The sequence below is a fragment of the Elephas maximus genome, chromosome 5 (genome assembly GCF_024166365.1).
Source record: "Elephas maximus indicus isolate mEleMax1 chromosome 5, mEleMax1 primary haplotype, whole genome shotgun sequence".
Taxonomy (NCBI): domain Eukaryota; kingdom Metazoa; phylum Chordata; class Mammalia; order Proboscidea; family Elephantidae; genus Elephas; species Elephas maximus.
This window is the reverse complement of record NC_064823.1, coordinates 120,624,328-120,768,506: the sequence shown is the minus strand read 5'-3', so window position 1 is coordinate 120,768,506 and position 144,179 is coordinate 120,624,328. Positions and strand designations below refer to the sequence as shown.

General features: G+C 37.6%; 1 protein-coding gene across 10 annotated transcripts; it reads left to right on the top strand.

Moving 5' to 3' along the window:
• Positions 1-26,900: 26,900 nt before the first annotated feature.
• On the top strand, positions 26,901-133,173 carry N4BP2 (NEDD4 binding protein 2). Of its 10 annotated transcripts, XM_049886929.1 has the most exons (21): positions 26,901-27,140; positions 34,297-34,453; positions 39,377-39,476; positions 41,527-41,618; positions 44,768-44,875; positions 53,610-53,954; positions 58,065-59,223; positions 62,089-62,213; positions 67,523-67,611; positions 71,150-71,226; positions 75,751-75,906; positions 77,470-79,799; positions 80,490-80,575; positions 81,107-81,152; positions 84,066-84,262; positions 87,390-87,508; positions 102,545-102,683; positions 110,927-111,115; positions 112,191-112,359; positions 127,927-128,050; positions 129,852-133,173. In XM_049886929.1, exons 6-21 carry the CDS (start codon positions 53,726-53,728, stop codon positions 129,895-129,897), a joined length of 5,280 nt encoding a protein of 1,759 aa, XP_049742886.1. In that variant the 5' UTR covers positions 26,901-27,140; positions 34,297-34,453; positions 39,377-39,476; positions 41,527-41,618; positions 44,768-44,875; positions 53,610-53,725; the 3' UTR covers positions 129,898-133,173. The 10 variants fall into 10 exon arrangements, with proteins under 10 accessions (XP_049742886.1, XP_049742887.1, XP_049742885.1 ...); XM_049886930.1 differs by lacking the exon at positions 41,527-41,618; XM_049886928.1 differs by lacking the exons at positions 41,527-41,618; positions 44,768-44,875 and adding an exon at positions 29,662-29,819.
• Positions 133,174-144,179: the final 11,006 nt, after the last annotated feature.

Genomic DNA, 144,179 nt, shown 5'->3' with positions numbered 1-144,179 from the left:
ATTGTGGATGTTTTTGTTGTTGATTTGTGACTTAGGAGACCCCATGTGTTACACAGTAGAACTGCTCCATGGGGTTTTCTTGGCTGTAATCTTTATGGAAGCAGATTGCCAGATCTGTTTTTTCTGCAGTGCCACTGGGTGGCTTTGAACTGCCAACCTTTTGGTTACGAACCAAACGCACATCATTTGCACCAATCAGACCTTGCTTCACCTTCTTTTAAAGTGCTCACTTGATTATGTCCGGTCCACACAAGATAATACTCCTTTTGATTAGTTTATATTCAATTGACTAATAACCTAATCATGGAGTGATTATCTCGTTATCTCCACTCTTCCCATATTCAAGGGGAGGGGATTATGCAGGGTATATACCTCAGGGGGGAGCCCCTGGATGACACAGTTAACAAGATTACTGCTAACTAAAAGGTTAGAAGTTTGAATTCACCCAGAGTCATCTTGGAAGACAGTACTAGAGATCTACTCCTGAAAAATCAGCAACTGAAAATCCTGTGGAGCACAGTTCTACTCTGACACACATGAGTTCACCATGAATCAGAATTAACTCAACAGCCATTGGACGGTGGATACATCACAGGTGTGATGGTTAAGATTGTGTCAACTTGGCTGGGCCATGATTCTCAGTGTTTATGTGTGATCACCCCCATGATGGAATCTGCTGTGAGTAGCCAATCAGCTGAAAGGGAGCTTCCTTGGGCTTGTAGCCTGCATCTGAATATACGTGGATGTTCTGGCTTTTGCCCTCTCTGGATCCTGCAGCTGCCTCCAGTTCATCTGACCTCCAGTTCTTGGGACTTGAGATAGCAGCTTACCAGCCGATTTTGGGATTCATCGATCTTCACAGCCTGTGAGCAAGGGTCCTGCTCTCTGATCTGCTGATCTTGGGTTCATCAAATGTCATGGATAGAATTATGTACCCCTAAAAATGTGTGTTTTGGGCCATGAATCCCAGTATTGTGTGGTTGTCCTCCATTTTGTGATTGTAATTTTATGTTGAGAGGGTTAGGGTGGGATTGTAACACCACCCTTACTCAGGTCACCTCCCTGATCCAATGTAAAGGGAGTTTCCCTGGGGTGTGACCTGCACCACCTTTTATCTCTTGAGAGATAAAAGGAAAGTGAAGCAAGCAGAGAGTTGGGGACTTCATATCACCAATAAAGAAGCACCAGGAGCAGAGTACATCCTTTAGACCTGGGGCTCCTGCGCAGAAAAGCTCCTAGTCCAGGGGAAGATTGGCGAGAAAGACCTTCCTCCAGAGCCGACAGAGAGAGAAAGCCTTCCCTGGAAGTGATGCCCTGAATTTGGACTTGTGGCCTACTAGAGTGTGAGAAAATAAACTTCTCTTTGTTAAAGCCATCCACTTGTGGTATTTCTGTTATAGCAGCACTAGATGATTAAGACACCAGCACCTACAGCTACCTGAATCCGGAGAAGCCTCTATCCTGACCTGAGGACTTGGGACATTCCCAATCTCTACAATTGTGTGAACTCTGTTTCCTTGATATAAATCTCTCTGTTTATATATATTTATACACTTTACTGGCTTTGCTTCTCTGGAGAACCCAGCCTAAGGCAACAGGGCAGGAATCTTTGGGCGCATCTTAGAATTCTGCTTATTAAAACTTTTATCTCCTCTTTTTCAGAAATTCATCAGATAATGTTGTAGGGTTTGTGGCATAAGATGGCCTCTAAGTGGAAAAAAAAGCATTGTGTAAGTACATGTGTCTTTGTAATTGAACATAATGAGAACAAGGTTGTTGATTCAAGTTTTGCAGGGAGAAAAATAAAAGGAAATAGGTTGGTTTGACCCACTTCAAAATTGAGCAAATGTCATGTTACTTATTTGGTTCCATTTTAAGCATTAAATATATTTTTAAGTGTTTATTTACTATGGGTTATTTTAAAGATTTCAGATGTAAGTGAATTCTATTTGTTTAATGAAATTTCTGAAATACAATATAAATTGCTAAAAACAACACTCCTAGCATTTAAATCATATTTGTCTGAAGTCAAATAGAAATTTATAACACTTTCAGAGAAAGAAAACATTCATTTTTTTGTATTGATAAATTCCTTGCATCCAAACATCATCTTATGTTTTCTCTCAATTCAAAATAATAAAACATATTCATAAAAACTTCAGATCATATTTCTTCATTTCTAGAAGGCAGAAATTTATGTATTTTAAGTTTTATTTAAGGTACCAGCTATATGAGGGAACTCATCTCCAGTGTTTCTTACATTATAGTTCCAATGTGTCCTGGGAAATGTTAATATTTTAATACAACGGATATAACACTAAAATAAAGCATGTGGCTAGACTGGGGATTTAAAACCAAGTTTTCTTTTGGAAATTTTATATTAAAGTTGATAAAGGTAAAATTTTAATGCTACACAAGTTAATACTGTAAATCAAAATGTATAACGCTTTCATAGTACACATGTAACATCACATATTTAAAAATAAAAATAACAACAACCATGCAATATAGCCTATTATTACCTTAAAGAAAATCTTGAGATATCATTTACATATCGTAAAAGGACAGTAGGAAAGGTTGCACAACTTGAAGAATGTAATCAATGTCATTTAATTGTATATTTAGAAATTGTTGTATTAGTTTATGTTTTGTTGTGGATATTTTCAACAGCAACAAATAAATTATTTTAAGTTTAAACATTTTCATCACCCCAAAAGGAAACCCCTGCCCTATAGCAACCACTTCCCCACTCCAGCCCTAGGTGTCCACTAATCTACTTTTTGTCTCTATAGATTTACCTATTCTAGATTTTCCGTATAATTGGAATCTTACAAGATGTGTTCTTTGGTGACTAACTTTTTTCATTTAGCTTAATGTTTTTAAGATTCCTCCATGTTGTAGCATATATCAGTACTTCATCCATTTTTATGGCTGTATAATGTTTCATCACATTGATATCAGGAATTCCTTGGTGGTGTAAACTGTTAGTTCGCTTGGCTGCTAAGCAAAAGGTTGGAGGTTTGAGTCCACCCAGAGGAGCCTTGAAAGAAAATCCTGTTGGTCTACTTCTGAAAAATCAGACACTGAAAACCCTGTGGAGTGCAGTTCTGCTCCAACAAACATGGGGTTGCCATGAGTCAGAATTGACTTGACAGCAACTGGTGGTATTGATGTCGCATTATATTTATCCAGTAATCAGTTGATGAGTTGTTTCCACTTTTTAGCTATTATCAATAATGCTGCTATGAACATTTGTGCACAAGTTTTTTGAGGATAAATTGTGCTTCAATTTCCTTGAGTATATACCTAGGAGTATAATTGCAGTATCACATGTTAGCTATATTTTTAACCTTTTGAGAAACAGTCGAACTGTAAATGTTGGCATTGTTTTACGTTCCCAACAGCAAACGTATAAGAGTTTGAATTTCTCCATATCTTCAACAACATTGGTTACTGTCTTTTTTATTATAGTCTTCCCGGTGGGTACAAGGAAACCCTGGTAGCATAGTGGTTAACTGCTACAGCTACTAACTAAAATGTCGGCAGTTCGAATCCACCAGGCACTCCCTGGAAACTATATGGGGCAGTTCTACTCTGCCCTATAGGGTCACTATGAGCTGGAATCGACTCGATGGCAACGGGTTTGGTTTTTGGTTTAGTGGGTACGAAGAGTATTGGCTTTTAAGTCAATCAGAATAATATGTCCAAAATGCATATATGTGCAATTCACTTCCATCCAATGGTTCCAATTTTTTTTCTGAATAAAGTCCAAGGATGTAATATAACATATGAGACCTTTCGTGAAATTAGTCCTACCTCCCTTTCTCTCTAGTCTCATGTTCTTCCGCTCCCCTCTCTTGTACTTTATATTCTAGTAATAGTGAAAAAGACCTCTTTAAAGTGACTACCAGTTTTTTGTACTGTGGGGGCTTGTGTGTCACTGTGATGCTGGAAGCTATGCCATCAGTTTTCAGATACCAGCAGGGTACATTCATGTCACAGAGGTTTCAGCCGAGCTTCTAGACTAAGAAACTAGGAAGAAGGACTCGGCAGTCTACTTCTAAAAAGAATTAGCTAGTGAAAGCTTTATGAATAGCAGAGGAACATTGTCTGATATAGTACTGGAAGATGAGGCCCCCAGCTTGGAAGTCACCCAAGAGCTGTTTCCTCAAAGTAGAGTTGACCTTAATGACATGGATGGAGTCAAGCCTTTGGGACCTTCATTTGCTGATGTGGCATGACTCAAAATGAGAAGAAACAGCTGCAAACATCCATTAATAATCAGAACATGGAATATATGAAGTATGAATCTAGGAAAATTGGAAATCGTCAAAAATAAAATAGAATGCATAAACATTGATATCCTAAGCATTAGTGAGCTGAAATAGACTGGTATTAGCCATTTTGAGTCAGACAATCAAATGTTCTACTATGCTGGAAAGGACAACTGGAAGAGGAATGGCGTTGCATTTATCATCAAAAAGAACATTTCAAAATCCATCATAAAGTACAACGCTGTCAATGATAGAAAAATATTCATATGCCTACAAGGAAGACCAGTTAATACGACTATTATTCAAATTTACACACCAACCACTAAGGCCAACGATGAAGAAATTGAAGATTTTTACCAGCTTCTGTAGTCTGAAATTGATCAGACATGCAATCAGGATGCATTGATAATTACTAGTGATTGGAATACGAAAGTTGGAAACAAAGGAGAAGGATCTGTAGTTGGAAAATATGGTCTTGGTAAAGAAACGATGCGGGAGATCACATGATAGAATTTTGCAAGACCGATGACTTCTTCATTGTAAATACCTTTTTTCACCAAAATAAACAATGACTATACACATCGACCTTACCAGATGGAATACACAGGAATCGAATGAACTGTATCTGTGAAGAAAGACGATGGAAAAACTCAATATCATCAGTCAGAACAAGGCCGGGGCTGACTGTGGAACAGACCAACAATTGCTCATATGCAAGTTCGAGTTGAAACTGAAGAAAATTAACACAAGTCCACTAGAGCTAAAGTACAGCCTTGAGTATATCTCACCTGAATTTAGAGACCATCTCAAGAAAAGATTTGTCACACTGAGCACTAATGACTGAAGACCAGATGAGTTGTGGAATGACATCAAAGACATCATACATGAAGAAAGCATGAGGTCACTGAAAAGACAGGAAAGAAAGAAAAGACCAAAATGGATGTCAGAAGAGACTCTGAAACTTGCTGTTGAACACTGAGTAGCTAAAGCAAAACGAAGAAATGAAGAAGTAAAAGATCTGAACAGAAGATTTCAAAGGGCGACTCGAGAAGACAAAGTAAAGTATTATAATGACATGTGCAAAGAGCTGGAGATGGAAAACCAAAAGGGAAGAACACACTCGGCATTTCTCAAGCTGAAAGAACTGAAGAAAAAATTCAAGCCTCAAGTTGTAATAGTGAAGGATTCTATGGGGAAAATATCAGATGACGAAGGAGGCATCAAAAGAAGGTGGAAGGAATACACAGAGTCATTATGTCAAGAAGAATTGTGGACATCCAACCATTTCAAGAGGTAGCATATGACCAGGAACTGATGGTACTGAAGGAAGAAGTCCAAGTTGCACTGAAGGCATTGGAAAAAAACAAGACTCCAGGAATTGACAGAATATCAATTGAGATGTTGCAACAAACAGATGCAGTACAGGAGGTGCTCACTAGTCTATGCCAAGAAATTTGGAAGACAGCTACCTGGCCAACCAACTGGAAGAGATCCATGTTTATGCCTATTCCTGAGAAAGGTGATCCAACCAAATGTGGAAATTATTGAACAGTATCATTAATATCACATGCAAGCAAAATTTTGCTGAAGATCATTCAAAAGTGGCTGCAGCAGTATATCGACAGGGAGCTGCCAGAAATTCAGGCCGGATTTAGAAGAGGATGTGGGACCAGGGATACCATTGCTGATGTCAGATGGATCTTGGCTGAAAGCAGAGAATACCAGGAGGATGGTTACCTGTGTTTTATTGACTATGCAAAGGCATTTGGCTGTGTGGATCAGAACAAATTATGGATAACATTGCAAAGAATGGGAATTCCAGAACACTTAATTGTGCTCATGAGGAACCTGTACATAGATCAAGAGGAAGTGTTGTTTGGACAGAACAAAGGCATACTGCATGGTTTAAAGTCAGGAAAGGTGTGCATCAGGGTTGTACCCTTTCATCATACCTATTCAATCTGTATGCTGTGCAAATAATCAGAGAAGCTGGACTATATGAAGAACAGGGCATCAGGATTGGAGGAAGACTCATTAACAACCTGCATTATGCAGATGACACAATCTTGCTTGCTGAAAGTGAAGAGGACTTGAAGCACTTACTAATGAAGATCAAAGACCACAGCCTTCAGTATGGATTGCGCCTCAACATAAAGAAAACAAAAATCCTCCCGCTGGATCAATAAGCAACATCGTGATAAACAGGGAAAAGGTTGAAGTTGTTAAGGACTGAATTTTACTTGGATCCACAATCAACAACCATGGAAGCAGCAGTCAAGAAATCAAAACGTGCATTGCAACGGGCAAATCTGCTTCAAAGGACCTCTTTAAAGTGTTGAAAAGCAAAGAAGATGTCACCGTGAAGGCTAAGGTGAGCCTGACCCAAGGCATGGTATTTTCAATCACATCATAAGCATGTGAAAGCTGGACAATGAAAAAGGAAGACTGAAGAATTGATGTCTTCGAATTGTGGTGTTGGCAAAGAAAGTTGAATATACCGTGGACTGCCAAAAGAATGAACAAATGTGTCTTGGAAGAAGTACAAAGAGAATGCTGCTTAGAAGGAAGGATAGTGAGACTATATCTCACATACTTTGGACATGTCGTCAGGAGGGATCAGTCCCTGGAGGACGACGTCATGCGTGGCAAAGTATGGGGTCAGTGGAAAAGAGGAAGACCCTCCATGAGATGGATTGACACAGTGGCTGCAACAGCGGGCTCAAGCATAACAATGATTGTGAGGATGGCACAGGACTGGGCAGTGTTTTTTTCTGTGATATATAGGGTGAGTATGAGCTGGAACTGACCTGATGGCACCTAACAACAAAGTGTCAAAAAGCAAAGATGTCAGTTTGAGGACTAAGGTGAGTCTGAACCAAGCCATGGTATTTTCAATCGCGTTACATGCATGCGAAAGCTGAACAATGAATAAAAAAGAATGAAGAATTGGTTCCTTTGAATTATGGTGTTGGTGAAGAATTTTGAATATACCATGAATTACCAGAAGAACTAACAAATCTGTCTTGGAAGAAGTACAGCCAGCATGCTCCTTAGAAGCGAGGATGGCAAGACTTATTCTTATGTACTTTGGACATGTTATCAAGAGGAACAGTCTGTGGAAAAGGACATCAGGCTTGGTAAATTAGAAGGTCAGCGAAAAAGAGGAAGACCCTCAACAAGATGGACTGACACAGTGGCTACAACAATGGGCTCAAACATAGCAACTACTGTAAAGATGGTGCAGATCAGGGCAGCATTTCGTTGTGTTGTACGTGGTGTCTCTATAAGTGGGAACCGACTCACTGACACTTAACAATACTGAATTGCATGTACTTTTTTCTGTGCACTTTGCTACCTCTAGCATGTGAACTTTTGTTCCTTCTTTTCTCTCTACCCAAATTTTTCCTACCTTTCTTTACCTAATTTTTACTCAGGCTTTGAGACTCTTGTCAGTCCTCTATTTCTCAAGAAAGGCTTCTTTGAATTCCCAGAGTTTTTTTGTTTCTTTACTCTCTCCTTTCCCCTCCTTCTCCTCCCTTCCTTCTTCCCCTCCCTTCCTTCTTTCTTTATTTCTTTCTGCTAGGTATTGAGCTGGGCTAATCTCACAACAAGTTATGAAACAGGAGCTGTAATTATTCTAATTTTATGCATGAGGAAACTGATACCGAATGTATGTGTATGAAAGAGAGAGGTTAACTTGCCAAAAGTCACAGTAAGGAGGTGACACTGATTGAATTATATGCCATTCCTCCATACATATGAATTCTTTATTTCATTACATTTATATTATCTCTTTATATCTCCTGTCTCTCAATCATTCATTCATTTAACTATTCATTAGTCTATATTTATTTGCAGTTTACCATATGTTGGGTGCTAGAGAAAAGAGTGTTTGATAAGACAGTCATGCTCCTATATGGGACCTCACTGAACTTACAGTTTAGTGGGGTGTATAGAAAACTCACTGAAATGAATATGCACTATGGAAGCATGTAGCAGGGGGACCTAATCAGGAGTTAAGGAAGCTTGGAAAAATGATTTTGAAACTGATAAGGATAAGTGGAATTAGTGAGGCAGAGGAGACATGATGTTTGTCTTGGAGACGATTGGGTAGCACTGTATATTGTACTATTTTCCAAGCCCCAAAATGTCGTGGCTTAAGAAACAAACATTATCTCACAGTTTCTGTGAGTCAGAAATTTGGAAGTGACTTAGTTGGGTGGTTCTGGCTCAGGGTCTTTCAGGTTACAGTCAAGATATTAGCTGATGCTACAGTCACCTGGGGACTTGACAAAACTTGAGTGGAAGACCTGCTTCCAAGATGGTTCACTCACAGGGCTGGCTGTTAGCAGGAGGCCTCAGTTCCTTACCACATGTGTCCCTCGCTGGGCTGTTTTAGACATGGCAGCTTCCCTGAGAGTGAATGACCCAAAAAAGAACAATGGGAAGAGGCCATAATTCCTTTTATGACCTAGTCTTGAAAGTCATGCATTGTCACTTCTACCACATTCTATTCATTACAAGTGAGTCACTAAGTCCATCCCATACTCAAATAGAAGGAGAATCAAAGAATTTGTGGACATATTTTAAAATTACCACACATGTTCAGAAAAATGACAAAAGAGTTCAGCATGGCAAGAATTAGAGTGAAAGAAGGAGACTGATGGCTAATAAAGAGGAGACTGGTGAGTTATGATGCTGAAAAAAGTAGCAGGAGCCAAATTGCTTATTGTCCTACTAATCTTGCAATTTAGTTTTTATTTTAAGGGCAATGGGAAGCCATTGAAGAATTTTTTTTTTTTTAAAACAGCTTCATTGAAATATAATTTATATGAATACCATAAAATTCACCCATTTAAAGCATACAATATAATGGCTTTTAGTATATTCACAAAGTTGTGCAACCATCAGCACAATCAATTTTAGAACATTTTCATTACCCCCCAAAAAATCCTGTACCCTTAATTTCTTTGTTTTCTCAAGTCCCTCATCCCAAGGCAACCACTAGCCTACTTTCTGTCTCTATAGAGTTGCTTATTCTGGACATTTTCATATAAATAGAATCATAATATGTGGTCTTTTGTGACTGACTTTTCACTTAGCATAATGTTTTCAAGGTTGTAGCATGCAGTCTTTTTTCATGACTAAATACTATTCCCTTGTAGGAATATACCACATTTTACCCAGTCATCAGTTAATGGGCATTGAAGTTCTTTCTATTTTTTGGCCTTTAGGAATAATGCTGCCATAAATATTTGTATACAAGTTTTTGTATGAACTTATGCTTTTATTTCTCTTGGGTATATACCTAGGAATGGAACTGCTAGGTCATGTGATAACTCCATGCCTAACTTGTTGAAGAACTACCAGACTGTTTTCCAAAGTAGCTGCACAATTTTGCATTCCCACCTGCAGCATATAAAGGGTCTGACTTTTTCCCTCCTCACCAATACTTGTTATTTTCTGTACTTTTTCTTCTAGCCATTCTAGTGGGTATGAAGTAGTATCTCATTGTGGGTTTTGTTACACTTATCTGATGGTTAATGATGTTGAGCATCTTTTCATGAGCTGATTAGCTATTTATACATTTTCTTTGGAGGAATATTCAGGGCCTGTGCCCATTTTAAAAATTGGGTCATTTGCCTTTTTATTATTGAGCTGCAGTCATTCTTTATATACTCTAGTCAGAAGTCCCTTATCAGATATATGATCTGCAAAAATTTTTCCCATTCTGTCCATCATGTTTCACTTTCTTGATGATATCCTTTGAAGTACAAAAGGAAGAGTTTTAACAGAGAAGTAAACTGACGAGAAATACATTTTAGAAAACTGTTTGCAGTATAGATACTTGTTTGCTGGTGAGCAAGACTGGTAAAGGGAACCAAGGCAATTGCAGTGGTGGCCTGTATCAGGGCAGTAGCACAAGAACAGAGAGAAAGGAGTTTAGCAGGATCCAGAAAAAAAAAAAAAAAAAAATTTTTTTTTTTTTTTTTAGAATATCTGGGAGTTAGAAATCTCCACCGACAGAGAGTACAGAGGTACTTGTAATAAAGAGAGAGGAATCATGAATAAAACCCAGGTATCTCTGGCTTGTGCAACTTCAGGACACATTGCAAGTATAATTAAAAAAAAAAACAACACTGCAGATGAATTTTCCTCAAAGAGTTGGTATTTTAAATAAACCTTAGTATGTATATGTTTCTAACTTCCAAAACTGAAAAGATTGCGATCTAAATATAACATAAATATATTTTTTATTGAGAGAAAATATGAGCTATTTGAATACAAGGAGCTCATTGCCACAAAAAATAAATGTTCTCTTGCTCTGAAAATCTTATAATGTAACTTTCTACTTGATTGCATAGAAATGTGACTTAACTACTAAAAGGAGTGTTGTTTTCAGCAATTTGTGTTACATTTCAGAACTATCATTAAACAAAAGTGTGAAAAAGGATTAATTCATTAATATCTGAAATCTTAAGACTAACTGAAGGGAAAAAGGAGTTTTAAAAAGTATCTGAAAATAGACTTGTTGAGGAGAACCAGATCTGATGATAGATAGGTTCAAGAACTGAAAGTGTTGAGTCCCAAATTTCTAACTAGAATTTCAAGTGAAGAGTTAACTAAAAGGTATTTGGCTATACGGTTCTGATGCCCATGTGAAAATATCTAGATTGGAGTTCTAGATTTTGGAGTCATTTTTACACAGAGGGTAATTAATCCCATTAGTGCAGATGAGATTAGTGAGGGAGCTGGAAACTTAGTAAGGAAGAGGGTGCCAAAAGAACTAGAGTAAAATCAATGTTGAAGGAATAAGAAGAGGAACCTACAAGATGACTGAAAAGAATCAGCCAAAGAAGTGGCAGGAAAACTGGGAGAGTCTATATCATATAGAAGTCAAGGCAAGAGAGAGCTCAACAGTATAAACAGTTTTTTGAGAGGTCAAGCAAAAATCGCCTGCTGATTATAGGGACACAGAGATTAGGGAGTTTCTGGGAGTAATGAAGGTGGAAATAAGCTCAGGTGGCGCAGTGGTTAAAGAGCTCGGCTGCTAATCAAAAGGTCGGAGGTTTGAACCCACCAGTTATCTGTGTCAGTAAATATTACAGTTACAGCCTTGGAAACCCTACGGGGCAGTTCTACTCTGTTCTGTAAGGTCACCAGGAGTTGGAATCGACTTAAAGACAATGGGTTTTTAGTGAAGATGAAAGTCAGAGTGCAGTGAGTTCAAGACTGAATATAAGGGGGAGGAAAAGGAGATCGTGAATATAGATACATTCAAGTGCTTTCAAAACCAGGGACTGTAATTAAAGGAAATGTGGGGATAAAGGAGAGTGCTTTTCATATGCAAGAGGGCTGAAGTGTTTAAACGCTAAGAAAAATGCAAAGACATACAGTAAACATACAAATGAATAGTATATGAATTAGATAATACAAGACTAAAGACGAAAATCTATATACAAATTCTGTAGTCTAGTTGGCAAATCTGTTTCTCACCATAGTATGGGTTAGCAATTATGTAATTGCTGTCTATGTATTCTAAGATTGAACAAATGAGTGAATGTACTATAGGGAAGGAGAGCCTAGTTTCTCATTGTTGGAGAAAGAAGTTACAAATTAAGAAAAGGGAGAAGGCTAGAATGAACCTTGTGATATTGGATTGGCAACGGTGTCAGTATGAACTTACTTTTTTTTAGTATACACAGAGATATAGAAATAAACATAAATGTATGTGTATGTGTGGGTTAACATACGTACATATATATCCTTAGTTCTGTTCACTAAGAGGGCTTAGGAGCAATTATATCCAGTAGTGATGAGCACACCTAACACCCAGATCTTGTTTTCTAAATACCATTGTTCAAAAAAAGGGAACCAGAGTCTCCCTGAAGAAATGATTGACTCTAGGGATGGAGTAGGAAAAATACAGAATGAGTCTGAAGCATCTTGTGGTACCAAAAATAACTACTATCACTGCCACCAATAGCTGTTGACTTAATTCTGACTCATGGTGACCCCATGTGTGTCAGAGTAGAATTGTGCTCCATAGGGTTTTTAATGGCTGATTTTTCAGAAGTAGATCACCAAACTTTTCTTCCAAAGCACCTGTAGGTTGACTTAAACCTCCAAGCAGGGAAGTGGGCATGTCAAAAGACCTCAGAAACTAACCCGAAGCAGCTCTCAATGTCTGAAGCTGGGACAGTTTGAGAAACAAATAAATAATGATAGGAATGGGTTAACATAACCTACAGAATAAAATAAATATCCAGGATTCCATACTGATACAAATACATAATTAACCAAGTAAATAAATGTGAGAGAAGCAACAGCAATTCCTCAAAGAAAAATTCAAATTAATATATGTAGAATGAGGGAAATATACAATCTCCATTAGGCAATCACAATAGTAATAATTATTGCAGGCAAGCTCCACTGATGGATGCTAAAATTAGCGGGTGAAAGTTTGAAGAGGAACAGGATATTTGCATTACTAGTATTGTAGCAATATCGACTTCCTGGTTTTGATAATTACACTATAGTTACACAAATCGTTAACATTAGGAAAGTTAGGTGAAGGGTATACGTGAACTTTCTTAATTATTTTTGTAATTTTTCTGTATATCTAAAATTATTTCACAATGAGCAGTTAAAAAAAAAGAAAAAGGATGAAACAATGCCCGGTCCTGTGCCATGCTCACAATCATTGTTAGGTTTGAGCCCATAGTTGCAACATCTGTGTCAATCCACCCCATTGAGGGTATTCCTCTTTTCCTCTGAACCTGTACTTTACCAAGCATGATGTCCTTTTCCAGGGGCTGATCCCTCCTGACAACATGTCCAAAGTATGTAAGATGCAATCTCGCCATTCTTGCTTTCAAGGAGCATTCTGGTTGTACTTCTTCCAAGACAGATTTGTTTGTTCTTTTGGCAGTCCATGGTATATTCGATATTCTTCACCAATACCACAATTCAAAGGCATCAATTCTTCTTCGGTCTTCCTTATTCATTGTCCAGCTTTCACATGCATATGATGCGATTGAAAATACCATGGCTTTTTGGGTCAGGTGCACTTTAATCTTCAAGGTGACATCTCCTTTGCTTTTCAACACTTTGAAGAGGTCCTTTGCAGTAGATTTGCCCAATGCAATGCATCTTTTGGTTTCTTGACTGCCGTTTCCATTGGTGTTGATTGTGGATCCAAGTAAAATGAAATCCTTGACAACTTCAATCTTTTCTCTGTTTATCATGATGTTTCTTATTGGTCTAGTATGAGGATTTTTGTTTTCTTTATGTTGAGGTGTAATCCATACTGAAGGCTGTGGTCTTTGATCCTCATCTTCAAGTCATCTTTGCTTTCAGAAAGCAAGATTGTGTCATCTGCATAATGCAGGTTGTTAATGAGTATTCCTCCAACCCTGATGCCCCATTCTTCTTCACATAGTCCAGCTTCTCTGATTATTTGCTCAGCATACAGATTGAATAGGCATGGTGAAAGGATACAACCCTGACACACACCTTTCCTGACTTTAAACCACTCAGTATCCCCTTGCTCTGTCCAAACAACTGCCTTTTGATCTATGTACAGTTTCCTCATGAGCACAATTAAGTGCTTTAGAATTCCCATTCTTTACAATGTTATCCATAATTTGTTACGATCCACACAGTTGAATGCCTTTGCATAGTCAATAAAACACAGTCATAGAGTACAGAAAGAGCAGCCATGGTTGAGGGGAGCTATGCCTCTCCCATGGAGTCAAGAGAGCTGGCAGAAAGCGTGGATGCTCGTGCAGGTAGGTTTACTGGCTTTGTGGCAGGAAACTGATGGAGTTCCTCAAGGGCAGGTTAAAGCTGCACCTCCTTGCCTATCACAGGGGGCTCAATAAGTATTTGTTGAACTAAACAGTTCTGGGTTTGAGTCATGATTGTACCATGATTATATCGTGATTTCTAACTATGTGATTTTAGTCAATTTACTTATCCTTTCTGTTGAAATAGACTTGAGGGCAACAGGTTTGGTTTGGTGCTTTTGGTTCTGTGCCCCAGTTGCCTCTGAAAATAGGGACACTAATCCTTATTATAGTGTTAGAGATTGCTATGTATCCACTAAAATCTGTTTCCTTTTCTTCCTGGCATTCAGCTAGATTATGCTTCTCAGCTTCCAATTATGTTAGGCACCTAACTGACTGGTACATTATTGGCTCTCAATGTATGTTTGATAAAAGATGATCTCTACTGAAAGGTTCCCTTACAAACTTCGCTGAGTCACCTGATCTTCTTCCTTATCTTGATCCAAGATGACATTTTGTCAGGCCATGGAAGTTGTTAAGAGCGAATGAAAATTTCTGAAGGAAAATTTGTTATAAAGGGTATGGTGCATTCTACACAGAGCTAACTGCTAGTAACCAATTCTTCCTTAATTATGAGTCATGGAGAAAAGTCAAGTATTCCTAATCCTGTCATTGGATAGAGCTGGAAGAAAACGATAGCCGTGAAAAAAATTCGCCAGGGTATTTCTTCTTCTTCTTCTTTTTTTTTTTTTTTTGCTTTTTCACTTGGCTAATTTGAGGCCATGCTATTATTTGAAGCAGTGTGAGTGCAGAAAGGTATGCTGTGATTAGAGAACAGGAAAATTGTACTGCAGCTAACAAAAATTTGCTGGCCACTTAGGTAGGGTCCCTTGGGGTTACTGTACTTGGATTAAGCCACAATGGTTTTGATTTTGAACTTCAATTTTTCAGGTGCAGGAACACAGTAGTTTTTTTTTTTAGGAACACAGTCAAGTCAATTAAGTGAATGAGTTTGTTGGGTTCTCATGCCAATTGATCTCTTGTATGACTAATGCATAAGCCAGAACATCAATTAACAATGAGAAACGTAGCCTGAAAGCAGGCTGTATATCTTATCCGCTGCTTGATACATTCTTTTCCTATGTGAAAATCTACATGGGAAGCCTAGTTATAGCCAGAAGAGGGGCCAATAGCAAGAAGAGGAGTTCCTGGGTAGTGCAAATGGTTAGCCACTCAGAGGCTCCTCAGAATCTGTCAATCTGCTTCCCAAAAATCAGCCACTGAAAACTGTACGGAGCACATTTATACTCTGACACACATGGAATTGCCGTAAGTCGGAATTAGCTTGACAACAGTTGGTTAGAGCAAGAAGAGTTAAAGGAACAATGAGGCCAGAGTTATCAAATTATGATAACTGAATGTAACTATCTCAGTTGTAAGGACTGATTTGCTAAGAGAGGATTGCTTTTTCTCTGCTCCTGATACTTCCTTCCATGGGGAGTGAGCTTGAACAATGATATAACTTTTGACTTCTCTCTGTCCCTTTATTCATTCTATGCCAGGGGAGGAAGAGTGATTTTTCTGATTGGTAAATTCAGGAAGAACACGCTAGGCATGCTTGGCTCATTTCCTCTTTTGAGAGTAACCCTGCCCTCAGAGGGTGTATGCTTCCTCCAGGATTTAAGTCTTAGTCCAGTGTGTTTCCAGGGTCAACTTCTTTCTTCATTAGGCCAGTACCTAGGGCCCGTGATATTTTTAGTGTTCACCAAAATGTTTTAATTTCTTTTAAAGTCAGAAGAAAATAATGAAATTTTAGGTCAAAGAAAATGTTTTTAATATATAGCATTCATCTTTATACCAATGTAGTCATAAAATATAATTTTTAATATTTTCTTAATGGAGGAAGGAGTCCTTGAGGGCACAGTAGCTAGGGCCCCATGAAAGCCATAATGTGACTCTGTGCTACCTGTGGAATAGGGTGGGTAAGCCTAATTCTGGGGTTCAGGTGACAGGTCAGTTGGTTCTTATGAGCTATGCCCTCCAGTAAGCCCTTATCATTTCAAGGTGCTATTTGAACTGAAGAAAAAATTCAAGCCTCGAGTTGCAATAGTGAAGGATTCTATGGGGAAAATATTAAATGATGCAGGAAGCATCAAAAGAAGATGGAAGGAATACAGAGAGTCATTATACCAAAAAGAATTAGTCGATATTCAACCATTTCAAGAGATGGCATATGACCAGGAACCGATGGTACTGAAGGAAGAAGTCCAAGCTGCTCTGAAGGCATTGGCGAAAAACAAGGCTCTAGGAATTGATGGAATATCAATTAAGATGTTTCATCAAACAGATGCAGCGCTGGAGGTGCTCACTCGTCTATGCCAAGAAATATGGAAGACAGTTTCCTGGCCAACTGACTGGAAGAGATCCATATTTATGCCTATTCCCAAGAAAGGTGATCCAACCGAATGTGGAAATTATAGAACAATATCATTAATATCACACACAAGCAAAATTTTGCTGAAGATCATTCAAAAATGGCTGCAGCAGTATATTGACAGGGAACTGCCAGAAATTCAGGCCGGTTTCAGAAGAGGACATGGAACCAGGGATATCATTGCTGATGTCAGATGGATCCTGGCTGAAAGATGAGAATACCAGAAGGATGTTTACCTGTGTTTTATTGACTATGCAAAGGCATTTGACTGTGTGGATCATAACAAACTATGGATAACACTGTGAAGAATAGGAATTCCAGAACACTTAATTGTGCTCATGACCCTTTACATAGATCAAGATGCAGTTGTTTGGACAGAACAAGGGGATACTGATTGGTTTAAAGTCAGGAAAGGTGTGCATCAGGGTTGTATTCTTTCACCATACCTATTTAATCTGTATGCTGAACAAATAATACGAGAAGCTGGACTATATGAAGAAGAGCGGGGCATCAGGATTGGAGGAAGCCTCATTAACAACCTGCGTTATGCAGATGACACAACCTTGCTTGCTGAAAGTGAAGAGGACTTGAAGCACTTACTAATGAAGATCAAAGACCACAGCCTTCAGTATGGATTACACCTCAACATAAAGAAAACAAAAATCCTCACAACTGGACCAAGGTGTAACATCATGATAAACGGAAAAAAGATTGCAGTTGTCGAGGATTTCATTTTACTTGGATCCGCAATCAACAGCCATGGAAGCAGCAGTCAAGAAATCAAAAGATGCATTGCATCGGGCAAATTTCCTGCAAAGGACCTCTTCAAAGTGTTGAGGAACAAAGATGTCACCCTGAAGACTAAGGTGTGCTGACCCAAGCCATGATATTTTCAATCTTATCATATGCATGTGAAAGCTGGACAGTGAATAAGGAAGACTGAAGAAGCATTGACGCCTTCGAATTGTGGTATTGGTGAAGAATATTGAATATACCATGGACTGCCAAAAAGAATAAACAAATCTGTCTTGGAAGAAGTGTGGCCAGAATGCTCCTTAGAGGCAAGGATGGCGAGACTGCATCTTACATACTTTGGACATGTTGTCAGGAGGGATCAGTCCCTGGAGAAGGACATCAGGCTTGGCAGAGTACAGGGTCAGTGGAAAAGGGGAAGACCTTCAAGGAGGTGGATTGACACAGTGGCTGCAACAATGAGCTCAAAGCTAACAATGATTGTAAGGATGGTGCAGGACAGGACAGTGTTTCATTCTGTTGTGCATAGGGTCGCTATGAGTCAGAACTGACTCGATGGCACCTGAAGACAACAACATTTGACCTCCCATTTGCTTTAGGCATGGCATTTATTCTAAATTTGTTCCGAACTTGGGCAGAGAAGAATGGTGCTCTTTACTGGGCTCCCTCAAAGCCCAACATATATCACAAGAATATATATTTACTGAATTGAATTGAAGGAGACTGGAGAATTTATGTATTAAGCTGGGCTAGATCAATGCTGGTTAACCCCTGCAAAAATAGTGTTGTTTAATTTCCCTTTTCTATGCTCCATGTAGATCACAGTCCTATTATACTTTGAAATTAGCTAAAAAAAAAAAAAAAATGAGGAAACTCAGTGACATCCTACAAGTCATGACTGATTTCAGATCTGAAACAGGTTTTCTTGCAGCAATCCATCAAAGCAAACAAGGGGAAAATCCTATTCCAACCTGGATCATATTTTGAAAAACTCATATACATCTATACAGGACCAAAAGCAAAACCTGGCACTGCCCTACATATTAAAAAGGCACTTATGTTAAATGATATTGTTACTTTCAGAAAGCAAGTTGGAATGCCAAAAACATTTTTCCCCCCCTAGGAAAATCAGTATAGTCTTTATTTATTTATATTACCTGTTTTCCTGACTAAAACCCTGGCTATTTCTCTGAGTTTTAGTTTTAAAACAATAAGATTTTGGTTCTCAAAGTGACTGAAATTTTTAAGTAACTCTGATTTTAAAATTTGCTGATAAAACTAAAGCGTTATTATTTGTAAGTGAATAAAGACGAGTTAGAAAATATTTAATCCTTCCAATTCAGTTAGGAAATATTTATCAAGCACTTAATATGTTTCAGACATTTACTTAGGTACTTTCACCCCTAAGAAAAACCAAAGGCGTTGCCACTGAGTTGATTCTGACTCTTAGAGACAGGTATATACTATGCACATATTCTCCACCAAGGAATATATCCTAGAGTTGGTTCAGTATCAGCACCAACATTTTTTTATATTATAGGATTCCATTGTTTTGATGTAACAGACTATATTTAACCTGTTCCCTATCGGGAAACATGAAGGTGGTTTCCAATCTTCTGCTACCACACATAATGCTGGAATTAAAAAAAAGGCACATTCAATTTTTCAGTATGGTTAAGAGTAATCTGCGTTTCTTTTTCTGTAAGTAGTCTTTGTATGCTTTGTCCATTTTTTTTCTATTGGGTTGTTGGCCTTTTATTGATTTCTAGATATTTCTATACTACAGAAATTAGTTGTGATACAAATTGCATTTTTTCTTGTTTCTCATTTGTTTTTTGATTTTACTTATGGTGGTTTTTGTCTTCATCCTAAATCTAAAATTTCCTAAATCCCCAAACCAAATCTACTGCTGTTGAGTCAATTCTGACTCATAGCGGCCCTGTAGGACAGAGTAGAACTGCTCCGTAGGGTTTCCAAGACTGTAAATCTTTATGAAAGCCGACTGCTACATCTTTCTCTTTCGGAGCAGCGCCTCCTGGGTTTGAACCACCAGCCTTTCAGTTAGTGGCCAAGTGCTTTAGCACTGCACCACCAGGGTTCCAAAAATGTCCCAGAAAGTGATAACTGGATAAAGACACCCACTTTTGGCTAATTAACTGTGGCCAGCAAACTTGAGTAATTTTTTAATATGCTGGAGTCCATCCCTATGAAATGGGTGTAGGTAAAACTAAAGAGGAAATTTTGAGCTGGGAAGGTAAACAAAAAGGTGTCTACTATACTTTAATGTATAAGAACTGTTTCCTAGTCACTGGAGATACATATCCTCGACCTGGGGGGAAAAAACTCAGTTTAGTGAAGATGCACACCAGCAAAAAGTCACCATGTAACTGAGAAATAGAGTTATATACAAATCATTGTAGGCATAGAGGAAGAAGCAGTTCATCTCGTTTGGCGCATCTGGGAAAACTTTAGAGAAGAAAGAACACTTGAACTGAGTTTTGTAAAGGCACAGATAAGTGCAAATGAATGATTTATTGCTGTTAGTTGTTAGTTGCTACCTCAGTTATCTAGTGCTGCTATAACAGAAATACCACAAGTGGGAGGCTTTAACAAACAGAAATTAATTTTCTCCCAGTTTAGGAGTCAAGAAGTCTTAAATCAGGGTGCTGGCTCTAGGGAAAGGGGCTCTGGAGGAGGTCCTTGTCTCTTCTGAGCTTCTTCTCCTGGGCAATCTTCATGTGGCTTGGCATCTCTCTTCTACTGTCTGTTTTTTTGGTTTTTTTTTTTTTTTGCGCTTAAAGTGAAAGTTTACAAATCAAGTCAGCCTCTCATACAAAAATGTATATACACCTTGCTATATACTCCTCGTTGCTCTTCCCCTAATGAGACAGCACACTCCTTCTCTCCACCCTGTATTTCTATGTCCATTCAGCCAGCTTCTGTCCCCCTCTGCCTTCTCATCTCCCCTCCAGACAGGAGATGCCCACTTAGTCTCATGTGTCTATTTGAGCCAAGAAGCTCACTCCTCACCAGTATCATTTTCTATCTTATAGTCCAGTCCAATCCCTGTCTGAAGAGTTGGCTTAGGGAATGGTTCCTGTCTTGGGCTAACAGAAGGTCTGGGGACCATGACCTCTGGGGTCTTTCTAGTCTCAGTCAGACCATTAAGTCTGGTCTTTTTATGAGAATTTGAGGTCTTCTGCATCCCACTGTTCTCCTGTTCCATCAGGGATTCTCTGTTGTGTTCCCTGTCAGGGCAGTCATCAGTTGTAGCCAGGCACCATCTAGTTTTTCTGCTCTCAGGCTGATGTAGTCTCTGATTTATGTGGCCCTTTCTGTCTCTTGGGCTCATAATTACCTTCTGTCCTTGGTGTTCTTCATTCTCCTTTGCTCCAGGTGGTTTGAGACCAATTGATGCATCTTAGATGGCCACTTGCTAGCGTTTAAGATCCCAGATGCCACTCTTCAAAGTGGGATGTAGAATGTTTTCTTAGTAGATTTTATTATGCCAATGGACCTAGATGTCTCCTGAAACCATGGTTCCCAAATCCCCGCCCCTGCTACGCTGGCCTTCAAAGCATTCGGTTTATTCAGGAGACTGCTTTTGGTTTAGTCCAGTTGTGCTGACCTCTCCTATACAGTGTGCTGTCTTTCCCTTCACCTAAAATAGTTCTTGTCTACTATCTAATTAGTTAATACCCCTCTCCCACTCTCCCTCCCCACTCCCGTAACCATCAAAGAATATTTTCTTCTCTGTTTAAACTATTTCTTGAGTTCTTATAATAGTGGTCTCATACAGTATTTGTCCTTTTGCATCTGATTCTTTCTTTTATCTTTTGTAAGAGATTGACTCAAGACACACCCTATACTAAATCTTGCCTCATTAACATAACAGAATACTTATTCTCGAATGGAATTATAACTTTAGGCATAGAGGTTAGGATTTACAACACATATTTTGGGGGGATTCAATTCAATCCATAGCAGTTGCCTTCAAATTGATTCTGACTCACGGCAGGGGCATAGAGAGGGTAACGAGGACCCAGAGGCAACCTCTAAATTGTGCTCCCCCTTCCCCAGTTTCACATGTCATCAGAAATGCCTTCCCCTCTCTTGTTCAGCTGCTTTAGTCAGGCGCCTTTAACATTTGTGGTACCTTGGAATGTCATCTAGCTCCCCCTTGGACTTGCACCGGGGCAAGTAACCCCCTCTGTGCCCCCTCACTATGCTTCCGCCTCATGATGACCCCATGTGTGTATAGTAGAACTGCTCTATAGGATTTTCAAGGCTGTGACCTTTCAGAAATATTGCCAGGCCTGTTTTCCAAGGCACTTCTGGGTGGGTTCAAACCACCAATCTTTCAGCTAGTAGTTAAGTACTTAACTGTTTGTGCCACCCAGGGATTAAATGAATAACTAGGTTGGCCAATAGTTCAACATCATTAGATGTAGGATGTATTGGGACGTGTGTTATTGCCACAGATGGAAGGGTAATGTGACTGACAGAAAGATGTCAACAGGTATGGTTACAGGAAGTAAAGCTATCTTACTGACAAATGGTATGAAAACTTACAGTTACATAAAGCTGGAGCTACTACAGTATGCTTCTGGACTGAGGCATGGCTTCCTGTAAAGCTCCCCACAAATACGCGAAACTGTGGATACTATCATACTCACAGAAGGAAGATTCTCCCAAGAATGAGGACTCTCTCCTAGTCATTCTCTAGTTTGTGTTTTTAGTATTCTCTTGGCCAAGTCCATCCCCATACTTCCACGTCACGTCTAGAGACTCTCAGCCTTATGTCTGCCCCTTTGCTTATGGAGAAATTGGGGAAAACAAAGGTCAATTTTTTAACAGCATTTCTCATCAGATCTAAGCTTGAGGTCCATTTGAGGTCCATTTTTACAGGAGGAGTGGCAGGATTTGGAAGCACAGGCTGAGGGTTTTAGATTTTAACCTAACACAGACCAGTGTTTTCTCTCAAAGTGTCAGTTTCTAACGCATGTTGCCATATTAAAAGCTCTGAGAACTAATTCAAAGGTGTTAAAAACCTAAATGTGCAGAAAAACACCAGAAATTAGTGTAAAGAATGTGAGTAGATGGGATTCAAACCGGAAGATATTCTTTCCGGAAGACATAGGGAATAGTGAAAGCAGGTTATATAGGCAGGTAGTCTGCTGAAGGTCACTGTAAATTCCTTCCATGTTGCTTTCTCAGGGGCCTGGTGGCACAGTGGTTAAATGTTTGGCAGCTACCCAAAAGGTTGGCAGTTCCAATCTCCCAGCCCCTTCTTGGAAATTCTATGGGGCAGTTCTACTCTGTACTTTAGAGTCGCTATGAGTTAGAATTGACTCGACAGCAACAGGTGATTTCTCAGAGCACTTGCAGGGCTTCAGGGTCAGTTAGTTGTAAAAACAGTCTTTAAGGACATGTCATATATCCTAAAACACAGCTTCTGGTCAGACCCTGGACTTCGTGCTTCTTGAAACTGGCTACACATAGATAATTTTACAAAAGATCACATTGCCTAAGGCAAAATGGTCTATGGTAAGCTGCTTACTGCTTACTAGGCTATTGTTTGACTTCAAAGAGACCTCAGGAAAACCAGTTCCTTAAAAGCTGAAGGTTCAAAAGGACACCTAAGGGCAAAAGGCCTGGGTGGGTCACCCCAACTCCATGGACCCAGAAATCTAGAATCCAGGAAAATTAAAACGGTTTCTCATAGGAAAAGCATGGAGTGCAAAGAGAAGCCCTTCAATTAAAAAATAAAATAACTTATTTAGCCCTTGAACCCGTTTTCTCACATAATATTTAACACGATTTTGAGAAAAGCTGATTTAAATAGTGGGATCTGTGAGGTTTCTAAGTGACATATGATTTGATTTTTCGTATTTTCACTCAGACTGAATGCCTTTGCTCTCATCTCCTTTACGTAGGTGGGTCTTAATATCCTATCCCTTCCCTCAGGCAGAATTGTTTCCTTATCAGTGGCACTTTACACAAGCCTTTTATAGAAAAGAGGAGCCCATGTGGTGCAGTAGTTAAGCACTGGCAGTTCGAACTTACCAGCTGTTTTGTGGGAGAAAGATGTGGCAATCTGCTTCTGTAAAGATTACAGCCTTGGAAACCCTATGAGGCAGTTCTGCTCTGTTCTATAGGGTCATTATGAGTCGGAATCAACTCGATGGCAACAGGTTTGGTGTTTGGTGTAGAGAGAAAGCATTGCACAAAGAAAATGACTTTCTCTTCATGACCGAGTCTACTAATATCTGTGAACCATTACAACTACCATCTATTTAGCCTCTGCTTTTTTTTTTTTACATACTTACATTATTTTAATCAGGAAAGTAGATATTGCTTCTATTTAAGGGATGAGAAAGCTGAATCTTGGAGAGCATAAGTAATTTTTCCAAGGCCACAGAGCTTGCAGCTCTGGCTGAGTGTGAGAAAAGTATATAATGTTTTAAGTGATAAGTCTGTTGATACTTACACTACGCACTGCCTGGTTTCTACCAGATTTAAAATTGAAAAACACAGGAGTTCCAGCAATATGTTGGTCCGATTTCTTTTACTAAAGTTTTTGCAAGAATGCTAGTCTAAAATTAATTGAGAATGAAAACAAAGTACTTTTCAGCTGTAATAAAAAACAAAAAACAAAAAACAAAAAAAAAAACCAAACCTGTTGCCATCTGGTCGATCCTGACTGATAGCGGCCCTGTAGGGCAGAGTAGAGCTGCCCGCCATAGAATTTCCAAGGAGTGCCTGGTGGATTTGAATTGCTGACCTTTAGGTTAGCAGCTGTAGTGTAGCTCTTAACCACTACACCACCAGGGTTTCCTCAGCAGTAGTAGAGAGGAGGAAAAAGTCCTGAAAGAGACATGTTTTCTTTTGATTTGCCATAGGGCTGTGTCATAGAGTAATGTTCATTCATTCTCTCAGCAAATATCCATAGAGCGTTTATTTTGTACAGAACTTTGAGTTTGGCAGTGAGGAATATAAGCTGAATGGGAAATATAACCTGTCCTGATTATGATTATAATTATAATCAAGCAGAATGCTCCAAGTCAGAATCAAAGTATAGGAATTCAAAAGTGGCATAGATTACTTTTAGGTGGGAGGAAATCATACTTATGTTGTAAATATAAACATAAATAAGCATGTTTAGAATTTAGCAGTTAAAAAGACCAATGATGACAACTCTAAAAGGTTTATGAAGCATTGTCAATTTTATTTAAAAAAAGCCCTAAGGCATTTTCTAAAACGTAGACTTTATTTCCTTAAAGCCCAGTCTTTCATCTAAAGAAAGGCCAGACTTCATGTTATTTAAAGTGTTAAGTAGTAGGCATTCTTGCCATTCCTTAGATTCATCTGGCATTTCAGAGAACTAAATATCGTAACATAACCATTTGTAATAGAACCAACTGGAAAACTACAGAGAGCAGACTGTGAGCAGGAGTAGCATCCTTGTATTTAAGGCAAATTGAGATAGTCAATAATTCAGAGATTCTTAAAACATGATCCTGAATAAGAATGAGCCGGATAAACAATATATTTATCCAATGTAGTTAACTTAATGCTGATGTTTTAAAAAATGGGTTGTACTTTTCCTATGGGCTTAGAATTTAAACCAATAAGGAAGGAGGAAATCTTTACATATAGTCTCAAATGAAGGCTGGCATTGTGAATATTGAGTGAAGATTGCTGTGTTCTTTATTTGAGTCTGACCTTCAGACTTATGGCATTGATTTTTTATTGACATAGTAAGCAAACTTTTTAATATTCAGCCTGGGTGACCCGAAATATATTTACCAATGTGAAGTACACTTTATTTCTTATTGTATAGACTTAAGATGTGATGAATCTTTAACAGATGTTCAAAGGAAACTCAGGAATTTAAAGGCCAGTTTTTACTACCACCATGAACACATTCCATATGAACAAAATTGATATTAATTTGGACTTGTTTGAAGTTTATAATTGCTAGAGTTCTTTCATTTCTAAAGTGGCATACATTACTGTTATTAGTCTCTTTTAATGTTTGTTCAGAGGCAGAGCTAACATTAGGCTCTCGGCAAGAGCTATTTATATCTAGGCATTCTGGGTACTCATTTTTTTTTTCAAATTTAATAAAAGCATTAATAAAGGTATTTATTGAACCATCGGGACTCAAGGAATCTCTAAAAAATACTGTCATGCAGAGGAAAAAAATTTTTTTTCCTTTGCATTTTTCTGGGTGGGTGATATCAGAAAATTTACCATCCCAAGGTTTCTTCTTAAATGTACAGCTATTACTGGTTTCTAGAAAAACCACTAGAATGTTCTCTTTCAGTGTGACTAGGTATTCCAATTAGACCTAAAGGAAGATAAAAATCCACTCGTACGTTTTCCAAATTTTTATTCCTTTTAAAGTAACTGCCCTAACAACATGGACAGGTAATTTGTCTCTTCGATGCAGAGGAATAATTTTTGTGAGGCTATTTCATTTCCCTATGAAGAGCGCTTAAGGTGGAATAAGAAGTAATCGCAAAGAGAGGGTACAGAACCACCACCACCACCTCCAGAAAGCAAACGTGAAAAATGCGCGTACCCTGGAAGCACTGAACACTTCACATCACAACACAGAAGAAATGAATTAGGTAAAGCAAAGGTTAGGGGGGAAAATGGAGCAGCCTTGGGGGACGGACTAATACAGTGATCGCAAAAGTGAAGAAAACATCGTTGCTTTTTCTGGCACTTGGAATCTCAAGCTCTAAAAGGGGACAAAGGTCAGTGCCTCTGGTTATACACACACCCAAGCAGAAACACATTTTGTGCTTCCGCCAGCGTGTTCAGACCGCCCGTTGGCGGAGCCGGAACGTCTCGGCAGCGCCGGTTGGAACTAGGCAGCCTCCGTCCGCGCTGCGACCGCCTTTGTCTCCGGGCTCGGGGGCGGCCGCACCATGTCCGCCGCCCTAACGCGCCCAGGGGCAGCGAGCCGCACTCCCGGGAGCCTCCCGCGGGCAGCACCGCGAGCCAGGAGGCGGGGCTCGGGTGCCCGCCGCCGCTGTCGCGGCCCTCACCCCACAGCCCAGTGAAGCAATGCCGAAGCCCGCCTTAGCTCTCATTTCCTCCCCTAACTCGAACAGCGAGAATTTTTTTTCCTCTTTGCCCTTTTTGGGGCGGGGGGGGGAGCTTGGGCAAGAGTGACGAGAGCCAGAAACTGCTATGGTTCGCCACGCTGCTTATCTTGGTAGAATTTCGAGCCCCTTATTGCCACGCTCACCAGCCAAAACGGCTCCCGCCTTCCCCAAAACCCGACACACAGAGGAGCTTGCTCCTTCATGTGACCCTCTGGCAAGAAAAGGGAGAGCCCCTCAAGCTTTTGGCGAGCCCTTAGGGACTAGGATCCAATGCCACAGAACCGGCCAGGCCGGCTCGTTTTCCCAAGGGAGCGGGAGAGGCGGGAGTGCCCGCCAAGTCCAGGCGCCCGAGCCGGGTCGCCCAGGGCCGGCCCCGCGGGGCGGGCCGACGCCCGATGGCGGAGCGCGGGGACGAACCAGAGGTCGCGGCGGGGAGCTGGCGTGTGTGGGGGAGGTGGAGGGCGGTGATCCACCTGGGCGACGTGGCAGCCATTCCGCCCGAGACCCCTCCCCACTCGGCCGCCCACCCGCCCTCCCGCGGCAGGCTCTTGCGAGGCTGCTCTTCCGCGGCCGGTCGGAGAGCGGCAGTGTGTCCCCGCAGGCGCGCTCGCCGCGCGTCCACCCCCCCTGGCGGCAGCCGCTGTTTGCCAGCCCAGCGCGGCACCGGAGAGCGCAGTGGCGGCGGCGGGAAAGGGTGGCAGACCCGAGGCGCTGTGCCGCGCACCCGACGGGCTTCCCCGGCCTCGACGCCCTTCGCCCGCTCGAGAAGCAGGTAGAGGCGGCGGCGGGTGGGAGGCAGGGTGGCCGATCCAGTGTGACGGTGAGGTCCCCTGAAGGAAGGGGTTCCGGGTTGCGAAGCTGAGGCGGAGGGCCTGAGGCAGTGGCGGGTGGCGCTGGGACCGAACCCCAAACCCCCGAACGTGAGGGGCCGGCGCCCGCGAGCTCTGCTGCCGGGACGGAAGGGAAATGAAGCGTCGGCGAGAGGCGGGCCCTGGCACGCAGCCCGCGGCCGGACGAAGGCGGGGGCCGCGGTTGCGGCTGCGGTCGATTCCCCAGCCTCCTGGTCCGCCGCGGGGCTCAAGTCCCCAGACACATTTTTCGGCCCCCAACGCCGCTCCCCGGTCCCTTCCCTCAGTATTTGACCTTGTGCCCCACCGAGCGCCTTCGACGTATCCCGGGAGGAACCTTCTGGGAACTTTAGACCACGCTCCAGAGCACAGAGTCCTAGCAAAGCCTTTTATTTACTCGCTGGAAATCCAAACACACAGCCGCTCACTCCACACCGTCCGAGTTCGGATTCTGCGAGAGAAATTTCCCTGTGTGCGTCTTTCACCCTCGTTCACCCCCTCCGCAACTATGACCCTTACTGGGACCCTGTCCGAGAAGTCCCTTTGGAAATCTGTCTTCCACAGACTGAGACATTAACCGGGGGCAGAGTTGATCTTTTATTTATGCTTTATTGGTTAGAACAGTCGTCCCCCTTTTCTCCCCCCTCTCCCGCGCCGAAAGAGAGCTAGAGTAATACAAATAGTGTAGGTGCCAGATCACTCTTAGTGTTGGCTTTAAAGAATCTTCATTTCTGTAACAGTCTTCAGAATCTGGATCTGCGATCTGAGGTTTGGGGCACGGACAGGTTTGTACACATTCTCGCCATGCAGTGGTCGTAATGTCTCCATAGCACAGTTCTGACTTGAAGGCAGGATTGGCTGGTTTTTCTACTGGACATCTTTAAGCCAATCAAGAAGCGATGCTGGCCTGGAGACTGGTTAACTCAGCAAAGATGAGGATTGGTTGAGCTCAGGGGAAAAAAAAAAAAAAAAAACCCAAGGGATCAACCTGGCTTCTTAGAAAACAATGACTGATTTGCAGCTGCCTGTCTTTTTCTACTTAAAAAAAATCTTATCCTTTTATCGCAACATCAGCCTTTCCGCTCCGTTTTTTATTCCATTGTTTTTCACTGATGTACCCAGTTCGCTTTTGAAACTCGCCTTAACCTTATCCCTCATTCGTCAATTTTCACTGAAAGAATCCTTACACGCTTTAAGAAATATGGACATCATATGTTTTGGTAAAGGGTAGTATGATTTTCTTTTTTTACTTTGTCCATTTTTAAAGGTCAGGAATTGAATAATCAATAATTTTGACTCCTTTGCCGTTATTTAAGTTCTATGCTAGGATGGGGGCTGCAGTGGCGCAGATGGTAGGAATAATACGAAAGAAATGGTTGGTCTTCTACAAGGAGGCTACGGTTAGCTCATGAAACAAGATTAACCTATAAAACAATTAAAAAAAAAATCCGGTACAAATCGGTATACTTGGAAACGTCAATTTGTGTACCTGTTGACTTTAATAGCTCTTGAACGGGAGAGTAAAGAAGATGGTGGTGGGTCTAAATTATGATAAAGGAGTTTTTTTATCCGTTAATTAATATTAAAGTAGGCATAGTATATTGTTCATCAAAAACCAAACCAAACTCGTTGCCATCAAGTTGATTCTGACTCAGCTACCCTATAGGACAGAGCAGAACTGCCCCATAGGGTTTCCAAGGAGTGCCTGGAGGATTTCAACTGCTGACCTTCTGGTTAGCAGCCAGAGTGCTTAACCACTACGCAGCTAGGGTTTCCATATTGCTCACAGTAGAGGCTAAATTATCAGTATAGGTACATCTTTTATTTACATTAATTATCTGGCAGCTTTGGCAGTATCCTCTGACCTTTGTGATTGCATGTGATTATGCGTGTCTTTGATATGCAAAGCAGCAACCATTTATTAGTCATTGTGAATTTTAGAAAACAGCTGCCTTGCCTTCAGCTTTTTATATGCAAACATGAAGCTTTGGGAAGAATGTTTGCCAGGTCAAGCAGTAAATATCAGATATTTGTTAAATGCCTTTAGAAGTAGTTTATGTTAGGAATTAAAGAAGAGATTGAGCATTTTTTGACAGCTGCCTCATGCCAGGCATTGAGTAAGGCCAACATTGTTATCATTCGCAACATCCTCGTTCTCATAGAAATAGAAGGCTACCATTTATTTGTATATATGCCAGGCACTGTTTTAAGCACTTAAATTATTGTATTTGGAGCCCAGGTGACACAGTGGTTAAGAATTTGGCTGCTAACCAAAAGGTCAGCAGTTCGAATCCACCAAGCTGCTCCTTGGAAACCCTTTGGGGCTTCCTGTTAGTCTTTTAAGGTCGCTGTGGATTGGAATCGACTCGATGGCTACGGGTTTGGTTTGGATTTTATTACTGTATTTTATTCTCACAACTCTGTGAGATTTGCACTATTTTACAGATGAGAAGAAGGGAAATGTTAAAGTTGCCAAAAGTCACTCGACGAATATATGGCGGAACTAGGATTTGGTCAAACCTAGATTTTTTTTTTTTGGACCCAAAATCTTGCTCTGAACACATTTTTTTGATGGCTCTCTGAACCTAAGCCTTTAATATCAAGTAAGTAACAACATTTCCAAGTACATACTATTTATTCCATGGTAGAGGGTTAATGAAAAAGAGGGGAACCCTCAATGAGATGGATTGACGTAATGAAGTCACACATACTGACAGTCATGAGGATGGCACAGAACTGGGCAGCATTTCATTCTGTTGTATGTAAGATTGTCATGAGTTGGAGCTGACTTGACAGCAGCTAACAACAGCAACTTAAAGAAAAATATTTTCAAGAAGAAAGGCACAATAATCATATAATTGGAACTTGTAAAGCCTTCTTCCTTTCCTCAGCAGAGATAATCAACAACCCACCATGAAATTAAAAAAAAAAAAAAAAAACTCCAATTAAACTGTGGCACATCGTTTGTTGATTCTAGGATGTATCCCAGTGGCAGAAATGTAAAAATATGTATCTTAGAATTGATAAATGAGGTATATTGATTAGTCTGCTGAACACTTTTTTTCTCTGTATTATAATGAGTATATAGCTTTTAACATTACTCTGAATTTACTTTTAAGTACTGTGCTACCTACCTTACTTACTAAGGAAACCCTGGTGGCGTAGTCGTTAAGAGCTATGGTTGCTAACCAGAAGGTCCGCAGTTGGAATCCACCAGGCGCTCCTTGGAAACCCTGTGGGGCAGTTCTACTCTGTCCTCTAGGGTTGCTATGAGTCAGAATTGACTCAACAGCAACGGGTTTGGTTTTTTGTTTTTGTTTTTACTTGTTGTCATTAGGTGCCGTCGAGTCAATTCCAACTCACGGCGACACTGTGCACGACAGAACAAAACACGGCCCAGTCCTGAGCCATCCTTACAATTGTTGTTATGCTTGAGCTCATTGTTGCAGCCACTGTGTCAGTCCACCTCATTGAGGGTCTTCTTTTCCACTGACCCTGTACTCTGCCAAGCATGATGTCCTTCTCCAGGGACTGATCCCTCCTGACGACATGTCCAAAGTATGTAAGACGCTGTCTCCCTATCCTTGCTTCTAAGGAGCTTTCTGGTTGTACTTGTGAGACAGATTTGTTCGTTCTTTTGGCAGTCCACGATATATTCAGTGTTCTTCACCGGCACCTAAATTCAAAGGCATCAGTTCTTCTTTGGTCTTCCTTATTCATTGTTCAGCTTTCAAATGCATATGATGCAACTAAACTCTTAAAATAAGCCTGGATGGAAAATTGGTAGGCTTTTGGAAGGTAGGCCTGACAAGGCTTGGGGAGTGTGTTTTACCTTCTTGTCCCAGGGCTTGACAGCATTGCCCTCCAGAAATTATTAGTACATTTAGATAGAGGTTAATCAGTTTGTGCTGTTTAAACTCAGGAGATAACAGTTAAAAGACCATTTTATATGTAAGGGGGAGTAAACTGGCTAAACCAGCTAGGTTTTTATGCCTGTCAGTCAGTGGAATTACTGGATCAAACAACATGACCCCACATGTTGCTTTTGCCACGTTGTTGGCTTTGGGTGTAAAAATTTCATGAAATTGCATTAGGCTGGTGACGGGCACTGTATTTGTCTAAATGTGGGCTGTCTGTTCATATCCTTTAATCATCTGTTGAGTCTAGCTGTTTTTCTTGTGTCTTACAGTAAGTTCCAGACATATGATTATTAGTGCCTATTTTTCTCTAAGTTGCTGTTTTTCTTTTTGGTTTTTTTAGTTGTCAGAAGTTTAAAATGTTAATGCATGAATCTGTCATTCTTTTGTCATTGTTCGTACTTCCAAATTGTTTCATTTACAGATGTAGTAATCAGTTTTTTTCTAATTTTTCTGAAATCTGATTATATTTTAACTCTTTAATCTGTCAGAATTTTTCATTATAAGGTATGACACCACTTTGTTTTAAAAATTGCTATTGTTTTAACATTATTAATTCTAATTAATTCATAATTAATTGCTTTGGAAAGCGTATCTTATTACGTACAAGTTTTAAGAGACATTGATCCTGATCCTGACATCTCATTGTAGTTCTTTGATATGTTTTTGTAGTTCTGCTGCTTAATTTTATTATGCTTTAGTATTTAGTAGACTAAACTTCTCCCATGTGCCCTTTTTTTTAAAACATATTTTGTGATTAATCTGTATTCATTAAATTTAAGAATTACCTTGGAAGACTGACACGAATAATAATAACTTTTTTTGTTCCGAAGCATGGCATAACTTTTTGTTTCTTACAAAATATTTTCCTGCCTTTAAATTTATTGTTTCTTCTATCTGGAATGCCATCACTGCCCTCCTATCCTCCTCCTGTTCCAAGATCTAGGTTGAATTTGTTGTAAAGCCTTCTTCCTTCCCTCAGCGTAATCACTCCTTTGTATTACCTGTAAACCTTGTATGTACTTCCATTATGCACTTATCACAGTATAGAGCCACCCTCTGCACCCTGTCTTTTCCCTCTAATAACTGTGAGCTTCTTGAGGGCTGGGACTGTGGGACTGAATCTTACTGTTTTTTTTCTTTTTTGCCTAGCACTGTTCCTACCGTATTGTAGGTATGTCAGTATTAAATAAATATTGGCGACTTAAGGAGATATTTTATTTTTAAATATATATTCTGTAGTTACCATCTAATTTTTCTAATCTGTAACACAGAGTTTTTTCCTGATGACTGGCCTCCTATATCATCCATCTTCTTGACGTGTCCATTTGGATATTCCCACAGGTACTACAGCCCAAAACTGTAGTCATTATCAACTGTTCCTCTTCTATGTCCAAACCAAGAAATAACACAGACTGCCTCTTTTCTCTCTTCTCTGGAGGGGAAAATTAAATGAGATAACGTTATGTCTGGCCCTTGGTAAGAATTCAGTAAATAGTAGCAACTACTAATAAGTCTCTGGGCTGTACAAATGATTAACGTTCTCCGCTGCTAACTGAAAGGTTGAAGGTGCAAGTCCACTCAGAGGCACCTTGGAAGAAAGGCCTGGCAACGTATTTCTGAAAACTCAGCCATCGAAAACCCCATATAGAGAGAGAGAGACAGAGACAGGGAGAGAGAGAGAGCACAGTTTTACCCTGACTCATGTAGATCGCCATGAGTCAGAGTCTACTTGAAGGCAACTAAAAAAAAAAAAAACTAGTTGCTAATAATTCAGCAGAAACATGGGCTTTTCCCTGTCCTCTTTTTCCTCTCACATTCTGATTGCTAACTCAGCTATTAGATTCTTTCTCTGTGGTATCTTGACTCTGATCCCTTTTTTTCTGTCACCTCTAGTGCAACCACCCTACTCTGCAGCCAGCATTCTTTCTTACCTGGAATACTGCAATAGCCTCCTTACTGGTCATTCCTGCTTCCAGTCTTGCCTTCCAATCCATTTTTTCTACTCTAGTAAGAGTGATCTTGCACATTTAAGCCTGTAACTCCCATGCTTAAAACCTTTTCTTGTGGCTTCTCATTGCCTTCAAGATAAAGCTTGAACTCCTCAGTTTGGCATGGCAGGATCCTCATAACCTGGCTTCTGTTTACCTCTTCGTCCTCATCTCCCATCAATTTTCCCCTTGCCCTTAATGCGCTAGTTATATTCAGTTACTTGCAGTTCTTCCTTCAGATGCCAAGTTTGCTAAATCTAGGCTTGAGTACAGAAGCTCACCTCTGTCTGGAATGCTTTCCTAGTTCCTTCCGTCCTCCTTTTTGGTTTTGTTAGCTCACGCTTGTTTTTCATGTCTAATTCTAGGTGGTGATTCTAGAGGAAGAGGAAGCCTTCTCTGATATCCGAAGACTGGTTACATGCCCCTATGTTTATTTCTCTACTAAACTATATTCTCGTTTTTTTGACATTTACCACTCTGTCTTCTCTTATCATTTGTGGTTGCTTGCTTGTTTGTCACCACGTATTAGTTGAGGCTCATACTCATTCTGACTCATAGTGACCCTATAGGACAGAGTAGAACTGCCCCATAGAGTTTCCAAGGAGCACCTGGCGGATTCAAACTGCTGACCCTTGGGTTAGTAGCTGTAGCACTTAACCACTACGCCACCAGGTTTTCCAATATATAGGGTCGCTATGAGTCGGAATCGACTCGACGGCACTGAGTTTGGTTTATTAGTTGAGGTGTAAGGAAGGGAAGAGGTAAATGACTGAAAAAATAATGTGATTTGCATGGCGTGTATTTAAAAGGGAATTAAATGGTAATTTTGGGGTTTAACTAGTAGCGTTTAAGGGAGAGAGACTATATCTGATAGATGAAAGTTCTCTAAGCTAGGGAGGGTATACTAGGCCATTTTACAGCCTGAATGAAAAATATTCGTTAACATCTCGTAATCTAGTTTCTCTATTAGTTAGAACTTTTTTGGATTTCATGTGACAGAAGTGCAAGTTGAAGTAGCCTATAGAAGAGAAAGTTACTGGTTCACGTAACCATGTAACAAAAATTGTTATGGGTAGAGCTGGCTGTAAGGAGCTCGGGTGGGAGCTTACTTGTATTTGGCCCTTTCTTGCACTTATAGTCTGTATATTCTGACTTCATTTCTCCTACTGCAGATAAGCTTCTTCACACGGTTGGATGTGGTTCTTAGCAACACAATCTGATCTCCTTTGAGCCTCGTGTCAGAGGCTGAGATCGATTTGGTCTCATGCCCATCCTTCTACCAATTCCTGCCGCTGAGGGGATGAGGTACGATGATTAGTTCTACCTAAGGTATGATGTGCTTACTTTTATGGCCAGGGGTTTATTAGCAGAAAACAGACTTATGGTGGAGTGGTGGGAGAGTTGGGGAGGAGAAGAAGGTGTGCTGGGCAGATGCAAAGAGTATCTAGTATAATTTTTTTTTTATTATTTATTTTTATTGTTGAGAGTTTATACAGCAGAAAATACATCAACAATTTCTGCATGTACAGCTCAGTGATATTAATAACATTCTTCAAGTTGTGCAGCTGTTCTCGCTGTCCTTTTCCGAATTGTTCCTCTCCCACTAACATGAACTCACTGCCCCATAAGTTTCCTATCTAATCTTTCTAGTTGCTCTTGTCAATTTGGTCCCATATAGATAGATGTTAAAAGAGCACAGTGCTCAAGGCAGACATTCTTCACTGGTTAAGCTAAACTATTGTTTGTTTTAAGAAGACTTCATCTAATATAATTCCTAACCACCTTCTGATAGGAATTCATTTTCCTAGGTACTTTTATTTGTGGGAAAGAGATGCACCTGACTATTCCAGGAGCTAAAAAGGCAAGTCCAATGTTTTAAAGAACTTTAATTGGCTTTTTGATTTGTGCTTTCGTATGACATTCATTGAGCTTTTTTTTTTAATTGTGCTTTCAGTGAAAATTTATAATTCACATCAGTTTCTTACAAAAACTTATACACACATTGTTCTGTGACCCTAGTTGCTCTCCCTATAATGTGACAGCACACTCCTCCTCTCTATCCTTTATTTCCCATGGCCATTCAGTCAGCTCCTGTCTCCCTCTGCCTTCTCATCTTCCCTCCAGACAGGAGCTGCCCACATAATCTCATGTGTCTATTTGAGCTAAGAAGCACACTCCTCACCAGTATCATTTTATGTATTACAGCCCAGACTAATATTTGTCTGAAGAGTTGGCTTCAGTCATGACTTTAGTTGTAGGCTAACAGAGAGTCCAGGGGCCATGTCCTCTGGGGTCCCTCCAGTCTCAGATAATTAAGTCTGGTCTTTTTACTCGAATTTGAGATCTGCATTCTACTTTACTCCTGTTCCATCAGGGATTCTCTATTGTGTTTCCTGTCAGGGCAGTCATTAGTGGTAGCCAGGAACTATGTTGAGCTCTTGTGTACTAAATAAGACATACCTGCAAGATACTTACAGTCTAGTAGTTTAAACAATAAGTACAATTAAGTTTTAAGCTGCTAAGAATGAGATTTGCCTAAGGTGTAGTGTCTAAATCAGAGTTTGGAATTATGGAAAACTTTACGAAAGGAAACTAATTGAGACAAGAAGCATGGGTTGGGTGGAAGTTGGGTAGAGGGGCTTCTGGGGAAAGCAGGTGTGAGGTGTGGAGATGTGAAATAGCTGCCTTGTGTGGGAAACAATAATTAGATACAGGTGTAGTAGAGAGTGTCTAAGGAGGAATGGGGGAAGAGGAGGCTGGGGGTAAGTACGGATATAGATTAGAGAGCTTCTTGGGTGCTTTTCCGAGGAGCTTGCACTTGATCTTGAAAACTGTAGAGTGTCATTGAAGAATTTTAAGGCGGATGTATCAGGCTTGAAGTGCCCATGGAATATGCACGTGAAAATGTTTGTCAGGCAGTTAGCTATATTAAAGTTTTGAGAGAAAGTTCTTGGCTAGATGACAGTTATAAAGTACTGAAGCCCTGGGTTTGGCTGGGCCCAGAAAAAACTTGTAAAGTGAAGTAGAAGGTGGGCTAGAACCCCAGGGAGCTGAAAAGAAGGAATCCATGAATGCTGACAAGGAGCAGGCAGAAAAGGAGCAGATGTGGGGAATAGTAGCCAGATTATATAGGGTTAAGGAGTCAACAGGAAGTAGGAAGCAAAAAGAATGAATGTAAACAATGAACGTAGCTACTCTTTTAAGAAACTGAACTGTATAGGAAATACTAGGAGTTTGGTTAGACTGAGTTAGGAATTGCCCTGATCATTATCAGTTCGGGGGACATTGAGAAAATCAAATTTCTAGTCAGTTTTTCCAGTGCAGGAATTTGAACTTTTTAGAATTAAAAAAAAATTACTGTGGTAAGTATATATAATGTAAAATTTGCCATTTTAATCATTTTTAAGTGTACAACTCTGGCATTAATTACATTCACAATGTTGTGCAGCCTTCACCACCATCTAATTCCAAAACTTTTTCATCATTCCAAAGAGAGATGCTGTACTCATTAAGTAAAACTCCTTATTTCTGCCTTTCCCCAGCCCCGGATAACTCCCAGTCTGCTGCTTGTCTCTGAATTTGCCTATTAGACATACAAGTGGAGCCATACAATATTTTTTCTTCTGTGTCTGACTTACTTCACTTAACAAAATGTTTTCAGGGTTCATCCATGTTGTACCATATATCAGAACTTCATTTTTCTTTATGGGTAATACTCCATTGTATTTATGTACCACATTTTGTCGTCCATTCGTGTTTTGATGGACACTTGGGTTGTTTCTACCTTTTGGCTCTTGTGAATAATGCTGCTGTCAACATGCTTTCAGGTCTTTTGATGTATATCTAGGAGTGGATCGCTGGGTCATATGGTAATTCTATGTTTGGTTTTTTGAGGAACTGCCAAACTTTTCCACAGTGGCTACATCATTTTATATTCCCTCCAGCAGTGGATGAGGATTCCAGTTTCTCCACATCCCTCGCCAGCACTTGGTGTTTTTTGTTTTGGAGTCTCTGGGTGGTACAAATGGTTAACGTACTGGGCTGCTAACAGAAAGGCTAGAGATTTGAGTCTACCCAGAGACACCTTGGAATAAAGGCCTGGTGATCTCCTTCTGAAAAATCAGCCATTGAATACCTGTGGAGCACAGTTCTACTCTGGTACACCTGGGGTCGCCATGAGTCAGAGTCCATTCAAGGGCAACTGGTAATGGTAGTAGGTGTGAAGTGGTATCACATTGTGATTAAAATTAGAACTTTTAAAGACAGGAAAGAGGGGATGGAGACATTTTTGATGAGTAGTGGTTGGTGGGCAAGAAATGGTTGTATAAGAGGAAGTAGATGTGATACATGTACTATCAGTCGTGTTAGAGAGTACAGAGTACCTAGTAAAGTATTTTGTATGTACTTCCTGAAGCTATAGAAAGATCCAGTAAAGCTGTTTTGTCCAGGGACTCAGTTGATTATTGATTGTATAGTTGACAGTTGTAGTAGTTAATAGTATAATTGATTGTGTAGTTGTAATTAAGTTTAGTTCACTTCTCAGTCTATTTCTGATTATCTTTTTGTTCTGACTCCATCTATTGAGTGAACGTTCTCTTTCGCTGCTAAATCACCTTCTCTTAATTTTTATGCTCTTAAAATGCCCTTTTTTTCTTTCCCTTCTTTTACACCATAATTAAAATTTTCTTATTCTTCCCAGTACACACAGGGACAGATAATGTGTATATAACCTTTAAGATATGAAATGTGCCATTCTTTATGAAAACTTGACATATTTGAATTAGAAATTTTAAATTAAGCATTGATATTTGAATTACGAGGGGATTTTCTGCTTTATAGAGAGATTGTTATAGTGAATTGAGCATGGTTTTATTTAGTCATTTTAGAAGTAAACGAATTTGCTTGAATCATAATGTTTTTAGCTGCCATTGAGTTGATTTTCAGCTTATAGCAACCCCATAGCATGATATATTTTAAAAACTTTTATAAGGAAAATGTTTAGATAAATAGAAAAGTAGGATAATACATTTAACCCAGATTCAGAACTCATTGCTTTCTAGATTCAATAATTGTTAACGTTTTGCTGTACTTGCTTTATATATATTTGTATAGCAGTACCTGGGTGGCACATGGTTAAGCATTGAACTATTAATTGAAAGGTTGGTAGTTCAAACCCACCCAGAGGTGCCTCCAAAGTGAGGCCTGGCAACCTGTGTCTGAAAGGTCACAGCCTTGAAAACCCTATGGAGCAGTTGTACCTTGCACACCTGGGGTCACCATGAGTTGGAATCGACTTGAAGGCAATTAACAGCAATATAATATTCATACCATATTCGAATTTCCCTGATTGTTCCAAAAGCATCTTTTATTGCTTTTTTTATATACCAGGTTCCAATCAAGTCACTGCATTTGACTGTTACTGCTTCCGTTTTTTAAGCTACAAAACCGTTTCTTTTATCCATCCTTCTGCCCCCATGATACTGACTTCCTTGTTCTTTTGAGAATGTCCCATGTTTTGTATTGCTGATTGTTTCCTTGAGGTGTAGTATCTATCTGCCATGTTTCTTATAAACTGGAAGTTAGATCTAAAGGTGTGATTAAATTCAGGTTAGACATTTTTGAAAGAGTACTTCATTTAGTAATGCTGTGTACTTCATATTGGTTCATACTAAGGGACATATTGTGTCTGGTTGTCCCATTCTCGTGATGCTTCATTTGATCTCTGGGTTAAGGTGGTGATATCCTGATCATTTCACTGTAAAGTTATGTTTTTCCCTTTGTATCTAGCAAGTAATCCGTGGGATGGTACTTTGGCATCAGATAAGCTCTCCATCAGCTTTTCACCTAATGACGTTAGCATCCATGAATGATTCTTGATGATGAATCAGCTATTTAGTTAAGGGTTTACAGAATGGTAATTATTTTTTAGTTCTATTTCAGTAGCTAGCCTTCTTCTTTAAAGAAAAGGTTTTCCTCATCAACTAGGGCTGTTTTGTTGAAATAGTGTTCTACGTAAAAGGCAGAGTAAATGCTTAGTTCTTTCTCTTTATTCAGCCATTTTCAGAGAGTCACCTCCAATGGTGGCAAATGAGGTCTTTTCCTTTTTTTTGGTTAGTGGCTTTCTTTTTAGAATATCATAATGTACATATATTTTTATTATAAATCTTGTGTATTTTTTGGACTTCATTTGATTTTATTTAAGGATAATAGCTTGATAAAATTTGTCATAGATATACTTTTTTTTTCTTTTAGTAAGGAGACGTTATGTTGGATAGCAGGAAGAGCTATAGAGTTTGCAGCTATCACCTGTGATCTGTTTAGCACGTTGATAGCTGTCAGTGCCAGATAGAAGGTAAGTATTATTAAAGTCCTAGAGTATGAATACTTTAAACATAGATTTTCAAGTTTTTATTTATATATATAAGTGATTTAAAAAAAAAATCTCTCGTGGGCCGGGCAACTTAGATAAATTTTATTACTAGAGTCTGTTAAAGAGCTTGTGGGGGTATAAAGCATGTTGATGCAGAGAGCCTAAAGAACTCTGTTATAGACCTGTTTTTTCCATTTGATTCTTGCTTTGTTTCTCTACTTGTAAAATGCCATTTCCTGCTTCTTTATATTTTATATGTTGTTGGCCATCCTTAAATATTGTATCCCTATTTTTTTATTTTATGTATGGGCCTGTGCTGGGTCCCAGAGAGGGAGTATATGTCACAATCATGTTCTCAAGGAACATGACCAATTGGAGAGATAAACACATATAGATGAAAATATAAGTCAGTAAAACTAACAATGTGAGCCTCTAATGTAACTAAGGAGTACTAGTGCTGGCAGTAAGTAGTGAAGGATTATAGAGGAGTATGTATTCCTGCCATTCTTTGGCAACTGACTTTTACTTTTAACAGTATGTCTTGGAGACCTTTCTAGTTTCAACATACAAAAAAACCCCACCAAACTCATTGCTGTGGAGCAGATTCCGACTCATGGAGATGCCATGTATTACAGAGTTAGAACTGCTCCCTAAGGTTTTCTGGGGTGTAATCTTTACGGAAGTAGATTGCCAGGTCTTTCTTCCATGGTGCCACTGGGTGGGTTCAAACCGCCAAGCTTTAAGTTTGCAGTTGAGCACAGACTGTTTACACCACCTGGGGTCCTGGTTTCTGTATACAGATCCCTTATTGTTTTTAACAGCTACATAGTATTCTAGAGGGTGATTTTTTCCATAATTTATTTAACCATACTCATAATTATTATTAATATTTTCTGTGTCTCCAGTTGTCTTTATAATAGTTTTTATGATAGATGTATCTTAAGATTATCAGTTACCTTAATTTGGTTACATTTTCTATAAATACTGTGGCTTTTAGTGATACATCCTTAGCACCTTGGTGAGATTTAGGAACTACCTTCCCCTTAGCAGCAGTACACTTAAAATTGTCTTTTAGGTAACTTAATCCCTAGTAAAGATTGATTGTATTGGTTCTTGTTAGCGTCTGTTTCTGAGGGAGACGTTTTCTGATCTGCCTGGGAACATGCCATGTTTGGATGTTGGGGTCCTGTAACTTCCCTATTTTTTTTTGGAATATCTTAATTGTTTTTGGTGAAAATTTACACAGCAAATTAGATTCCCATTTAACAGTTTCTATACAAAAAAAAAAAAAATTTTTTTTTTCTATACATTGTTTATACATATTGTTCAGTGACAGTATATCAGCATTCTCATTATTTCCATTCTGGTAGTTCTCATTCCATTAATCTAGCTTCCCATCTATTGTGTTCCTGGTCAGAATGGTTGATAGCAGTAGCCTGGTACCATCTAGTTCTCCTGGTCTCAGAATAGATGAAGCCGTGGATCGTGTGGGCTATTAGTCCTGTAGACTAGTTTCTTCTTTGAGTCTTTGGTTTCCTTTTTTTTTTTCTTTTGCTTCAGGTAAGTACAGACCAATAGTTGTGTCTTAGATGGCCACTCACAAGCTTTTAAGATCCAAGACTCTACCCAGAAAACTAGGATGTATTAACAGTATCTTTATGAACTGTGTTGTGACAATTTATGAAGTTGTCCCACGAGGCTATGGTCTCAGCCTTCAAACCTAGTGAACCAATCCTGCCAGGTGTTTGGTTATATCTACAAAGTATCCATAACTGTGCCCCCTATGTGCTTTATCATATACATGAATATATATGCAGTACACATAAACATGTATATACATGTGCCTACAGATACACCTTTACATGCACACTGGTGTACTCACATGTACCTTCCCATACATACATATGCATACATATCTGCCTCTGTAACTGTGAACATATATTTTAGTTGTTACTGCTATTGTTGCAACATTGTATATGTTATAGCATTTACCAAAATTGTCCCTTATCTTGTGTTCTTGTGTACTTCTTAGTGTCATCATTTACCTTGGTTGAATTGTGCAGACTTCATGACTATTGGGTATTGCCTTTCCCATCACTAAAAATAACAAGTGTCTACTATCTAGTAAGTGATTCCTTCTTCCTCTCCCATCTCTGGTAACCACTAAAGACCATTGCTTTCTATATCTGTATCTATTCTTGTCTTTTTATAAAAGTGAGACTGTGCAATATTTGTCCTATTGTGATTGACTTATTTCACTCAACATAATGTCCTCTACATTCATCCATGTTATAAAATGTTTCAAGAACTCATCATTATTATTTATAGCTGTGTAGTATTCCATTGTATGTACCACAGTTTGTTTATCCATTCATTCACTGATGGACACTTAGATCGTTTCCATCTTTTTACTATTGTGAATAATGCTGCAGTGAACATAGACATGCATACGTCTGTGTTAGTGCTAGTAGATTTCTAGGGTACGCTCTATTTTTAAGCAAATAATGCGTGGCTTCTATATTATTTTGCCAACTGCTCTCTCCCCCCGTGAGGTATTTTTGTAAGAGGCGCTATGCCATTTTTTTTTTACATGTTGCTGTAAAAAAATTAGCATAGCACACTTAATGAAAATAACCTCGTGGAGGAGGGAGCGGCTGGCAAACAAATGTAGAAGGCACACATTATTTGTGTAAAAATACGATATAACTAGGAGTGGGATTGCTGTATCGTAGGGTATTTCTATTTCTAACTTTTTGAGGAAGTGCCATAACGTTTTCCTTAGTGGTCATACCATTTTACAATCCCACCAGCAGTGTAAAAGAGTTTGAATCTCCGTATAACCTTCCCAGCATTTGTTGTTTTCTCTTTTTGTGATCAGTGCTGTTTTTTTAGGGGTGAGATGGTATCTCATTGTGGTTTTGATTTGCACTTCTCTGATGGCTAATGATAGTAAGCGTCTTTTCATGTGTTAGTTGGCCCCCTGAATGTCTTCTTTGTCTGTTCATTTCCTTTGCCCATTTTTTGATTGGATTATTTGTCTTTTTGTTGTTCAGTTGTTGAAGTTTTCTATGTATTTTAGAGATTAGACCCTTATTAGCTATGTCATTAGCAAAGATTTTTTTCCCAGTCTGTAGGTTTTCTTTTTACTCTTTTGATGAGCATATGTATTTAATTTTTAGGAGATTCCAGTTAACTAATTTGTTTTCTGTTGTTCATGCATTTGTAGTTCTGTTTGGTAGTCTATTTCTGAAAAACATTAGGTCCCATAATTTTGTTCCCATGTTATCTTCCAGGAACTTTATAGTTTTAGCTTTAACATTTAGGTCTTTGATCCATTTTGCGTTAGTTTTTGTGTATGGTGTGAAGTATGGATCCTGCTTATTTCTCTAGAAATGAATATCCAGCTTTGCCAGTACCATTTGTTAAAGAGACTGTTTTTCCCCCATTGAATGGACTTTGAACTCTTGTTGAAAATCAGCAGTCTGTAGATGAATGGATTTATTTCTGAGTTCTCAGTTCTCTTTCACTGGTGTATGTGTTGGTCATTGAACCAGTACCAGGCTGTTTTGATTATTGTGGCTGTACAGTATATTTTGAGATTGGGAAGTGCGAGGCCTCCTACTTCGTTTTTCTTCTTCAATATTGCTTTGAGTATTTGGGATCTCTTTCCTTTCCACATAAAATTGGTGATTAGTTTTTCCATTTCATTAAAGAATGTTGTTGAGATTTGGATCGAGATTGCATTGTATCTATAGATTGCTTTGGACAGTATTGACATTTTTACAATGTTAAGACTTCCAGTCCATGAGCATGGAATGTTCTTCATTTCTGTAGGTTTCTTGCAGTAGTCCTCTATAGTTTTCACTGTACATGTCTTTTACATCCCTGATTAGGGTGGTGTAGTGGTAAAGAGCTTGGCTGCTAACTAAAAAAGGTCAGTAGTTTGAATCCACCAGCTGCTCCTTGGAAACCCTACGGGGCAATTCTACTCCGTCCTGTAGGGTTGCTACGAGTGGAATTGACTTGATGGCAGTGGGTTTTTTGTGTAGGTTTATTCTTTTGGGGGCTATTGTAAATGATACTGTTTTCTTGATTTCCATTTTGGAGTTCTCCTTGTTAGTGTAAAGGAACCCAACTGATTTTTGCATGTTGATCTTAAACTCTGCCACTTTGCTGAGTCCTTTTATTAAATCCAGTGGCTTTCTTGTGGAATCTCTGGGATTTTCTGTGTGTAGGATCACGTGGTCTGTGAATAAAGATAGTTCTATTTCTTCCTTTCCAATTTGGATATTCTTTATTTCCCTTTCTTGCCTTATTGCTCTGGCTAGGACCTCCAGTACAATATTGAACAAACGTGGTGATAATGGGCATCCTTGTCTCGTTCCCATTCTCAAAGTGAAGGCTCTCAGTCTTTATCTGTTGAGCATAATATTGGCTCTTGATTGTGCATACGTGCCCTTAATATTATGTTGAGGAATTTCCCTTGTATTCCTATTTTGCTAAGAGTTTTTATCAGGAAAGGATGTTGAATTTTCCCTATATATTCTTTATAGAGAGATTTTTTTTGTTTGATATTTCTTCCTTTTTTGATGAATTTAAAGAGCTGAAGTGTTTTTATTATTGAGATATTACTATTTGGTTGTTAGTATCAATTTTTTTAGGCCTTTTCCTTGGTAGATGATATTGAGTAGTTAAGGGACTATCTTTCTTAGTTGTTAAAGGAATTTATTATTTTCTGGATTTTTTTTTTCATTAAGGTAAGCTATTTAAAATTACTAATCCTTATGATATAGTCATAGTGACTTTGAGTCAGAATCGACTTGATGGCAACGGGTTTTATAATATACTGCGTATAACAGATCTAATTATAGAACGATATGAGGTATTTTTATAGTGTTATATGTTGATGTGGTTTTCAATTGGAAGGGTTTGAACTGCTTATTATCTGTATATCTGCTTTTAATGGCAGTGCTGACCATCACCATACCATTGCTCATTCTACTACTATTGATAGATTTTATGGTTACCCTGGATTTTTGTTTTTTTAATGCTTTAAAGAATCTATGTCCTTGTCTGTTAAAAAAAAGTGAAATTTATAAGATCTACTTTTCATTCTGATATATTTTGGTGATAATCAATCACCTAGTATTTACTGACTGTATTCTCTGTCAGGTTAAGTTGAATCATAGAGGTAGAAGGTCTTGGAAAATGTATATGTGAAATTTATATTCATAGTATTATTATTAATGAAAATTTATATTATTTATTTTTAGGTTCTTGATTTGAGCCAGTCCTTGCACATTTATCACTAATATATCAAACCCTACGTGCCTATCCTTATTTCCCATAGCCCTTCAGAATACCTTCTCTATTAAGGTCAGGTATGTATCTGAAGAAACTATTCGAATACGTTTAAACTAGCATATTAGTAAGGTTTGCATTACAGAAAAGGAGCCCTGGTGGTGCAGTGGTTAGCTCGGCTGCTAACCAAAAGGTCAGCAGTTCAAATCCACCAGCTAGTCCTTGGAAACCCTATGGGGCAGTACTGTACTGTCCTGTAGGGTCTGTATGAGTTAGAATTGACTTGATGGCAACGGGTTTTTTTTTTAACAGAAAAAGGAAAATGTATAAGATCAGGTGATAAAAGAGTTAAACATGAGCATCACTTATAGGGGAAAAAGGGAGATTGAAATAAGTTAGATATACAAAGTAAAACTTATAATGGGGAGATAGTATTAGCTATGTATTTTTTTTGCGGGGGGGGGGATCCTGGTGGGGCAGTGTTGGAGCCCTGGTGGCGCAGTGTTAAAGAGCTTGGCGGCTAACCAAAAAGGTCAGCAGTTCAATCCACCAGCTGCTCATTGGAAAGCCCATGGTGCGGTTCTACTCTGTCCTTTAGGGTTGCTTGCTGTGAGCTGGAGTCAACTCAATGGCAACAGGGCAAGGTTTTTGTTTTTTTTTTTTAATTTTATTGTGCTTTAACCGAAAGTTTACAAATCAAGTCAGTCTGTCACATATAAACTTATATGCACCTTACTACGTACTCCCGTTTACTCTCCCTCTAATGAGTCAACCCGCTCCCTCCTTCCAATCTCTCCTTTCGTGACCGTTCTGCCAGTTTCTAACCCTCTCTACCCTCCCATCTCCCCTCCAGACAGGATATGCCAACACAGTCTCAAGTGTCCACCTGATACAAGTAGCTCACTCTTCATCAGCATCTCTCTCCAACCCATTGTCCAGTCCCTTCCATGTCTGATGAGTTGTCTTCAGGAATGGTTCCTGTCCTGGGCCAAAAGAAGGTTTGGGGACTATGACTGCTGAGATTCTTCTAGTCTCAGTCAGATCATTAAGTCTGGTCTTTTTATGAAAATTTGGTGTCTGCATCCCACTGATCTCCTGCTCCCTCAGGGTTTCTCTGTTGTGCTCCCTGTCAGGGCAGTCATCGGTTGTGGCCGGGCACCATCTGGTTGTTCTGGTCTCAGGATGATGTAAATCTCTAGTTCATGTGGCCCTTTCTGTCTCTTGGGCTCACAGTTATCGTGTGACCTTGGTGTTCTTCATTGTCCTTTGATCCAGGTGGGTTGAGACCAATTGATGCATCTTAGATGGCCCCTTGTTGGCATTTAAGACCCAAGACGCCACACTTCAAGGTGCGATGCAGAATGTTTTCATAATAGAATTTATTTTGCCAACTGACTTAGAAGTCCAGGGCAAGGGTTTTATGTATGGTTTTATACATCAGAATTTCTTCACTGTGTTAAATATTACTTGTATACTCAAACTACCTATATGTTTAGATCTTTTTCTGTACAGGTGGATACAATGAAAGAAGGTGAAAGTGATATATATATAGCCTGCACGTTGGAGGAAGTAGAGAGTGAGGTCTAAGATTCAGCTTTAATTGATAATAGTATTGCTATTTTTTTCTCTGATTATGAAAAAAAGGTAGTATTTATAGGTCATTTGGAAAATACAAAGTCGTATATAAAAATTTAAGTCATTATTCTACTATATAGAAATCTCCTTTCCAGTCTGATATTGCAGTCTAATATTTTCACCTAATTTAATCAAGTCCCATTGAGGTGTTACATATAGATTATTTTTAGTTTTGTGTCTTGCTTTCTTTTCTAACATTGCCTTAAAAAATTGTAATTAAATATTATTCAAAATTCAGTCTTGAATTGCTGTTTAAATCTCCATCTTAAGGATCTAAAGAGGTATTCTACTTAGTGGAGTCTAACAAACCTGGGCTTAAATCCCAGTTTTGCTACGCAAAACTGTACGTCAGCCTTAAGCCTGATACTTACCTTTTCTAGACCTTAATTTCTTTATCTGTAAAATAGGCATACTGATACCTGTTGTTTTAAGAATTAAATGAAATCATGATTTTAGCACTTATGTTAAGTATTTAATAAATTGTACTTCCAGAAATTATTTTATCATTCCTTCTTTGATAAATGCTTTGTTGTTTTCAGTTTTTCCCTTGTTAGAAATAATTGTCTTTTGAGCATTTTTGTATAAATATTTATGTAAATCTGTGATTGTATTATGATTAAGTTCTGGAAGTAATCTAAATAGTAATATATGTAATCTAAGTTCTTTTGATACATAGTCCTGGTTGCTTTCCAGAAAGGTTATGCCCATTTATACTCATCACAGTATGTAAGAATTCCTTTTTTTGCCATAACTTTGCCAACAGTGGCTATTATTATTTTTTAAATCATATTTTTTGTTTAAGAGGCAATGTAACAATATTCTCTCTTAATTCCATTTATTGATAGTGAGGTTAAACATTTTTTATGTTTATTAAGTGTTTCTTCTTAAAATTCTGTTCCTGTGTGTGCCTGTTCTGGGTTCTTGTTTGCCCACCTTAACCCATCATTCATTCAGCTGAAATTATTGAGTATACTATAATAAGTATACTATTAGCTGTAGGTATTTTAAAAGATGCTCTTTATCAAGTTGAGAAAGTTCCCCTCTGTATTTATTTTCCTGAGTTTTTATAATAAATGGGTGTTGAATTTTGTCAGATGTTTTTTCTGCATTGATTGATATGCCCATATGATTTAACCCTTTAATATGGTAAGTTACGTTGATTTTGGAATATTGAACCAATCTTATATCACTGGAATAAGCACCGCTTGATCATGGTGTAAAATTCTTTTTGCATATTGCTGAATTCTGTTTCCCTTTATTAAGGGTTTTTGTGCTGTATTCATGAGGGATATTGGTCTGTAACTTTCTTCTTTCGTACTGTCTTTGTCTGGATAATACTAACTTCATAAAATGAATTGAGAAGTATTCCCCCTTTATATATTTTCTGAAAAGATTGTATAGAATAATGTTAATTTTTGTGAAAATATTAGGTAGAATTCTCTAGAGAAACCATCTGTGCATAGGGTTTTTTTTTTTTGAGCTTTAAAATTATGAATTCAGTTTCCTTAAAAATTATAGGGTTATTATTTGTTTCATATTGGGCGAGTTGTGATAGTTTGTGGTCTTTGACAAATTGGTCCATTTCATCTAAGTTGTCAAATTTTTTGCCTGTATAGTTGTTTGAAAAAACTTGTTGCTGCTGGGTCGATTGTGACTCATGGTGGCTCCATGTGTGTCAGAGCAGAACTGTACTCTGTAGGGTTTTTAATGACTGACTTTTCTGGAAGTAGATCTCCAGGCCTTTCTTCTAAGATGCCTTTGGGTGGACTTGAACCTCCAGCCTTTTAGTTAGCAGCTGAGCATTTTAGCCATTTTTACCACCCTGTTTCTTCAGTTGTTTTGTAGTATTACAATTTTTTGTTGCCTCTAAGAATATCCCCTGTTCCATCTTGATATTGGTTATTTGTGCCTTCTTGATTTTTTTTCTTTGCCATTCTTGCTGGAAGTTTGTCAATTTTATTAATTTTTTTTTTCAAAGAATCAGCTCTATGTTTCATTGATTTTTCTCCATTTTTAATTTAATTAATTTCTGCTCTTTATTATTTCCTTCCTTCCTAGCTTTGGGTTTATTTTGCTCCTTTTCTGGATTCTTGAGGTAGGCGCTCAAATGGTTGATTTGAGACTTTCCCTCTTTTCTGATGTATGCAATTAATTCTGTAAATTTTCCTGTCATTGCTTAGCGTGTCTTACACATTTTGATATGGGCTGTTTTCCTTTTCACGTTCAACATATTTTTTAATTTTCCTTGAGACCTCCTTTTTGACTCTTGGCTTATTTAGAAGTATGTTGTTTAGTTTCCAAATGTTTGGAGATTTTCCTGTTATCATTCTGTTATTGATTTTTATTTTGATTGCACCACCGTCTGAGAACATACTCTGTATGATTTTGACTGTTTTAAATTGGCTGAGGTTTGTTTTATGGCCCAGGATATGATCTGTCTTGGTATATGTTCTGTGGGTACTTCAAAAGAATATGTATTCTATTATTGGATGGAGTGTTCTATAAATGCCTATTCCAAAAAAGCCAAGTCCATTGCCATCGAGTCAATTCTGACTCATAGCGACCCTGTAAAAGAGTATAACTGCTGCATAGGGTTTCCAAGGCTGTAACCTTTATGGAGGCAGACTGTTGCATCTTTCTTCCGCAGAGAAGCTGGCGGATTTGAACCACTGACCTTTCAGTTAGCAGCTGAGCACTTAACCACTGTGCCAATATTAGATCCTCTTAAATGATGTTGTTGTTAGGTGCCATCGAATCGGTTCTGACTCATGGCGACCCTGTGTACCAGGACAAAACATTGGCCAGTCCCGTGCCATCCTCACAATCATTGTTATGCTTGAGCCCATTGTTGCAGCCATTGTGTCAGTCCATCTTGTTGAGGGTCTTCCTCCTTTTTGCTGGCCCTCTGTTTTACCAAGCATGATGTCCTTCTCCAGGGACTGATCCCTCCTGATGATGCGCCCAACGTGTATAAGACTAGTCTTGCCATCCTTGCTTCACAGAAGCATTCTGGTTGTTCTTCTTCAGAGACAGATTTGTTTGTTGTTTTGGTAGTCCGTAGTATATTCAGTATTCTTCACCAACAGCACAAGTCAAAGGCATCAGTTCTTTATCAGTCTTCCTTATTCATTGTCCAGCTTTCCCATGCATGTGAGGCGATTGAAAACACCCTGGCTTGGGGGCAGGCGCACCTTAGTTGTCAGGATGACATCTTTGCTTTTCAACACTTGAAAGAGGTCTTTTATAGCTGATTTGCCTGATGGAGTGGGTCTTTGGATTTCTTGACTGGTGTAAAATGAAACCCTTGACAACTTCAATCTTTTCTCTGTTTATTGTGGTGTTGCTTATTGGTCCAGTTGTGAGAATTTTTGTTTTCTTTATGTTGAGGTGTAAACCATACTGAAGGCTGTGATCTTTCAACTTCATCAGTAAGTACTTCAAGTCTTCTTCACTTTAAATAAGCAAGGTTGTGTCATATGCATAACACAGGTCGTTAATGGGTCTTCCTCCAATCCTGATGCTGTGTTCTTCTTCATATAGTCCATCTTCTTGGATTATTTGCTCACCATTCAGATTGAATAGATATGGTGAAGGGATACAACCCTGACAGACACCTTTCCTGACTTTAAACCACGTAGTATCCACTTGTTCTGTTCAAACGACTGCCTCTTGGTCTATGTATAGGTTCCTCACGGGCACCATTAAATTTCTGGAAATCCCATTCTTCGCAATATTACCATAATTTGTTATGACCCACACAGTTAAGTGCCTTTGCATAGTCAATAAAACACAGGTAAACAAACATCTTTCCAATATTCTCTGTTTTCAGCCAGGATCCATCTGACATCAGCAACGATATCCCTTGTTCCACGTCCTCTTCTAAATCTGGCTTGAACTTCAGGCAGTACCCTGTTGATATACTGCCGCAGCTGCCTTTGAATGATCTTCAGCAAAATTTTACTTGAGTATGATATTAATGATACTGTTCGATAATTTCCAGCATTTGGTTGGATCACCTTTCTTGGGAATAGGAGTAAATCCAGATTTCTTCCTGTCGGTTGACCAGGTAGCTGTCTTCCAAATTTCTTAGCATAGATGAATGAGCGCTTCCAGCGTTGCTTCCATTTGTTGAAACATCTCAGTTGGTATTCCATCAATTCCTGGAACCTTGTTTTTTGCCAATACCTTCAGTGTAGCTTGGACTCCTTACTTCAGTACCATCGGTTTCTGATCATATGCTACCTCTGGAAATGGTCGAATGTTGACAAATTCTTTTTGGTACAGTGACTCTTTGTTAAATGATGGTGGTATCGAATTCTGTATCCTTGCTGATTTATTGTCTTGTTGTCCTATCAATTGTTGGGAGAGAAGCTTTGAAATCTCCAACTGTAATTGTGGATTTTTCTGTTTCTGCTTTCAGTTTTATCAGTTTTTGCTTAGTTAGAATGGCCTACCTATTGTGTAGCTCTGTTTGATGCAACACACCTTTAGTGTTGCTGTGTCTTCATGGTGAATTGATACTTTTACCATTATGTAATGTTCTTCTCGTCTCTGGTAATTTTCTTTGCCCTGAAATGTACTTTATCTGACCATAATATATAAAGTTTTAAATTTTATGTAATTAATTTAAATATGCACATGTGGCCTGTACAACATTGGACAGTACAATTTGAGAAGGTGGAGAGAGATGTGACAAGATAAGTTTAAAGATAAATTTTACAGTATGTTAGAAGGTGATAAGGGCACTGGGTGGTTAATAGGAAAGGGGAGATTGGCTGGAGGCAGAGGGGGATATGATTATAAACTGGGTCCCAGAAACCCAGTGCCGTCAATTCAACTCCGACTTATAAACTGGGCAGTGGGAAAGAAATCATTGAGAATGTGACACTTGAACGAAGATTTGAAGGAGATGATAGAGTTAGCAATGCAAATATCTTGGAGAAGGGTACATGAAGAGGTAGTAGGGAGGTAGGCCTTTCTAAGAACTTTGTCTTTTACTTTGAATGACATGGTTAACTGCTGGATGGTTTAGAGCAGACCCTCATTTTGTCTGACTTAATGTTGAGTAAAGATCACTCTGGAGAAATGTTGGAAATAGACTGTAGGGGGCAAGGGTGGAATCAGGGGGATCATTAGGAGGCTACTGTAGGAATACAGGTGAAAGGTGAGGTAGTCAGACCAAACGATTAGAACAGATTTGGGGGAAAAGATCAGATATTGAGTTTTGGGCATGTGAAGTTTGAAATGTCTGATAGACATATCTAAGTAGGGAAAGGAAGTAGCCTGTCTGGAGTTCTAATTCAGGTATATGAGTTCTTGCTCTTGTGTAGCTTATACTTTATGGGAATATAAACAACAAATACAATAAATAAATAATTAAAACATAGTATGTTATTTTTTTTTTTTAGAAGGTGATAAATGGTATGGAGAAAAATCAAGTAGAGAAGATGGGATAAGTGGTATTAGAGGATAGAGTTCTTGTGAAAGTTACATTTGAATAATGATAAGAAGGTAGTGAGGGGATAAATCTTATAGATACATAGGCGAAAGGTATTCAGGTAGAGGGGGAACCAAGGTGTAAATGTCCCAGGTGGAAGCATGGCTGGTGTGTTTGAAAAAGAGCAAGGTGGCGCTAAGTATGGCTTGAGTGGAGTGGGTGAAGGGTAGATACTAGGGGATGATAGTACAATGGTAACAGGCTCTGACTTTTACCCTGGATGAGATGGGAAACTAATGGATAGTTCAGCAGAAGAGAGGTATCATCTGGCCTGTAGTTTGAGTCAGTCTTGCCCCTGGTCTAAATAGACTGAAGCGGGTGAGGGTGGAGGCAGGGAGATTGATGAGGAGACTATTGCAGTAATCCAGGCAGGAGGTGCTGGTGGCTTAGTCTTGGGTGGCAGCAATGAGATGCTGAGGGGTGATCATACTCTGAGTCCACTTTGGGGCTTGCCCTGACGAAGTCAACTTACTGATTGAATGTGGGATGATAGGAGCCAAGGATTATTCCAAGATGAAAAATATGTATATATACACATATATTTTTTATTGAACTTTAGATGAAGGTTTACGGAAGAAACTAGTTTTTCATCAGACAGTACAAAAGTTGTTGTATGACATTGGTTAAAAACCCCACGACATGTCAGCACTCTCCTTTTCCGTCCTGCCTTCCAGTCCCTGCCCCAGGGCTGGTGCGTCCCTTTAGTCTTGTTTTGTTCCATGGGACTGTTCAATCTTTGGCTGAAGGGTGAACCTCTGGAGAGGTCTCATTACTGAGCTGAAAGGGTGTCCAGGGACCATACTTTCAGGGTTTCTCCAATCTCTGTCAGGCCAGCAAGTGTGGATTTTCTTTTTGAGTTATGATTTTGTTCTACATTTTTCTCCAGCTGTCTGGGACCGTCTATTGTGATGTCTGTCAGAACAGTTAGTGGTGGCAGCTGGGCACCATCTAGTTGTATTGGACTTAGTCTGGTGGAGGCCATGGTAGATGTGGCCCATTAGTCATTTGGACTAATCTTTCCCTTACGTCTTTAGTTTTTTTCATTCTTCCTTGCTGCTGAAGGGGTGAGGCCAGTGGAGTATCCTAGGTGGCTGCTCACAGGCTTTTAAGATCCCAGATGCTACTCACCAAAGTAGAATGTAGAACATATTCTTTTTAAACTCTGTTATGCCAATTGAGCTAGATGTTCCCTGAGACCATGGTCCCTATAGCCCTCAGCCCAGCAGTATTCCAAGATTTTGGACCTGAGCAGTTAGAAGGATACAGTGGCAGTTAACTGAGATGGGAAAGATTGGGAAGAGCAGGTTTGAAGGGGGTGTTCAGAAGCTCAGTTTTGGAGATGTTAAGTTTATAATACCTGTTAGATATCCAAGTGTAGGTGCTCAGTTGGAGTCATTCTAATTATGTTTATGGACATAGTTTTATGTATTTTATGAAATATTAGTATTAAAACAGTATACTCAGTGTTCTGAAAATATATTAAATTTTAACATCTTAGTTTTTGACATGTTCAATCCTGGCAAAAACCTGAATATTTTAGAGAGAGAAACTGTTTGACTGCTTTTTTGGCTTTGCTGTCAGAGTTGATGGTACTTTCTGAGTTAAATAAAGATGTCATTCCAATTTTAGGAATGGAAATCTAATTATATAGTCTGAATGTTTCTACTTGCTTTCTATTTTAGGTCCTATTACTGCTGGAGTGTACAAGATACAGAACCCTGTTTTCTTTGAGGAATGCCTTAAGTATCAAGCATCTTAAATAAGAAAAGGGAAAACATTTTAGTTTTCAAATGTCAGAATGCCAAGGAGAAGGAAAAATCTTGGGGGAAATCCATTTCGGAAGACTGCGAACTCTAAGGAAGTTGTCGTACCCGGTGTTGCTAGCCGTGAGGAGCCAACCACTACTCATCCTTCCATGTGTGGGATCCAAGTTGATCAGGACGAACTCTTCACCAGTATTTCAGAGATGTTTTCTGACCTGGACCCTGATGTAGTATATTTGATGCTTTCTGAATGTGATTTCAAAGGTGAGAAAAAGTTGAGTTTGAATACTTTGCATCTTCTATGAAGACTTCATGTACTATGCCATGACCAATAGTAATAGAGGACAATGACCTGTCTTATTTCTTTTTTGTTCATCACTTATTGCACTTCTGCTCTGGGCAGGGCACTAAGTTTGGTATCATGGGAAATATGAAGAAAAATAAAGCATTTTTTTTTTTAAAGAAATGTATAATTCTAGATGTAAGATGCATGTATAGGTATCGTATTCCATACTTTATTTCTCTTTATCTTTTCTCTAGAACAGGTTGGCACTGTTGACATTTTGGGCCAGAAAAATCTTTGTTGTGATGGTCTGTGCATTGTAGGATGTTTAGCAGCATCCCTGGCCTTTACCCACTAGGTGCCAGTAGCAACATCACCTCCCCCTAATTGTGACAGCCAAAATATCTCCAGATATTGTCATATGTCCCTGGAGGGCAAGATTGTCCCCGGTTGAGAACCACTGTCCTAGAACGTTTGGCTGCATACGGACAGAGATTTTAAAAAGTCTTTTGTTTTACTATTGTATATCCAGCCCTTAAAATAGCAAATGACCTATAGTAGGAGTGCAGTAAATACTTATTAAGTGAATAGTTATAATTAAGAGACTAAGAGCCGATTAACACTTGAGGCTAGTAGAGCATTGTGATTTCAGAAGATTGATTTTGGAGCCAAAAAACCTGGATTGGATTTCTAGCTCTGCTGCTTAACCTCTCTGGGTCTCATTTTCTTAATGAGAAAATGACAGTTAATGAGAAAAATAGTAGTATGTGGCTCATAGGCCTTTTCTTTCATGCGAATTGAGGTTTTTTGATTTTTTTGGAGTAAAGTCTTCAGTATGGTAAGCTATTAATAAATTGTGGTAAATTTTTTAAAAGTATGTTTGTAGACAGAGGGGAACTCTATCAAAGTTGACTGTATGAGTAAATTAAATGTTGATGCTTAGCTGTGATTGGCCGTGATTAGTATAAAGTTTTGGATTGGGAAGTTTTGGTAAGGTGTGATAAACTTCCAGTTTCAGTCATTTTGAGGTCCACGTAATTCTCAGAAATCATAGTGTACCAAATCTAAGAAGTGTGGCTTCAATGTTTAATCTTTATTTTCTAATTTTGATCATTTAAAAATTTTTTGTTGCTTATACTGTTGTGTATACACTAACATTAAAAAAAAAAAACCCACTGCCGTTGAGTCGATTCTGACTCATAGCGATTGTGTAGGACAAAAGTAGAACTGCACCACAGAGTTGCCAAGGAGCGCTGGAAACTGCGGATTTGAACTGCCAACCTCTTGGTTAGCAGCCGTAGCACTTAACCACTATGCCCCCAGGGTTTCCATACATAGCAGCGGGAAATTATATAAGAAAAATATATTACCCTCATATCCTAATTAAAAAATAGTCCCCCCGATCTTATCTAGACCATGTTCATATATACTTGAAATTTTGTGTTTGAATAACAGCATTGATGAAATTTTTATTTTGTTTTTTTTACTTAACCTAGCAATACAGCATTTTTTCAGTGTTGCTGCAATATCTATTTTTAACAGTTTTCTAATACTGTACTGAGTTGTATGTTCTAATTTATTTGACTGTATATAAGTTTTCCACGAATGATTAATATTGCAAAGAATTTCTTGTTGGAATACCTTTTTCCTTCTCAGTCCCAGAGTTTCAGTCTCTTGGGTCAGAGCGTAAGAACGGTTTTAGCTTCTTGGAACCATACTGCTAAATTGCCTACCAAAGAGGTATGCCAATTTGTAATACCATTGGCACTGTATAAGTATAGCAGTTTCACCACAGCCTTTTCAGCGTTGCGAAGTATTATTTTTAAGATTTTAATAGGAGTAAAGTTGCACCCTTTCTTAATTTGCGTTTTTTTTTTTTTTTATAAAGAGGAGCTTTAAATATTTTTGTACATACTTGTTCATTAGTTCATATATACATTATTTATTTATTTTGGTTGTTTTTCTATTATGGTTTTAATATATTCCAAAAACCTGTTTAAGAACTTTCTGCAATATGGAGCTGTATCTTGATCCTTTTTCTTACTTTAACTTAGTGTTGTTTTTCAGTATGTACATGTTATTCGGTTGAGCTCTTTTGTGATTTTCTAAATCATGTAGATTTTCTCATAGACATGTTTCATATTAGCTTTTATTTTTTCCATTTTTAGGACTTCCACCCTTTGCAGTATTACTATTATCTCCTAACTAGCTTTTGTTTTTCTTCTTAAGGGAACATTAATCGGGTGCTTAGTAAGTGCCAGGCCTTATGCATAACACTTTTTCATGGATTATTTTAATTCTCACAACAACCTATTGAGATAGGTACTTTTGCTACCCGCTATTACAAATGAGAAAATTGAGGCTTAGGGAGGTTAGATAGCTTGTTTAAAGTGTTATAGCCAGCAAGGGGGGAAACTAGTATGTTCTGACTCCATACCCAGAGCTGCTGCCTACTGTGCTGTGCTTTTTCCAGATTTAGCTTCCTTAAAACAAAGTGAGACAATTAAACAAAAAATTCAAATTTCAAATGCTTAAAATTTCTAATGGCTCCCCATTTGTGTCATAACATAAAGAGCTCAGCATTAGAGTCAGATACACCAGTCCTAGCTCTGTGTGACTTGGGGCAAGTTAGTATACTCTTTGAACTTCATTTTCTTCATCTATTTGATAGGGTTAATATACTTCATAATATTATTTGATGATTCAGTGAGGTGATATGCATAAAGCTTCTAGCCCAGGGCTTGGTACGTAGGTGCTGTGGCTCATAGGTTCTCCTCAGATTTCTTTAGGAAATAAAATGGATATTCCTTAACATGACGTACAGGACCCTCCCCTTTTCCACCCAGTCTCCCATTCCATTTTTAGCTTCTTCTGTCATCCACCTTACCATCATGTGTCCACACTCCAACTAACTTCTCTTATTAGAACTTGCTGTTTGGTGTCATGACTGGCTTTGCTTTTTCTTCTGGGTCTGGCAAAATTCTTTTTAATCTTCAATCCCAGTTCACCTGTCACCTTATGAGAAATCCTTCATTACTCTCCTGTAAGCTGCTATGGCATTTTTACGTTATTAACAATGTCAACTTAATCTTTATCATATTATGTTATAATGTAATTGCCTTTAGTCTCCTCTACTAGACAGCAAAATCTCTTGAGGGTAATAAAGAGTATACCCTATTCATCTTTGAACACTTAAAGTACAGACTGTATCTGATATGTATTAAACCCAAAACCAAACCCATTGCCATTGAGTCGATTCTGACTCATAGGACAGAGTAGAACTGTCCTACAGGGTTTCCAAGGCTGTAAATCTTTATGGGAGCAGACTACCACATCATTCTCTTACAGAGAGGCTGGTGAGTTCGAACCTCTGACCTTTCAGTTAGCAGGCAAGTGCTTAACCACTGTGCCACCAGGGCTCCCCTCAGAGTCGAACTGCCCCATAGGGTTCTTTATAGAAGCATATTGCCACATCTTTCTCCCGCGGAGCAGCTGATGGGCTCAAACTGCCAACATTTCTGTCGGCAGCCAAGCACTTAACTACTGCATCACCAGGGCTTGTTGACCTGTAGTAGGTGCTCATAAATATTTTTTGTTTTACATGAAATCCGTAGCATGGACAATACTTACTAGGTGAATACTTAAAATGCTTAAATATAAATTAGGCTTCTTTGGAGAATACTTAAAATGCTTAATACTTAGAAGGAAATTAAATATTTGTTGAATAAATGGCCTGGTTTTAGGACCTTAATAAATAACCCTGTATATACAATTTTTTTTTTTTTTTTACAATAGCAGATATTTATATATTTGCTCAACAAATTTATCAAAGAATATCTATTTGATGACAGAGTTTTAGTCTAGTTTATTACTGTTGGTCTGAAAGTAACAACGTTGTGTGTTTCCATAATTCAGATCTTTTGCTAATTTACATTGGCCTTTTTTGGTATATTGGTAGAATAGTTACTTTTTAAAAAATGAGTTGAATATTTATAAATTTTTCTATATTCCACTATAATTTTACCTGGATTTTAATCAAATTTTATTTTACTGTTTTCAATACATACATATTTGTTATTGTTTTTGGACAGTTGAAAATGCCATGGATTGTCTATTAGAATTATCTGCTACTGATGCCAGGAAACAAGAATCATCTTCAAGCAGCTTACTTGCTTCTGAGAACCAAGAAACTATAGCAGGAAGTGATGTAATGGAAAAGTGTCCTGAAAAAGAGAACGAGGATTCAAAAATGTATTCTGTTTTGGACACACAGCTAACTGAAGACTTTGATTGCATCATAGAGAATGCTTTTGAGACACTGGAGCCTCCTCCTGATGGCCAAGTGTCCTCATCTTTGCCTTTGCAAGATGTTCGTAGTTTGAGTGACCGCAGTGAATGTATAAATTCGGATTCAAGTACTGTGACTTCCATTCTTTCCGTACAAAATAAGGATTTGAACAATGAAATTTTAGAGAATTCTGCCTCTACATTAAGTTCAGACTCCTTAACTTCACATTCAGTTTTGAATGAGTCCAAAAGTTTCTTAAAGGATGATACACTGACCTTGGAAGATAACTGTCCAGAAGATTGTCTTCTAAGTAGTTCTTTAAATGTAGCAAATGACTCCATCCTGGGCTTTAGCAATCTCAATCAAAGACAGGAAGAACTTTTAGAATCTGAGTGTGTTCAGACTCAGTTCTCTCAAGCCCCTGTAGACTTGGATGCCAACGAACCTCAGCCTCCTTTAAATCTTTCTGTGCAAAATCCAGAGCTTGATTTACTAGTTACAGGTGGGGATCAGAAATCTACTCCTGTCCCTAATGTGTTAGTACCTTCTGAAGGGTTCACTTTCAAGCCGTACAGACCTACTGAACTGCCACCAAAGGGTAAGGAAGTGAATTGCTGTCCAGTACTTACCCCTTTCCCTTTACTGCTGCCACCTTGTTCACCTTCACAGTTTTGGAGTCCAGTAGTTCCTGCTTTTGACCCCATTCAAGGGAGCCATGGTTTTGTAACTCCCGTTGTAACCACAGCTGCACACTGGAGACCTATCAGCTACACATTTCCATCCCCGGTTATTTCTCATACTTCACAAACCAAGGTATGGAGAAATAAAGAAGGAACAAGTGCTTATCAGATACAAGAAAGTCCCGTTTCTCAGGCTGTAAGAAAGAAGAAAACATCTTATGTTGGACTAGTTCTTGTTCTCCTCAGAGGGCTTCCAGGATCAGGAAAATCTTTTTTGGCAAGGTATGAGGTTTAATTGAGTTTGAAATGAGTAAAATGTATGAACACAGACATTTATAATAGATAGTGTGAATATAGGAGATACATTGCTTACTGGAGATGTTGGTAACCCCTAAAATACTTCCATTTACTAATTTGTTTTAACTTTGTAGCTAATAGCACTGTTTGCTTCAGACTTCGTTTTCGTCTTGGTATATTTTTGAGAGAATGAAGGAAAAAATCAAAGATGCGTCCAAGATTGTGAGCATGTGAAGTTAATAGAAATAACTTGATGTGGAAGCTATTTACTGGGAGAAGGATGACATTATAGAGGTAGAAAATCTTAACTGATTTTGAATTCGTGGAAAGGAGATTTTAAATAGAAGAATTCTACTGGTAGTTAGAAATTTGGGATTGTAGCATGTTGTTAAATATTACTTTTAGAAATGTGTAATTTGAGGGGAAAGAGTTTAGAATGAATCATCAGGAGTCAGAGAGCGTCTAATTTTCAATGAATTTGTTTGTTGCAAATACAGTACCCTCCATTTTTTTATTTCATATAGCCATCCAGGTCCCTTTTGTAATTATGGTAGGTTGTGGACAAATCCGTGGATGCCTTGGTCTGGGAGACTGGAGTCAATTTAGAGGCAGTTTTTTGTGATTTCAGGGGCACTCCTTAAAGAGTTTGTTTTCATTGTTCACCATCCCACCTTATTCTTTAAATTCCAGAAGATTAACACCTAATATATTTTATTGTCAGTTCTTCCTTTCCCTTCCTCCTTTCTTTCCTCTGTCCCTCCCATCCCACCCTCGCACTTTCCTTCCTTCCTTCTTTCTTTTTCCAAAGTTTAACTGTTTGCCCTTCTCTGTTCTCAGTTAGGCTTTTTTTTTTTTGATCTTGGATATATGTAGTGTTAGTGAATATGCATCTATACATGGAGAATGTCCTTGACAAGATCAGTTTCAGTTGTTTTTTAATATGCTTTCTTTGGATTTATCTTTCTGTAAATTTCCACATATTCTGCTCATACACTTATAAGCATATTTTCCCATAGACCTGTATTATAGTCTTTTCATTGATTAATAACAAGAATAATAATAAAACATTCAAATTTAGTATTACGAATTTACAAATCAGTCATGGTTTTACATTTTATGAAAGGGATTGAAATCACAGGTGGTACCTTAAAAGGTGATAGAGCTCTAAGTTTTGACAAACTGGGTTTGAGGGGCCTTCCAATCAGAGGCAGCTACAGTTAGAGAATGGGAAGGGAAAGAAGTGTTACAAAGTAGAAACTTGATATTTTTTGAATGAATAAGGAGAAGTAACTGGCTAGTTCAAAGACATAGAAGCTAAGAGTTTTCATGGAGAGAATGGTTCACAGTATCAAACCTGTGTGCAAGCTCACAGAAGATGGGGGATAAGAAAGGGCTTCTGGATTTATTTGGAAAGAAGATCATGAATGAGTGTCTTAAAAAAGTTTTGTTGTTCTGTGAGGGCAGAAGATGTAAAGGATTAAGGAAGCATAGAAAATGAAGCACTTAAGGGAGGAAGTGAAGTTGGGTAATAATTGAAAGGTATCTTTAAAGAATTTTTTAAGATAGCTGAGGTATATGCATGTTTAAAAGCAAAAGAAGTGCCAGAGGAGGGGGATTTTACAAATAAAAGAAGAAGATAAGTATAGGAGTCTTAGAAGTGGGATCAAGTGAACATTAATTGGAGTAGTGACCCTATAGGACAGAGTAGAACTGCCCCATAGAGTTTCCAAGGCTGTAAATCCTTATGGAAGCAGACTGCCACATCTTTCTCCCAAGGAGGGGCGGGTGGATTTGAACAACTGACCTTTTGGTTAGCAGCCAAGCGCTTAAACCACTGCCACCAGGGCTCCTAAGCTCAAAGAGGATGAGGGTTTTTGTCTTTTTTGTTCACAGATACATTCTCAGTGCTTAGAACAGTGCCTAGCACATACCAAAACAAAAACCAAACCAAGTGCCATCAAGTTGATTCCGACTCATAGCGACCCTATAGGACAGAGTGGAAGTGCCTCATAGAGTTTCCAAGGAGTGCCTGGCAGATTTGAACTGCTGACCCTTTGATTAGCAGCAATAGCACTTAACCACTATGCCAACAGGGTTTCCACCTAGCACATAAAAAAAAATTAAATTCAAAAGAGGTTGAAATTTAGATATATTTATATGTATTTTAGGTAGAGAGGATAAATAGTGATATTTTACAAATGGTTAAGAATGATAGTGTTAGTAATGTCTCTAGATTTAGTATGCTTAGTTTTTGCACAAATCCCACCTGTCAAAGATAAAATTCCAGAATCAGAGAAGTATCAAGAAAACCAGTCTTAATTTTGTATATAATTTTATTTAACTTCTTAATTTATCATCTGTTAATGCTGTACCTTTAAATGTTTTTGGCATACTCACCGAATTTATAACAATATGCAAAGAACATTATATACTTTTGAACGTCTCTTCCATCTTAGTACCCGCCTATCTGAAGTGACTGTCTACGCTGAGTGGGTGAAGTAGGCCATGTGTGTGACTGATAGAGCTCTGAAGCATTCTCAAGTATTTTAATTACGAGGTCTTCTTGATAATTAAGAAATCGTTGATCTCCAAACTTCATTCATAACATTCTTTTAAAAATTTATGATCAATAGTTTACATAAACCAAATAGACCTATGTTAGGTCAATTTTCTTGGGAGTCAAACTTCTGCTTAGAGAATTCCTAATATCATTTGTTTGAATATTACAATATTTTCACTCCTTTAAATAGTAATACTTGAATTTTTCATTTGGATCATGATCTTGTAAAAATTAGGGGAGAGAATCTAGGAAGAAAAACTGATGAAAACAATTCTATTTATTATTCACAGGACTTTGCGAGAAGATAATCCAGGTGGAGTCATTCTTAGTACTGATGATTATTTTTACATAAATGGACAGTATCAATTTGATGTAAAATACTTAGGAGAAGCACATGAATGGAACGAGCATCGTGGTAAGCATAGACATCAGATTCTGGGTAATACTGAGAATAATATAAAGAAAAAATTCACTTGGTATTTGTATTTCAAGAGACATGTAACTTTTAAAAAGTTAAAATATATGTGGAAACTAAATTCTTACGTACATAGTAAAAGATAAAAGAGGTAGTTTTATTTCATGGGGTTGTTATGAGGATTTTCTACTTGGGTCACAGAAAAGCTCAGGGAAGTTACAGTTGCCTGGTATGTTCTGGTTTTTGTTTCCTAAAAACTGAATTTGCATTGGTCTTAATTCTTGTGGAGGACAGTGTGAGAGTAAAATTGGCTTTCCTCGAACGGAATCTGTAGGGAGATCATAGGTAAAACCTTAATTTCCTTACTTGTACTGCTACCTAGTCACTGAAGATGGCTTTATGATTAAATGTTTAATTATTTGCATAATTTGAATTTTGTGTGGATAATTCTTAAGACATACAGACAGTATTTAACTTAGCTTTTATGATAAATGTGCTGTGAAAGGAATTCTTGAGCTTGATGTCTTTTTTGTTGTTGGGTGCCACTGAGTTGATTGCAACTCATAGCAACCGCATGTGACAGAGTAGAGCTGCCCCATAGGGTTTTCTTGGCTCTAATCTTTACGGAAGCAGATCACCAGGTCCTTCTCCCACGGAGCTGCTGGGTGAGTTCGAATCACCAGCCTTAAGTTTAGCAGCTAAGCACTTAACCGTTGTGCCACCAGGGCATTGTTAAATTTTTCTCTATTCTTTCTTCAACTAAAAATTAAAGTGAGAACTCAAGAATATGAAAACACCAATGTAAAACTAAAAATAAAGGAAGCAGTATGATGTGGTGGTGAAGAGCAGTGCTGGATTTGCCCATTACTAGCTGTATGATCTTGTGCAAGTTATTTATACTGTCCAAGGCCCAGTGTCTTCATCTATAAAAGGAGATGATACTTCACTCCCAGGATGTTGTAAAGATTAAATGAGAGTGAAAAGTGCTTAGTACTGATTCACTATGCCCTTGCAACAGCAACATCCATAGCAATAGTAACAATAACAACATTAAATTAGTAAAACCAGCCCGTTGCTGCCAAGTCCACTCCGACTCATGGTGACCCTATAGGACAGAGTAGAACTGCCCCATAGGGTTTCCAAGGAGCTACTGGTGGATTTGAACTGCCAGCCTTTTTGTTAGCAGTCGTAGTTGTTAACTACTAGGTTTAATAGGCAGACTGTTTTTGGACAATAGGTTTATTGAGATATAATTCACATGCCATATAATTTACTCATTTAAATTGTATAATTCAGTGGTTTTTAGTATATTCAGAGTCATGCAACTGTCCCCACAATCAATTTTAGAACAGTTCATCACTCCAGAAGAAACCCGATACCTATTAGCAGTCATTCCCCATTTCCCCCAGTCCCTCTGGCCCTAGGTAACCACTAATCTAGTTTCTGTCTCTACAGGTTTGCCTATCCTGGACATTGCATTTATTATTATTTTTTGTTTTTTTAGATTAATTTTTATTGAGCTTTAAGTGACAGTTTACAGATCGTCAGTCTCTCATATGAAAATATGTATACACTTCTATTTGCCCTCAACCTAATGAGACAGCATACTCCTTCCCTCCACTTCTCTCCTGGTGTCCATTTGGGCAGCTTCTGGCCCCCTGTGCTCTCTCATCTCCCGTCCAGACAGGAGATGCCACCATAGTCTCATGTGTCTTTGATCCAAGAAGCCCATTCTTTACCAGTATCATTTTCCATCCCATATTCCAGTCCAGTCCCTGTCTGAAGCGTTGTTTCCTGTCTTGGGCAAACAGAAGGTCTGGGGACCATGGCCTCTGGGGTTCCTCTAGTGCCATTCTGACCATTAAGTCTGGTCTTTTTATGAGAATTTGGGGTCTGCATCTCACTGCTCTCCTGCCCCCTCAGGGGTTCTCTGTTGTGTTCCCTGTGAGGGGAGTCATTGGTTGTGGACGGGCACCATCTAGTTCTTCTGGTCTCAGGTTGATGTAGTCTGATTGATGTGGTCCTTTCTGTCTCATAGGCTCATAATTACCTTGTGTCTTTGGTGTTCTTCATTCTACCTTGCTCCAAGTGGGCTGAGACCAATTGATGCATCTTAGATGGCCACTTGCTAACGTTTAAGACCCCAGACGCCACTCTCCAAAGTGGGATGCAGAATGTTTTCTTAATAGATTTTATTATACCAATTGACTTAGATGTTCCCGGAAACCATGTTCCCCAAACCCCTGCCCCTGCTATGCTGGCCTTCGAAGTATTCAGTTCATTCAGGAAACTTCTTTGCTTTTGGTTTAGTCCAGTTGTGTTGATCTCTTCTGTATTGTGTGTTGTCTTTTCCGTCACCTAAAATAACACTTACTTAATATCTAGTTAGTGAATACCCCCCTCCTCCTCTCGTAACTGTCAAAGAATATTTTCTTCTCTGTTTAAACTATTTCTCGAGTTCTTATTACAGTGGTCTTATATAATATTTGGATATCGCATTTGAATGGAATCATGTAATATGTGTTCTTTTGTGACTGGCTCCTTTCACTTAGCATAATGTTTTCAAGGTTCATCCATGTTGTGGCATGTGTCAGTACTTCATTCCTTTTTATGGCTGAATAAAATTCCATTGTATGGATGTACTATATTTTATTTATCCATTCATCAGTTGATGGGCATTTGAGGTTGTTTCTACTTTTGACTCTTATGAGTAATGCTGCAGTGAACATTGATTTAAAAGCTTTTGTGTGGACGAATGCTTTCACTTCTCTTGAGTTATATACCTAGGAGTGGAATTGCTGGGTCATATGATAATTCTCTATTAACCTTTTGAGGTACTGCCAGACTGTTTTCCAAAGCTGCTAAACCATCTTACATTTCCATCAATAGTTTATTAGGATTCTAGTTTCTTCACATCCTTAGAAACAGCAGTTATTGTCTGTCTTTTTCATTCTAGCTATCCTAGTGAGTTTGTGAAGTGGTATCTGATTGTGACTTTGGTTTTATTTCCCAGTGGCTAATGATGTCAGGTATCTTTTTATGTGCTTATTAGCCATTTGTATGTCTTCTTTAGAAAAGTATCTATTCAGGTCCTTGTTTTTTTTATCATTCAGCTATAAGAGAATAAGCAGAACTTTTAAAACTTCCAAGTAACTTCCGTGTGAGACTTGTTGTGGTCATCGTTAATTTTCTGAATGGTCTAATTCCTTGGTAAAAATAATGGAGATAATGTAAGAAAATCCCTGGGACAACAGTATTTCATGTTTTCTTTATTTCAAATCATTGTATCATTTTTTTTTTGTTTTTTTAATCTAAGTGAATTTTTTTTTTTTTTTTATAAGGATCAGCACAAAGCTGGTTCCTATGAAGAGGAAATTAAAGATATCCCAAATGTTCAGCTTTTGCAAATTGCTGTACCACTCCATTATCTCTAACATCAGCTACTACTCCTCTCCTCAGTATTCTCTCTCCCATCTTTGGATTCCATAATTTGCTGCAGCGTTTCACAGAACTCATGAACCCTATGAAGGAAATGGCTCATACCAATGTGGAGACTAGCAAGTCCCAAATCCATGGATCAGGTGTAGGCTTCTCCTGACCGACATGGCTGCAGGGGCTAACGAACCCAAACTGGTAGATCGGACCACAGGCTGCTGGCTCACAAGGCTGTAGAAGCTGGTAAATCAGGTCAGATGATTGATCACTGGCCCACAGGGCTGTGGAAGTTGGTGAATCCCAGAATCAGCAGGTTAGATGGCATGGCGCAGGCTCAGGTCCCAAAAAGGAGAGGTTAGGCAGTGACAAACTGGGCACAGCATCCATACACAGAGAGCCCCGGCAGTGACAAACTGGGCACAGCATCCATATGTAGAGAGCCCCGGCAGTGACAAACTGGACACAGCATCCATATGCAGAGAGCCCCGGCAGTGACAAACTGGACACAGCATCCATATGCAGAGAGCCCCGGCAGTGACAAACTGGACACAGCATCCATATGCAGAGAGCCCCGCATGTATACGCTGGATGCAGGCCACACCCCAGGGAAGGGCTTAACTTGAGTAAGGGCAGGACTTGAGCCATGCCATCCTTCAAGGCTGTAACTCAGGGTACATCCCACACTAATTCTGCCTCATTAACATACAAAGGTTAGGATTTACAACACATAAAATGGAGAATAATTAGTATAATTGCGTCAGATCACAAAATGGAGGATAGCGGTACAATATTGGGAATCATGGTCTAGCCAAGTTGACACATAACCCTAACCATCACAGGTTCCATATACCTTATTTGCATAGTCCCACTCATTCATTGTGAGTCACAAAGACCATGGCTAGAAGGGCCATATTAAGTAATTCATTGCACCTTATTATCTATTTTTTTTTTTTAATGAATTTTTATTTTGGAATGATTTTACTTTATGGAAAAGTTGCAGCGATAGTATGGAAAGTTTCTATATATCTTTCATCCAGTTTCCTCTAATGTTAACATTTTATGTACCTATGGTAGATTTGTCAAAACTATGACAATTAGCATTGATCCATTACTTTTAAATATACTACAGCCTTTATTTGGGTTTCATTAGTTTTTCTGCTAAAGTCCATTAGGCCAGAATCTAATCCAGGATTCTGTGTTGCTTTTGGCATGCTATCATTTTTAATGATAATTCTTTTTTTTATTTTATGTACTTTATATGTGTAGTGTCCCTGGGCGGCGCAAACAGTTAAGTACTTGGCTACCAATGTAAAGGCTGGTGGTTTGAATCTACTCAGAGGTGCCGTGAAAGAAAGACCTGGTGTTTTGCTTCCATAAGATTACAGCCATTGAAAACCCTATGGCATATTGTTCTAATCTGAAACAATGTTTTTTTTTTTTTTTTTTAATTTATATGTGTAATACACATATTTGGCATAGTGGTTAAGTGCTATGGCTGCTAACCAAAAGGCTGGCAGTTTGAACCGGCCAGGCGCTCCTTGGAAACTCTGTGGGGCAGTTCTACTCTGTCCTATAGGGTCGCTATGAGTCGGAATCGACTCGATGACACTGGGTTTATACACCTGTAAGCTTAGGTCAGATAGTTCTTATTTAATTTTTTTTCTGATTATTACATAACTTTAGTATTATTGTGTAACATTTACCTGTATTTTAATTTTTCATATATTCAGAAGTGATATTTGAAAGTAGAATAGTGAGTAAAATGAGCACATGCCTATGGTTTTTAAATTATGAAAACAAGGTCAGACTTTAAAAAAATCAAGATAATATTGAATAGTATTAAAATGATTTTTTTGTTTATTTGTGTTTTTCAGCAAAAGAAGCATTTGAGAAGAAAGTATCTCCTATAATAATAGATAATACAAACCTACAGGCCTGGGAAATGAGGCCATATGTTGCTTTGGTTTGTACCATAAATTGTCATTAGTCTGTGGTCATGAGTTTGAAGTTATTGGGGGATGTTACTTATACAAGAAAATCTCATCAAACAACCCTTGGACTGTCTGTAACTGAGCTTTCGCTGGCCCTCAGCAAAATAAGACAAATAGGACAGTATAGCTGTTTCATAAAGCAAAATTTATTCAGTTTCTAAATTCTGAGAGTATCCTATTTTTCGGTGTCTTTTTTATAAAAACATAATTTTATGTTTTTGTATATATATATATTTTTTCTTAATGCCCTTACTTGGAAGAATAAAAATTTGGTTGTTCTTTGTTGCTCCCCAAATTTCTTTTGAAATTTTGCTATTTTGAGAAATTCAGAATTCTGTGAACTGAACTGTTTGCAATTCTCCAAATTTGCCAGATACCTTTTTTTTTTTTTAATTTTTATTGTGCTTTAAGCGAAAGTGTACAGATCAAGTCAGTCTCTCATACAAAAATTTATATAGCCAGATTCCTTTTAATATCTAGCCCTTTGTGTGTGCATTTCTCTTTGCTGTTCCCTCTTCCCTCCACTTTTACCTTATATTTACTTAAGGACACCAGGTGGCACCATGGTTAAAACACTTGGCTGCTAACTGAAAGGCCTGTGGTTCAAACACACCTGTGGCTCCATGGGTGAAAGATGTGGCAGTCCACTTCTGTAAGGATTTACAACCTTTGAAACCCTGTGGGGCAGTTCTGCTCTGTCCTATAGGGTTGCTGTGAGTCGTAATCGACTCAATGGCAATGGGTCTTTTAACATTTACTTACTCTTTTTGCCCAGCTTTGACATCACCTAATTCAGGAAGTTACCAATCGTTAATTTACTAAATGGCTGAGTTAGGCATTCCTGTTTTCATGACACCCTGGCTTACTCCTATCATAGCAATAACCACCCTGTTTTTAGTTATTAGGCCAGGGGTTGGCTTTTTTTTTTTAATCATGTTTTAGGTGAAAGTGTACACAGCAAGTTAGTTCCCATTTAACAGTCCATACACAGATTGTTCTGTGACACTGGTTACAATCCCCGCGATGTGTCAGCACTCTCACCGTTTCCACCTGCCTGCCCTGTTTCCATCCATCCAGTTTCCACGCCACTCCTTGCCTTCTCATCTTCGCTTTTGTGAAAATGTAAACCATTTGGTCTCATGTAGTTGATTGCTTAAAGGTGGCTAACTTCTTCTATAAAAGGCAGGATAGTAAATATTTTAGGCTTTGCAGGCCATATACAGCTGTTGAATTTTTTTTTTAATAATCCTTTAAAGATACAAACATTATTCTTAGCTGGCAGACTATATAAACACTGGCTGGATTTGGCTCTGGACCATCTCTTGGTTTATGAGGGTAGTGTTACGTTTTATTCATCACTGAATCTCCAGGCTATAGCTTGGCATATAAAAAGGCATATAGTAACCATATATTCATTGGTTGAGCATATGTTTATTGAGTGAAGCTTTTGTGAATATGGGATGTTTTTTGGGTTATTCCTCCAGGATTAGCACTTGCCTGGCACCTGGAAGCTCAGTTAATATTTCTTTAAAGAATGAGTGTTACACTTCCTCTTTTAAGTCCTCAACACATCCAGCCTCTGTTTACCTCCTTTCCTGTGTCTAGTGCACTTGTGCTGTTTTGAAGGTGAGATTCTTCACTTTTCTGAGGAAAATTATGTCTTTTGAAAGCAGATGAGATTTTACTTCTGGACAAGGAAATACTCAATTTTAGTGCATTTGGAGCTGAAATTAGGTTTGCTTTCTGGCCTAAGGAGTCCCACTCTCTGGAGACTATATTCACTATTGGGGGTCTTGCTTTTGCCCCTTAACATTATATGACTTATCTAAAGCGCTTTCTTAGATTCCTGCTGTCACCTTAGAAAGTTCTTTAACCTTTATTTTCCTAGGTAGAAAATAAAGAAGGCCTTGCATTACTGTCTTTTTAATTTTCATTTCACCTTCAGGCTTCTGTTTCCTTTTTTTCTTGTATGATAATTGAAGATATAAAGCTCTTTTGGCTCACTATCAATTCCTTGGCTCTTCCCAACCCTACTTGGAAGCATAAAGGATACCTGGTTATCATAGAATACGAAACTGATTTTTTTGTTTGTAAAGAAACAGATGTAGGAGTTACCATGGTGGGGAGGCGGGGCTTTTCAAGATAATGAGAGCCATGGAAAAATGAAATAGATTGGAGATAACAGTCTGTTACAACCTTTACTGTCCTGTACAAAAGTAGCTAAGTAATGAGTTGAGGATAGATAGAGGCAGTCAAAAACACCTAGTGGCAACTGGGAAACTTAATATTTTGCTTTTTAAAATATAGCTTCTCTTGTGAGCTGTTACATGGTTTGATACAAACCAGGGAGAATCCTCTCAAATAATATAAAAATTTCCCTGCCAATTTGGGAGTTGAAAGGGTCTTTGCATTTAAAATTAATTGATCCTACGAGCTACATGACATCTCTCTAGGGAGTTAGAGACCCCGGCTATTGCTAGGCTTTGAATCAGTTGTCTGAAGTTTGGTGCTGAGGTATGGAGATAAAAGTGTGTGGGCTCATAACACAGCATTATGTCTCTTCCTAGCTTGGTGTCTGGGTTGACTCTTTGGCTTTTCTGTCAGTAATGACAAAAAATAGTAATGGCCTTTTGGAATCTTGTCATAAAACTGGGGGAGGAGTAGTAGAAGATAAAGGCAGAGATGTAATGGGGGTTGTGAAGATGCTGGGCCCAGTTATGTAGGGGAAGTGGAGTCAAGAGTAAGAGAAATGACTGCATGCCTGTTAATGGGGATGATTGAGGAGAAAAAAAAGGAGAGAATGTTGCCTCAGAGACAGAGGGGAATTGTTGAACTCAATTATCCTTGAGTAAGAAAAAAGAAATGTATTTAGTGCACAAGTATAGGGCTTAGCTTTTAGATTGTGACCATATTAAAGCTTTGAAAAGCCTATTATTTAAAATAATTTTAAAATTATGAAAGTCATATACATGTATGATAAAAATTCAAACCATAGAAAAGAATGCCTAAAGTCCTACCCTCTAAAGATAGATGTTTTAATATTTTGAGAATCTTTTCAGAAATTCTCCACATACATGCAAAAGTAAATAATCCTTTTTTACCCAGATGAAAATTTTGTGTCTTATTTTCTTAATTTAAGAATCTTCTCTCCTTAATACATACAGAATAAAAAAATATATATTTTCGTTGTATGGTTATACCTTCATTTATTTAGTCAGTTCCATATTAATAGCCATTGAGTTGTTTGCATTCTTCTGCTGTTACAAAAAATAGTGAATTGGATATCCTGGTTTGTATGTGTTTTGCACTCTTATGTAAGTATTTATCAGTAGGACAAATTCTGGAAGTTAATTGCTGGGTCAGACAAGGTGCATTTTACCAATTTAACACACCCATCAAGATTAAATAATCTTTTAGATTCTTTCAGTTTTAACATACAATTAAATTTGGAAACAATTTAATTTCACGAAAATAATTATTTTTAAATGTTTTTCTCTCTCTCGTATGTAGTCTCAAAAATATAAGTATAAAGTCCATTTCCGGGAACCAGACACATGGTGGAAGTTTAAACCAAGGGAACTTGCAAGGTAAAACCTGGAGGATATCTGATGTTTTTATTTCATGACACTGATAAAAGGCCCATTTGGATTTCTTTTCCCCTTGTAAATGATGAATGAAACAAAATTGATTAGATTGAAGCTTTGCCACTTAAAATTGATAACAAATTTTGCATTGCCTAGAAGCTTCTTTGTTTTTCCCAGTTTTATGAAGTTTTTATGTATTTTCCTAAAATTAACAGTATGAAAAAATCCAATTGTCTCATATAGTCAGTACTTTATTACCTATTAACTATACAGTGTTAATATCTGAAACTAGTAACAGACCCTAGGATTTGGCACACCTGAGCCATGTGCTCCTGGGAGAGACACGTGATTGTAGCTGCCTAGTGACTGAGTAATACTGGAAGGAGGTAAAGAAGTAGACATGGAAAAGGTAGCCAGTGTCCAGCCGTCCAGGTATTTTTGCTCCCCGCCCCTGCCAAGGTTATACTTTTTTGTTTATTTGGTTGCTTGACTTGAATAAAACTGTTACTCAGAATGGGGACATAAAATAGTATCTAGCCTGTGTGCTGTATTTCCTCAGAGATAACCCTAACTTAATTTTAGTCAGGGCATTTCCTCCTGGTAATTTTAACTAATTTCGATACTAACTAGAGAAAAACATAATTTTAATATGTTCACAACACTGTACACCATCACTGCTGTCTAATTCTAGAACATTTCCTTCTCCTCAAAAAACCCTGTACCGATTAGCAGGCACTCTCAATTCGTAATGTCCCCTATTTCCTGGCAACCACTATTCTACTTTCTATTTCTTTGGATTTATCTATTCTGGACATTTCATTTAAATGTTACTATACAATATGTAGCCTTTTGTGACTGGCTTCCTTCCTTAGCATAATATTTTCAAGGTTCATCCATGTTGTAGCATATATCAGTACTTCATTTCTTTGTGTATTATTCTTTATACAGTACTGGATTTGGTTTTCTAGCACTCTATTTTTGTATCTATATAATTGAGTGAGATCGACCTACGGTTTTTCCTTCCTTGTCCTGCTTTGCCCGGCTTTGGTATCACAGTTTTAGGAGTTTCATAAAATTCACTGTGAAGTGTTTTCTCTTTTTCTGTTTTCTGAGTGTATATAAGTTTTCCTTAGGAAACTGCCCCATCTGATATTTTCTTTTGTGAAAATATTCAGTTGGAATTTGTCCACTATACCTAACTTTTCAAATTAATTAAAACTTTATTAAAACATTGATAGTTTTTTCTTACCTTTAAATCTCTGTATCATCTATATTTTCCTTTTCAATCCTAATATGTTTACGGTTATCTTCCTGATCTTGATTATTCTCACCAGAGATCAGATTTTGTAATTAGCTTTTTCAGTTAAACAACTCTTGGCTTTGTTAATCTTCTCTACTGTAAGTTTATTTTATGTTTAATTCATTTCTGCTTCTCTTTTCTTTGCTTTTAAAAAAAAACCTACTTTGCTTTGTTTACAAAACTCCTTGAAAGTTTAGATCATTTATTTTTGATATTTTTTAATATGAGCATTTGATGCTATAAGTTTCCCTCTAAGTACTATTTTAGGTGTTTCCAGAATTTATTACATAAAAATTTTTGTTATCGTTTAATATTTTCTAAAATGCATTATTCTATTCTTTAACCCCTGGGTTATTTAGAACTGTGCTTTGAAATGCATCTTCTTTTCTTTAATTAGTTTTCAGTTTGACCGCACTAGGTCAGATTATGTGGTCTGTGTGATACTAATTCTCTGATATTTTTTAAGACTTCTTTTATGGCCTACTTTATTATCTTTTTTTTAAATAAATGTTCCATGTTTGCTTGACGTGAGTCTACTGTTTACAGGGTGTTAATATATCCATTAAATCGTGCTTGTTAATTCTGTTGCTCACGTCTATATCTTCACTACTTTTTTAAAATCAGCTTGATAGGTCAGTATTTGAGAGGGAAGGTGCAGTCTCCCACTGTGAGAGAGGTGTGTTGAAATCTTCCTCTATTACATTGAATATGTCAGTTTCTTCTTCTAGTTCTGCCTATTTTTGCTTTATATATACTGAAGATATTTTAAGTACTTACAAGCTTAGGGTTTTTATATCACCCTGATGAATTGAGTCTCTTATCCTTTTATAGTAATTTTCTTTTATCTTTAATGCTAGTTTTGTCTTAAAGTCGTATTTGTCTAGTCTAAAATAAAGCTTTATTACCTTCCTTTTAATTATTATCTTAGTGTTATATATTTTTCCATACCTTTACTGTAAATTTTCAATATCCTTATGTTTAGGTCTACCTCTTATGGTTGTGTTTGAAAAAATTCCAGTCAATCTTTGGGTTTCAGCTGATAAGCTTAGTTATATTATGGTTATTTTGGTTATTTATGTAATTGGTCTTATTTCTTACTATCTCACTCTGTGTTCTGTTGCACTTTTTCTGTGATTGTTTTTTCTCCATAATAAATTTTTGGGATATATTGGATTTTTTTCCTCTTACCATGCCTTATTTTGAATTCTTTTTTTTTTTGATTGGTTGAATACAAATTTTCTTACTCAGTTTTTCCTTCTTTACTAATTTGGAAATTATCGACACTATTTTTATCCTTTTAGTGGTTACGTTATATATTTTATGTAAAAGGACTTTGAACATTTTAACTCTGATATTTACCTCCCTTCCAACTTACATACTGTTGTTGTCCAGAGTATACAGACAGTGCTCGATTTCACTTATGTAATTACTGCTTTGTGCTTTGTTTTTTTCTTGTGTCATAGACCTTTCATCTGGGAATTTCCTTCTGCGTCATGTTCATCTTTCAGAATTTCCTTTTGAGTGAAGGTCTGCTTGGTGACAAATCCTTTTTTTTTTTTTTTAAATGAAAATCCTTTTATTATTACCCTCATTCTTGTAATATACTTTTGCTAGGTATAAGTATTCTAGATTGACGGTTATTTTTTGTTTTTGAAGATAACATTTTATTCCCTTCTGACTTACTTTGTTATCGTTAAGTCAGCGTCATTCTAATTGTTGGTTCCTTTGTAGATGATGTGGTCTTTTCATTTCTGGTTGCTTTTAATACCATTTTGTCTTTGGAGATTGAGAATTTCATACTGTGTTTCTAGTTGTCGATTTCTAATTATCTTGTTTGGGATTTGTTTACTTTCTTAAATCAGGAGATCGATGTCTTCTGTCAGTTCTAGAAAATTCTAAGCCATTTTTCTTTAAATTGCCTCTGTCCCATTGACTATCTTTTCTTTTTCTGGGACTTAGATTAGATACAGACTAGACCTTTTTGCTCTGTTCTCCATGTCTGTGTCTGTTAACCTCTGTTTCGTATTTTCTATCTCTTTGCTTCTCTGTGATCTGAAACCAGACAAGATTGAGGTAGGTAAATATGAAAGCCAGTTTTGCCCAGGTGGCAAATGCTACTATTAGCACTGGGATTCACCTAAGCTTTGGATCCAATGTGAGATAGGAGAGTTGCAACTGAGATGTTTTCATTAAGACCCTTGGGGAACTAAAGCATGCCGTCTAGCCTCCTGGCAGATGTAAATCCAAATGCTGTAAGAAAGTACCCCAGTTTAAAGCCTAAGGATTCCCGTATATTAAAAACCAAAAACCAAACCCACTCCTGTCGAGTCGATTCCAACTCATAGCGACCCTATAGAATAGAGCAGAACTGCCCCACAGGCGTCTGGCGGATTTGAACTGCCAACCTTTTGGTTAGTAGCCAAACCACTTAACCACTACGCCACCAGGGTTTCCTCCCATGATGTATTAGGTTCAGCTAAATATGAGCTCATAAACAAAATCATACAAAGAGCTAAGTTACCGTGAGTTGAAAGTACAAATAACAAACTTCATATTTGGATACCCAGGGACTTCATACTAGGAATTTTTTTTTCCTTTGATTTAAAATGCATTAAGAAATATCCCTGCTTTATTTCCCTTGGGATCTAGTTTTATTGTAACAGGAAGGCCCTTCAGAGTATCTAATTGGCCATGCTACTGGAAGTAGAGGCCTCTGTAGTGGGATTTTTTACTGTGGCTCATTGGTTAAGAGCAAGGCTGCCGACCAAAAAGGTCAGCAGTTTGAATCCACCAGCTGTTCCTTGGAAACCCTGTAGGGCAGTTGTACTTTGTCCTATAGGGTTGCTATGAGTCAGAACTGACTCAACGGCAACGGGTCCAGTCTTTGGTTTAGCTAATAATTAAAGCCTTGAAGTGACAGTTGTATTCTTATGATATTTTTGCACAGCTTGAGAATAACTTCTTTTGAAGTTATTGGGGTCTGCTAGTTTTTTCTACGTTGCTAAGGGTATTTGGAAAAGATTGTATGGAATGATTAAGTAAATGGTAATTTCAGAAATCCTGAATAAAACGGTAATTAGAATCAAATAGTATATATTGTGTCATGATAAATTAGCTTTGGTATTTTTATATATTAAAAAACACCATGTTTTCCTTGACCTTATATGATTTTATTTTAACTAAGTTACCAATATTCGTTCTACCCTTTTGTCCCCTGGAATTTTCAGGCGTAACATTCATGGGGTAAACAAAGAAAAAATAACAAGAATGTTGGAACGCTATCAACGTTTTGTTTCAGTGCCAATAATCATGAGTTCTTTGGTTCCAGAGAAAATTGAGCGTGTTGAGTTGTGTGCATATTCTTGTGAGGACAGAAGTACTAGGTAGGTTAAAACACCTTACATACAAAAAATTCAGTTTGAAATAGAATTTTTAAAAAATATGGTTTTGGAGCTTGGGAAATCACTGCTGATTAACTTAAAAAATAAGTTAGGCTTTTGTTTGTTAGGGTTTAGGTATAGTTGTACCTAGTGTAAGATGTGTATGGTTAGCAAGAGAGGTAAAAATTTATGAGAGATGACACGAAAGTTTTCTCATTGACCCCAGGGCTTTATGAGACCATAATTATACTATGAATATTCCTGCCTTCTTTATGTAATTTAATCTGCTATTCTTTCAGTATTTTCCTTATCTCTCCTGTTTTTATTTCATATATCCTCAGATTACCTTTTAATTTTTTAGATATCAGTAAAAGTACTTAAACTAGTATCATAAAAATTAATCATTAATGTAATACAAATCATAGTCTTCTCGAAGTTTACAATTCAGGATAGTATTGATTCTGTTAACATTTAGGACATACAAACAGTTGAATAAATAAGTGAATAAAGAAGAACCTTAAATATATTATAGCACTGAAGTGCCTGTATTTTATGATGGAAAGGGATGGAGAATTGAGAGTAGGGAAGAAAAAATTTATAAATGTTCTTCTTATTGAGAAACAGTGTTGCTAAGTGGTTAAGATCATGGGCTCTTGAGCTGTGTTTCCTGGGTTCAAATCCTAAAATTCTTTAATCTTTGACAAATTACAAAATCTCTGTATACCTCAGGCTCTTCATTTGTAAAATGACAATAACAACGCTGATAAGGATCTCATAAGGATTTGAATTAAAGTATGTAAAGGACTTGAGTAGTATTTGCCACATAGAAAACTCAGCGTCAGGTATAATTTCACTTAGGATGGTTTCATGGGAGAACTGGGACTTGGAGAGCTTCTACAATAAAGAAAGGAAGATAAGTTGACAAACTGAATGAGGAAAAACCATTGAAGTTGAAAGTGTAATGATTAGGCAAAAGTGCTCTGAGTCTGAAATTGGTATCAAGGATGAGTTTTCTAAATTCAACAAATGGTGTATCAGAAGAGACCTTTCTCTTCTCACCCTCATTTCTCTTGATTGTAATTGGTAGGTTGTTTTTATGACTTAGTAGATGAAATTTAACAATTTCCCTCTGTAGCAAATGACAGGTACTGTAGAAGCAGGACCTAGTTTCAAATATGGTAAGCTTAAATAGATCAGAAAGAAGCCAGGGAAGTGATATGCTCTCCTCGGAACAGAGTTTAGAGCTTTAACTTGAACATTTAATGCATAATGAACATCTTAACTGCAAATCTCATGTTTACTATTCGATTTGAAAAAACTTTGAGTGCTTTCTGTGTGCCAAGCATTGTGCTAGGTGCTGTGGTTACAACAAAGGGAGGTATTCATAGCGTATTAGGGAAAGATCAAGAATTGCTTTTATAATCTTAATCTAGTTTATTTCTAGATTTTTAAAAATAAATGTTAAGTGTCCCTGTCTTTCAATTGAATGTTTCTTTAATTTAAATCATAGTATTAATGGCAACATTAAGGGACTTCTTTATGATACTTTTTAAAAAAATCTTACAGCCCAAAAGACAATGAAGATACTACCTGTGCAAAAGAAGAAAATGTTTTATCTTCATCTTTGAAGCACCTAGAGTTAACTGAAGAGAAGAAACTTGAAGTGACTGATGAAACTGTGTTACTCGAGAATGTTTCATTTCTCCTTCATGCAGATTTAGACAGAGGAAGAAGAGAAATAAGTGGTATGAATCATAACATTCAGAGTGCTGTCATACAGGAAGGTCCAGACATGTATTTTTCTGACTCTGAAAGCAGAATACAAGTAAAAGACAAAAGTGAAAAAGAAGAGCAAGTAGAAATGGCTTCTGAAAAGCAGTGTAGTGAAACTGACATAGCTAGTTCAGTGGAGAGAGTATCACGGGGTATTTACTATGATGAAAATAATCAAGAAGACTGTGATCTTGCAAAGACTATACCACTTCAAAATGAAAATTTTTTACTTAGTGAAGTACTAGGAGAAAGAACAACAGTAAAGAAAAAAACCTTTGGGAGACAAAAAGACAAATCAACTTTGGAAAAGTTCCCAAGACATGAGCTATCAAATTTTATTGGTGACTGGCCAGGTGATAAGACTATTGGTCAGAGGACAAAAAGGAACCGAAAAACTGAAAAAGTATCATCTGTACAAAGTGACAAAATGTGTAATCACCCTCAGTCACACAAAGTATTAGGTAATATTGTATCTCTGGATGTAGATTGTATCCAGCAACGAAGATCTCCACATGGTAATGTAGAAGATGACAAGAAGTCATGGTGTGATGATGCTTCAGAATCCTTCAGTAGCTGTAAATACGATGTTTTTACAAATACTGAAAAAAATATATCAAACTCATTCAGCATTGTGGGCGACTGGCCTTCATATGATCCTTTAGCTCAGAGACAGCGCAGATCAAGAATGCCAAAGGCTCGTTTCAGTGAACCTGACCTAAAATTTGGAATCAGAGACAGTGTGAGTAAAATGACTTTATACACAGCACATGAGGCCTGTTGGGGCACAAGCCCTGAAGAGCTAAAAACATTGGGTAGCTCAACCGTAGGTAGTTCTGAAATGCTGCCCAGTGAAATGACCTGGGAGAATAAGATTTGTCTAAGTGAAAGGAATCACAGGCAACATGCCTTGTGTCTGTCTTTTACCAATAGTGCGCCCATTATTTCTGGAGTAGTGGAGCCACAAATTTTAGCTGAGTTTCCAGAGGGGAAGGCTAGAGGAGTTCCTGGAGTAGAAATAGGCATATGTACCCAGACTGAACCTCAGGATTTTGCTCTGTTGTGGAAAATAGAAAAGAATAAAATTAGTGTTTCAGGTTCTGTCAGAGTTTTAACGGGAAGACTAGATGGATTTAAACCAGAAGCCTTCAACATTAACACAAAATCAGATGTTCAGGAAACAATTCCGTATAGGGTAATGCATGATAAAAGCACATATGTTGAAGAAAGTGAGCTTACCAGTGCTGATGAATCTGAAAATCTTAATATTCTTTGTAAAATATTTGGATCCTTTTCATCAGAAGCCCTAAAAGACTTATATGAGAGATGTAACAAAGATATTATTTGGGCCACAAGCCTTTTGTTAGATTCTGAAACTAAATCATTTGAGGATACTGAATTTGACAATTTCCAGACATCAAATGATGAATCAAAAACTGGGCCATTTTCTCTGGGATTAGATTTGAAGGAAATTATTAGCCCAAGAGAGATGTTAGAGGGTTCTGATTCTTCTGTACTAGAATTTAGGTGTGGAACTGATGTTCGTGATGCTAATGCGCAGCCTCCCTGTGATGGAGAAAAGGGAAACTCAGAGCGGGCAGAAGTAAGAGCTTTAACTCCAACAGCTGCTGTAGATCTAAAGAATGCTAGTGAACCATTTCCTGATAGTCAGGGAGAATTTTCAGGTACTCGAAAAGCTACTAAAGATGGGAGTGAAATGGAAAAGAGTCTAGTAGCCGCAGAGGTTGGAGATAGTTTACATTCTTCTTTGAATTGGTCTGGTATTTTAAACTCTGTATCGAGCACTTCAAATCTTGAATTAAATGAAGGAGTTTATTTTACTGACCCTTTTGAGGTAAAGGAAAATGGAAATCTTTCAAAGGATTATGTGGAATTTCAGATAAACACAGAAGAATTTATGGATGAAGATGTGCAGGAAATGGAGAAAATTCTAATGGCAGGGAATAGTTGGTCAGCTGGAGTTAGTGAAGAAGATAAAACTGAGATGTCGAATCCCACTCCAGTGATGGCCAAATCTCTGACCATAGACTGTCTGGAATTGGCATTACCCCCTGAGTTCGCTCTTCAACTCAGTGAATTATTTGGGCCTGTTGGTGTTGATTCAGGTAAGAAAAATAAAATACCTACATGCATGCCTTTGTTTGAATAGAATTTAGCCCGTTCTATTTTGATTATAAAATTATTTCATATGTTCACTGAAATGTAAAAATTACTTTTGTTGCCTGACTGCACATACATAGTACATTATTTTTGACACAACATTTTTGTAGAGGATTTTTAAAAACGTAATTTTTAAGAAATAGGGAGTATTTATATAGAGTTTGCACGTAACCCATTAACATATTGAAAGTTTTCTCTGGTATTTGCCACGTACCCATTTGTACAGATGAATCATTTTTAGTCCAGAGAAATCTTTTTTACTCCTGTGGTGCTACTCCAGATACGCTGAAGGGAACATTAATTCTGTAGGACACAACGTATTGAAAAGTGTTGACTAGTGGAGATGAGTAAATTAAATATATTTAATAGAAATGAATAGATTAAATTTTATAATATTTATAGTTTTATTTGTAATAATTATATTACTATAAAGCTTTGTATAATCATGCCAGCTTAGATAAGTGAAAACAGTGGTATAATTACATAAACAAAAATATTCCAAGAAATTTAGTTAACTAGAAACATGGGTTAGTAATTAATAATATAAATTAGTTTTATGATGTATAAGGTGGTTGATTACATTTTCTGCAAATGTATAATGATTGTGTTTTCTTTTTTTCCCCACCCCTTACAAGGGTCTCTAACAGTTGAGGATTGTGTGGTTCATATAGATCTGAACTTGGCTAAAGTGATTCATGAGAGATGGAAAGAATCTGTAATGGTTGGTAGGCTTCATTTTGTTTGGAGCTCCTTTTGTGCCCATTTTGTCACCTTTGCTCTTTAATAAATCTACTATGTTCTATGAAAGAATTCTGTTGACTTTTGGTTTTTGAGAGAGAATAAACGTTTATCAGTTAACACATGGCCTTTTTTCCCCCCCTTTCCAATATTTTAAATTATTTACAGAGTGGCCAAATTATATAATTAGTGATGGAGCTCAATATGATGATTTTTTTTGCGTGTGTGTTTTCCTAATGGGAAAAAAAAAAAAACTGAGTTTTTTACTCTCTAAAGACTAAATGCTGATCGATTAAATATCAGGTTTTTTAAATGCAACAGAAGAGCTCTATTAGTAGAAAAATTATGTGGATGTAGCCATACTTTTTTATTTATCTAGTTTGTTGTTTCACTTAGATTTACTAAGAATGACTTACAGTTATATAAGGGGAAATAATTTCTAAAGAAAAATAATATAACCTTGTTTACTAATGTACCCCCTTTTTGCCAATCCCGGCCTTGGATTTTTGTTTAGGAGAGACAACGCCAAGAAGAAATATCCCGTGGCAGGCTTATGCGAGGTAAAGTACATATTTTTAACTTCCGATGTGCTTGTTTTGATGTTAAATCTTGGGGGGTGTGTACGTATGGATTTTAATTCATTCTAAATGTACTTCTACAAAATGTATTAGCCAAGAGTTTTTAAAATTTTTATTGTGGTTTAAGTGCTGGTTTATAAATCAAGTCAGTCTCTCATACAAAAATTTATATACACCTTGCTATATACTTCTAATTGCTCTCCCCCTAATAAGACAGCACACTCCTTCCCTCCACTCTCTATTTTTGTGTCCATTCAGCCAGCCTCTGACCCCTTCTGCCCTCTCATCTCCCCTGCAGACAGGAGATGCCTACGTAGTCTCCTGTGTCTATTTGATCCAAGAAGCTCACTCCTTACCAATACCATTTTCTATCCCGTAGTCCAGTCCAATCCCTGCCTGAATAGTTGATAGCCAAGAATTTTTGATTTGCAAATAAAGTCCTTTAAAAATATTTAACGTTTTATGTTGATATAAATCAAAATTTAAAAAGCGTAAAGGAGGAATAAAGGCTCTCTAACATATGTTTAACTTTATGAATGCTGTGGAACACCTACGATGTCCTCTGACACAGATAGTCAAGCTGTCTCCTGTTAAGGTTGTACTCTTCGTGAAAGAAAACTGTTTTGAGAGCAGTAAGGTGAAGGACATCATGCTTGGTAAAGTAGAGGGTCAGTGAAAAAGAGGAAGACCCTCAACAAGATGGATTGACACTGTAGCTGCAACAATGGGCCCAGTACAGGGCAGTGTTTCATTCCATTGTACATAGGGTTGCTATGAATTGGAACTGACTCGATGGCACCTAACAACAACAAGGTGTTTATGTATTTATAGAGATTATCATTAAAACGTTACTTGGCTATTCAGAATTTTTATTGATGTTAATATTATTAGAATACGAAAAATCTGCCTGCTTTTCTGCTACATTCTGCCAATGTTTGATTCCAGAAAACTTTATGATAGTGTTGTCTTCAGTGATTAGTGCAGGATGGCAGACCTGTTAATACGGGTTCTCCTTTTGTGCATGAGTTTCTCCATATACGCCTTTTGGCCATCCCACACTGGGACCAAGGCAAGGAGCTCCAGGTTGACGTTTCTTAGGATCTGCTTTAATTCAAATTTACGCTAATGCCATAGCTTCAACAGCTAAAGCTATGTGAGAGATAGAGGTGCCCAAAGGGTATCAGGATTATGTATATGCCAGTATCTGCCTGGAAAGCAAACAAATACATCAGAATGTATTTCCCTGTTGTTGTTGTTGTCAGGTGCCGTGGAGTCGGTTCTGACTCATAGCAACCCTATGCACAACAGAACGAAACACTGCCCGGTCCTGAGCCATCCGTACAATCGTTGTTATGCTTGACCTTATTGTTGCAGCCACTGTGTCAGTCCACCTCGTTGAGGGTCTTCCTCTTTTCCACTGACCCTGTCCTCTGCCAAGCATGATGTCCTTCTCCAGGGACTGATCCCTCCTGACAACATGTCCAAAGTATATAAGACGCAGTCTCGACATTCTTGCCTCTAAGGAGCATTCTGGCCACACTTCTTCCAAGACAGATTTGTTAGTTCTTTTGGCAGCCCATGGTATATTCAATATTCCTCGCCAGCACCACAATTCAAAGGCGTCAGCTCTTCTTCGGTCTTCCTTATTCATTGTCCAGCTTTCACATGCATATGATGAGATTGAAAATACCATGCCTTGGGTCAGGCACTCACCTTAGTCTTCAAGGTGACATCTCCGCTCTTCAACACTTTAAAGAGGTCCTTTGCAGCAGATATACCCCCCCGCCCCATGTGTCTGTCAGTTTGTCACACACTGTGGGGGCTTGCGTGTTGCTGTGATGCTGGAAGCTGTGCCACTGGTATTCAGATACCAGCAGGGTCACCCATGGAGGACAGGTTTCAGCTGAGCTTCCAGACTAAGACAGACTAGGAAGAAGGACCCAGTGGTCTACTTCTGAAAAGCATTAGCCAGTGAAAACCTCAGGAAAGGTAGTGGAACATTGATTTCACTAGAGATGTTGAAATGTTACATGGTAAATCCTATTATTGTGAATGTCTTAAAGTGTTCAGTTCCTTCCTTATGTCAAGTATCATGTGCTCAGTATTTATTTTGTGCCTCTAATGGGTCATAGATTTGCCAAAATATTGATCCTCTACATCCTTGGACTGGTTGGGCAGAGGCTCAAGCCGCCAGAATGTGGAGCTGTTATAGCTGATTGCCTCCAGTTGGCCGCAGCCTCTTCCGTTTGAGTATCCTGTATAGACCTTTCTGTATATATGTAATATGTAGAGAGTCCCTGGGTGGTGTGAATGGTTAAGCGCTTGACTACGAACTGAAAGTTGGCGGTTTGACCCACCCAGAGCCGCCTTGGAAGACAGACCTGGCGATCTGCTTTCAAAAGGTCACAGCCTTGAAAACCCTGTGAGGTGCAGTTCCATTCTGCACATATGGGACCATTGTGAGTTGAAGCCTACTTGACAGCAATTAACAACAAAACATTATATATATATATACAGGTATACGTATATATGTGTGTGTGTGTATATATATGAAAGTCATATACATATTATATATATAAAAGCCCTGTGTAGATTTTTCATCATTTTCTATGTGTTAATGTGATATGAAAAAGAGTGGGAAGCATTGATCGATTTACAGTTACACCAGGGTCATTGATCATTTGAAATATTCCTACATTTATGTATATTATTTCTTTCAGTTATTTGAAGAAGACGTATATGGAAATCTCAGAGTTGTGCTATATTTATGAGTGGAGAAGTTTAAAATGCCGTGTTTCATAGGTCTCTTTGAAGCAAATGCAACAGAGTGAATGATGTTGCTTAATGTGTACATTTATTATTTAGACTATGACGCTCTTTATGCTGCTTTTTTAGATCCTTCTCTGTTTGGGCATGTTGGTCTTCATAATCCTGAACAGAAATCATCTCAGAGAACAGGCAAAAAATTACTGAAGACTTTAGCAGCATCTGAAATGCTACCCTTGTTCAGTCATTGGAATACGCAGAATAAAAGAGTGTCACTTAGAGAAATAATGTCAGAAGAAATTGCCATACAGGAAAAGGAGAATTTGGTATGAGTTAGTATAAATATTAAGCCATTGTTGTTGACTCTAGTTGATTGTGTGTATTTACTTTGTGATTTCCTTTTGTTTCTATTGTTTTCTACCCCAGAATCCATATTTAGCCTGATTGAATTTGATGTTAAAATTGAAAATGTTTTAAATAGTTTCTAAATTGAAGTTTTTGCTTTGGGGAGATTAGTTGTTACATCTGTAACAATACCAAACCAAACCAAACCCAGTGCTGTCGGGTCGATTCCGACTCATAGCAACCCTATAGGACAGAGTAGAACTGCCTCATGGAGTTTCCAAGGAGCACATGGCGGATTTGAACTGCTGACCCTTTGGTTAGCAGCCGTGGCACTTAACCATTACGCCACCAGGGTTTCCTCTGTAACAATAAGCTATGATAAATCTGTGTTGTGTGTTGTTTTTTTATTTAATTTTATAGGTCATTGAGCTGCCTTTTTTTTTTTTTTCAACTTTTATCATTTGTCTCTTTAATTTTTTATTTCTAGAAAAATATGAAAGAAGTCTTTCATTTAGAGATCATTTCATTCATAAATCAGTAATAAGAAATGTCTGTCTTGCTATTAAAGTATCATTCATCTTTGAAACAGTGTTTTAAAGAAAAATTCTACAAACTTATGAATTAGAATTTAAAAAATTACTCTTCCTATTTTTTTCTAACTTCAGTTAAACAAATTCAGACAGAAACATCACTTTACTTTGAACTCTGTATTTATTTATTTTTGTTCCTTATTTTAACACACCTAATTATTTGAAACCACAAGGAAATTGGTGTTTTTTTTGCATTTCTTCTTAGCTTTTTTTGGGATTCTGAAAAATTAGTGCCAGAAAATTTCAAAGTCAGTTTTCAAGGAAAGAAGTATTAATTGATTGGTAATCTTAAAACATTTTGTAGTCTTTCTTACTCATTGGACTGTGCAAAAGAGCACCATTGTATTTGACTGAAATACATAGATTTGGGGCATGGGAGGAATGATGGAATTCCTTCACCTTCTTTTTGCTCTCCCAATTATCTTGTTTTATTAAATGGAAAATATGCTACCGTTGCCATCATTGCATTGTTACATAATGCAAGCAATAATCTCTTCAGTAGGATCTTTTGATTTTAGTGTTGTTTCAAATATTCTCTTCAATTTATATGTGTAATAAATTGGAGAAATGGATTTTCTTAAAAAAATATGGAAAGCTTATGCCCAGTTGGTATGACACTTTTTGTTGAAATGCCCTTTTCCACTACTGAAACTCATCTTTATGGTTCTAACCTACCTTTAGCCTTTCAGTATAATAACGAACAGAAGAGCTTCATTTGACTTCCCAGCTTAATGCATTAAAAAAAAAAAAATCAATCATTTCTGCTTGTCTTTCTATGGGTTAGGTAATAGAATCTGGACTATTTTGGTCCCAAGGACCTAGCCCCTTAGGTGGAGCCTCAGAAAGTGAATTTCTTTATGCTTTCTCCTCACTCTTTGTCCCCAAAGGAGAAATACGCTTTGTACTTAAGGGTATAAAATAAACCTTAGGAATACTGTGTGAATAGAATATTTAATCGTAAGATGATTAAGGTCATGCGTTTTTAGCCCATTAATGAGATTGATGAAAAAAATAAAATAAGAATAAAATAAATCTTAGGAATACTGTGTGAACAGAATATTTAATTGTAAAATGATTAAGGTCATGAGTTTTTAGCCCATTGATGAGATTGATGAGACCTCAGAATTTATGGTTTAGAAACTGTGACCTGGTAGATTGCTAATAAATTTAACCACTGAATTTTTTAGTAAGTATAGATTATAATGCATATTTTATATAAAATTATAGTATCTTTAATTGTTGAGGTGGTTTGTTTTCATCACTCTTGTCCTGTGTGATGTTTTCAGCGTTACCAATCCCTTTTATTTGTCAGACTGTAACTCATCATCGTTCCTCTTTTATTGCTGTTGGGTGTTAAAAATGGCCAAAAACAAACAAAAAAAAATCTAAGAACTATCCTAGAATTGTCCTGGATTATTGTGTATTTAGGAATTTTCAGAGTCACCTTTGTTGCCTTTGAAATTTTATAGGAAGTTGTCTTATTTTTCAGACATTAGATCTTTGTAACAAGCAAAAATATTATTTAGTTACATCAAAATGTCAACAAGTTGTCCTAGAGTTAGAACTCGTTTTAAGAATGTTTAACCATAATCCTAAACTAGAAGTGAAATAATGAATTTTAGCAAAGTTTTTTTCATCTGGCAGTTTAAACAGACAGATCCAAATAGGACTTGTGAAAAATCATAGTAACAGTTCTCATATAGTTATTTTGAGCGGTAAATATGTGAAAATTTCAAAAGTGCAGATAGTCCCTGACTTATGACAGGGTTCTGTTTTGATGATTCCGTTGTAAGTCAGTCAGTTCTGACAGTTGAATACTTCTTTTTTTTTTTAGTTTCCATTATTATTACCTTTTATTATTAGTGTCTTTATAAATCCGATCTTTGTTTGTCTTTGGGATTGGCATGAGACTGATAACATCAGCACATTATGTTCCGGAACACTGCTTGTAGTACACATTACTAAGGATAAGGCATACAAAAAAAAGGATGGTTCTAAGTGCATTTCGCCTAGCAGTGCATTTGAGTTAGGCACACCATAAACTATATAATAAGACAGACATTTGATGATGTTAGATATGAACCGTACCTAACTGTTCAGACTTATGTACAAATTAGACTTAAGTATAGAACTCATTTGTAATCCGGGGACTGCCTATAATATGATTGACTGTGTGAGTATATATATGTGATAGTATGTATATATATTTATATACCCATACATACATATGTATATGTGTATGCATATATATGTATACACACATACATATATGTTTGATTGTGTGTATATGTGTATATACACATATATTTTTTTGAGCAGTTTCAAATACTTTGCAAAAATGGAACATAAATAAATAGTGCAATAATACTTTATTACTAATTTCAGCCTTTAATCAGTGAAGAAAGTCTGATTGCTTTTAAATTGTCTTTTTTTGTGACATAGTAACCATGCTTTTGGGTCAGTGTAATTATCATTATAAATTCCATCTTAATGGTGATTTTTGTGTTTTTTGCTTTAGAAAAGGGAGTCCTTTATGTTTGAAAAAGATTTTGCCACCAAACTGAAGGAGAAGCAACTCTTCGAGATATTTCCGACCATTAACCAAAATTTTCTGATGGACATTTTTCAGGACCACAAGTGAGTGCTAGAAGGATTGTCTCTAGTTTCTGCTGTCATGGCACTGAAAGAATATGCCATACACTTTAACTCTTTATTTTTTAAAATAATAAAATATGCCTGTAATACCTGTTGCTGTCTAGTTGATTCCGATTCATAGCTACCCTATAGAACAGAATAGAACTGCCCGTAAAGTTTCTAAGGCTGTAATCTTTACAGAAGCAGACTTCAACATCTTTCTACCGTGAAGTGGCTGGTGGGTTTGAACTGCCTACCTTTTGGTTAGCAACCAGGCACTAAACCACTGTGCCACCAGGGCGCCTTAAAAGTATTGTGGATATATAATAAACAGTTAAAATGCAATCTACATAGTATAGAAAGTGAGTAGTTTCTGGCAGTTGATTCATATTCCTCAAGATTTTTTTCTTATACATGCTGATGTGTGTGCATACACATGTCTGTATGCTTTTGTGTGTGTATATATAAATATATTTTCCACTGAAAAAGAGATTGTGTGTTATGTACTGTTTTTTAGCTTTGCCGATATTTATTTTTTGTCCATATATAGTTAACTGCTCTTTTTAAAGTCTACAGAGTCTTCCACAGTAGGAAATACCATAATTTATTTAAACTTGCTCCTTTTTATGGACTTTTTGACTCTAAGAGAAATTGGTAACCAGCTTGCATTGAACATTCCTGAACATACATCTTTGTGTACATAGGTGTCTTAGTCATCTAGTGCTGCCATAACAGAAATACCACAAGTGGATGGCTTTAACAAAGAGAAATTTGCTTTCTCATAGTCTGGTAGGTTACAAGTCCAAATTAAGGGCATTGACTTCAGAGGAAGGCTTTCTGTGTCAGCTCTGGAGGAAATCTTCCCCTGGTCCAGGAACTTCTCAGGCACAAGGACCCCCATGTCCAAAGGATGCGCTCTGCTCCTGGTGCGGCTTTCCTGCTGGTATGAGGTCCCCCCTTGCTTCTATCTTTTATATCTCAAGAGATTGCCTCAAGACACAATCTAGTCCTGTAGGTTGAGTCCTGCCTCACTAACACAACTGCTACCCATCCTGCCTCATTAACAGAGGCATGATTTACAACACATAGGAAAATAACATAATACCAGGAATCATGGCCCAACCCAGCTGATACACACTTTTTTTTTTTTAATAATTTTTATTGTGCTTTAAGTGAAAGTTTACAAATCAAGTCAGTCTCTCACACAAAAACCCATATACACCTTGCTACACACTCCCAGTTACTCTCCACCTAATGAGACAGCCCGCTCTCTCCCTCCACTCTATCTTTTCATGCCCTTTTCGCCAGCTTCTAACACCCTCCACCCTCTCATCTTCCCTCCAGGCAGGAGATGCCAACATAGTCTCAAGTGTCCACCTGATCCAAGAAGCTCACTCCTCACCAGCATCCCTCTCCAACCCATTGTCCAGTCCAATCCATGTCTGAAGAGTTGGCTTCGGAAATGGTTCCTGTCCTGGGGCAACAGAAGGTCTGGGGGCCACAACCACCGGGGTCCTTCCAGTCTCAGTCAGACCATTAAGTCTGGTCGTATGAGAATTTGGAGTCTGCATCCCACTGCTCTCCTGCTCCTCAGGGGTCCTCTGTTGTGTTCCCTGTCAGGGCAGTCATCGGTTGTAGCCAGGCACCATCTAGTTCTTCTGGTCTCCGGATGATGTAGTCGCTGGTTCATGTAGCCCTTTCTGTCTCTTGGGCTCGTAATAGCCTTACGTCCTTGGTATTCTTCATTGTCCTTTGCTCCAGGTGGGTTGAGACCAATTGATGCATCTGAGATGGCTGCTTGCTAGCGTTTAAGACCCCAGACGCCACTCTTCAAAATGGGATGCAGAATGTTTTGTTAAAAGATTTTATTATGCCAATTGACTTAGATGTCCCCTGAAACCATGGTCCCTGGACCCCTGCCCCGACTACGCTGGCCTTCGAAGCATTCAGTTTATTCAGGAAACTTCTTTGCTTTTGGTTTAGTCCAGTTGTGCTGACCTCCCCTGTATTGTGTGCTGTCTTTCCCTTCACCTAAAGTAGTTCTTATCTACTATGTAATTAGTGAATACCCCTCTCCCACCTTCCCTCCTTCCCCCCTCTCGTAACTACAAAAGAATGTTCTCTTCTCAGTTTAAACTATTTCTCAAGTTCTTATAATACTGGTCTTATACAATATTTATCCTTTTGCAACTGACTAATTTCACTCAGCATAATGCCTTTCAGGTTCCTCCATGTTATAAAATGTTTCACAGATTTCTCACTATTCTTTATCGATGCGTAGTATTCCATTGTGTGAATATACCATAATTTATTTATCCATTCATCTGTTGATGGGCACCTTGGTTGCTTCCATCTTTTTGCTGTTGTAAACAGTGCTGCAGTAAACATGGGTGTGCATATATCTGTTCGTGTAAAGGCTCTTATTTCTCTAGGACATATTCCAAGGAGTGGGATTGCTGGATCATATGGTAGTTCTATTTCTAGCTTTTTAAGGAAGTGCCAAATCGATTTCCAAAGTGGTTGTACCATTTGACATTCCCACCAGCAGTGTAGAAGTGTTTCAATCTCTCCATAGCCTCTTCAACATTTATTATTTTGTGTTTTTTGGATTAATGCCAGCCTTGTTGGAGTAAGATGAAATCTCATTGTAGTTTTGATCTGCATTTCTCTGATGGCTAACGATCGTGAACATTTCCTCATGTATCTGTTAGCTACCTGAATGTCTTTTTTACTGAAGTGTGTATTCATATCTTTTGCCCATTTTTAGTAGGGTTATTTGTCTTTTTGTAGTTGAGTTTTTGCAGTATCATGTAGATTTTAGAGATCAGGCACTGATCAGAAATACCATAGCTAAAAATGTTTTCCCAGTTTGTGGGTAGTCTTTTTACTCTTTTGGTGAAGTCTTTGGATGAGCGTAAGTGTTTGATTTTTAGGAGCTCCCAGTTATCTAGTTTTTGTTCTGTGTCCTTTATAATGTTTTGTATACTGTTTATGCCATGTATTAGGGCTCCTAACGTTGTCCCTATTTTTTCTTCCATCATCTTTATCGTTTTAGATTTTATATTTGGGTCTTTGATCCATTTTGAGTTAGCTTTTACACATGGAGTGAGGTATAGGTCTTGTTTCATTATTTTGCAGATGAATATCCAGTTCTGCCAGCACCATTTGTTAAAAAGACTGTCTTTTCCCCGTTTTACTGTTTTGGGGCCCCTGTCAAATATCAACTGCTCATATGTGGATGGATTTATGTCTGCATTCTCAATTCTGTTCCATTGGTTCATGTATCTTTTGTTGTACCAGTGCCAGGCTGTTTTGACTACTGTGGCGGTGTTCTAAAATCAGGTAAGGTAAGGCCTCCCAGTTTGTTCTTCTTTTTCAGTAATGCCTTATTTATCCGGGGCCTCTTTTCCTTGCATATGAAATTGGTGATTTGTTTTTCCATCCCATTAAAGGATGTCCTTGGGATTTGGATTGGAATTGCATTAAATGTATAGATCGCTTTTCGTAGAATAGACACATTTATAATGTTAAGTCTTCTATCCATGAGCAAGGTATGTTGTTCCACTAATGTAAGTCTCTTTTGGTTTCTTGCAGAAGTGTACTATAGTTTTCTTTGTATAAGTCTTTTACATCTCTTTTAAGATTTATTCCTAAGTATTTTATCTTCTTGGGAGCTACTGTCAATGGCATTGATTTGGTGATTTCCTCTTCGATGTTCTTTTTGTTGGTGTAGAGGAATCCAACTGATTTTTGTATGTTTATCTTGTATCTGTATACTCTGCTGAACTATTCTATTAGTTTGAGTAGTTTTTTGGAGGATTCCTTAGGGTTTTCTGTGTATAAGATCTTGTTATCTGCAAATAGAGATACTTTTACTTCTTCCTTGCCAATCTGGATGCCCTTTATTTCTTTATCTAGCCTAATTACTCTGGCTTGGACTTCCAGCACAATGTTGAATAAGAGTGGTGAGAAAGGGCATCCTTGTCTGGTTCCTGATCTCAGTGGGAATGTTTTCAGGCTCTGTCCATTTAGGGTGATGTTGGCTATTGGCTTTGTATAAATGCCCTTTATTATATTGAAAAATTTTCCTCCTATTCCTATTTTGCTGAGAGTTTTTATCATCAATGAGTGTTGAAGTTTGTGAAATGCCTTTTCTGCATCAATTGATAAAATCATGCGAGTCTTGTCTTTTGTTTTATTTATGTGGTGGATTACATTAATTGTTTTTCTAATGTTGAACCATCCCTGCATACCTGGTATGAATCCCACTTGGTCATGGTGAATTATTTTTTTGGTATGTTGTTGAATTCTATTGGCTAGAATTTTGTTGAGGATTTTTGCATCTACATTCATGAGGGTTATAGGTCTATAATATTCTTTTCTTGTGGTGTCTTTACCTGGTTTTGGTATCAGGGATATGGTGGCTTCATAGAATGAGTTTGGTAGTATTCCGTCCTTTTCTGTGCTCTGAAATACCTTTAGTAGTAGTGGTGTTAACTCTTCTCTGAACATTTGGTAGAACTCTGCAGTGAAGCCATCTGGACCAGGGCTTTTGTTTTGTTGGGAGTTTTTTGATTACCTTTTTAATGTTTTCTTTTGTTATGGGTCTTTTTAGTTGTTCTGGGTCTGGTTTACCTCGGTGTTAGTTTAGGTAGGTAGTGTGTTTCTAGCAATTCTTCCATTTCTTCTAGGTTTTCAGATTTGAGTATACTTTTTCATAGTAATCTGATATGATTCTTTTAATTTCGGTTGGGTCTGTTGTAATACTACCAATCTCTTTTCTTATTTGGGTTATTTGCTTCCTCTCCTGTTTTTCTTTTGTCAGTTTGGCCAATGGTTTATCAATTTTGTTGATTTTTTCAAAAAACCAGCTTTTGGTCTTATTAATTCTTTCGATTGTTTTTCTGTTTTATATTTCCTTTAGTTTAGCTCTAATTTTTAGTATTTGTTTTCTTCTGGTGCCTGTGGGTTTCTTTTGTTGCTCTCTTTCTATTTGTTCAAGTTGTAGGGATAATTCTTTTATTTTGGCCCTTTCTTCTTTTTGGATGTGTGCATTTATTGATATAAGTTGGCCCATGAGCACCACTGTTGCTGTGTCCCAGAGGTTCTGATAGGAAGTGTTTTCATTCTCATTGGATTCTCTGAATTTCTTTATTCCATCCTTAATGTCTTCTATAATCCCGTCTTTTTTGAGCAGGTTATTGTTCAGTTTCCAAGTTTTTGATTTCTTTTCCATGCTTTTCCTGTTATTGATTTCTACTTTCATGGCCTTATGGTCAGAGAAGATGCTTTGTAATAGTTCAATGTTTTGGATTCTGCTAAGGCTTTCTTTATAACCTAATATGTGGTCTCTTCTAGAGAATGTTCCATGTGCACTAGAAAAGAAAGTATAGTTGGTTGCTGTTGAGTGGAGTGTTTTGTATATGTCTGTGAGGTCAAGTTGGTTGATTGTGGCATGTAGATCTTCCGTGTCTTTATTGAGCTGCTTTCTGGATGTCCTGTCCTTCACTGAAAGTGGTGTGTTGAAGTTTCCTACTATTATTGTGGAGCTGTCTATCTGACTTTTCAATGCTGATAGAGTTTGTTTTATGTATCTTGTAGCCCTGTCATTGGGTGCATAAATATTTAATATGGTTGTATCTTCTTGGTATATTGTGCTTTTAATTATTATATATAGTATCCTTCCTTATCCTTTCTGATGGATTTAATTTTAAAGTCTATTTTGTCAGAAATTAATATTGCCACTCCTGCTCTTTTTTGGTTGTTGTTTGCTCGATATATTTTTTTCCATCCTTTGAGTTTTAGTTTGTGTCTCTAAGTCTAAGGTGTGTCTCTTGTAGACAGCATATAGATGGATCTTGTTTTTTTATCCATTCTGCCCTTCTCTGTCTCTTTACTGGTGCATTTAGTCCATTTACATTCAGGGTAATTATGGATAGGCATGAATTTAGTGCTATCAGTTTGTTGTCTTTTTTTGTGTGTTGACAGTTTCTTTTTCCCACTTGATTTTATGTGCTGAGTAGATTATATATTGTCTTTTTCTCATATTTGTTGTTGTTGATTTTGTTTCTGCTGAGTCTGTATTTCTCCCTTGTATTTTATTTTGATGAGTAGGACAGTTTGTCTCCTTTGTGGTTACCTTATTATTTACCCCTATTTTTCTAAATTTTTAACTAACTTTTATTTCTTTGTATCGCCGTATCTTCCTCTCCATATGGAAGGTGTATGATTACATTTCTTAGTCCCTCTTTATTATTTTAATGTTGTCTTCTTTTATATAATAACATTACCATTACCCTGTGTTGGGCTTTTTTTTTTTTTTCAGTCTTTGTTTTTTTAATTGGATTTCCCTGTGTGGGTTGACTTCTGGTTTCTCTGTCCAGTGTTCTAGTCTTGGGTCGATACCTGGTATTATTTATTTTCTAACCAAAGAACTCCCTTTAGTATTTCTTGTAGTTTTGGTTTGGTTTTTACGAATTCCCTTAACTTGTGTTCATCTGGAAATGTCTTAATTTCACCTTCATATATTTAAGAGACAGTTTTGATATACTTGCAGGCAGTTTTTTTCCTTCAGTGTTTTAAATACGTCATCCCGTTGCTTTCTTGCCTGTATTGTTTCTGCTGAGTAGTCCGAGCTTATTCTTATTGGCTCTCCCTTGTAGGTGACTTTTCTTTTATCACTTGCTGGTCTTGTAATTGTGTCTTTATCTTTGGTTTTCAGAAGCTTGGCTATAATATGTCTTGGTGACTTTCTTTTAATATCTACCTTATGTGGAGTTCGATGAGCATCTTGGATAGATATCTTCTCATCTTTCACAATATCAGGGAAATTTTCTGCCAACAAATCCTGAACAATTTTCACTGTATATTTTTTTATCCCTCCCTGTTCTGGTACTCCAATCACTCGTAGGTTATTTCTCTGGAAAGAGTCCCACATGATTCTTATGGTTTCTTCATTTTTTAAGAATTCTTTTATCTGATTTTTCTTGACATATATTAGTGCCAAGTGATTTATCTTCAAGTTCAGAAATTCTAGCTTCTACTTGCTCAATTCTGCTTCTCTGACTTTGTACTGAGTTATGTAATTCTGTAATTTTATTGTTAATCTTCTGAATTTCATATTGCTGTCTGTGTATGGATTTTTCCAGCTTATTAAACTTTTCATTATGTTCCTGAATAATCTTTCTGATTTCTTCAGTTGCTTTATCTGTGTGCTCTTTGGCTTGTTCTGCATATTGGCTCATTTTCTTCCTGATGTCTTGAAGGGTTCTGTATATTAAACTTTTGTATTCTGCATCTGGTAATTCCAGGAATGCACTTTCATCTAAAAGATCCCTGGATTCTTTGTTTTGAGAGCCTGTTGAGGTGATCATGGTCTGTTTCTTTATGTGACTTGGTATTGAATGTTGTCTCTGAGCCATCTATAAGTTATTATATTAGTTTATGCTTTTTTTTTCTTTACTGTGTCGTAGGTGCTTGCTTTGTTTTGTTTCATATACCCCTATGGGTTGCTTGAATGAGCTAGCTTGATTATTTTCACCTTTGGAGCTCTGGTGTCCTGTCCCCAGCTGGCTAGAGTTGTTATCAGGTATATCAGTCTAGGAGTCCATTCAGTTTTCTTGTATGAATTCAGCTCAGGTTTCCAGGTAGCTGATATCAAGTGTGTGGTACAGGCTCTGTCCTACAGTCTTAGAGGGGCAGGGGTGATTGGCATATATACCTGTATCTGATTGCAGCAGGGGGTCATTCTCTGAGCAAGGCAGGTGGCTGAGAACTGACCCCCAAGTGTCTCCGAGGAAAACGTGTCTCTGTTCCCTAGAGCATGCTGGTGGGTGGGTTCTGCAGAGGGACCATGGGCACCCAACGTTTTTGTCATAAGGACTGGGAGGTACCAGTTCTCTTTGGACCCCTGTCGCCGGTGGCCGGGTGACCTGAGTGGAGCTACCAGTCCTTAGGTCACTGTTGTGGGTAGATGAGGACCTTGTTTAATAGGCAAAGCAATGTCAAACGTCAGAAACCCACCTCTCCACTGCACAGCTGAAGTGGTTGGAGTTTGCCAACAAGGGCCTATTTTCCCAAAATAGGCCCACACAGGTCCACGCTGAAGGGAAAGGCGCTCTAGGTCCACGAACGGTTATGCCTGGACAGGAGCCGCTTTTTTCATGAGGTCCCGTGGTTAATGGAGCTAGCAAATTATCTTTACCCCCCAGATGCAAATTTTTTCCTTCCCCAAGGCCGGGAGGACGGCTTTATGTGCTCACCAGGGTCTATCTCAGGCCTAGGGATTCAGCCTCTGAAGGTGAGGTGGGGGGAGGGGCGCAGTAAAAAATACTCAAGTGCTTAGCTTTTGCCGAGAGTGCCCTTCTCCTCCGGTTCCGGAGGTGCGAGTGGGTTTTGTGGCTGGCTGCTTCTCCCAGAGGAAACTGCGGCCAAATGCTAGGAGCCGCCTGCGACCTCAGCCGCCGCCACTGCTCTGGGAACGGTGCCTGAGGGCTCCCCGCGATTCAGGTCCAGTAACTCCTCTCTGGTTCTGAACAGTCTCTTCCTTCCCGTCCCTCAGTTCGTTGTCTAAGCTTGCCTTTGATGCGCAGCGCTCCCAGCTTGTCACAAATACACTCGTTTCACTTGTTTTTTGGGGTCTTTGTTGTAAAGAGGGCTCGCCGGAAGCGTCTGTCTTTTCTGCCATCTTGGGTCCGCCTCTTGATACGCACATTTTTTGGGGGACAGAATTCAATCCATGACAGTGGGTGAATGCTGTCCTAGGATAGTTCCTAGAAGTGAAATTTTGTATAGCTAAAGCCAAATTTACTTTAATAATGGCTGGTGTTTTGAACTCACCCAGCAGTTCCACAGAGAAAGACCTGTCAATCTGCTTCCATAAAGATTACAGGCTAGGAAATCCTGTGAGGCAGTTCTGCTCTGTAAATTGAAAATTGACCCAACAGCATCCACCAACAATACCAGTTACAGGAGTCCCTGGGTGGCAGAAATGGTTAAACACTCAACTACTAACTGAAAGATTGGCTGTTTGAATCCAACCACAGGGACCTAGGAAGAAAGTCCAGGGAATCAGATTCTGAAAGATCATAGCCATGAAAATCTCCCTATGGAGCAATTCTACCCTGAAACACATGGGGTTGCCATGAGTTGGAACCAGCTTGAAGGCAACTTGGTGGTGGTGGTGGTATATCAGTTTCATGCGCAGATATCATCATCTTCCTTGGATATTAGAAGTCTATAAAAATTTTGCCAATTTTATGGGAAAAATGAAAAATTATTGTTTAAATCTTCCTGATGACTAGTAAGGTTGAGCTTTTTTTCATGTATTTTTTTATTAATTGCTTTTGGTTGTTTTTATTTCTTTCCAGATTTTAATCTTTATCTGTTAATATAGAATGCATTTGTTTATAGATACTTTTTTATATACTTTTTTTTATTGTGGTAAAATATATTCCAAAAAACATATGCCAGGTCACCAATTTCTACATTCTACTGTGACACTTTTAATTTCTTAACCTGTGTATAGTCTCTTTTGTCATATATGTATTTTAATTCATGCATTTTATCAGAAAATCTTGTATTGTTTCTGAGTTTTATGTCTCTTTTTTAGGCTGTCCGTCCTACCTCAATATTATAAAAGAATTTTCTTCTAGTATTTTTTATAGTTTAAAAAGTTTTAATTCATTTAACATTTTATGTACGATATGAGGTAGAGATCTAACTTATTTTCCCCAATGATTAACCACATGAAAGGGTTATCTTTACCTACTGATATTTTTTTTACTGATATTAGGTATCCAAAAACAACCAAACCTGTTGCCATCAAGTCGATTCCGACTCATAGCAACCCTACAGGACAGAGTAGAACTGCCCCATAGAGTTTCCAAGTAGCGCCTGGTGGATTTGGACTGCCGACCTTTCAGTTAGCAGCTGTAGCACTTAACCACTATGCCACCAGGGTTTCCATATTAGGTATAACCACTGTTATATACCACATTCTCAAGTATGTGTTTTCTTTTAAAGACTGTTTTGTTCCATTGAGCTATTTGGTACTAAGTTACTGTCATATTGTTTTAATTATTGTAGTATTATATATTTTGATGTTTGGTATGTTAGGATTTCTTTTGATTTGAATAATATATACTTAAAAAAATCGTCAGGGGTACTTCTTTTTTAAAATTGTTTTATTGTGTTTACAAGACTTATCCATGTTGTATCATATAGCAGGACTTCATCTCTTCTATGGCAGCGTAACATTCCATTATATGTATTACCACATTCATGTGTCGATGGACATTTAGTTTATTTCTAGCTTTTGGCTATTGTGAACAGTGCTGCAGTAATGAATAAGATATGCCTTTGTCTCAGTTATCTGGTGCTGCTATAACAGAAGTACCACGAGCAGACGACTTTAACAAACAGAAATTTATTGTTAATAGTCTAGGAGGCTAGAAGGGTGCTGCCTCCAGGGGAAGACTTTCTCTGTCCCTCAGTTCTGGCGAAAGGTCCTTGTCATCACCTTCCCCTGGTCTAGCTTCTCAGTGCAGGAACCCCGGGTCCAAAGGGTGTGCTCTGCTCCTGGCTCTTCTTGTTTGTTGGTAATGAGGTACCTCTCCTCTGTGCTTGCCTCTCTCTTTTATACCTCAAAAGAGATTGACTCAAGATACAACCTAATCCTATAGAAAGGGGCCTGCCTCATTAACTGCTTCTACTCCTGCCTCATTAAAATCATAAAGGCAAAACAACAACAACTGTTGTCTCATAGGGACCCTATCGGTCGGAGTAGAACTGTCCCATAGGGTTTCCAGGTAGCTGCTGGTAGATTCAAACTGCTGACTGTTTGGTTAGCAGCTGAGCTCTTAACCACCCAGGAGGGCTCCATTAACATCATAGAGGTTAGGATGTACATCACAGAGGAAAATTACATCAGCTGACAAGATGGAGGACAACCGTACAATACTAGAAATCATGGCCTAGCCAAGTTGACACACATTTTTGGGAGATACAATTCAGTCCATAACAGCCTTTGATCATATACTTTTCTTAAATCCTTATTTTAGCAAGAATTTGTTTTAAACAGATGCCTTTTAAAATCTTTTGAGAATCTAATATAGATTTTGTTCTTTAGTTTGTTAATGTTATTAATAATAAATGTTAGTTACCATTAAGTTGGCTCCGATGCATAGTGACCTTATATACAACAGAACTAAATGTTGGCTAAATCTGTGCCATCTTTATGATCATTGTTATGTTTGAGTTCGTTGTTGTGGCTATTGTATCAGTTGGTTTCATTGAGGGTTTCCCTCATTTTCACTGACCCCTACTTTACCCAACATATGTCTTTTTATAGAGCTTGGTCTTTCTTGATGACATGTCCAAAGTAAGTGAGCCAAGTTTTGCTGTCCTTGCTTCTAAGGAGCATTCTAGTTGTATCCCTTCCAAGACAAATTTGTTTGTTCTTTTGGCAGTCCATGGTATAGTCAATATTCTTTGCCAGCACCACAATTCAAATGTATCTGTTCTTCTGTCTTCCTTGTTCTTTGTCCAGCTTTCTCATGCATATGAGGTGATCGAAAAGACCATGGCTTGGGTCAGGCGCCCCTTAATTATCAAAGTGACATCTTTGCTTTTTAAAACATTCAGCATACAGATCAAATAAGTAAGGTGAAAGGATACAATACTCCCATATATACCTTTGCCAATTTTAAACCATTCAGTATCCCCGTATTCTGTTTGAACGACTGCGTCTTGATCTATGTATGAGTTCCATATGAACATGATTAAGTATTCGGGAATTCCCATTCTTTGTAATGTTATCCATAATTTGATCCATACAACTTGATCCATACATACATAATTTTGTTCCATACAAGTCAAATGCCCCGCATAGCTGATAAAACACGGGTAAATGTGTTTCTCATAGTTTCTGCTTTTGGCCAAGATCCAACTGACATTAGCGTTGATATCCCTCATTCCATGTCCTCTTCTGAATCCGGCTTGAACTTCTGGCAGCTGGGTCAACCATGGTGGACAAGTTTTAATGGAGAAAGACAGACCTGGCGATCTACCTCTGAAAACTAGCCAGTGTAAGCCATATGTATAACAATGGAACATTGTCTGATACAGTGCTGGAAGATAAGTCCCTCAGGTTGGAAGGCACTCAAGATACAACTGCAGAAGAGCTGTCTTCTCAAAGTAGAGTCAAGCTTAATGATGTGGGTGGAGTTAAGCTTTTGGGACCTTCATTTGCTGATGTAGCATGATTCAGAATGAGAAGGAGCAGATGCAGACATCTATTAGTAATTAGTGGAGTGCACTAATTATGGATCAAGGAAATTTGAAAGTCATTAAAAATGAAATGGAATGCTGAGAGATTAATATCCTAGGCTTTAATGAGCTGAAATGGACTATTATTGGATATCTTGGACGTGACAGTCGTAAGTCTGCTATACCAGGAACAACAAATTTAAGAGGAAGGGCATTGCATTTATTGTCAAAAAGAACATTTCAAGATCTATCCTGAAGTACAACATTGTCAATGATAGGTTAATCTCCATATACCTACAGAGAAGACCAGTTGATATGACTATTATTGAAATTTACACACCAACCGTGAATGCTGAAGGAATTGAAGATTTTTATGAGTTCATACAATCTGAAATTGATCGAATATACAGTCAAGATGGCATTGATAATTACTGGTGATTGGAATGTGAAAGTTAGAAACAAGAAGGAACAGTAGTTGGAAAATATGACCTTCGTTAAAGAAATGATGCAAGAGATTGCAAGATAGAATTCTGCAAGACCAGTGTCTTATTCATTAGAAATACTATTTTTTCAACAACAGAATTGATGATTATACATGCAAACTTCATTGGATGAATTATACAGCAATCAAATTGACTACATCAGTGGAAAGAGACGATGGAGCAGCTCAATATTATCAGTCAGCATAAAGCCAGGGGCTGGCTGCAGAACTGCTTACCATTTGCACATGTACAATTTCAAGTTGAAGCTGAAGAGAAAGAAAATCAAAGCAAGTCTATGAAAGCCAAAGTACAACCTTGAATACATCCTGCCTGAATTTAGAGACCATCTCAAGAATAGATTTGATGCACTGAACACTTATGTCCGAAGACATCAAGCATACATGAGTAAATTAAAAGGTCAATAAAAAGAAAGGAAAGAAGGTAAAGACCGAAATGGATGTCAGAAGAGACTCTGAAACTTGCTCTTACGCACAGAGTAGCTAAAACTAACAGAAGAAATAATAAAGTAGAAGAGCTGAACAGAAGATTTCAAAGGGTGTCTCGAGAAGACAAAGTAGAGTTAGAAAACCAAAAGGGAGGAATACAGTCAACATTTCTTAAGCTGAAAGAACTGAAGAGAAAATTCAAGCCTCCAGTTGCAATACTGGAGGATCCTATGAGCAAAATATTGAATGACGCAGGAATCATCAAAAGAATGTGGGGAGAATACACAGAATCATTGTACCAAAAATAATTGGCCAGCGTTCAACCATTTCAGGAGGTAGTATATAATCAAGAACTGTTATTGAAGGAAGAAGTCCAAACTACACTGAAGGCATTGGTGAGAAACAAGTCTCCAGGAATTGACAGAATACCACTACCAGTGTCTCAACTAACTGATGTAACACTGGAAGTGCTCACTTGTCTATGTCAAGAGATTTAGAAGACAGCTGCCTGGCCAATTGACTGGAAGAGATGCATATTTGTGTGCATTCAAAGGCAATCAAACAAAATGCAGAAGTTATCAAACAATATTGTTATCAAATGCTTGAAAAATTTTTCTGAAGATAATTCTGAAAACCTGGGGCAAAAACAGCCCAGAGTTCTTCCATAGGCAAGGTGAGGGGCTGTTTTAGTCCTTTCTGGGGATAGTCAGAAGTGACTGGCCATCCAGGCACCTCAGGGTAATTGATCGATTCCCTCTCTTTGCCTGCCAACAACTAGATAATTCACCTATGGCTGTAGCTTCAGCTTCATCCTAGTAAGAAGAATAGGCTCAGTTACTGCAGCGTGTGCCTGAGGTCTAATCTACCAGAGCAGTACCCCTCGAACACAAGTTGTGGAAACTGGCTTCCAGCACCATGGATAGGCAAGCTGAATGGTTTTAAGGCTAGGAAGGATACAGATAATTGCTGGTAGCTTCTGGTTCCAGTTATCCCGTCTGTGTTTAGCGTATCTGAGGTAGCAAGATGAGAGGGCTAAAGTAGAATTGGTATGCCCAAATGGCTCCTCTTCAAGAATTGTCTAAGTAGATTGAGGAATAACAAAATAGTACAGTGATACTGAATTTCTCAAATAATCCTGTGTGATCTGCCCTCTGTTATCTGGGAGAGATCAGGGGCATAAGTAGAATGAAATAATGAGTAACACTATAAAAATCATTTATAATTTGCTTTGGAATGTGTTTCTTTAGATATTAGAAAATGGATATTTCAGGTATTTGTCAATTTGTAAAATTTCATACTAGAGATAATACAGCATTGCCTTGAAAACATGTCTGATTAATGTGGGGATGACAGGAAGGATAGAGTTTCCCTCTACCCTTTCTGTGTCCTGCTTGGAATTTCTTTGTGTAGAACCCCATGGTATAAGTGAAAAGTGGAATTTGACACAGTCGAAGTGTCAGCTTAATGGCATATTGTCTGTTTTTGGTGTATGAAGGAAACTGAAACCATGTGTGACTCCAGGAAAAGATTTCAAGAGTATATGTCATATAATGAAAGAAAGATTTGTTGTTGATAATCTACCTGGAATAAAGGATCAGAAATTGAGTTATCGATATGTTATCTTTTGATATTCATTTTTTAAAAACTAGCTTCTGAGTCTGTTACTTGACTGTATTTCTGAGGTTTTGAAGTACACAGTGAACATTTAATTTCAATGCTGACAACTTAAAAAGTGAGCTAGTTTTTCACATTATAAAATGCTCGCAGGATTGCTTATGTTAGTGTTTCCACATAACATTTATTTTCATTTATTGACATTGTTTTTCTACTGAAACTTTCTACAGCTGTTGTTTAGAACAAACAGTGCAATTTCTAAACTGTGTTCTGGAAGGAGACCCTGTAAAAACAGTTGTAGCACAAGAGTTTGGTCACCAAAATGAGAATGGCACTTCTCAAACTGCACAAAAGCCTAAAGAGAAAAAGGTATGAAGTTATTTATTTTTACTGTAATGGTAAATAATTGTATACAAAAATATAATAGGTTCATTGAGATCATTTAATGATTATCTCTATTTTGACTAGATTGGAAGTTTAATCACCAGTAAATAGCATATTTGGTTTAAAAATCTACTCAAAAGAATTAATTTATAGCTGATTATGTTTTTTTTTTTTTAAGGGATACAAGCAAGTGATTTTCTGCATCTTACTGTGTAAACTCTGCATATTAGAGTATAAAGCTTACTTGAATAACAGTAGGGTGGTAATATAATGGGCCTTAAGGTATAAATAATACGGGTAGAAATTGTTTTGGCAACTTTTTGATTTTTTTTGGTAGTTTTTTTTCCTGGGGTGGCTCATCTTGTAATGAGGATATGCAGTTACTAATAAATATAAAATTGAGGGTGTAGGCCTGACAGGTTTGATTTGTGTAGAGAGTTAGATATACTTAAATTGTTCTAGAATTTTCTGAGAAAAGCTAGATTTCTGGGTTTTAATTTTCTGTTTTTGTCTGTATGAATATATTTGCTTTTATTTTAGAAAGTCTGTCTCTAATTTTAGAAAGTTGACTGAAAATTATGGTACTTTGTGGGTATCAGAATGCAATTTCAATATGGAATTACAAGTGAAATATTCCACAGTAATAAATATACAATATAAGTCTGTTTAATATACATATTGTATATAGTAATATGCTTTATTAAAATATATTTACTAAATGTACAACATAAGCATATGTAGTAATGCATGTATGTTTTTTGATTCTTGGCTCATAGAAATAATTTATTTCAACTTGGTTGTTATTTTGACATGCTTTACCTGATAAAGGAGCCCTGATGGTGCAATGGTTAAGCTCTAGGCTGCTAACTGAAACGTCAGCAGTTCAAGCCCACCAGCTGTTCTGTGGAAGAAGGACTTGGCAGTCTGCTTCTGTAAAGATTACAGCCTTGGAAACCCTATGGTGCAGTTCTATACTGTCCTATAGGCTCGCTATGAGTTGGAATCGACTCGATGGCAATGGATTTGGTTTAGGTTTTGGTTTTTACATGATGAGTTCAGATGATTAACTTGTCTGTAGTTTCTGATACTTGTGATTGAATGTTTAATTCAATTACAGAAACAATGCTTGAGCAGTCATCATGGTGCTGCTATATGTAGCCCAACAAAAAGTTTTTGAATGAGGAATATTGTAGGATGCCATGAGGTTGGTCTAAGCAGAAAGGGAATCAGTTATAAAAACGTGTCTAAAGAATGAACATGGTAATATATTTTAGTCTATAGAAAATAAATGTAAAGAGTGTATATGAAAGTACTCTTAATGCTCTGGTGTTTGTTAGGATAAGGTCCTCCTCAAGAATGTTGGGCTTCATTGCCTTGCTTTATTTTTTTCATTGTGGTAAAATATATATAACAGAACATTTACCATTTCAATCATTTTTGTGTATACAATTCAGTGACACAAATTACATTTACCGTGTTGTGTAACCATTAGCACACCATTATCTCTTTCCAGATTTTTTCATCACCCTTAACAGAAACTCAGTATCCCTTAAGCAATACCTGCCCATTTCCTCATTTTTTTTTCATTCAATACATATTTTTATTTTTATTGTGCTTTCGGTGGAAGTTTACAGCTCTAGTTAATTTCTTATATAAAAACTTATACACATATTGTTATGTAACCTTAGTGACAGCCCACTCCCCCTTTGCACCCTGCATTTCCCGAGTCCGTTCAACCACCTCCTATCCCTTTCTGCCTTCTCATCCTGCCTGTGGACAGGAGCTGCCCATTTAGTCTCGTGTACCTACTTGAGCTAAGAAGCACAGTCTTCATGAGTGTTATTTTATGTTTTATAGTCCAGTCTAATCTATGTCTGAAGAGTTGGCTTCAGGAATGGTTTTAGTTCTGGGTTAACAGAGAGTCTAGGAGTCATTGTCTTCTGGGGTTCCTCCAGTCTCAGTCAGACTATTAAGTCTTGCCTTTTTCATGAATTTGAGTTCTGCATGCCACTTTTCCCCTGCTCTGTCAGGTACTCTCTTTTGTGTTCCCTCTCAGGACGGTCATTGGTGGTAGCCAGGCACCATCTAGTTCTTCTGGTCTGAGGCAGGTGGAGTCTCTGGTTTATGTGGCCCCTTTGTCTTTTGGGCTAATATTTTCCTTGTGTTTTTGGTGTTCTTTATTTTCTTTGCTCCACAGAGGTTGGGACTGATTGATGGATCTTAGAGGGCCGCTCCTGAGCTTTTAAGACCCCAGATGCCACTCACCAAAGTGGGATGCAGAACTTCTTAATAAACTTTCTTATGCCAGTTGACGTAGATGTCCCCCAAAACCACGGTCTCCAGACCCAGGTGATATTTTTGATTTAAGGTTTAAAGATTATCTCAGGATAGTAGTTTCGGGGGTTCATCCAGCCTTCATGGCACTCGAATGTCTGGATTCTCTGGGATTTGAAATATTGTCCTCCATTTTCTCCCTTTTGATCAGAATTCTACTATGGAGTCTTTGATCAGAACATTCGGTAATGGTAGCCAGGCACCATCTTTTGGTCTTATGGCAAAAGAAGCAGTTATTCATTGGGGCAGTTAGCCACATATCCATTTCTTCCTCCTATTCCTGGCTCTCCTTCTTATTCTCTTGTGCCAGGCAAATAGAGACCAGTTGTACCTTGGTTGGCTGCTTGTAAACTTTTAAGACCGTAGGTACTACACGACAAACTGAGAGATAGAACAGAAGGACTAAACATGTTAGTAGGCCAGTTAACTGAGGTGTCCCATGAAACCATGACCCTAAACCTCCAATCCAAGAAACCAAAACCAATGAGGTGTTTGGTTGTCTTGGTTGTCTATAAGCAGCCTTAGCAGCTGCTCTCATCTCCATCTATCATACAACTTTTGCCAGTTCAACTTTTTACAGGTATACAGCTTAATTGACTGCAGTTACATTAATTGACTGTGCAACCCTACCCTTAATCAGTGTAATTATTCCATCACCATAAACCTAAACTCATGCTTTATAAGTAATAAATCCCCCTTTTCCACCTCCTTTCTGTGCCTGGTAATTACTAATAAACTTTAGTCTATATGTTTGCCTGCTTTTGTCTTTTATATGTGAGGTCATGTAATATTTGTCCTTTTGTAATTGACGTATTTCATTCAGCATAATGTCTTCAAGCTCCACTCATGTTGTACCGTGTATCAAGACTTCATTTCTCTTTCTGAATAGTATTCCATTGTATGTATATACCACATTTTGTTTATCCATTCGTTGGTGGGCATTTAGGTTGTTTCTACCTTTTGGCTATTGTGAATAGTGCTGTAGTGAACATTGGTATACAAATCTCTGAGTCTCTGCTTTCAAGTTTTTTGGGTATATACCTACTAGTGGAATTGCTGGGTCATGTGGTAGTTCTATTTTTAGTTTTTTGAGGTACCATCACACTATTTTCCACAAGGGCTGTACCATTTTGCATTCCCACCAGCAATGAAAAAGGGTTCCAGTTTCCCCATATCCTGAGCAACATTTGTTATTTTCTGTTTTTTAATCTTATACATCCTTGTGGGAGTGAAATGATATCTCACTGTGGTTTTGGTTTGCACCTCTCAAATGGCTAATGACTTTGAACATCTTTTCACGTGTTTGGTGGCCATTTGAATGTTCCTCTGTGGTGAAATGTCTATTCACTTCTTTTGTGCATTATTGATTGGGTTATTTGTCTTTTTGTTGCTAAGTTGTCAAAGTTTTATATATATTTTGGTTGTAGGATTCTTATGAAATTGCTTGCCTTTTTATTTTCTTGGTAAAATCTTCTGATGAACAAAAGGTTTTCATTTTAATGAGGACACATTTATTTATTTTGCTTTTTCCTGTTTGTGCTTTTGTTGTTATATTAGATAATTCACTGTTAAAATCCAGGCCCGAAAGCTTTGCCCTTAATTAGATGAATTTTAAAAAAGGAAACATTTCATCTGACCCTTGCTTATGAAAAATTATAGTAAACCATGTTACTCTGAAATGGTATAAAAATCTCATTTGTATTTTAAAGTGCTTTTCATTATATGCTGTTTTATCTTTTATTTAAAATAAATTACCAGAGAACCAAATATCATTTGTATTTTCTAGTGTGAACACCAACAGAGGCTGTAATGCTGTGAAATATCTATTAGGTCATAGTGTTAGACACTATGGGTTTTATTTTTATTTTTTTCATTATGGGGTTTTGAAAGGTCATAGAAAGCATTTTTATTATCCTCCACAGTCTTTGATTTTTATCAGAGAAGCAAGCCATATACTCATAGAAAATTTAAACATTTATATGAAACAAGCATTAAGCGCCAGTGAGTGACACGGAGCCCTGGTGGCGCTGTGGTTAGACCTCTAGCTGCTAACCAAAAGGTCAGCAGTTCAAATCCACCAGCAGCTCCTTAGAAACCCTATGGGACAGTTTTACTCTGTCCTATAGGGTTGCTATGAGTTGGAATCGATGGCAACAGGCTTGGGTTGTTTTTTTTTTTGGTTTGTTTGAGAGTGACATAAAGAGATAGGTTCTATGGATACGCTTACATAAGAGAGATCATGTCTTCTTTCATATAATAAGCTGGATGTTTGTTGCAAAAGTGAATCAGTTAACTATATTCTCTGATACACAGATTTGATACTACTCTGGCAGTGAATTAGGTGTATGGTATCATAGATTGAATTGTGTCTGTCAAAAATATCTATATCAATTTGGCTGGGCCACAATTCCCAGTATTGTGTGATTGTCCACCATTTTGTCATCTGATGTGATTTTCCTATGTGTTGTAAATCCTACCTCTGTGATGTTAGTGAGGTGGGATAGACAGCAGTTGTGTTAATTACACAGGACTCAATCTACAAGTCTGGATTGTGTCTTGAGCCAGTGTCTTTTGAGATATAAAAGAGAAAAGTGAGCAGAGACGGGGGACCTCATATCACCAAGAAAGCAGCGCCAGGAGCAGAGCTTGTCCTTTGGACCCAGGGTTCCTGTGCAGAGAAGCTCCTAGTCCAAGGGAAGATTGATGAAAAGGACCTTCTTCCAGAGCTGACAGAGAGGGAAAGCCTTCCCCTGGAGCTGATGCTCTGAATTTGGGCGTCTAGCCCGCTAGACTTTGCGAAAATTCTGTTACAGCAGCACTGGATAACTAAGACACATGATGACACCTTTATAATTTTCTCTTCTTTATTTATTTGCCTCTTTGCTAATTTTTTCAAGCCTCTAGAGTTCTAGGGGCCAAGTAAGTAAAATGTAATGAGTGAAGAAAGAATATAACCAATTACTATTATGTATTAGACCATTTTTTCCCAACTTTTCTTGGCTTCTGGGCTGCAGTCGCAGGCAGGAAATCTGAAAAATTATTTGATCACTTTTGCGATATTATCTATATATGTAAATTACACACACATATATGTAATTTTTATGTAATGCCATTTAATTATATAACATGCATATTAAATGGTATTACATAAATTTTAAATCAGTATTTTGTTAAAGATTGTATTATAGAGTACATTATAATTAAAATCCTTGATGTTTTTAATAAGACAATTCTTTTTGCAATTTGGCAAAGCCCATACCATTTAATTTACTTTCAGTTAATTGTATCAGAAAAGCATAATTTATTTAAAATATTGAAAATGACATTTTGTTTGGTTTTGGGATTGAATTGCATTAAAATGTGGATTAAATTATTTGGTATGGCACCTGATGCTTGAAATTGTTCTATGCATTTAAGAAAATCAGCTTAAATCGTATTAATTAAAATTTCCCCGTAATGATAAGCTAAGAGACATATCAGATTGTTGTTTGCAAACAGCTCTTTGTAAATAATGCTTTGGAGAATTTGAATGAATGAAAAGCCAAAGTGAATGTAGAAGTCACTCACTATGTTTTGTTATTTTGACATTTACTTTTGAAGTTCTAGTGACATCTGGATGTGCTGTCCAAGAATTTTGCTCAGAAAAATGCAATTTTTATATTTGGCAGAGAACGATGAGCAAATTTGCATAATAATTATTTTCATTATTCTGTTTTAAATTAGAGTTACTTTTACGTTTTGTGTTAACTAAGGATCTTTTTTGGATAAATACTGATAATTTTTTTAAAAAGTTGATTGGAATTGTACAACAGTCAGTATTACATAGTGGCTAGTGGTTGTCAGCTGATAGAAAACTGACCCATAAACTTACTTAATTGATTTTCACTAACTACCAAACATGGTCACTCTATAGGCCTTTCTGTTTAAAGAGAAAATTATTCAGTTATTTAAATAGAAATATGCCTTTGCCATTATGTTTTCAATGACCTGAACACTTTGAGTGGGTTTGTGAACTAAAAATGGGAAATTTTTGCATTAGACAAATGAGTTTTATTCTTTGAAAAGCTTCTATTCTCTCTTTTGGCTTGATTTTGTGACTTACTTTTGTTTTGATAATTTTAGAGAACTCAACATCTCCTAAGTGTGGTTAAAGAAAAGGGGAGTACCCAGAATGGCACTGAATTAACTCAACAGCAACTGGCTTAGGTTAAAGACATTAAAAAGTTAATAACCTCAACAAAATTAAAAACTTTTGTGCATCAAAGGACTTTGTCAACAAAGTGGAAAGACAACCTATAGATTGGGAGAAAATTTTTGGGAACCATGTGTCGAATAAGGGTTTAATATACAGAATATATAAAGAACTCCTATAACTTAACAACAAAAAGACAAATAACCTCATCAATCAATGGGCCAAGGACTTGAATAGACATTTTAAGAAGATACACACATGGCCACTAGGCACATGAAAAGGTGCTCAAAGTCGTTAGTCATTAGGGAAATGGAAATCAAAACCACAATGAGATACCAATTCACTGCACCCCCACTAGAATGGCTGTAATTAAAATAACTGAAAACAATAGATGTTAGTGAAAATGTGAAGAAATAGGAAGCTCATCCATTGCTGGTGGAATTATGAAATGGTACAGCCACTGTGGAGAACAATCTAATGTTTCCTCAAAAAGTTAAATATAGAATTACCATATAATCCAGCAACTACTTATGGGTATATATCCAAAAGACCTGAAAGCAGGAACACAAAGAGATTACATGTAAACCAGTGTTCATTGCCATATTATTCACAATAGCCCAAAGATGGAAACAGCCTAAATGTCTGTCAACAGATGGAAATCAAAATGTCATACGTACATACAATAGAATATTACTCAGCCATAAAGAGAACTGAAGTCCTGATACATGCTACAACATGGATGAATCTTGAAAACATGCTGGATGAATCTTGAAAACATGCTGAATGAAATAGTCACAAAAGGGCAAATATTGTATGATTCTGTTTATATGAGATACCTACAATAGGCAAATCCATACAGACCTAAGGTTATTGGTTACCAGAGGCAGCAGGAGGGAAGAGGAAGGGGAGCTCATTTTGTTAAGGGTCATCATGGACTGAATATGTGTCAACCTGGTTAGGCCAGGATTCCCAGTACTGTGTGATTGTCTTCCATTTTGTGATTGTAATTTTATGTTAAAGAGGGTTAGGGTAGGATTGTAACACCCTTACTAAGGTCACATCCCTGATCCAGTGTAAAGGGAGTTTCCCTGGGGTGTGGCCTGCACCACCTTTTATCTTACAAGACATAAAAGGAAAGGGAAGCAAGCAGAGAGTGCAAAAAGCAGTGCCAGGAGCAGAGCCTGTCCTTTGTACCTGGGTTTCCTGCACGGAGAAGCTCCTAGTCCAGGGGAAGGTTGATGACAAGGATCTTCCAGAGCTGACAGAGAAAGCCTTCCCCTGGAGCTGGCACCCTGAATTTGGACTTGTAGCCTCCTAGACTATGAGAAAATAAATTTGTCTTTGTTAAAGCCATCCACTTGTGGTATTTCTGTTATAGCAGCACTAGATATCTAAGACAGGTAATAGAAAAATTTAGAAATGCTGATAGTTGTACAGCATGATGGACATAATTAATGTCACTAAATTGTCTGAAAAATGCTACAGTGCAAATGTTTTGTTACATATGTATTCACCACAATAATAATAAAAAGAAAAGTTACTGATATTCTCTAAGTTCCTGACTTACTAGGTAGACACTGGGGAGAATCTGTTTGTTATCTGAGAAGAAAGTTGAAAAATATGAAAGCTCAGTTTTCATATACATTTTCTAAAGGTCTGTATGTTCTACTTTTTTTATGTTTTATTGTGTAATATCTTTTAGGTAAAGAAATCAAGAGAGACTGACGACATACCGAGTGAACTGTCTTCCCAGGATTTTGAGCACCCAATGTATGATGACTATAGGGCAGAGGCTTTCTTGCACCAACAGAAGAGGATGGAATGCTACATCAAGGCAAAAGAAGCTTATCGAATGGGGAGAAAAAATGTTGCCACTTTTTATGCCCAGCAGGTAAAGTGTAAACCAGAAACCAAGCCAAACCTGTTGCCATTGAGGCGATTCCGACTCATAGTGACCCTTTATTGGAAACCCTGGTGGCGTAGTGATTAAGAGCTATAACTGCTAACCACAAGGTCAGCAGTTCAAATCCACCAGGCACCCCTTAGAAACCGTATGGGGCAGTTCTGCTCTGTCCTATAGGGTCACTTAGGATGTCTGAATAATCTTAAAGGACATAGCACCTGTATTGTGACTAGATTAGGTTATCCTGGGGAATGGAGAGGTTATTTAAGTGACACAAATAAGATATTCTAATATATAAGAAATGTGTGGTTCTAAGAATTTCATCTCTCTTGAAATGCTCGCTTTCTGTGGATGTGTTTACCTTTCTGGCTTTGGTAGATATTAGTGTTCTGCTGTCTTTCCTCCAGGAAGGAGGAAAGATAGAATGTTAATATTGACCATCTCAGGATGTGATTACAGGGGGTTTACTATTCCTACCATGTTTGAATTTTTAGTAATACATCAGTTTTATAGTCAGAAAATGGCATTAATATAATTTCTCAGGGAAGTAACATTTCTACCGAGATGGTTTTTGCATCGTATTACAAGAAACTTGCTTGATTTACTTTTTACTTTTGTGGTTCCATGTGGCTTACTCTTTTGTGATTAAGCAGAGAATGGTGTCAAACTGTGTATAGCCCTGTGAGACCTAACAGCAAACCTAGGAGTTTGGCTTCAGGAGTAAACTATAAGATGCTGAAAGGGAATGTCAAGATTAGAATGAGGATTATCAAAAGATACACAAATAATAAACCAGTGGGTTCTTTCCTGAGATGTGTGGTGTTCCTTCTTTTTTTGTTTAGAAAATTTAGAAATAATGATTCAGCAGTTTAAGAGCTACACTATTAATTCATTGAAATTCCCTTAAATTTTGGTACATTCATGTATATGGTCCCATTGCATTATTTAAAATTTTAGTTTTCTTGTTTGTTTTTTTGGTCTTCCTTTTATTTGGGGCACTATTAGTTTCCTGCTGAGCAGGAAATGTTGGAAGTGTCCACTGGTGATATGTTTATAATTAAAGGGTAGTCTCCATGAGCGGAAGATGAAAGAAGCCAATCACCTTGCCGCTGTGGAGATCTTCGAGAAGGTCAATGCCTCCCTGCTGCCAGAGAACGTATTAGACCTCCATGGGCTGCGTGTGGATGAAGCTATAGCACATCTCATGACGGTTTTACAGCAGAAAGCTGAAGGTAGGACTGTGCTAATGACAGATCTTCACTAGAAAATGTGTCCTTGCTTGTGCCAAGATAACTCAGAAAGTCTGGAGAGTCTGACTGTACAGGCTCAGGGCAGCCTGTGCCCCATTTATAGATGTTTGTAAATAGTCTCATTCTTTTAAGAGAATCTTCTTGGGAAAGAATTCTCATTTGCGTGATTATTGTCATTCTTGTTTGTTTCCACGTTTTAGTTATTTGTATTCCTCTGTTGAATTTATTAAAAGGAGGATACTGACTGATATAACCTGAGAATCCTCTGTGGCTCTTAAATGGAACCTTTCAGGAATATTGTACATCTTTGTTCAAGAGACATTTGTTAGAGTTAATAGATATTAAATACCAGTTGTTTAAAAGATTTTTTTATTGTAAAATATATATAATAAACTTTTGCCATTTCAACCATTTTTACATGTAGAATTCAGTGACATTAATTACGTACACTGTGTTGTGCAATTTTTCATTATTATCAATTTCCAATTTTTTTCATCACCTTTAACAGAAACTTAGTACCCCTTAAGTAATAACTTCCTATTCCCCCACCCCCTGCCTGTCCCTGGTAACTACTCATAAATTTTGGTCTCTATGCATTTCCCTATTCTAAACATTTCATGTAAGTGAGAATCCTATAATATTTGACCTTTTGTGTCTTATTTTTACTCAGCATAATGTTCTCAAGGTTCATCCATGTCATAGGATGTATCAGAGCTTCATTTCTGTTTATGGATGAATAATAATTCTGTTGTATGTGTGTACTTCATTTTGTTTATCCATTTATCTGATAGACTCTTGTGAATAATACTGCAGTGAACACTGGTGTCCAAGTATCTGAGTACCTGCTTTCAGTTCTTTTGAGTATATACCTAGAAGTGCAATGGCTGGTTCTATATTTAGCTTTTTGAGAAATTGCCAAACTGTTTTCCACAGCATCTGCACGATTTTACAGTCCCACCAATAATGGGTGAGGGTTCTGATTTCTCCATGTCTTCGCCAACACTTGTTATTTTCCATTTTTCTAATAATGGCTATCCTAATGGATGTGAAGTGTTACCTTATTGTGGTTTTGATTTGCATTTCCTTAAAGACATGACATTGAACATCTTTTCATGTTGTTATTAGCCAATTTTATATCTTCTGTGCAGAAATGTCTATTCAAGTCCTTTGCCTATTTTTGATTGGTTTGTTTATCTTTTTCTTGCTGAGTTATAGGAGTTCTTTACACGTTCTGGATATTAAACCATTATCAGAGATACAGTTCCCAAATATTTCTTTTTTCATTCTGTAGGTTGACTCTTTATTTTGCTTATAAAGTCCCTTGATGGATAAAGTTTTTAATTTTGATGAAGTACAGTTTATCTGTTCTGTCTTTTGTTGTTCATGCTTTTAGTGGTATATCTGAGAATCCATTGTCGAAAACTAGGTCCCAAAGCATTACGTCTGTGTTTTTTTCTAAGAGTTTTATGGTTTTAATCCTTTTATTTAGATCATTGATCCATTTTGAGTTAATTTTTGTATACGGTGTGAGGATTGAATCCAATTTCATTCTTTTCATGTTGTCGCAGATCATTTATTGAAGAGACCCTTGTTGAGAATCAATTGACCATGGATATATGGGCTTGTTTCTGGACTCTCAGTTGTATTCATTTGAGTTATATGTCTGTCATTATACCAGTACCACACTGTTTTGATTATTGTAGTTTTTATAGTACGTGTTTAGATTGGAAAGTGTGAGTCCTACTTTGTACTTCTTTTTCAAGATTACTTTAGCTGGGGCTCCTTGCAATTCCATATGAATCTTAGGTTTGGTTCTTATATTTCTGCAAAAAAAAGGTGGTTGGAATTTGATAAGGATTGTGTTGAATATATAGATCACTTCAACATCTTAACAGTCCTAAGTTTTTCAGTCCATGAACGTGGGATGGCTTTCCATTTTTTTAGGCCCTTTTTAATTTCTTTCAGCAGTATTTTATAGTTTGATATGAACAAGTTATTCACCTGTCTGGTTAAATTTATTCCTAGATATTTATTCTTTTAGATGTCATTGTAAATGGAATTGTTTTTTTAATTTCATTTTCAAATTGTTCATTACTGGTATATAGAAACCCAGCTGAAATTTGTGCATTGACCTGGTACCTTGCAGCTTCGCTGAATTCGGTTATTGGCTTTCTTAATGGATTCTTTGCGATTTTATATGTGTATATAGGATCATGTCATCTGCAAATAGAGATAGTTTTACTTCATTGGAAAGGAAGAATTTCTTTTTCTTTGCCTAATTGCTCTGGCTAGGACTTCCAGTCCTGAATAGCAGTGGTAAGAGTGGGCATTCTTGTCCCTGATTTTAAGGGGAAAGCTCTCAGTCTTTCTCCACTGAGTATGATGTCAGCTATGGGTTTTTCATAAATGCCCTTTACCATATTGAGAAATTTTTGTTCTATTCTTAGTTTGTAGAGTGTTTTTATCATGACAGGATGTTGAATTTTGTTGAATGCCTTTTCTGTATCGATGGCGATAATCATGTGGTTCTTTTCCTTCATTAGTGTATTATATTGATTAATTTTCTAGTGTCGAGCCACCCCTGCATTCCTGGAATAAATCTCACTTGGTATGGTGTATAATCCTTTTAATACGGTGTTGGATTTGGTTTGGTAATTCACAACCACAGTGAAATGTTCAAAACTGAGCTGGGTGAGACTAGAGGATTCCTTAACACTGTTGCACTGAGATACTATGTGAACTTTGAACAGAAACTACCCTCTGAGATAATCTTTTAACTAAATAACAGGTTGGCTCATAAAGAATATTACCAGTCAGTGCTGTACACCTTTAAAAAATCATCTGTCTACTTGTATTTTTTATATTACAGGTCAGTAGCAAAGACCATTGCCTGCCTCTTGTCTGAGCAGAGTATCATGTACTGCATGTACTGTTTAAATATCTTGTTAGTTTAACATGTCATTCTTTTTCCATCATCAGATAGTAGCATTTATTAGAAAAGTAGAATCTATTTTACTTACCTTGTACTCTAATACTAGAAGTCATCTCCTTTCACCACTATTAGAATATTTTTGATATGCACACCATGTTCATTATAGCATTATTCCCAATAGCAAAAAGATGGAAACAACCTAAGTGCCTGTCAACAGAATGGATACACAAACTATGGTACATACACACAATGGAATACTATGCAGTGTTAAAGAATAACGATGAATCTGCAAAACATCTCACAACATGGATGAACCTGGAGGACATTATGCTGAGTGAAACAAGTCAATCACATAAGGACAAATATCATATGTGACTGCTATTATAAACACTCAAGAAAAGTTTATACATAGAAAAATGCATCCTTTGATGGTCACTAGAGATGGGAGAGGGAGGGAGGAAAGATCACTAACTAGATAGTAGACACATTATTAACTTGGGTGAGGGGAAAGGCAATACACAGTAAGCGGGATGTCAACATAACATGACCAAGGCAAAGGAAGACACTGGGTGGAATGCAAGAATAAAAGGAAACAATGGTGAATACTATTACGTACACAATCCTGCAATAACAGTAATAACAAACAGTAATTTACGAGTGGATACATAGGTAGATATGTAAGCTGAACAGGTGTGGGATGGCATATGGGAGTATACCCATGAGCGTATATAGGTTTTGCAGGGGATATTTCTACATATATATTGTATGTACTACAAATATGTCATTGTGTGTATTAGAGCACACGGGGCAAAGTTATGAAAACTTCTTAGCCGTAACCATACACCTTGAGGGACTGAGTCACTGGTCTTGAGGGCTTAGTACATAGTCTCAGCAGACATCTAGGCCAATTGGCATGACAGAGTCCATAAAGACAATGTTCTGTATCCTATTTTGGTGAGTAATGTCTGGCGTCTTAAAAACTTGCAAGCGGTCACCTAGGATACAGCTATTGGTCTCTTCCCATCCGGAGCAAAGAAGAGTGAAGAAAATCAAAGACTCAAAGAGACAATTAGTCCATAAGACTAACGGACCATATGAACCACAGCCTGCACTAGCCTGAGACTAGAAGAACTAGATGGTACCCAGTTACCACTATCACTGCTAACCACCCTGATTGGGATCACAATAGAAGGCCCTGGGCAGCGTGGGAGAAAAATGTAGAACAAAATTCAAATTCATCAAAAAGACTAGACTTACTAATCTGATAGAGACTGGTGGAATTTTCCCAAGACTATGACTCTTAGACACCCTTCAAACCTGGAACAGAACACACTCCTGGAGATCATCTTTCAGCCAAACAATAGACAAGCCTATAAAGTGAACAGTAACATCCGTGAGGAACATGCTCCTTAGAGCAGTCAACCGTACGAGACCAAAAGGGCAGCACTGGCCCCAAAACAAAGTTCAGAAGGCAGGGAGGGGCAGGAAAGATGGGCGAATGAAAACGTGAAACCCAGGGAAGAAGACGGTAGGGAGTTGTCACATTGAGGGGATTGCAACTAATGTCACGAAACAAAATGTGTATAAATTGTGGAAGGGGAAACTAATTTGTTCTGTGAACTTTGACCCAAACCACATTGAAATGTTCAAAACTGAACTGGGTGAGACTAGAGGATTCCTTAACACGGTCGCACTGAGATACTACATGAACTTTGAACAGAAACTACCCTCTGAGGTAACCTTTTAACTGAATAACAGGTTGGCTCATAAAATAAAGAATATTACCAGTCAGTGCTGTACACCTTTAAAAAATCATCTGTATGAGACCAAATGGTCAACAGTTACTCTCAAGTAAAAATGAAAGGGTAAAAGGTCAGGGAAACTAGACTACTGGAAGTGAAACACCCAGAAAGGAATTAATGAGAAGGTTAACACATTTTGAAAATTGTAACCCATGTCTGAACAATTTGTGTAGTAATTGTTGAGTGGGAACATAATTTGCTGTGTAGACTTTTACAGAAAACACAATAAAATATTAAAAAAAATTTTTTTTTTTGGATTCCTACCCGACCTTCATTTTGTTGTCCAGGTGCTAGAGCCCTGTGGCTCAGCTGTCACTGTATGGCTTCCTCGCGCTGCCCTATCATTGATGTGTGTATTGTTTTGGTTAATTGATTTATGTATACATTTTGGAAAGTTTTATACAATATATAGGTTTATCAGTTCAACACATCATTTATAATTAAATACCTGACCCGAAACCAAACCGGTTGCTGTCGAGTCGATTCTGACTCATAGCAACCCTATAGGACAGAGTAGAACTGCCCCATAGAGTTTCCAAGGAGCACCTGGTGGATTTGAACTGCCGACCTCTTGGTTAGCAGCTGTAGCATTTAATTACTACCCCACCAGGGTTTCCTTATAATTAAATAGTTGATATTAAATATGATTGATATAAAAAGTTGAAAATTCATCTGTTTATCATGAACTATAGTAACCATGTTGAAAAGGTTACAGAGTGATATAATAGATAACTCAGGAACCCATGAATCAGAGTAAAAATTCATAGTACCCATATGACTAATACAGTGTGACACCATGTACTTTCACTTTTTTTTCCCATAAAAGGAGTATTATGGATTGAATATGGGTATATATACTTTAATAAAAGTATTAAAAAACGGTGGAAACAATGAAGACCTAACTGCAGGATGTTGATTTCCACCAGAAAGGGAGGGAGGATAGAAGATAGGGTTGTAGAGGGATAAAAGGGGAGAGGTAAACAAATATGAAGCATAAACCCCCCCAAAAAAACAAATATGAAGCATAGATGGTAAAAAATATGAAGCATAGATGGTAAAAATATGTAGATGGTAAAAATATGAAACATAGATGGTAAAAATATGAAGCGTATGGTAAAAATATGACGCATAGATGGTAAAAAGACGATGGTAAAAATGAAGTGTAGATGGTAAATATGAAGTATAGATGGTAAAAATATGAAGCATAGATGGTAAAAATATGAAGCGTATGTGGTAAAAATATGAAGCATACATGGTAAAAATACAAAGCATACATGGTAAAAATATGAAGCATAGATGGTAAAAATATGAAGCAAAGATAGTAAAAATATGAAACAGAGGGTAAAAATATGAAGCATAGATGGTAAAAATATGAAGCGTATGTGGTAAAAATATGAAGCATACATGGTAAAAATACAAAGCATACATGGTAAAAATATGAAGCATAGATGGTAAAAATATGAAGCAAAGATAGTAAAAATATGAAACATAGAGGGTAAAAATATGAAGCATAGATGGTAAAAATATGAAGTATAGATGGTAAAAATATGGAGCATAGATGGAAAAAATACAGTGCATAGATGGTGTGTTCCATAAGTCATTACTTTCTCTACTCTAGATACCAAGGATAAAGCAGTGAAAAAGACACACAACCACTGTATTTACGACCTTTCCTATCTTGTGGCGTACATGGCAGTAAACAGATAATTACACATGGAGAAAAAGTATAGATTGTCTTGTTGCATTTAGGTAAATTGCAAAATCCCTACATAATCTGTTCCTTCCCTCTCCAGTTTCATCTCTTTTTTTGTTCCTCCTTCTTTTCTGTACTTCCAGTTACACTGTCATTCTTGACCTGCGTACAAAGTTAGGCTCCTGTTAATAGCCTCTCATAGTACCCCTATATATTGCAGTCTTTATAAAAAAGTTTATTGTATAATTGATTATTAAATGCCTCTTTTTGGCCAGAAATTGAGGGTCAGGGACTGAATCTTTCTTAAACACTGTTGTATTAGCGCTTTCATTTGACACTCAAGAAAACTTTAGAATAAATGACCAATTGAATAAAAAGCAGATATTACTCTCATTTTTTTAGGTGAGAAAATCGATAATTTAAAAAGTTTAATAAAGTAAAAAATAACATGTTATATGGAGAAATCAGAACCATCATACATTGCTGATGGGAATGTAAAATGGTGCAACTATTTTGAAAAACTGTCATTTTCTCAAAACGTTAAATACTTACTATGCCATCTGGCAATTCTACCTCTAGGTACATTTTCTTTCTTTCCTGTCTTTTCAGTGACCTCTTTCTTCATGTATGATGTCCTTGATGGCCATTTCACAACTCGTCTGGTCAGTGGTTTCAGTGTGTCAGACCTTCTTGAGATGGTCTCTAAATTCAGGTGGGATATAATCAGGGTCCTATTCTGGCTCTCGTGGACTTACTCTGATTTTCTTCAGTTTCAGCTTGAGCTTGCGTATGAGCAATTGATAGCCTGTTCCACAGTCAGCCCCTGGCCTTGTTCTGACTGATGATACTGATCTTTTCTATCGTCTCTTTTCACAGATTGTAGTTAATTTGATTACTGTGTGTTCCATCTAGCGAGGTCCATATGTATAGTTGCCGTTTATGTTGGTGAAACAAGGTATTTGCAGTGAAGAAGTCATTGGTCTTGCAAAGTTCTATCATTCAATCTCCAGCATTGTTTTTATCACCAAGGCCATATTTTCCAATTACTGATCCTTCTTCTTTGTTTCCAACTTTCACATTCCAATCACCAGTGATTATCAATGCACCCTGATTGCATGTTCAATCAATTTCACACTGCAGCAGGTGATAAAAATGTTGTATTTCTTCATCTTTGGCCCTAGTGGTTGGTGCGTAAATTTGAATAATAGTCGTATTAACTGGTCTTCCTTGTGAGGGTATGGGTATTATGCTGCCACTGACAGTGTTGTACTTCAGGATAGATATTGAAATGTTCTTTTTGACGACGAATGCAACACCATTCCTCTTCAAATTGTCATTCCCAGCATAGTAGACTATATGATTATCTGATTCAAAATGGCCAGAACCAGTCTATTTCAGCTCACTAATGCCTAGGATATTGATGTTCATGTGTTCCAGTTCATTTTTGACAATTTCCAGTTTTCCTAGATTCTTAGTTCATACATTGCAGGTTCCGATTATTAATGGACGTTTGCAGCTGTTTCTTCTTATTTTGAGTAGTGCCACATCCGCAGATGAAGGTCCCGAAAGCTTGACTCCATCCATGTCATTAAGGTCTACTCTTCTTTGAGGAGGCAGCTCTTCCCCAGTCATCTTTTGAGTGCCGTCTAACCTGGGGGGCTCATCTTCCAGCACTATATCAGACAACGTTCCGCTGCTATTTATAAAGTTTTCACTGGCTAATGCTTTTGAGAAGTAGACTGCCAGGTCCTTCTTCCTCGTCTGTCTCAGTCTGGAAGCTCAGCTGAATCCTGTCCTCCATGGGTGACCCTGCTCATGTCTGAATACCGGTGGCATAGCTTCCAGCATCACAGCAACACACAAGCCCCCACAGTATGACAAACTGACAGACACGTGGGAGACAAATGTTCATAGCAGCATTATTTACAATAGGCAAAAAGTATAAACAACTCAGGTGTTCATCAGCTGATGAATGGATAAATGTGGTACATTAATACAGTGGGATATTATTTGGCCACAGAACAGAATAAAGTACTGATATTTGCTATGCTGTGGATGAACCTTGAAAACATTACCAAGTGAAAAAGCCACAAAAGGCCACATATTATATGATTCCATTTATATGAGATGTCCAGAATAACCAAGCTAATAGAGACTCTGAGAATTAAGGTGTGCGTGACGCAAACCATGGTATTTTCAATTGTCTTGTATGCATGCAAAAGCTAAACAGTGAATAAGGGAGACCAAAGAAGAATTGATGCCTTGGAATTGTGGTATTGGCGAAGAATACAGAATATACCATGAGTTGCCAGAAGAACAAACAAGTCTGTCTTGGAAGAAGTACAACCAGAATGCTCCTTAGAAGCAAGGATGGTGAGACCTTGTCTCACGTACTTTGGACATGTTATCAGAAGGGATCGGTCTTTGGAGAACATCATGCTTGGTAAAGTAGGATCAGCAAAAAAGAGGAAAACCCTCAATGAATTGGACTGACACAGTGACTGCAACAATGGGCTCAAACATAGCACTGGATGTGAGGATGGTGCAGGACCCAGCCGTGTTTTGTCTGTTGTACATAGGGTCACTGTGAGTCAGAACCAACTTGACAGCACCTAACAATAACAACAACAGAGACAGAAAGTGGATTAGTGGTTGTCAGGGGCTGGGGAAGGAGGACTGGGGATTGAGTGCCAACAAGTATAAGGTTTCTTTTGGGGGAAGTTTTCTAGAATTAGGTAATAGTGATGGTTGTGAATGTACTAAAAACTAATTGTACACTCTTGAATGGCTAAATTACGTGAATTTTATCCAAAAAAACAATTACCAAAAAAAGCTCAATAACCATGAGTCGGAATCAACTCTACAGCAGCGGGTTTGTTTGTTTTTTTAACTTACAGAAGGTGATCATTTTTTGAACCTAGAGGCCATCTCTGCGTTCTGTCACCTGTGGTAGCTTGTAGTACCATGAGCCACCACCAGATGGCAGTATTGTTGAATAGAAATGTGGCCAGTGAAAATCTGTGGCTCTATCCTGTATTAATTTTAGTTAGGATATGATGTAAAGATTAAAAAAAAAAAAAAAAGATATATGGGCCTTATGTGCTTTCTGATTGAAATATGCAGCATGACTTATGAAGTATTTTTGCTCCCACATCAAATTAGAAGCAGATGAAGCCTTTAGATCTGACCACTACTTTACAGGAACATACCAGGGACAGAGGAACGTGTTAAAAGACGCCATGGGGGCACAATCAGCAAAATCCAGTCTGTGAAATACTATGGGATAAATAATAAAAAAATTTCTTTAACAAATGCATTGTAAAGGAAAACAAGAGGAGTAAGAACGTTTATAATTAAGAACTTTATCAACCAAATGCAATGTGTGGACTTATTTGGGCCCTGATTCAAACAAACTAGTGTAAAAACTTTTTTTTTTAATAGACAATTGGGAGAAATTTTTAGTCATTTTTAGAAGGTGACAATACTAAGGAGCTATCCCCATGCATCTGTCAGTTTGTTGTGTTGTGGTGGCTTATGTGTTGCTGTGATGCTGGAAGCTATGCCACCAGTATTTCAAATACCAGCAGGGGACAGGTTTCAGCTAAGCTTCCAGACTAAGATACACTAGGAAGAAGGACCTGGTGGTGTATTTCTGAAAAAAATTAGCCAGCAAAAACTTTATGAATAGCACTGGAACATTGTCTGATGTGGTGCTGGAAGATAAGCCCTTCAGATTGGAAGACACTGAAAAGACGACTGGGAAAGAGCTGCATCTTCAAAGTAGAGTCGACCATAATGATGTGGATGGAGTCAAGCTTTTGGGACCTCCGTTAGCTGATGTGGCACCGTTCAAAATGAGAAAGAAACAGCTGTAAACATCCATTAATAATAAAAAATAGGACTGTGGAATGTACGAAGTCTGAATCTAGGAAAATTGGAAATTGTAAAAAATGAAATGGAAACGCATAAACGTAAATATCCCAGGCATTAGTGAGCTGAAATGGGCTGGTGTTGGTCATTTTGAATCAGAGAATCATGTGGTCTACTATACCGGGAATGACAAATTGAATAGGAATAGCGTTGCATTCATCTTCGAAAAGGACATTTCAAGATCTATCCTGAAGCACAGTGCTGTCAGTGATAGGATAATATCCATAAGACTACAAGGACTACCAGTTAATAAAACTATTACTCAAATTTATGCAGCAACCACTAATGGCAAAGACGAAGAAATTGAAGATTTTTACCAACTTCTGCAGTCTGAAATTGATCAAAGATGCAAACAAGATGCATTGATAATTACTAGTGACTGGAATGTGAAAGTTGGAAACAGAGAAGAAGCAGTAATAGTTGGAAAATACGGTCTTGGTGATAGAAATGATACTGGAGATTGCATGATAGAATTTTGCAAGACCAACAACTTATTCGTTGGAAAAAACTTTGTTCAACAACTTAAAGGATGACTATATACGTGGACCTCACCAGATGGAATACACAGGAATCAAATCAACTACATCTGTGAAAAAAACAATGGAGAAGCTCAGTAATCATCAGTAAGGGCAAGGCCGGGAACCAACTGCAGAACAGATCATCAGTTGCCCACCTCCAAGTTCAGATTGAAGCTGAAGAAAATTAAAACAAGCCCACAAGAGCCCAAGTGCAACCAGGAGTATACCCCACCTGAATTTAGAGACCATCTCAAGAGTAGATTTGACATACTGAACACTAATGACCGAAGACCAGACGAGTTGTGGAATGACATCTAGGGCATCATACATGCAGAAAACAAGAGGTCATTAAAAAGACAGGAAAGAAAGAGAAGACCGAAATGGGAAGTCAGAAGTCAGATTAGTGGAAACAGAACAAGCATAATGGAGAAAATAATGAGAATGCTGACACATTGTGAAAAGTGTAACCAGTGTCCCTGAATAATAGTTATAGAAATTGTTAAATGAGAACCTAATTTGCTATATTAGTTTTCTACAAAATCACGAAGTATTTTTAAAAAATGAGTTAGTTTTTTTTTTTTTTGAGGTGATAAGCAGCAAGGAACAGTGTGTAATTTGGAGAATTAAACATATACGTTAATTCATCCAAGAAACATGTTTTGAACACCTGTTGTTAGGTGGTCGTTAGGTACCTTTGAGTTGAATTCAACTCACAGCAACCTCGTGTACAACAGAACAAAACACTGCTGGATCCTGTGCCATCCTCACAATGGTTGCTATGTTTGAGCCCATTTTTGCAGCCACTATGTCAGTCCATCCTGTCGAGGATCTTCCTCTTTTTTGCTGACCCACTACTTTACCAAGCATGATGTCCTTCTCTAGGGACTAGTCCCTCCTGATAACATGTTCAAAGTATGTGAGAGGCAGTCTCACCATCCTTCTAAGGAACATTCTGGGTGTACTTCTTTCAAGATAGATTCGTTTATTCTTCTGGTAGTCCCTGGTATATTCATTATTCTTCCTCGACACTGTAATTCAAAGGCATCAACTCTTCTCTGGTTTTCCTTCTTCCTTGTCCAGCTTTCACATGCATACAAGGTGATTGGAAACACCATGGCTTGGGTCAGGCATACCGTGGTCTTTAAAGTGACATCCTTGTTATTTAACATTTTAAAGAGGTCTTTTACAGCAGATTTGCCCAATGCAGTGTGTCTTTTGATTTCTTGACTACTGCTTCCATGGGTGTTGATTGCGGATCCAAGTAAAATGAAGTCCTTTTCAACTTCAGTCTTTACTCAGTTTATCGTGATGTTGCTTTTTGGTCCAGTTGTGAAGATTTTTGTTTTCTTTATGTTGAGGTGCAAATCCATATTGAAGGCTGTGGTCTTTGATCTTTATCAACAAGTGCTTCAGGTCCTCTTCATTTTCAGCAAGCAAGGTTGCATCATTTGCATATTGCAGGTTGTTACTGAGTTTTCCTCTAATCCTGATACCATGTTCTTCATATAGTCCAGGTTCTTGGATTATGTGCTCAGCACACAGATTGAATAAGTATGGTAAAAGGATACAACCCAGACGCACACCCTTCCTGACTTTAAGCCACATAATATTAGTATCCGGTTGTTATGTTCAAATGACTCTGTCTTGGTCTATGTAAAGGTTCCTCATGAGCAGAATTAAGTGCTCTGAATTCTCATTCTTTGCAATGTTATCCATAATTTGTTATGATTCACACAGTCAAATGCTGTTGCGTAGTCAATAAAACACCGGCATATATCTTTCTGCTATTCTCTACATTCAGCCAAGATCCATCTGACATCAGCAATGATATCTCTCATTCCATGACCTTGAATTTCTGATAGTTCCCTTGTTGATATACTGCTGTAACTGCCTTTGAATGATTTTCAAGAAAATTTTCCTTGTATGTGATATTAATGGTATTGTTTGATAATTTCTGCCTTCTGTTGAATCGCCTTTCTTTGGAATGGGTACAAATATGGACCTCTTCCAGTCGATTGGCTAGGTAGCTGTCTTCCAAATTTCTTGACATAGACAAGTGAGCACTTTCAGCACTACATCCATTTGTTGCAACATCTCAATAGGTATTCCATCAGTTCCTGGAGTCTTGTTTTTCTCCAGTGCTTTCAGTGTATCTTGGACTTCTTTCTTCAGTACCATTGGTTCTTGATAATATGCTACCTCCTAAAATGGTTGAGCATCAACCAGTTCTTTTTGGTACGGTGACTTTCTGTATTCCTTCCATCTTTTGATGTTCTGTGTGTTGTTTAGTATTTTCCCCATTGAATCCTTCAATATTGAGCACCTACTTTATTTAAAGCATATGAATCAACTTGAGAACATTTTCAGAGCAACAAATGAACTATTGAAAGGTGAAATGATAGAAATGAGTGAACTAACTGGTAAGGACAATAGTGAAGAAATGATGAAAGTCAAGTATAGTTAGTTATGAGATTTTTCTTAAGTAAATTTTCTTTGTAATGTAACACACATAAAGAACAATTCACATGTTATAAGTGTGTAATGTGAAAACTTTTTACCAAGTGAACACTGTAGCCTGGACTCAGAGAGAGTTGAATTTTGAACAATATATTTCCTGAAGTAATGGATATGGATTAACGTAGAAATGGAGAAAATCTTAAAGAAGGATAAGGAATTAGAAATGCGAGAAGAGCATGCCCTTTTAAAATGAAAAGCTGAATATTGCCTTGGACATTTAAGATTGGAAAAACCATCTGTCTGTATTCCAGTTGGAGTTTTAGAGCAACTTTATGGGCAAATTATGGAATGTTTATATTATGTGTTATGTGTTTTATGCTAAAGATCAGATTTGGGCTGTCTGTGAACAAGGATTGATGATTAAATTCATGAAATCAATTCTTGATTATTAATAGCCTTTGGTATTCTTTGACAGTTATTGATTTTCAGGATTCAGATATTTGATTTTTACAAGTTCATACTTAAAAGCAGCAACCATAGCCTTTCAGTTTTTCAGTGGGCTTAGGCTTGTTTGATATTTTAAAAATCATCCTTTCTGGAAGAGTTGAAGTTAAGAAAAATTGATTATATTTAATAGTAGGACTGTAGTCACTGCTGCTGTTAGTGGGTTTGCTAATAGCTGTTCCTGAGGGGAGATTCTATAAAGTGGTTGGCTATAGTTACCCCAGAACACTTCATTGTGCTCAGGGAGACCTGTACATAGATCAAGAAGCAGTGGTTCAGACAGAACAAGCAGATGCTGTGTGGTTTAAAGTCAGGAAAGGTGTGCATCAGGGTTGTGTCCTTTCACCATACCTATTCAATCTGCATCCTGAGCAAATAATCCAAGAAGCTGGACTATATGAAGAAAAACTGGGCATCAGGATTGGAGGAAGACTCATTAACAACCTGCATTATGCAGATGACACAACCTTGCTTGCTGAAAGTGAAGAGGACTTGAAGCACTGATGAAGATCAAAGACCACAGCCTTTAGTATGGATTACACCCCAACATAAAGAAAACAAAAAACCTCACAACTGGACCATTAAGAAACATCATGGTAAACGGGGAAAGGATTGAAGTTGTCAGGGATTCCATTTTATTTGGACCCATAATCAACAGCCATGGAAACAGCAGTCAAGAAATCAAAAGACACATATCATTGGGCAAATCTGCAACAAAAGTCCTCCTTAGAGCATTGAAAAGCAAAGATGTCACCTTGAAGACTAAGGTGCACCTGACCTAAGCCATGGTGTTTTCAGTCACCTCCTATGCATGTGAATGCTAGACAATGAATAAAGAAAAGTGAAGAATTGATGCCTTTGAATTGTGATGTTAGTAAGGAATATTGAATATACCATGGACTGTCATAAGAATGAACAAACCTGTCTTGGAAGAAGCACAGCTAGAATGCTCCTTAGAAACAAGGATGGCGAGACTGCGTCTCACATACTTTGGACATGTTATCAGGAGGGATCAGTCCTTGGAGAAGAACGTCATGCTTGGTAAAGTAGAGGGTCAGCAAAAAAGAGGAAGACCCTCAATGAGATGGATTGATGCAATGGCTGCAACAATGGACTTAAGCACAACGATTGTGACCATGGCATAGGACCGGGCAGTGTTTGGTTCTGTTGTACATAGGGTCACTGTGAGTCGGAACCGACTTGGTGGCACCTAACAACAATGATATTTTTACGCCATTTTATTGACGGGGAAATACAGCGAAGCCAAGAAACTTCTGCGTGGTCCCACGATCATTTACTGGCAGAGCTTTGATCAGACCAAAGCTCAATGCCTTCACAGTATTAATTCCTAGGGTTGTTGTGAAGATTTTTAGTTAATATAAATCTGTTAAAGGAGTGCCTGACTTCGTGTGTATCATAGTTGGTAGGTATCGTTAATATTATTATTGTCGTTATCCTTTTTTCAGAGAGAAATCTCCCTCCCCACAGGGGAGGAAGTTCTGCTAAGATTTTTAGATGGGTTTTTTGCTAACGAGGCTTTCATACTTACTGTGTAGATAAAACATACATTTTGCAATATTAATTTTGGGACTTTTTAAGGTAGTAAATCTCTTAAGTCCTTATGAAAGCAAACTTATGTGTGTTTGAGTTAAAGGTTTTTTTTTTCTATTGAGAGCAATAGATAAATTAACTTTAACTTTCCTGTTGTAACAGAATTTAGGCAGAATGGTGGTAAGCCCTATCTCTCTGTGATTACGGGGAGAGGAAACCACAGCCAGGGAGGCGTTGCTCGCATCAAACCAGCCGTCATTAAATACCTCACAAGCCATAGCTTCAGGTGAGTGTAAATTTTTGTTACAGTTAGTGGCAATGGCTCATATGCATTTAGGTAAACACTAATGGTTTGCTTAGAACAATTTGCTGAAATAGTTATCCAAATGTGATGGTTATCTGATTGCAGCCACAAATTCATGCTTAAATTATGGTATAACTTTCCCTGCTAGATTTGTGTTGTCTGGTGAACCAGAAATAAAGAAAGCCATGTTTGACGTTGAAGTCATCATTTGATAAAACTATCCTATCATAAATTTAAATTTTTGAAAGAAATATATTTGTGTTTCTTTGATAGTATATTATCCATTGAGTGTTCTGCTTATTAAAGGTAATGAGAATAAACCTATCATAGTTTAATATTTGCTGTTAAAGTGTTCTTTTGAAAGAAAATATATATTTGTGGATTTTGGATGGAATTGAGAGGGTTATGCTGAAATATGGGTATGAGTATTAACTTTGGCTGAAATATTCCAGTTAATTTGAATTTATACAGTTTTCACAAGTTAAATGCCATTAACACTCTTACTTAGTTGACAGACATGAAATGTCCTTTTTCATTAAGTGGTCATTATTCAGTAGCAGAAAATGACAAGAAAAGTCCAAGGAGAAAGATGTGTTGATGGATAGGATCTCTGAGGATGTATGTATAGCATTGTCTTCCCCACCCCTAATTTCAGTTTACATAACGTATTTTGTTTATGCCGCGTTGTAAAATGTTGTCTGACCATATTATAGGAAATGGTAGCATTAATTCTGAGTATGAAAACAGTGATATTTCAGAGTTATTTTGGCAAAAGAGGTAGTTACCATGTTGGTGTTAATGATCAATTTTAGAAACGAGTATTTAAGTTTCACACCAGGAATTAGAGGCATTGCATGGCCAGATGAATCAGACTTACCTGCTACATCAGAGATTTCTTCTTGGTACTGACCTAATACCCAGAAATATTGTAATGCAGATATCACCTTTGTACAGTATGTTCTTCTTTGTAAAGGTCAAATTCAGGCTTGGGAGGTTTTGAAAAATCTTAAAGTTCACTAGCTGCTAAGTTAGGAGTAACTTCCAGCCTTAGGATTGTATTTGTTTTGATAATAGATTAAAAGAAACATAAGCAGAGCTCTGGTGGTGCAGTGATTAAGCATCCGGCTGTTAACCAAGAGGTTGGCAGTTCAAATCTACCAGCCTCCTTGGAAACACTGTGGGCAGTTCTACTGTGTCCTGTGGGGTCACTATGAGTCAGAATTGACTTGACAGCAGTGGGTTTTGTTTTTTTAAGCAGAGATATTAGTCCTGGATATGATTAATGAGAATATTTTGATAATAAATATTAGGCATAAAAACCCCAAACCAAACCCACTGCCATTGAGTTAATTCTGACTCATAGCAACCCCATAGGCTTTCCAAGGCTGTAAATCTCTACAGAAGCAGACTGCCATATCTTTCTCCTGTGGAGTGGCTAGTGGTTTTGAAGCACATGCCTTCTGGTTAGCAGTCAGTCAATTGCTTTAGCCGCTGCATCACTAGGGCTCCTTATATTAAGCATAAAATCCAAACCTGTTTCCATGGAGTTGATTCCAAATCATAGCAACCCTATAGGACAGACTAGAACTGCCCCATAGGGTTTCCAAGGAGCAGCTGGTGGATTCGAATTGCCAACATTTTGGTTAGCAGCCGAGCTTTTAACCACTGTGCCGTCAAGGCTCCATATTAAGCATAGGCAGTTGGAATTGTTTATAGAGGTATACCTTCCTTAGACAGTTGAAATTTTTTTTCTTTAAAATAACTCTGTTTTCATTTTTTGCAGGTTCTCCGAAATTAAACCAGGGTGCTTGAAAGTCATGCTAAAGTAAAATAAGCATCCTTGATTTGGGAGTGTGAAGGTTTGTAGGTTACAATTAGTTTTATTTGTGGTGATTCAGTCAATTCTACTGTAAACAAATGTGGTCTTAGAAAATGTCCAGTTGTAAAACAGAAAAAAAAATTGTTTTTCGAAATTCAAGAGTTTAATTTTTTTACTGAATCAAATGCCAAATGTGTTGCCTGTTAAAAATATTAACAAGAATTTTTATTGATTAGAAAATGTCTGTGAAAATTATCAGCTAAAGTTTTAAAGTTTTGTGTCCTCTGATTCTTTCAGAGAGAAAATACTACTTTTCTATTACTTGTTTGACATTTAGTAAAGTCCCAGAGGTTTCTATGAAAGACATTTAAAGTACTTTTGAGACAGGATTCATGCCCTTCAAAGGCTTGTAATTAAAAAAAAAAAAAGGTTGTAGTAGTAAAGAAAGGAGGTCTAACAAAAATACTTTCTTAGTTCCAAACAAAACACATCTAAGATCACTTCATTTTGCTATATCCTATAGTGAGGAACACATGCCATTGCACTTTCTTCTGCTTTTATATGATCTTGATATCTTACCTTTCGTCCCTTTCCTCTGTACATTTTCTGGGAGGAAAGTTGTGTCTGAGACTGTGTTCCAGTATTATGCCTTCCATGGGCAGAAAGGTTTTCAGAAAAGGACAAATGCCTAGGTATCCACCCAATGCTGCAGCCTGTACGTGGCATGTAAGATGGTACTAAATAGCTTTAGTTTAGATTTGAGGCATGTGATTTCTACATTGCAGTAAGTAAAAATCCTATGAACCTGAAGCAAAATAGAAAACCTTTTTTGTATAATCGTAAAAGGAATCATAATTTTTTTAAAGCTTTTTATTTTTATAAAGAGCCAACTTTCTGAAAGGAAGTGTTCATTGACTCATTTTATTTGGTGAGCTAATAATTCCTATTAGTATGTAAATTATACTTTCCTTTATGTAAGTTCAATGTGTTAAATTTTAAACATAATGTTGCAGTATAAGACAGTGGTTTAAATAAATTTGCCTTCAGAGATGGAGAATATTTTCAACGTAAGTAATTTCAGCAAACAGTTACTTGTTTTTTTAAGCTTAAAAAGATCATTTGGATCAAGAATTATAGAATTGAGCTGTTACTGAAAGAACCCTGAAATACAGAATGTTTTCCCAAAAGAACATTTTAATGAAAATAAAACTTAAAAACACGTTTTTATATATCATGAATGCATGCTTTTAAAAAGAAGAGCCTTATCGGTGAACTTCATTTTTTCAACAATCAGAATATATGTTTATTATTTAGAAATGGTTAGAGACTGGTATCAAAGTACTATTTACATTCTTATGTTTGTAGTAATTTGTTTTAAAAAACCTGAAAAAATGCCAGCAAATTAGTATACAGTTTTTGTAATGTCTAAAAGAGTTGTGTACATTAAAAATAAAGCAGTTCTTTCCAACAACATAATATAAAACTGCAATTGTTAGTTAATGAAAACAAACATTCTGCTGTATAAATTCATGTGATTTAAGAGACGAGAATAACAATACTAAAACCTGATTGTTGGAGTGTTGGCAGCTGCATACTCATTGTCTGGGTTTTTGTATTTCTTCATCCAGTGTTTTCAAGAAAAATTACTTTTGAGCATTTCAGTTAGACTTATTTCAGTATTATTATGGTCATGCTGAATGAGGGGAAGTAAAACAGAAGTAGAGGTGAGATATTCTGCGGGTAGAAACCAAATGAAAGAAGCCATGTATCAACTTTAATTTTATGCCTTATTTTGGGAGCTCTAGTAACATTTCTTCTTAATCATTATTAATAACTATGTAGGCAAATTTGAATATCATTTGGGGGTTTTTATACCTAAATTTCCTCCTACTTGTCTGATTGAAGCAACATATGAAGGAGAATTCTATAACCTTTCTTTCGCCCATTTCTGAACCCTATATGCCAAAGGTAATAGTTGGGGAGTTACCAAAGTTTTCATGTCCTGGTGTATCTGTAGCAATACATGCCTCATTAGAAGGGTTGTTTGTAACTTACTATCTTAAAATATATTTAAAGTGTAGCACTTTTGTAGTTGGGAACATTTTCATAATAGTTATATCCTTCCAATAGTCTCTTACTGGTATTTACCAGGAAAAAAGAAGAACTAATGTGGAACCCTGGGGTGCGGTGGATGAGGGTGAAGTGGGCTTCACAGTAGTTTCAATCCTTCCATATCCTTACCCCAAGATGAGAAATGGAAGCATGTTCCCGTACAAATACAGTGGCTGTTCATATGCTTCTGTATTATTTTTCAAGTTGAATTTTTCTTCAATTTATTAGTATTTCCTATTTGTAATTCTCTGGCCTTTAAATAGAAGACATTTTACAGCAGAGATTGTGACTCACTTTGCAATGTCTTATATAACAGATTCCGGGAGGGGGAACCAAACAATTCTTCTGGATATTTTCCTGTCCTTTATTTTGGTGTCTTTCTTTTTGAATTCAAGTGTTTTATATGCTTAGAAAAAGGACAGGTATAATAGCAGAATGGGTTATTTCTGAGCTAGAAATTGGAAATTTTTAAACTCAGGAAATTGTTCTGACAATGTTGTAACTGCTCTCAATTTAAGAAAATGACAATGTATATATGTATAAAAAAAGGCACAAAAATAACGTGCTGTTTCAAGTGCTTTCTCTGAGTGTTTTTTCTATTGTGCAATGAGGTGAAGTTTGATAATTTTTCTGGGTAATGATTAAATATTGTTTATTTTTATTTACACGATAAAGAAAACAGATATAAATGTGTGGCAAAAAAAAGTCATTTAAAAGGTGTAAGTTTATATAGAATGTTAATGGTGCTTATTTTTTAATGTAATTCAAGATTACAGTATTAATGCCTCTTTACAGAGTTTAATAGAGAAACAAAAACACATCTTTATCCTACAGAGCCTTTTATAACTTTACATTTTCTGATGACAAATTTTATTATTTTCCTTGAAAATGAACATTTGATATTTACGGTTCAAATGATAAACCTGTTTTAATATAATGATTAAAACTGACCGTGGGATTTCTCATTAAAATACAGTATTGCAGCTATCAGTTGGAGAATATATTATAAAGATTTTCAGACACTGTATCAGAAACAATGTTTTTATTTTACTATAAAGAAAATGTAATTTTGCTGTTAACTCTGTACTTTTGTATTGAAAATTTTTTATAATTTTCCTTTTTAAAATTTCTTATTAACGATTTGCAAATTACATACTTGGTTTAATAAAATGTTTTAGCCACAATCCAGTGTGAGGAATTCCTTCATTCAATGTGGTAGGTTTAGTGGTTTAAATATTGAAGTATATTTTATGTGTAACTTTGTTCATGGGAAAAGGGTCATAGAAACTTTATTTCTGAATACACAACTTAACTTCTAGTTTAAATTATTTTGCTGTAGCAAACAGAGGTCTAACTTTTGAACTAGGTAGAAGGATTAGCCGTGGTTTTTCTCTTCACAACTTTGTACCTTTTTGACTGACATAAAAAATGAAAAACTGTGCCTATTAGGGGCTCAAGTAGTATTTTAATTAACATTAAGGATCTTTGAACTTTATTCAACTCCAAAGCAGAGTAATTCATTCATTTACCAAGAAGTTAAAAATATTTATTCAACAAATAGTCATCGAACAATTATTACTGTGGATACAATGAGTGAGACAGACAGGGCTTCTTTTCACAGGTTATCTTATTATTCTTGTAAACCGTTATATGTGTAGTGATTTATAGCTCATAGAACACTTCCATATAAGTTATACTTTTTCATAAGAATTTTATCATATAGGTACTACTATCCCAGATTATTGAATGAGGACACATAGGGTTAGAGAAGTTGATGAGTTTGCCAATTAGTAGCATAGATTAAGACTTGAACCTAGGTTCTCTGATTCCCAGGATAGAGAAACTACATCTGTCATAAGAATGAAAATAGTTACTTATAAAGAGGTAAATGCCCTGTTAATCCTTCCTGAGAGAGATTTGGCTTCATAACATGTGTCTATGAAAATCTGCCATTTATAAATCTGTCCTCCTCCTCTATCTGAAGGTAGCTGGTATTTTTGGAACACCCAAAAAATCAATGGCAAAGATAAAAGTTTCTCTCTTAATATAAGATTTCAGAGATAAGAGTCCAGGATTGATGTGATTGCTTTTTCCTATGAAGTTTTAGGGCATATAGGATCCTTTCATCCCATCACTCTGCCACGCCCAGGTATATAGGATCCTTTTATCCCATCACTCTGCCATGCCCAGGTATATAGGGTTCTTTCATCCCATCACTCTGCCATGCCCAAGTATATAGGATCCTTTCATCCCATCATTCTGCCATGCCCAGGTATAGAGGATCCTTTCATCCCATCACTCTGCCATGCCCAAGTATATAGGATCCTTTCATCCCATCACTCTGCCATGCCCAGGTATATAGGATTCTTTCATTCCATCACTCTGCCATGCCCAGGTGTATAGGATCATTTCATCCCATCACTCTGCCATGCCCAGGTATATAGGATTCTTTCATCCCATCACTCTGGCATGCCCGGGTATATAGGATTCTTTCATCCCATCACTCTGCCATGCCCAGGTATATAGGACCCTTTCATCCCATCACTCTGCCATGCCCAGGTATATAGGATCCTTTCATCCCATCACTCTGCCATGCCCAGGTATATAGGGTTCTTTCATCCCATCACTCTGCCATGCCCAGGTATGTAGGATCCTTTGATCCCATCACTCTGCCACGCCCAGGGTGTGACCCTCATTTTCTTGGACCAGGATGGATGGCTAGCGCTCTAGCTGTCCCATCTGCATTTTATTGGAAGAAGAGAAAAGAAGGGAACAAAGCTCAGGTGACAGTGGTCTTTTAAAGAGGTTTTGGAAGCTGCTCTAGGCCTCTTCTGCTTATATTCTACTGGCCAGAACTTACTCATATGGTCACATCTAACTGCAAGGGAGGCTGGAAAATTTTGTCTTTATTTTGGACTGCTGTATGATCAGCTAAAACTTGGGCGTTGTCTTGGAGGAAAGACAACAGATACTTGGGAAATGAATAGTTTCTGGCACATTTTTAATCATTGTATATAAATAATGTGAAAATTAGTAGTTTTACCTTTATCGTGGTGAAATTATATACAACAAAACATACAACAGTTCTACATGTACAATTCAGTGGCATTGATTACATTCTTCAAGTTGTGCAACCATTCTTAAACTATTTTTTTTTCTGAATTATCCCATTACCAAGAACATACATTCAGTGCACCCTCAGCAAAAACATCCTCTTTCCCTCTCTATTTCACCCCTAGTAACCACTAATAACTTTTAGTGTCTGTGTATTTGCTTATTTCATGTGAGATCATAGAGTATTGGTTTGTTATGGACTTAGTTAGCATAATGTTTTCTAGGTTCATCCGTTTTGTGGAATATATTAGGACTTCATTCTCTTTATAACTGAATAATATTTGATTGTATGTATATACCACATTTTGTTTATCCATTCATCAGTTGATGGACAGTTCGATTGTTTCTACCTTTTGACTATTGTGAAAAGTGCTGCAATGAACATTAGTGTACATGTGTCTGTTCTTGTCACTGCTTTCAGGTCTTTTGGGTATATGCTTAAGAGTGGAATGGCTGGATCAGATGGTAGTTTTATGTTAAACTTTTTGAGGAACTGCCAAACTTTTTCATAGTGTCTATATCTGTTTACATTCCCACCAGCAATGTTTATTTACAACCTTGCCAACACCTAGTATTTTCCTTTTTTTTAATCATTGCCATTCTAATGAGGACGAGATGGTATCTCATTGTGATTTTGACTTGCATCTCTTCAATGGCTAATGAAAGGAGTCCTGGTCGCGCAGTGGTTAAGTGCTCAGCTGCTAACCAGAAGATTGGTGGTTTGAACCCACCAGCTGCTCTGTGGGAGAAAGATGTGGCTATCTGCTTCCATAAAGATTTACAGCCTTGGAAACCCTATGGGCAGTTCTGCTATGTCCCGTAGGGTCACTATGAATTGGAATCATAGTGGCAGCAGGTTTACTGACTAATGGCTTTGAACATCTTTTCATGTGTTTGTTGGCAATTTTAATATCCTCTTTGGTGAAATGTCTGTTCAAGTCCTTTGCCCATTTTTTGATTGGGTTGTTTGTCTTTTTGTTAAGTTGTGAGGGTATTCTATAAATTTTGGATATTAGACCCTTATATGGTTCCCCCAAATTTTCTCCCAGTCTCTAGGCTGTCTTTTTACTGTTTTGATAAAGTTCTTTGATGCACCAAAGTATTTAATGTTTATGTTATTGTTAGGTGCCATCATGTCAGTATCAACTCATAGTGACCCTATAGGACAGAGCAGAACTGCTCCATAGGGTTTGCGAGGAGCTGTTGGTGGATCTGAACTTCCAGCCTTTTGGTTAGCAGCTGAGCTCTTAAATACTATGCCACAAGGGCTCCTGATGTTTATGAGGCTCCCTTTATCTACTTTGTCTTTTGGTGCTTGTGCTTTCGCTGTCATACCTGATAGCCCATCACAAAAACCTAGGTCCCGCAGCTACACTCTCCTAAGTATTTTATGGTTTTGGTTTTCACATTTAGGTCCTTGATCCATTTTTTTTTTTTTTTTTTTTTTGGTATAGTGTGAGTGTTAGATCCTGATTCATTCTTCTGCTTGTGGAAATCCAGTTTTCCCAGCATTATTTATTGAAGAGACTCTTCCTTCCTTGTTGGGTGAACTTAGCACTGTTCTCAAAAGTCAGTTGACCATAGGTGTATGGATTTATTTCTAGACTCAATTCTATTCCATTGGTCTATATATCTGTCATGCCAGTACCAGGCTGTTTTAACTACTGTGGCTTTCTAGTAAGTTTTGAAGTCAGGAAGTGTGAGTCTTTTTCTTTATTCTTCTTCAAGATCGCACTAGCTATTTGGGATCCTGTGCCCTTCCATATAAATTTGAGAATTGGCTTTTGCATTTCTGTCAAGAAGGCTGTTGGAATTTTGATGGGGATTGCGTTGAATTTATAGATTGCTTTTTTTTTTTTTTGAGTAGTATTCAAATTTTCCCTGCATTAAGCCTTCCAATCCATGAACACATGGCATGTCCTTCCTTGTATTTAGATCTTTGATTTCTTTGGGCAATGTTGTATAGTATACAGGTCTTTCACCTTCCTAGTTAAATTTATTCCTAGGTACTTTTTTCTTTTGGATGCTATTGTAAATGGCAATACTAATGTTCCCTTCGTTTCCTTTTCTTCTTGCTCATTGCTGATGTATAGAAACCTGGCTGAGTTTTGTGTGTTGACCTTTGTAGCCTGCCACTTTACAGAATTCTCATTAGTTCTAATAGTGTTCCTATGGATTCTTTGGGGTTTTCTGTGTATAGAATCATGTTATCTACGAAAAAAGATAGTTTTACTTCCTCCTTCTTGATTTGGATACTTTTTTTTTTCTTTCCCCTAGCCTAATTTCTGTGGCTAGGACCTCCAGAATGATGTTGGACAACAGTGGAGAGAATGGGCATCCTTATCTTGTTCCTGATCTTAATTGGAAAGCTCTCAGTCTTTCTCCATTGAGTATGATGTTAGCTGTGGTTTTTTCATTGTTGTTAGATATCTTCGAGTTGGGTCCAATCCTGTGTACAGCAGAATGAATCACTGCCTGGTCCTGTGCCATCCTCACAATCGTTGCTATGTTTGAGCCCATTGTTGAAGCCACTATGTCAATCCATCTCATTGAGGGTCGCTTTTTCACTGACTCTGTAGCGAAGGTCTGGGCTAGGCGCACCTTAGTCTTTCAAGTGACATCTTTGCTTTCCAACACTTTAAAGAGGTGTTTTGCAGCAGATTTGTCCAGTGCAATGCGCCATTTGATTTCTTCACTGCTGCTTCCGTGGGTCACCCAAGTAAGAAGAAATCCTTAACTTCAGTATTTTCTCTGTTCATCATGATGTTGCTTATTGGTCCCGTTGTGAGGATTTTTGCTTTCTTTGATGTTGAGGTGTAATCCATACTGAAGGGCTGTAGTCTGATTTTCATGGGTAAGTGCTTCAAGTCCTCTTCACTTTCAGCAAGCAAGGTTGTGTCATCTTCATATTGCAGGTTGTTAATGAGTCTTCCTCCAATCCTGATACCACGTTCTTCATATAGTCCAGCTTCTTGAGATACTTGTTCAGCATACAGATTGAATAAGTATGGTGAAAGGGTATAACCCTGACAAACACGCGGTGTCCTCTTGTTCTGTTTGAATGACTGCCTCTTGGTGTATGTATAGGTTCTGCATGAGCACAGTTAAAGTGTTCTAGAATTCCCATTCTTTGCAATGTTATCCATAATTTCTTATGATCTACGCAGTTGAATGCCTTTGTATAGTCAATAAACCAGGTAAGCATCTTTCTGGTATTCTCTGCTTTCAGCCAAGAGCCATCTGACATCAGCAATGATATCCCCCGTTCCACATCCTCTTCTGAATCCAGGTTGAATTTGCCAGCTCCCTGTTGATGTACTGCTTCAACCGCGTTTGAATGATCTTCAGCAAAATGTTACTTGTGTGTGATATTAATGATACTGTTCAATAATTTCTGCATTCTGTTGGATCACCTTTCTTTGGAATAGGCACAAACATGGATCTCTTCCAGGCGGTTGGCCAGGTAGCTGTCTTCCAAATTTCTTGACACAGACAAGTGAGCACCTCCAGTGCTGCATCCGTTTGTTGAAACATCTCAGTTGGTATTCCATCATTCCTGTAGCCTTGTTTTTCGCCAGTGCCTTCAGTGCAGCTTGGACTTCTTCTTTCAGTCCCCTTGGTTCTTGGTCATATGCTACCTCCTGAAATGGTTGAACATCGACCAATTCTTTTTTGGTACAGTGACTCTGTGTATACCTTCCATCTTCTTTTGGTGCTTTCTGCATCGTTCAAAAACTTCTAGTAGATTCCAGCAATTCTTGGCATTCCTAGGCTTGTAGATACTTCTGTCTTGGTCATTTGTCTTCCTCTTCCCTGGTGTATGCATGCCTCTGCTATTTTTTAACTCAGAAATGATTAGGTGTAGGAACTAACCTATGCCAACATGACCTCAACTAATTGATTATATTACATTAGATTGTGTTATGAAAGGTGATTATATTAGGTTACATCCACAAGTAAAGGGATTTTTTCATAGATGCCCTTTTGTATATTGAGGAATTTCTCTTCTATTTTGTTGAGTGTTTTAATGATGAAAGTGTATTGAATTTTATCAAATGCCTTTTCCGTATCAAGTGAGATGATTATGTGGTTCTTTTCCTTTGTTCTACTAAAGTGCTGTATTACATTGATTGGTTTTCTAATATTGAACTGCCCTTGCTTTCCTGGGATAAATCCCGCTTGATCATGGTGTATAATCCTTTTAATACACTGTTGAATTTGGTTTGCTGGTATTTTGTTGAGTATTTTTGCATCTATATTCTTTAGGTATATTGGTCTGTAGTTTTCTCGTGGTGTCTTTGGTTTTGATATCAGGTAATGCTTTTTTTTTTTTTTTTTTTACCTCATATAGTGATTTTCAGGTAATGTTCCTTCCTCTTCTGTTTTTTTGGAAAAGTTTTAGTAGAATTGGAGTCATTTTTTTTCTATAAATATTTGTTAGAATTCCCCTGTGAAACCATCTGGTGCGGGTCTTTCGTTTTGGGGGATGTTTTTGATTACTGATTCAATCTCCTTGTTTGTTTTGGTTCTGTTGAGATCCATTATTTTTTCTTGGGACGATGTAGGGAATTTATGTGTTTCAAGGAATTTGTCCTCTTTTTTTCCTAAGTAATCAAGTTTGTTGGCATACAACTGTTCATAGTATTTCCTTACAATCATTTTTATTTCCGTAGGATTGATTGTAATGTCCTCACTTTTGTTTCTAATTTTAGGTGTTTGTATGTTCTCTGTCTGGCAGTCTAGCGAGTGGTTTGTCAATTTTATTGATCTTTTCAAAGAACAAACTTCTGGTTTCATTGATTGTCTCTATTGTTTTTCTGTGTTCTATTTCATTTATTTCTGCTCTGATCTTTATTATTTTCTTCCTTCTGGTACCTTTAGGTTTGGTTTTTTCTTGCTTTTCTAATTCCTCAAGCTGTAGAGCTAAGTTATTGATTTGAGATCTTTTTTTTTTTTTAAATAGTTCTCTTAGAGACATTTATTTTTATTGTTATTTAAGTGAAAGTTTACAAATCAAGTTAGTCTCTCATACAAAATCTTCTACGTGGCTTGCTATGTACTCCTAGTTGCTCTCCCCATAATGAGACAGCACACTCCTCCTCTCCACCCTGTATTTCTGTGTCCCTGCAGCCAGCTTCTGTCCCTGCTGCCTTCTCATCTCTCCTCCAGACAGGAGCTGCCGACAGTCTCATGTGTCTACTTCAGCCAAGAAGCTCACTCCTCACCAGTATCTTTTTCTATCTTATAGTCCAATCCAATTCCTGTCTGAAGAGTTGGCTTTGGGAATGGTTCCTGTCTTGGGCTAACAGAAGTTCTGGGGACCATGACCTTTGAGGTCCTTCTAGTCTCAGACAATTAAGTCTGGTCTTTTTATGAGAATTTGAGGTCTGCATCCCACTGCTCTCCTGCTCAATCAGGAATTCTCTGTTGTGTTCCCTGTCAGAGCAGTCATTGGTCGTAGCCAGGCACCATGTAGTTCTTCTGGTCTCACACTGATGTTGTCTCGGATTTATGTGGCCCTTTCTGTCTCTTGGGCTCATAATTACCTTGTGTCTTTGGTGTTCTTCATTTTCCTTTGCTCCAGGTGGGTTGAGACCAATTGATGTATCTTAGATGGCCACTTGCTAGTGTTTAAGACCCCAGACACCACTCACCAACGTGGAATGCAGAGTGGTTTCTTAATAGATTTTATTATGTCAGTTGACCTAGATGTCCCCTTAAACCATGGTTCCCAAACCCCCTGTTACCCAGTTAGGGCCCGTGCCCTGGAGCAGTCGAGCCAATGAAACATACTCCAAGTCAGAAAGAGTGAGAAAGTTTATTAAGGACATGTATATACATCACCGGGGACCCAGCAGCAACACAGGCTGTCTCTATGGAGTCCCAAAGAGCAGTTTTACATTAGAGTTTATATAGAATCTTATAAGGGTTACAAATGTCTTTGTAGTCCCCTGCCAGACATTTCTTTATTAGGCTAAAAATATACGTATCTGATACGTGGGCTCCAACTTGACTGTGGAGGGGGTTGTATGCCACAGATAGTCCCACCAGAACAAAGGACTGTTTGCATCAGTTTAAAACAAAGAACAAAGTCTTAACATTTGGTCGAAACAAAGTCATTAACAGAGGTATGTGAGGAGGCAGGCAGAGGAAGAACAACTTAAAGGTTTATCATGGCCTTAGTTATGTTAAGCTCTCAGTTGCCCGTTTTGAAAAAGGAGAAAACATGGTGGCTGGTATTGGGGTCACACCCCGTTCCTGCTGCTCTGGCTTTCAAAGTGTTCAGTTTATTCAGGAAACTTCTTTGCTTTTGGTTTGGTCCAGTTGTGCTGACCTCTCCTGTATTCTGTGTTGTCTTTCCCTTCACCCAGAATAGTTCTTGTCTACTATCTAATTAGTGAATACCCCTCTCCCTCCCTCCCTCCCTACTCTCGTAACCATCAAAGAATATTTTCTTCTCTGTTTAAACTATTTCTTGAGTTCTTATAATAGTGGTCTCATACAATATTTGCCTTTTTGCAGCTGGCAAATTTCACTCAGCATAATGCCTTCCAGATTCCTCCATGTTATGAAATGCTTCACAGATTCATCATTGTTCTTTATCGATGCGTAGTATTCCATTGTGTGAATATACCATAATTTATTCATTCACCTGATGATGGGCACCTTGGTTACTTCCACCTTTTTGCTATTGTAAACAGTGCTGCAGTGATCATGGGTGTGCATATATCCGTTTGTGTAAAGACTGTTATTTCTCTAGGACATATTCCAAGGAGTGAGATTGCTAGATCATATGGAAGTTCTATATCTAGGTTTTTAAGGAAGTGCCAAATTGATTTCCAAAGTGGTGGTACCATTTTATATTCCCACCAGCAGTGTATAAGTGTTCCAGCCTCTCTACAACCTCTCCAACATTTATTATTTTGTGTTTTTTGGATTAATGCCAGCCTTGTTGGAGTGAGACGAAATCTCACTGTAGTTTTGATCTGCATTTCTCTAATGGCTAATGATGGTGAGCATTTCCTCATGTATCTATTAGTTACCTGCATGTCTTCTTTGGTGAAGTGCCTGTTCATATTCTTTGCCCATTTTTTAATTGGGTTATTCATCTTTTTGTAGTTGAGTTTTTGCAGTATCATATAGATTTTTAGAGATCAGACACTGATTGGAAATGTCATAGCTATAAACTTCTTCCCAGTCTATAGGTAATCTTTTTACTCTTTTGGTGAAGTCTTTGGATGAGCATGGGTGTTTGATTTTTAGGAGCTCCCAGTTATCTAGTTTCTCTTCTGGTGTTTGTGCACTGTTAGTAATGTTTTGTATACTGTTCGTGCCATGTATTAGGGCTCCTAGCACTGTCCGTATTTTTTCTTCCATGGTCTTTATTGTTTTAGATTTTATATTTAGGCCTTTGATCCATTTTGAGTTAGTTTTTGTGCATGGTGTGAGGTATGGGTCATGTTTCATTTTTTTGCAGACCAGTTATGCCAGCACCATTTGTTAAAGAGACTGTCTTTTCCCCGTTTAACTGACTTTGAGCCTTTGTTAAATATCAGCTGCTCATATGTGGATGGATTTATGTCTGGATTCTGAATTCTTTTGCATTGGTCTGTGTATCTGTTGTTGTACCAATACCAGGCTGTTTTGACTCCTGTGGCGGTATAATATGTTCTGAAATCAGGTAGAGTGAGGCCTCCCACTTTGTTCTTCTTTTTCAGTAATGCTTTACTTATCTGGGGCCTCTTTCCCTTCCATATGAAGTTTATGATTTGTTTCTCCATCTCATTAAGAAATGTCAGTGGAATTTGGATTGGAATTGCATTGTATCTATAGATCACTTTTGGCAGAATAGACATTTTTACAATGTTGAGTCTTCCTGTCCATGAGCAAGGTATGTTTTTCCACTTATGTAGGTCTCTTTTGGTTTTTTGCAGAAATGTCTTGTAGTTTTCTTTGTATAAGTCTTTTACATCTCTGGTAAGATTTATTCCTAAGTATTTTATCTTCTTGGGGGCTACTGTAAATGGTATTGATTTGATGATTTCCTCTTTGATGTTCTCTTTGTTGGTGTAGGGGAATCCAACTGATTTTTGTATGTTTATCTTGTATGCTGATACTCTGCTGAACTCTTCTATTTCAGTAGTTTTCTTGAGGATTCTTTAGGGTTTTCTGTGTCTCAGATCTTTCTTTTTTAATGTAAACATTTATTGCTATAAATTTCCCTTTGAGCACTGCCTTCACTGCATGTCATGTTTTGGTGTGTTGTGTTTTTATTTGTGTTCAACTCTTTAAGTATTTTTTGATTTGTCTCTTGATTTCTTCTGTAACCCATTGGTTGCTTAGTGGTGTGTTATTTAGTTCGCACATATTTGCATTTTTTTTTTTTTCAGTTTTCTTTCTGTTACTAATTTCTAGTTTTGTTCCATTGTGGGCAGAAATGATACTTTGTATGATTTCAATCTTTATAAATGTGTCGAGAGTAACTTTTTTGTCTTAAAGTATGGTCTATCCTGGAGAATGATCATGTGCACTGGAGAAGAATGTATACTGTGCTGTTGTTGGTGGAGTGTTTTATATACAGGCATACCTTGGAGATGTTGTAGGTTTGGTTCCAGACCACTGCAATAAAGCAAATATTAAAATAAAATGAGTCACGTGAATTTTTTTGTGTCCCAGTGCATATAAAATTGTTGACAGTATATTGTAGTCTGTTAGGTCTGTTATAGCATTATGTCTGAAAAAACAATGTAGATGCTTTAATTAAAAAATACCTTATAACTAAAAAATGCTAACCATCGTCTAAGCCTTCAGTGAGTTGTAATCATTTTGCTGGTGGAGGGTCTTGCCTTTTTGCTAATGGCTGCTGACTGATCAGGGTGGTCGTTGCTGAAAATTGGGGTGCCTGTGGCAATTTCTTAAAATAAGACGACAATGAAGTTTGCCTGCGATATCAATGTTTATGTGTTCCATTTCATTTTCGACAATTTCCAATTTTCCTAGATTTATACTTTGTACATTCCGTGGTCCTCTCATTAATGGATGTTTACAGCTGTTTCTTCTCATTTT

What these genes read in the sequence shown, in the direction of transcription:
- N4BP2 (XM_049886933.1), top strand. Translation starts at nt 53,726, where the DNA reads ATGCCAAGGAGAAGGAAAAATCTTGGGGGAAATCCATTTCGGAAGACT. An exon ending in GCCTGTTGGTGTTGATTCAG is followed by an intron (nt 79,800 to 80,489) that starts GTAAGAAAAATA and finishes ACCCCTTACAAG; the next exon opens with GGTCTCTAACAGTTGAGGAT. An exon ending in TTTACAGCAGAAAGCTGAAG is followed by an intron (nt 112,360 to 127,926) that starts GTAGGACTGTGC and finishes CTGTTGTAACAG; the next exon opens with AATTTAGGCAGAATGGTGGT.